At 40.2% G+C, this 144,179-nt stretch overlaps 2 pseudogenes and 7 gene segments (V, D, J or C); all 9 read right to left on the bottom strand.

Annotated features, from left to right (window-relative positions):
* Positions 1 to 2,715: 2,715 nt before the first annotated feature.
* On the bottom strand, positions 2,716 to 3,312 carry LOC122705730. The segment is given in 2 exon segments: positions 2,716 to 3,071; positions 3,261 to 3,312. Coding segments are annotated over 2 exon segments (408 nt in total).
* A 32,786-nt stretch (positions 3,313 to 36,098) lies between these two features.
* On the bottom strand, positions 36,099 to 39,417 carry LOC122704657. The segment is given in 4 exon segments: positions 36,099 to 36,213; positions 36,818 to 36,863; positions 39,062 to 39,215; positions 39,328 to 39,417. Coding segments are annotated over 4 exon segments (252 nt in total).
* A 4,713-nt stretch (positions 39,418 to 44,130) lies between these two features.
* Positions 44,131 to 44,697, bottom strand: LOC122704654 (annotated as a pseudogene).
* Positions 44,698 to 49,534: 4,837 nt separating this feature from the next.
* Positions 49,535 to 74,065, bottom strand: LOC122705729. The segment is given in 3 exon segments: positions 49,535 to 49,975; positions 50,119 to 50,203; positions 74,024 to 74,065. Coding segments are annotated over 3 exon segments (474 nt in total).
* A 9,098-nt stretch (positions 74,066 to 83,163) lies between these two features.
* On the bottom strand, positions 83,164 to 89,210 carry LOC122705728. The segment is given in 4 exon segments: positions 83,164 to 83,523; positions 83,656 to 83,837; positions 84,512 to 84,576; positions 89,151 to 89,210. Coding segments are annotated over 4 exon segments (633 nt in total).
* A 6,785-nt stretch (positions 89,211 to 95,995) lies between these two features.
* On the bottom strand, positions 95,996 to 96,768 carry LOC122705726 (annotated as a pseudogene).
* Positions 96,769 to 102,334: 5,566 nt separating this feature from the next.
* LOC122705725 lies at positions 102,335 to 102,910 on the bottom strand. The segment is given in 2 exon segments: positions 102,335 to 102,660; positions 102,793 to 102,910. Coding segments are annotated over 2 exon segments (435 nt in total).
* Positions 102,911 to 115,463: 12,553 nt separating this feature from the next.
* Positions 115,464 to 116,194, bottom strand: LOC122704629. The segment is given in 2 exon segments: positions 115,464 to 115,869; positions 115,985 to 116,194. Coding segments are annotated over 2 exon segments (402 nt in total).
* A 26,404-nt stretch (positions 116,195 to 142,598) lies between these two features.
* LOC122705724 lies at positions 142,599 to 143,227 on the bottom strand. The segment is given in 2 exon segments: positions 142,599 to 142,966; positions 143,139 to 143,227. Coding segments are annotated over 2 exon segments (417 nt in total).
* Between the last annotated feature and the right edge of the window lie 952 nt (positions 143,228 to 144,179).

Below are 144,179 nucleotides of genomic sequence, written 5' to 3'. Positions count from 1 at the left end.
CCAATAAGTGTAATCATACACCATGTCGCCTCTGAGATTGACTTTTTTTCATTCAGCATAGCATCCTGAGATCCATCTAGGCTATATTTGTTTAGTCACTAAGTCCTGTCTGACTCTTTTATGACCCCATATACTGTAGCCGGCCAGGATCCTTTGTCTATGGAATTTCCCAGGCAAAAATACTGGACTGAGTTGCATTTCCTTCTCCAGGGAATCTTCCCAACCCAGGGATAAAACCCAGGTCTTCTGCATTACAGGCAGATTCTTTACCACTGATCTACCTAGGAAGGCCCATCTAGGCTACTAAATATATCAGTAGTCTGTTTCTTTTAATCGCTACAAACTGTCACCAATTTATGATATTGATTTCAGTTTTTTGACTTTCCAGTAGTAAGAAAGCTATACACATTCAGTAGAAACCATACTTGGAATTTTTAAATTTGGTCTTTTCCCATCCTAGCAACATGTGGCGTAATATTCTCTGCTGATTCCGGGCAGCAGCAGTGAGCTGAGCTCCTGGCCAGCCCTGAAATCATGAGGGGAAACAACCGACATACTTACTCTCATTCTGTACTCCCACAACCATTCTGGTTTTCACTTTCAGTGTGTGTGTGCTAAGTCGCTGCTGTCGTGTCCGACTCTTTGTGACACTATGGACTGTAGCCCACCGGGCTCCTCTGTCCATGGAATTCTCTAGGCAAGAATACTGGGGTGGGCTGCCATGTCCTCCTCCAGGGAATCTTCCCCATCCAGGGATTGAACCTGCGTCTTTTATGTCCCCTTCATTGGCGGGCAGGTTCTTTACCACTACCATCACCTGGGAAGCCCCACTTTCGGTAGAGTACTCAATGAATTACATGAGATTTTCAACACTTTTGTATAAAATAGACTTTGTGTTAGATGATTTCTCCCACCTGTAGGCTAATGTAAATGTTAAGAACCTTTAAGGGAGGCTGGGTTAGGTATATTAAATGCATTTTCCACCTATGATATTTTCAACTGAAAATGGTATATTGAAACATAACTCTATTGAAAGTTGAGAAAAATCTGTAAATAAGATCTCATTGTACAGATGTATTATAGTTGCATTTACCCCGTGAAAGATTCTTGGCTGATTTCCAGTTTTTGGTGACCACAAATATAGCTGCCGTGAATATTCAGGTACAGAGTTTTGTGAGAATGTTAAGTTTTTCCTTTTTCAAGCATACATACCCAGGAGTGTGTTTTGCTGAGTTGTAAGGTAAGTGAGTATTTAAGCTTACACAAAACTCTTGTACTGTTTTCCAGAATGACTGGACCTTTCACCCACCAGCAATGTATGAGTGATCCAATTTCTCTGCATCTTTGCCAGAATTTGATATTTATGATAGCTAAATCATAATGATATCTTCATGATATCTTTAATCATAATCTATCTTTATGATAGATGTGAAGTGGTATTTCTTTGTGGCTTAATTTGCACTTCCCTAACTACTAATAACACTGACCATCTCTCTATATGCTTATTTCCTTACCACACAGCTTTTTGGTAAAGTGTCTGAATCATTTGTCCAGGTTTCAACTGGATTGTCTGTTTCTTCCTGCTGAGTTTAGAACAGTTCATTGTATTCTAAATACAGTTTTTTGATGAAAATGTATTTTGCAAATAGTTCCTGCCAGTCTGTGGTTTATCTTTTTCCTTCTCTTAATAGTGTTTTTCACAGAGCAAACATTTTTAATTTTGATGAAATCTAAGTTATTTATATTGTATGGATTGTGTTTTTGGTGTCATGTCAAAAATTTTTTTGTCTAACCCTAGGTCATGAAGATATTCTCTTATGTTTTTCCTAAAAGATTTATTGTTACATTTTATAGTTGGATATATGGTTCATTTTGAGACTGTACACACTTTTTTTGTACAAGATATGATATTTATGTCAATTTTCAATTATTTCCTAAGACTATACAATCATCCCAACCTCATTTGCTCATAAGACTGTGTTGTTATCTCTATTGAATTGTCTTTGCATTTGTCAAAAAAGTTTTCCTGACCTGTGTGAATCTACTTCTACACATTTACTCAGTGACATAAACTTGTTAATGATATTCTTTCATTACATTTATAACATTATAGAGCCTGTAGAATAGTTCTCTTTTTTATTACTTATATTTATATGAATAATTCATCTTTTTTATTTTTCCCTTGATAATTATACCTAGGAATATACTGATTTTATTAATCATTTTAACAAAATTAAATTTCTCTTTCATGGTTATCACTATAGTTTTATTTGTATTTCACCAATTGAACATTTTATTATTACATCTTTCATTTTACACTGGGTTTAATTTGCTTTTCTACCATCTTTTGCTGAGTCTTCATAACAGTTTTTCAACATCTTTCTTTAGTAATATAAGTACTTAAAAAGATAAATTTTCTTCTATGTATTATTTTAGCTCCATCTCAGACATATTTATATAATGCACTCACAATATTTACTTTCAAAATATTTTCTAATAGCCATTGTAATTGTTTCTTTAACCTAGAGTTATTTTAAAGTTAGTGCATATAATCCAAATATTTTGGAATTTCTAGAGACATCTCTTTGCACTTGATTTTCTAATCATTTTCATCTTGGTCAAAGAATAAATTCTGTATAATTCCAGTTTTATTAAATATATTAAGACTTGTTATGCACACACTGATGTGTGTGTGTGTGTGTGTATGTATGTGTTTCATCGACACAGCAGGGCGTGTCTGGAGCCTCGGCTGCAGGTTCCTGTCGAGGCCGCAGGTGCCTGGGGAGCACCGTGCTGCGCAGCACAGAAGTAAGTGCCCGAGTCTGCGGTCCGCGGAGAGGAAATGTGCAGTGAGCTGCGGCGTTCTGCAGGGACTGTGGTGGCATTTAATCTTCCTTCCTGCTTTGTCCCTGAAGGAATGTAAAACAGCTGTATGATGCGGCCCCCAGGGTTCTGAAGATACCAATTCACACTCATTGGGGAAGTGGAAAAGTTACACCGAAGCGTGTAGCTGGCTCCCTCCTGGAGACTCAGGGCTGGGGGACTCTGCTCCACATCCACCCCTCGCACACCTGATGAGGAAAGAGAAACAGTCACTGAGGGTCACTGTAACTCCTACTAAACCCTGAAAGTGCCCTCCCCATCCCTGTAGATGATGAGAAGGATAGAAAGTCTGCAGGACTTGTCAGCTCCTCTCCCTCCCTCAACAATAGAGCAGCGCCTCACTCCTCCAGGTTCCCTGTGGGGCAGCCCCAACTCACAGCAAACCTGGGCAAACAGAAGCCCCAGCACAGTGGCTGCTAGCCTCTTCATGATGCTTCCTCTTCTTGTTGGGACATTTTCACTACAAGACACTTAACTAAACCCTGAGGGAGTGAGTGACGTAAGTCGTTCCTGCTCCTGCAGCCAATCAGCTCACCCAACAAGTCCTGCTCAGGTGACACTGACAGGACGCCCCACCCCCCGCCGCAACCAACTCAGAATGTGCTGGCCAGGGGCGGGTGAGAGGGGGAAATAGAAAGATCATTATTTTATGACTTAAGGGATACTTTCTGAGAACATTTCGGAGAAGGCGGACTCTGATTTGGAATTTGGGGGAATTTTAGGGAAAAGATAGCAAAATTTAACTGAATAGCCCCATCTTCCTCTCACATGGCATGGATGCAGTAGATTCTTCCATAATGAAATGCTTTTTCCCAGAAGTGCTGAGGATCCAGCTTTTGTTTCTCTTATGCTCTCACTTGTGGTTCTAAAGGGTGCTCATGAATCAGAACAGTATCAGAAGTTGCTCCTATTGGCTGGAATACTTTGCTGTATTGAACAGTATTTTTTAATTTATTTTTAATTGGAGGATAATTGCTTTACAATGTTGTGTTGGCTTCTGCCATCCAGTGATGCAAATCAGCCATAAGTATACATACGTCCCCTCCCTTTGAACCTTCCCCCCATTCCTCTAGGTTGTCACAGAGCACCGTGTTGAACTCCCTGCATCATACAGCAACTTCCCACGAGCTATCTCTTTTGCATATGGTAATGTATACGTTTCAATGCTATTCTCAGTTCATCCCACCCTCTCCTTCCCCTACTGTGTGCAAAGTCTGTTCTCTATGTCTGCATCTCTATTTTTGTCCTGCAAATAGGGTCCATCAATAGATGAATGGATAAAGAAGTTGTGGTACCTATATACAACGGAATATTACTCAGCCATAAAAAACACATTTGAAACAGTTCTAGTGATGTGGATGAAACTAGAGCCTGTTAAACAAAGTGAAGTAAGTCAGAAAAAGAAAAACAAATATCACATATTAATACATATATATGGATTCTATAAAAATGGTACTGATTACTTTAAAAGTTATATATATTTATTTTAGACTGGGGTGCATAAAGAGCAATTTTAGTTATCTTAACCACTAACTGAACATTGAAAACTGAATTGTAGTAATTTTGTTTTTTAAAAACATCTATAATTTTAAAATAAATTATTTTAAAGAAAATTTATCTTAACCACTAACTGAACATTGAAAACTGAATTGTAGTAGTTTTGTTTTTTAAAAAATCTATAATTTTAAAATAAATTATTTTAAAGAAAATTTCTATTGTAAATACATGTTTTAATCTGTTGATTACTAGTTTTGTATTCTGCTTGTTAATTTTAGTAAACTATTTTAGAGAAAAATATTTCTTTTTGAAACAATATGAAGATAATTTTAGTTTGTTCTCTTATCTCAGACTCTGTAAATAATATCGATTCTCTGTCAGTAGATTTGGGGGTAAAAGGTATGGAAGATGAGGACCTGTATAATTTTACTGCAGTGAAAATGAAGTGATCTGCAGGCACTAACATTTAGATGGACAGTTCAAGGATGGTTCAGTAGTAGCAACACATAGGCCTGGTTGCTCCAAGGCATGTGGGATCTCAGTTCTCCAATCAGGGACTGAATCTGTGACCCCTGCATTGGCAGGCAGATTCTTTACCACTGAGCCACCAGAGTAAGCCCCATGTGCTGCTTGCACATCTGCATGCTAAGTCGCTTCAGTCATGTCCAACTCTTTGCAACTCTAGGGTCTATAGTCCGCCAGGCTCTTGTGTCCATGGAATCCCCCAGGGAAGAAGACTGGAGTGGGTTGCCGTGCCCTCCTCCAGGGGATCGTCCCAACCCTGGGATCAAACCCTTGTCTCTCTCCTGCAGCTCCTGCAGCAGGCAGATTCTTTACTGCTGAGCCAAAGGGGAAGCCCCATGTACTGCTTAGGGAATATAAAAAGTGATGAAAACTCTTTAGAGAAGCAGGGTTTCCAGACCTGCCTAGAAAGTGAAAAATTATTATTCACTTAATTTTTGTTTCTTTCAAAAAACTTCTTCATGGGAAATATGAATGTTCTAGACTAGCAACAATAACAATTTCAGATTTTTCACAGAGAAAGAGTGGTTTGTTTCCGGTAGTGGAACAGCTATAACACATCACAGTCCAGACTTGGCCCTGGGTCCAAGTAAAAGAAACCTTTGGTACAAGGAGAAGTATTTGTATGTTTCCCACTTCTTATGTTGGGACTAGTGCACTAAAACCAACATTTGATTGACATGAGGAGGAGCCACAACAAATTATTAACACCTCTTACTTTATTGCTGTGCTAAAATTATGATTCTAAGACCCCTCAAAATTCTTCTCAGCTGCATCAATAAACTAGGTGCTTATTCCGTGTCCACTTTTTCTTCTTTTCTTTATCCATCTTCTGTCATTTCCCTTCCCTTCTTTTTCCTCATCTCTTACTGCTCTCTGACTCTCCTTCCAGATGACTTTAGATTTCTCTCATGATTGCTCCCCCACTGTGTCCCCCCTTCTTCCCACCAGAGATACCGCACAGGTGCAGCCCCATCTGTCCCAGTGCCCCTCTCAGGACGCAGTAGTACACAGCGGCGTCTCTCAGGGTGACCTGGGGCAGGACCAAGGTGCTGGACTTTCTGTCTGAAGCTGTGGTCAGAGAGGCCATGCTGTTCACTGTGTCTCGTAAGCCATGAATGACATACTGTGGACTCTAATTGGGATTTTGCCATTACCAATGTATATAGTCATCTATCCTGATGGTAGAGTGGTTACAAGGCAGGTTTACATTTTCTCCTTCAGCACAATCCATGGAGCTGGGCTGGGTGGTCTTAGCATTAATCACAGTCCCTAAAGGGTCAAGAAAATAAAATTAGCCCCTGACCACAAATCAGTGTAATCCTGTGGATCAAGCATACAACATTCCCATAACAGTCTGGACCTCCCCCTATTCCAGTGTTTTTATCTATGTCCTGCAAAATATCATTGTTTATTACATAGAGACCAAAGACATATGGCAAGAATCTGAGACTCTATAGCCTTTACATCATGAGTCCTTTGCTCAGTAAACACAGGGATTTCTTACAAACTGGTTACTGCTAAGTGGTCTTCTGGGATCATGGCTATGATTTAACCTGTCATGTAGAAGTTTGTGCTCCCTAGCAAATGCGTAGATAAGTTCTCAATTCCATCATTATGAGGCTGAATAGGGCACAGGGAGAGCAGAGAGCAAATAACACTTCATGGCCCTTTGCCCTCAAGTCATCCCTTGTAGACACAGAGCACTTACCCAAGGTCAGAAACACGGTTACTCCAGTCACCAGCCTCATACTCCAAGGACACACCAGGATCATGGGCTCACAGCTCAGACTTGTGTCTGCTCCTGGGCTTGTTTCCATAGAACAGAAACAACTACTGCTGGTAGAGACTTAGAACCAGAGCAGGTATCAGTGTGTTGTTGCCAGGATCTGTCAGCCAATGATCAAGCAGTTCCTTATCTAGATCTTCCCGCCCTGTTTAGTCATGTCCCCTAAAGAAGGAGAGACATCCCCAACTCACAGGGTGTCTGCTGCCATCCTCTGTGAAGTTTAAAGCCTGGCTCTGTAAAAGGAACACCAATCACAATGATATCCAGAGCCATTGTCCTATCATTTGGTTCCTTAAAGAAATTGGCTGGTGTTCTATGACGCTTATGAAAAACATTAATTGATACCAGAAAACTGTACTGAGCTATGTATTGTAAGGAGATGAAAATTTCCATCCATATTCCAGAAAATGCATGTGAAACTCCAGAGCAGGCAGTGATGTTCTCTGGAGGACAGAAAATATTAATAATGTTGAGACTAAAGATATGCAACCGGGAGTTCTGGGCTCCTGTAAAGGTCCTTGAAATCATGTGTCTACCACCATCTAGGTAAACATTTCTCAATGCATCTGTTCTTGATATAGTAACTGATGACTCAGATGGTGTCCGCCTCACTCTTCTTGAAGAGTGATCTTTAATCCTCATGTTCTCTATGCCCATGCTTGTAGGCGCTGTGCACCAAGGATGCTGAAGCAGAGAGAAAGACAGGAAGGAATGCAAACAAAGTGGGGGTGGGGTGTAGAGTGGGTGTAAGTGGTAGAAAAAGTTAGGGGAAGGGATAAAAGCGTAAGTAATAGGGAAGGGAAAGATAATCAGAGGAGGGAAACAGAGAAAGCAGTGTCAGGAAGGTACATGGAAAGGACTTCGGCTGTTGGGCTAAGATGCCCACAACCCTTGGCCGTGGACCCTCAGCCAGGGAATATAAAGAACAAGCTGTCAAAAGAGAATAACATCTTCCCAGTGTTGGGATGTTGGGACTACAGTAAAGTCTCTGTCAGGGAAGACCACTCATTCCAACTCCACTGATCACAGAGGGTGGTTCCGTCTGGATCCTTCCTTCATCATCTTTCTACTCTCATCAACTCAAAAATGGCCTCACTCCTCCATTCTAGTCTCTGCAAATGGCAAGACAGGAGAGGTGGTCTATAAACCCAACAACCATCTCTTCCCTCAAAACTGAACTATGTGTAATATATCGCATGTCACCTGTTATGTAAAGGACCAGTATTGGTGGTGGAGAAGTTATGCTCAAATATGGAGAGCAGATATTTTTTATATGCAAAATAGGCAATATACTAAAACACTGAAAGGTGTGTTGGAATAAATACCTTTTCAAATAAAAGCATGCAAACCTGTAGCTTTTAAATGTACAGACATCCTGCTCAGAAATATCTAAATTGATGGTGGGAGACATCAGAACCTGATATTGTGAAATGCACTGAATTAGAGACGCAGCCTTTAGAGGGAATGGCTTCTGTTGGGACTGTGGATGGAATCTACCAGAACAGTTTGATCTTACTCTTCCTTACTTTTGGATTTCTACTTCCTTTTCTCTTTCTCTTATTTTTTTTTTCTGGAAATATTTCAGAAATAAAAGTGACTTTGTTGTTCAGCATAAAGGTATTCTAACAACAGGGTAACTCATCCTTTTTAACATGAAAATAAACATTTAAACATTAAAAAAGAGAGAGAATGGAAGTATGTCGTTTTTCCTTTTTCTTTGGCACATCAATGGAAAACTCATTTCCCTTTCCCTCTCCCAGAAAGGACCACCATTTTCAGTTGAAGCAGCCCCCTCCAGTGACTGAGTAAATGAACTGCAGAAGTAAACCCAGGCCAAAAGCCCACTGGTGTGGCTCAGGAGTAAAGAGTCTGCCTGCCAATGGAGAAGATCCCAGAGATGCAGGTTTAGCCTCTGAGTCGGGAAGATCCCCTGGAGGAGGAAATGGCAATGCACTCAAATATTCTTGCCCAAAGACTTCCATGGACAGAGGAGCCTGGCAGTCTACAACAGTTCATGGGGTCTCAAAAAGTTGGACACGACTGAGCACTATAGCACTACTATGTAATCTTTTAAAAGGGGGCTTCCCAGATGGCTTAGCAGTGAGAATCTGCCTGCCAGTGTTGGAGATGGGGGAGACATGGGTTAGATCCCTGGACCAGGAAGATACCCTGTAGACGGAAATGACAACCCACTCCAGTGTTCTCACCTGGGAAATCCCACGGAGTGTAGACTGCCAGCCTCCTCTGCCCATGGTATTCTCAAATTCTAACACTACTGAGCATGCAACCTTTGGAAAAGCTCAAATTTGAAGGTAAAAGAAGTAACCTAAATGTTCATTGACAGAGGAGTGTATAAAGAAGATGTGGTGTATATACACAATGAAATATTTCTCAGCCATTAAAAAGAATGAAATAATGCCATCTGTAGCAACATGGATGGACCTAGAGAGTTTCATACTGAGTGAAGTAAGTCAGACAGAGAAGGAGAAATATCATATGGCATCCCTTATATGTGAGATCTAAAAAGAAATGATACAAATGAACTTTCTTACAAAACAGAATGAGACTCACAGACTTAGAAAACAAATGTATGGTTGTCATAAGGAGAAAGGGATAGTTAGGGAATTTGGGATGGTCATGTATACACTGCTATATTTAAAATGGATAACCAACAAGGACCTCAACATTACATGGATGAGAGGGGAATCTGGGGGAGAGTGGATACATGTACATGTATGCCTGGGTCCCTTCACTGTTCGCCTGAAACTATCACAACATTGTTCATCGGCTATACGTCAATACAAAATCAAAAGTTCAAAAGAAAAATAAATCTTAGCTGTAAAACCTTTGTACTCACCTGTGTTTTCTTAGCCATCAATTATTTTTGACTGTTTTATTTCAGTAAAACCCCTACTATGATTCTCATTATTGACATCTCTTTCATTTTTCCATTTGTCTTTAACCTTCCCATATTTAAAGGTTACTTCAAAAGTCCACATAATTCAAGCATTTATAAGAGAGGTTGTTACAGTCTGGGAACTCAAGAATGTTTCCTGAATGAATAGTTGAATCTATATTCATGAATTTAGTGAAAGAAAGAAATTGTGCTGAGCCACTGTTCTGAAAACAATCTTCCAATTTTATGGAAAGCATGTTAAACAAAAAGACTCTAACAGGATAAGTAAAGGGTTATAATTATGAGCAAATTCAATAATAGGGAAAAAACATTCAAAATCTAAGATGAAGGAAAATTATATTGAAGACATGGGAGTAAACGTCATGGTAATCATGCTTCATTCATTTAACAAATATTCATAAGTATTTACTGGGAGTCTGTTCTGTGGCAACTCACACACACACACATACACACACATACGTAAGCCAACAAGCACTACTACTGAAAATATAAGAACAAATAAAAATGAATTATTTATAGTAAGTATGAATGTATTAGTTAATTATATTAGTATAAAGCAGAAGAAAAGCAATTACCAGTACATTTTTTGTTTGTGGGGTTCTTCGCCTTTGTTTTTAGAAGATGGTAAAAATGACTACCAAATGTCCTTTTAAATAATACTGAAAAACAAACAAAAAAAAAATACTCTGTATGACCATGAGGAATCTAAAAATGTTATCTTGCCTACTGGCTCTTTTCAGAGTTCTTAATTTTATAGGATTATATCTCTAAGACCATATGAGGTGAGGTTATCTTCCTTGGCTTGATGAAAACCAAAATAATGCCCATAACGTCCTTTCAGAAAATCAAGATGACTTGATGAAAGGCTAATACCTCTGTATGATGAATACTTTCAGCAGTCCAGAAATGGAAGAGAAATTCCTGAATCTAATAAAGAGTATCAATGAAAATATCAAAAATCAATATTAATCTCTAAAGGATCACAAACAAGACAGGTAGACTATCACTGCTTCTATTCACTGTCTTCCTGAAGGGCCTGGCATCAAACCAGGAAAGGAAATAAGATGTATTAAGTCTGAAAAGGGGCAAATAAGCCTTTTTTATTTATAGGTGCATGTAGAAAATACAAAGGAGTATATAAGCAAACTACAAGAGCTAAAATAGGGGAATTAAAACAGTCACTAAAGACAAATATAAATTTTATTTCTAGATACTAGTGAAATAATTAGAAAGTGAAATTTAAATTTCATTTATTAAATACATGGAAATTAATTTAACACAAGGTATACAGTCGACTCTTGAGAGTCCCTTGGACTGCAAGGAGATCCAACCAGTCCATCCTAAAGATCAGTCCTGGGTGTTCATTGGAAGGACTGATGCTGAAGCTGAAACTCCAATCCTTTGGCCACCTGATGCAAAGAGTTGACTCATTGGAAAAGACCCTGATGCTGGGAGGGATTGGGGGCAGGAGGAGAAGGGGATGACAGAGGATGAGATGGCTGGATGGCATCACCGACTCGATGGACATGAGTTTGAGTAAACTCTAGGAGTTGGTGATAGACAGGGAGACCTGGCGTGCTGCGATTCATGGGGTTGCAAAGAGTCGGACACGACTGAGCGACTGAACTGAACTGAACTGAATACAGTCCTCTACCAAAAAAAAAAAAAAAAACATTAGGATCTACATAAAAGGGAATAACATAAGATTCCATATGTCAAGATATAAATTGTCCCAAATGAATCCATAAATTCAACACAAGCCCATTCCAACTACTAGCAATGTGTTTTGGTAGACAATGAGAGGCTAATTCTATAAGTTTGGTGGAAATTCAAAAAGACCTAAAATAAACCTTGAAAAAGAAGAAAAGTTTGAATTACATTTCCAGATATCAAAATGTATATGAAGCCCCAGTAATTAGGACAGAATGTTCTGTTGGGAAAGGATAAAATAAAGATGAGTAAGCAGGATCAAATCCAAAAATAAGCCCATGTGTATACATCATCAATTGGTTTTCTCCAAAGGTGTCTATGCAGTTCTATGGGGAAAAAGATGGTCTTTCGGGGATAACAGCTAGTGTTAATTGTTCAGCCATGTCTGATTCTCTGTGATGCTATGAACTGTAGCTAGTCGGCCTCCTCTGTCCATGTGATTCTCCAGGCAAGAATAGTGGAGTGGGTTGCCATGCCCTTCTCCAAGGGATCCTCCTGACCCAGGGATTGAACCCAGGTCTCCCACACTGCAGGCAGACTCTTTACCGTCTCAGCCACCTGGGAAGCCCCACCCTGTGCTGCTACCACACAAACACTAGAATGTGCTCTTAGTGGTATCTTACTGTGGTTTTAATTGCATTCCTGCAATTTCTGGCTATTTGCATCTTTTGAAAGTACCTTGACTCCTTCCTCATAACATAAAAATATTAACTCTAGATGGATACAACTTCTAAATGTGATCAGTAAAACTATAAAACTTCTTAAAAAATACAAGAGAATTTCTTTATAAGTTTGACAGCATAGATTCCTTCAAAAGCACACACACAAACCCAATCAGAAAAGGAAAAATATTACATTTCACTCTTTCAAAATTAAATATATCTGTTCCCCAAATACACCACCAAGAGAATGAAAACACAAGTTATAGACCGGGTTAAAATATTTGTGTTATGTATATCTGATACAGGCTTCCCAGGTGGCTCCGTGGGTAAAGAATCTGCCTGAAATGCAGGAGATGCAGGAGACGTGGGTTCAATCCCTGGCTTGGGAAGATCCCCTGGAGGAGGGCATGGCGACCCACTCCAGTATTCTTGCCTGGAGAATCCCCATGGACACAGAAGCCTGGCAGGCTACAGTCCATAGGGTGGCAAAGAGTAGGATATGACTGAAGTGGATTGAGCACATATACATGCATGTATCTAATAAACAACTTGAATACAGAATAACAAACATGCCCATATATTTTAAAATGGTAAAAATAAATAATCTACAACCTAAAAATACATAAGCAAATGATGCAAAGTGATACTTCTCAAAAGAAATCACCCAAATGGCCAATAAGCTTAGGAAAATGTGTTCAACACCATTACTCATCAACAAATGTAGATTAAATCCACCTTGTGCTCCTTCCCTCCCCCCTGAGTCGTTCAGTTTTGTCCAACTCTTTGCAACCCCGTGGACTGTAGTTTGCCAGGCCCCTCTGTCCATGGAATTCTCCAGGTAAGAATACTGGAGTGGGTTGGCATTCCCTTCTCCAGAGGATCTTCCAGACCCAGGATCAAACTGCAGTCTCCCACACTGCAGGCAGAACCATCTCAGCCACCTGGGAAGCCCCCACCTTGGGCTGCTACCACACAAACACTAGACTGTGCTCTTAGTGATATCTTATTGTGGTTTTAATTGTATTTATCTGATGACTTATGATGTTGGATATATTTTTATATGCTTATTTGCTATCTGTATACTTCTTTAGTGAAATAGCTCTTTGCCCATGGTCTAAGTGAAAAGTTTGCCTTATTTAAATACTGTTTAGTTCTGAGAGTTATTTATATATTCTAGATACTAGTTCCTTGTGGAATATATGGCTTCCAAATAATAGTTTTTCACAGTTGGTAGCTTGTCTTTTCATGCTTTTACAGGTTGCTTTGCAGGCAAAGGATCTTAATTTTGAAATCTAGTTTGTCATTTTTTAAAAATTTTATTGACTGTTCTTTTGTTGTCAAGTCCAGAAACTTTTGGCCCATACACATATCAAAATTTTGTCCTGTATTTTTTCCTAGTTATTTTTTTTATAATTTAACATCTTACATTTAAGTCTGTGGTCCATTTTAAAGAATGTATGTAGGAAGTGTGAGACCTGAATCAAGGTTAACTTTTCCTGCCAATTGACTTCAACTTTTTCCAACACTATCTGTTGAAAGGGTTATCTTTCTTCTATCGAATTTATTTGGCACTTTGCCAGAAAAGGTCAGTTGGGTATATTTGTGTGGATGTATTTTCTCTGTACATTTCCACTGAACTGTGTGTTTATTCCCGCAGCAGTACGAAATAACCTCGATGACTGTAGCCTGAAATCAGATTGACCAATTGTTCTGACTTCTTATTTTTTCAAGATTTTTTTCATTAATTTATATTAGTTGAAGGCTAATTATTTTACAGTATTGTAGTGGTTTTTGCCATACATTGATATGAATCAGCCATGGATTTGCATGTGTTCCCCTTCCTGAAAACCCCTCCCACCTCCCTCCCCATCCCATCCCTCTGGGTCATCCTAGTGCACCATCCCTGATCACTTGTCTCACGCATCAAACCTGGACTGGTGATCTGTTTCACAATTGATAATATACATATTTCAATGTTATTTTTTCAGATCATCCCACCCTCACCTTCTCCTACAGAGTCCAAAAGTCTGTTCTAACATCTGTGTAGCTTTTTCTGTCTTGCATATAGGGTTATCATTACCATCATTCTAAATTCCATATATATGCATTAGTATACTGTATTGGTGTTTTTCTTTCTGGCTTACTTCACTCTGTATAATGGGCTCCAGTTTCATCCATCTCATTAGAACTGATTCAAATGTATTCTTTTTTTTCCCATTTATTTTTATTAGTTGGAGGCTAATTACTTTACAATATTGTGGTGGTTTTTTGCCATACATTGACATGAATCAGCCATGGATTTACATGTGTTCCCCATCCCGATCCCGCCTCCCACCTACCTCTCCATCCCATCCCTCTGGGTCTTCCCAGTGCACCAGCCCTGAGCACTTGTCTTATGCATCCATCCTGAGCTGGTGATCTGTTTCACCCTTGATAGTATACTTGTTTCAATGCTGTTCTCTCAGAACATCCCACCCTTGCCTTCTCCCACAGAGTCCAAAAGTCTGTTCTGTACATCTGTGTCTCTTTTTCTGTTTTGCATATAGTGTTATCGTAACCATCTTTTAAATTCCATATATATGCATTAGTATACTATATTGGTATTTATCTTTCTGGCTTACTTCACTCTGTATAATGGGCTCCAGTTTCACCCATCTCATTAGAACTGTTTCAAATGAATTCTTTTTAATGGCTGAGTAATATTCCATGGTGTATATGTACCACAGCTTTCTTATCCATTCATCTGCTGATGGGCATCTAAGTTGCTTCCATGTCCTGGCTATTATAAACAGTGCTGCGATGAACACTGGGGTACACGTGTCTCTTTCAGTTCTGGTTTCCTCGGTGTGTATGCCCAAGAGTGGGATTGCTGGGTGATATGGCAGTTCTATTTCCTGTTTTTAAGGAATCTCCACATTGTTCTCCAGAGTGGCTGTACTAGTTTGCATTCCCACCAACAGTGTAAGAGGGTTCCCTTATCTCCACACCTTCTCCAGCATTTATTGCTTGTAGACTTTTGGATAGCAGCCATTCGGACTGGCGTGAAATGGTAACTCATTTTGGATTTGATTTGTGTTTCTCTGATAATGAGTGATGTTGAGCATCTTTTCATGTGTTTGTTAGCCCTCTGTATATCTTCTTTGGAGAAATGTCTCTTTAGTTCTTTGGCCCATTTTTTGATTGGGTCATTTATTTTTCTGGAATTGAGCTGCAGGAGTTGCTTGTATATTTTTGAGATTAATTCTCTGTCAGTTGCTTCGTTTGCTATTATTTTCTCCCATTCTGAAGGCTGTCTTTTCACCTTGCTTATAGTTTCCTTTGTTGTGCAAAAGCTTTTAAGTTTAATTAGGTTCCATTTCCTTATTTTTGCTTTTATTTCCAATATTCTGGGAGGTGGCTCATAGAGGATCTTGCTGTGATTTATGCCGGAGAATGTTCTACCTATGTTCTCCTCTAGGAGTTTTATAGTTTCTGGTCTTACATTTAGATCTTTAACCCATTTTGAGTTTATTTTTGTGTATGGTGTTAGAAAGTGTTCTAGATTCATTCTTTTACAAGTGGTTGACCAATTTTCCCAGCACCACTTGTTAAAGAGGTTGTCTTTTTTCCATTATATATTCTTGCCTCCTTTGTCAAAGACAAGGTGTCCGTAGGTATGTGGACTTACCTCTGGGCTTTCTGTTTTGTTCTATTGATCTATATTTCTGTCTTTGTGCCAGTACCATACTGTCCTGATGACTGTGGCTTTATAGTAGAATTGAAGTCAGGCAGGTTGATTCCTCCAGTTCCATTCTTCTTTCTCAAGATTACTTTGGCTATTCGAGGTTTTTTGTATTTCCATACAAATTGAGAAATTATTTGTTCTAGTTCTGTGAAAAATACCATTGGTAGCTTGATAGGGATTGCACTGAATCTATAGAATGCTTTGGGTAGTAAACTCATTTTCACTATATTGATTCTTCCAACCCATGAAATAATGGTATATTTCTCCATCTGTTTGTGTCCTCTTTGATTTCTTTCATCAGTGTTTTATAGTTTTCTATATATAGGTCTTTTGTTTCTTTAGGTAGATATATTCCTAAGTATTTTATTTTTTGTTGCAATGGTGAATGGTATTGTTTCCTTAATTTCTCTTTCTGTTTTCTCATTGTTAGTGTATAGGAATGCAAGGGATTTCTGTGTGTTAATTTTATATCCTGCAACTTTACTATATTCATTGATTAGCTCTAGTAATTTTCTGGTAGAGTCTTTAGAGTTTTCTATGTAGAGGATCATGTCATTTGCAAACAGTGAGAGTTTTACTTCTTCCTTTCCTATCTGGATTCCTTTTATTTCTTTTTCTGTTCTGATTGCTGTGGCCAAAACTTCCAAAGCTATGTTGAATAGTAGTGGTGAGAATGGGCACCCTTGCCTTGTTCCTGACTTTAGGGGAAATGCTTTCCACTTTTTGCCATTGAGGATAATGTTTGCTGTGGGTTTGTCATATATAGCTTTTATTATGTTGAGGTATGTTCCTCTATTTCTGCTTTCTGGAGAGTTTGTTTTTTTTTTTTTTTTTAATCATAAATGGATGTTGAATTTTGTCAAAGGCTTTTTCTGCATCTATTGAGATAATCATATGGTTTTTATATTTCAATTTGTTAATGTGGTGTATTACATTGATTGATTTGTGGATACTAAAGAATCCTTGCATTCCTGGGATAAAGCCCACTTGGTCATGATGTATGATCTTTTTAATATGTTGTTGGATTCTATTTGCTAGAATTTTGTTAAGGATTTTTGCATCTATGTTCATCAGTGATATTGGCCTGTAGTTTTCTTTTTTTGTGTCATCTTTGTCTGGTTTTGGTATAAGGGTGATGGTAGTCTCATAGAATAAGTTTGGAAGTTTGCCTTCTTCTGCAATTTTCTGGAAGAGTTTGAGTAAGATAGGTGTTAGCTCTTCTCTAAATTTTTGGTAGAATTCAGCTGTGAAGCCATCTGGTCCTGGGCTTTTGTTCACTGGAAGATTTCTGATTACAGTTTCGATTTCTGTGCTCATGATTGGTCTGTTAAGATCTTCTATTTCTTCCTGGTTCAGTTTTGAAAAGTTATACTTTTCTAAGAATTTGTCCATTTCTTCCAAGTTGTCCATTTTATTGGCATAGAGCTGCTGGTAGTAGTCTCTTATGATCCTTTGTATTTCAGTGTTATCTGTTATGATCTCTCCATTTTCATTCCTAATTTTGTTGATTTGGTTCTTCTCCCTTTGTTTCTTAATGAGTCTGGCTAACAGTCTGTCAATTTTATTTACCTTTTCAAAAGAACAGCTTTTAGCTTTGTTGATTTATGCTATGGTCTCTTTAGTTTCTTTTGCATTTATTTCTGCCCTAATTTTTAAGATTTCTTTCCTTCTACTAACCCTGGGATTCTTCATTTCTTCCTTCTCTATTTGCTTTAGGTGTAGAGTTAGGTTATTTATTTGACTTTTTTCTTCTTTCTTGAGGTAAGCCTGTATTGCTATGAACCTTCCCCTTAGCACTGCTTTTACATTGTCCCATAGGTTTGGGGTTGTGTTTACATTTTCATTCATTTCTATGCATATTTTGATTTCTTTTTTTATTTCTTCTATACTTTGTTGGTTATTCAGAAGCGTGTTATTTAGCCTCCATATGTTTGAATTTTTAATAGTTTTTTTTCCCCCTGTAATAGAGATCTAATCTTACTGCATTGTGGTCAGAAAAGATGACTGGGATGATTTCAATTTTTTTCAATTTACCAAGGCTAGATTTATGGCCCAGGATGTGACCTATTCTGGAGAACATTCCATGTGCACTTGAGAAAAAGGTGAAATTGATTATTTTGGGGTGAAATGTCCTATAGATATCAATTAGGTCTAGCTGGTCCATTGTGTCATTAAAGTTTGTATTTCCTTGTTAATTTTCTGTTTACTTGGTCTATCCATAGGTGTGAGTGGGGTTTTAAAGTCTCCCACTATTATTGTGTTATTGTATTATTGTGCTAGCATTTGCCTTACATATTGCAGTGCTCCTATGTTGGAGGCATATATATTTATAATTGTTATATCATCTTCTTGGATTGATCCTTTGATCATTATGTAGTGTCCTTCTTTGTCTCTTTTCACAGCCTTTATTTTAAAGTCTGTTTTTATCTGATATGAGTATTGCAACTCCTGCTTTTTTTTGGTCTCTGTTTGTGTGAATTTTTTTTTCTCAGCCCTTCACTTTCAGTCTGTATGTGTCCCTTGTTTTGAGGTGGGTCTCTTGTAGACAACATATATAGGGGTCTCGCTTTTGTATCCATTTAGCCACTCTTTGTCTTTTGGTTGGGGGATTCGACCCATTTACATTTAAGGTAATTATTGATAAGAATGGTCCCGTTGCCATTTGCTTTGTTGTTTTCAGTTCGCGTTCATACAACCTTTCTGTGTTTCCTGTCTAGAGAAGATCCTTTAGCACTTGTTGAAGAGCTGGTTTGGTGATGCTGAATTCTCTCAGCTTTTGCTTGTCTGTAAAGCTTTTGAATTCTCCTTCATATCTGAATGAGATCCTTGCTGGGTACAGTAGTCTGGGTTGTAGTTTATTCTCTTTCATTACTTTAAGTATGTCCTGCCATTCCCTTCTGGCCTGAAGAGTTTCTATTGAAAGATCAGCTGCCATCCTTATGGGAATCACCTTGTGTGTTATATATTGTTTCTCCCTTGTTGCTTTTAATATTTGTTCTTTGTGTTTGATCTTTGTTAATTTTATTAATATGTGTCTTATGGTTTTTCTAGTGGTCATGTACGGATGTGAGAGTTGGACTGTGAAGAAAGCTGAGCACCGAAAAATTGATGCTTTTGAACTGTGGTGTTGGAGAAGACTCTCGAGAGTCCCTTGTACTGTAAGGAGATCCAACCAGTCCATCCTAAAGGAGATCAGCCCTGGGTGTCCATTGGAAGGACTGATGCTGAAGCTGAAACTCCAATCCTTTGGCCACCTGATGCGAAGAGTTTACTCATTGGAAAAGACCCTGATGCTGGGAGCGATTGAGGGCGGGAGGAGAATGGGACGACAGAGGATAAGAAGGCTGTATGGCATCACTGACTCGATGGACATGAGTTTGAGTAAACTCTAGGAGTTGGTGATAGACAGGGAGTCCTGGCGTGCTGTGATTTCGGGGGTCTCAAAGAGTCGGATACGACTGAGCGACTGAACTTAACTGAACTGAAGGGTGTTTTGCCTTGGGTTTATCCTGTTTGGGACTCTCTGTGGGTTTCTTGGACCTGTGTGACTTTTTCCTTCCCCATTTTAGGGAACTTTTCAGCTATTATCTCCTCGAGTATTTTCTCATGGCCTTTGTTTTTGTCTTCTTCTTCTGGAACTCCTATGATTCAATGCTGGGGCATTTCATGTTGTCCCAGAGGTCCCTGAGGTTGTCCTCATTTCTTTTAATTCTTTTTTTTTTTTCCTCTCTGCTTCATTTATTTCCACCATTTTATCTTCTACCTCACTTATCCTATCTTCTGCCTCCGTTATTCTACTGTTGGTTCCTTCTAGAGTGTTTTTGACCTCATTTATTGCATTATTCATTTTAATTGACTCTTTTTTATTTCTTCTAAGTTCTTGTTAAACACTTCTTGCATCTTCTCAATCCTTGTCTCCAGGCTATTTATCTGTAACTCTATTTTGTTTTCAAGATTTTGGATCATGTTTATTATCATTATTCTAAATTCTTTTTCAAGTAGATTCCCTGTCTCCTCCTCTTTTGTTCAGCTCGGTAGGCATTTTTCACATTCCTTTACCTGCTGGGTATTTCTCTGCCTTTTCATCTTGTTTAGATTGCTGTGTTTGGGGTGGCCTTTCTGTATTCTGGTAGTCTGTGCTTCCTTTTTATTGTGGAGGTTTCTCCCAGTGGATGGGTTTGGACAATTGGCTTGTGGAGGTTTGCTGGTTAGGGAAGCTTGTGTCGGTGTTCTGGTGGGTGGAGCTGGATTTCTTCTTTCTGGAATGCAATGGAGTGTCCAGTCGTGAGTTTTGAGATGGGTCTATGGTTTTGGTGTGACTTTGGGCAGCCTGTATATTGAATCTCAGGGCTATGTTCTTGCGTTGCTGGAGATTTTGTGTGGTATGTCTTGCTCTGGAACTTTCTGGCTCTTGGGTGGTGGTTGGTTTCAGTGTAGGTATGGAGGCTTTTGGATGATCTCTTATTACTTAATGTTCCCTGTAGTCAGGAGTTTTTTGGTGTTCTCATGTTTTGGGCTTAAGCCTCTTGCCTCTGGATTTCAGTCTTATTCTTCCAGTAGCCTCAAGACTTCTCCATCCATATAGCACTGATAATAAAACTTCTAGGTTAATGGTGAAAGGATTCTCCACAATGAGGGACACCCAGAGAGGTTCACGGACTTACATGAAGAAGAGGAGAGGGAGGAAGGAGATAGAGGTGAGCAGGAGGAGAAATAGGGGAACTCAAGAGGAGAGAGACAGATCTAGGCAGCACTCTGTTCCCTAAGTGTTCTCTGCAGCCCAGAACACCCACAGAGATTCACAGAATTGGACTGAGAAGAGAAGGGGGAGGGAGGAAATAGAGGTGATCTGGGGGAGAAAAAGGAGCGTCAAAAGGGGGAGAGAGTAATCAAACCAGTAATCACACTCCTGAGTAAAAATGGGTACTGAATATTGGATTCTTAAATGTCCAAAATTGATATCAAATACTGAAAAACAAAGATTAAAAATCTAGAGTAGAGGTTAGACTCTTAAAAACACAATATTAAAAAAAAACACAAAAAATTTAAGAAATATATATGAAGTTCACTTTTAAAAACAGGGTCCTTTTTTTTTTTTGGCCAGATTATAGTGGGTTATAAAAATGAAAATTAAGGAGTAATAGAGGAGTAATAGAGGACTTTAAAAAAAAAGAAAGAGAAAAAAATTTTTTAATTAAAAAAAATAATAGTAAAAATATATCTAGGAATTTCTCTGGAGCTGTTGTGGGCAGTGTGAATTTGGTTCAGTTTCAGATAGCTCCTTGTTCCAGCTTACACTTCTCAAAATCTATAGGCCCCTTCAGTGTAGTCGGTGTTAACTACAGGGATTTTAATCTGTTGCACCTGTCACTTCTAAAGCGGTTCCCTGTGTTTATTTGGCTTCTGTTTGTAGGTCTCTACAGTGTCTAATTTCAGCCCTGACACAAGTGGGCGGAGGTGGTCTCTTGTTTAGGTTCACTTGTTCAGTCGTGCTGTGGGGAGGGAGGGGTGCTGCAGACAAATGTCACTGGCGTGTGTGGGGAGCTCTCGCAGTGTTCTGGCCACACTGGGTTTGCCCCCGCTCGCGGCGTGTGTGCTCTCCCCACCTACACTGCTCAGGATCTGGGCTGCTCTACAGGGAGCGGGCCCTGAGTTGCATGCACTTCTCAGGCCCAAGCCTCTCAGGTTCAGGTTTTCGGGTACTTCACAAAGGTACAGACTCGGTTGGGCCTGCGTTTTGTGCCTTCCCCATCGGAGCAGCTCAGGCAGCCAGGAGCTTGACGGGCACACTCTCCCTGGGTGCAGTGCGCCGTATCCCCTCTGTGGTCCCAGCCTCAGTTTCCGCACACTGGTCCGGTGCACCTTGTGTCTCTTCTGGGAAGCTGATTTCTGGCTGCAACCCTCCCGGCGAATGTCAACCATCCAGAATCTCAGGAAGTCTTTGGTTAGAGACTGGAAGCCTGTTTGCCATTTGTTTGGGGGTGCCCTCTCTGGGACCTAGTTTGTCCCTTTCCCCTCCCTCCTGCCTCCTACCTCCAATGGGAGATGGGCGGGTCCGCAGCTGGCTAGCTCTTCTCTGGTATTTGCTCAATCCTTTGTTCTGGGAATGGGCGGGTAGTGCCTTAGTTTAGGGCTTTTCCCAGGTTAATTCTCTCTCTCTTGCTATCACACAGTTTAAGTTGCTATCTCACGTTAGCTCCCTCCGATTGCCCTCAGGGCTTTCAGGCCCAGTCCTTACCGCAATGCCGGCGGCTCCTCTCCATTCAGCCCCCACTTGCTGGTGGTGGATGCGAGCGTCTGGAGTACTTTTCTGCTGGGAGTTGCTTTTAGGAATGTAATCTGTGTGTTTTATTTATTTTTCCTCCCAGTTAGGTTGCCCTCCGAGATTTGAAAACTTCCCCCAGACCTGCCGGTGAGAGGGTTTCCTGGTATTTGGAAACTTCCTCTATTAAGACTCCCTTCCCAGGACGGGTCTCCGTCCCTAACTCTATTATCTCTCTTTTTATCTTTTATATTTTGTTGTACCTCCTTTCGAAGACAATGGGCTGCTTTTCTGGGTGCCTGATGTCCTCTGCTAGCAATCAGAAGTTGTTTTGTGGAGTTTGCTCAGCGTTCAAATGATCTTCAATGAATTTGTGGGGGAGAAAGTGGTCTCCCCATCCTATTCCTCCTGAAGAGCAGCATGAGGCATGGATTCCCCTGTGCAAACATGCTCAGTTCTGCCTCAAGCTGAGAGTTCAATGTCTTTGAGTGCCTGGCAGCACATATACATACTACCCAGTACCTGTGTGACTCCCCCCAACAGGAAGTGGGAGTTGTCATGTTCATAAACCACGTGGTCTGTGCACAGATGAGAAAAAGTCTGACTCACCGCAGACCTTTATTTTGTCTACTTGTCTTTCTCTGGTCATGAATTACCTGGTCACTAATGACCTATGCTGTATCTGAAAGGGGCATGAAAAAAGCAATTCTCATGAAAGGTTTGAGTTGACCAGAACAGAGAAATAAACAAGTTGACATACATTGGTAATCAGCAGAATAACTTTACCAACCCATTTTAAACATAATTTAGTATATGCCATGAACCCTTCTTGTAATCTATTTACTGGTCATCATTTAGCCTATGCCTACTTTCCTCCATCCAGAGTCTAATGTCTCTTTTAAGAAGCTCAAAGACCTTCAGCTTTCTTAGTGAAAGGCAATCTTATCCAAATAGTTAATATATCTCTTGTCTACTGGATTCTAAGGCTCTAGTTAAGTTTTCCTGTACATAAGCTACTTCAAGATCAAACAATAACAAATCAGTCCTTCTGACTTTCAGAATCTATTCTGTTATCTATGTTTTTATGAAATTATAACAGGAATAAAACATTTTTTGAAATCTGACATTGAGTCTTACTTATTAGGCTTTGAGAAGGATCAGGATATTCAGACCTGATGCCTCCCAAAGTGGAATCATAGTTATTAGATCATGTGTCCTAGAGTTGTCCTCATGTCACGTTTTCTATGTCATTGGCCCAAAGAGTTCAGTCTCACTTGTTAGTGGCTCATTATTTTTCTCTTTGTAAAATAAAGTCAATACAAGCATGCCAGATCTTTCTGTGACACAATGCTACAATGCACTCCTGCCAAACTTGATATCTATAGGCTGCAGACACTTAGTACCTGTCAATACCACAGAAGCTGGTGACTGAAGTTCTGCACACTGGTACAAGATCATGTAGAATGTAACTGTCAATCTTCCATCTGGTTTCATTGTTTTAAAGGAAAAATTAACATTAAATAGTCAAAGGCAAATAGACAAGTAGAAAGGAATACAGACAAGTTCTCTAAAACAGTGCCAGTCCTTTAATTTTAGGACAAGATAACTAGTGATGCAGGAATAAAAGTGTATATTTAGTTGAGATGTCTACTCCTCTGTCTCATTTCACCTTGGAGTGCTGACAGGCAGCTTATTCCCTGGCTTGCAATTATTTATAATTAAGTAGAAGAGACCATGGATGCCCACAGCAGCCTAGGCAGCAGCATGATAAAATGAAATATATATATATTAACAGAATAATTACAGATATAAATATAAAGAAATTAATATTGATAAATTTTCATCAAAACACAGAACTTACTCTGATTCACCAGTTTTTGCAGGCACTTTGTTGATGCATAACTCTATGAAATTTTATCACATATGTGGGTTCTTGTAACTGTCACAGAAATCACAATACAGAACTGTCCCATCACTCTAAAAAATGTCCCTTTGCACACGTTCTCACCCCTGCAATCCCTGATCACCCCTGGCAACTACTGCTCTCCTTTTCATTTCTATATTTTTCCTTTTAAGAATGTCGTGTAAGTAGAATCATACCTTATGTATGGAATCATTGTGGATCATAATCATACTATCCAATAAGTGTTATACATCAAATAGCCTTCTGAGATAGACTTTTTTCCACTCAGCATAACACTCTTGAGATCAATCTAGCTTATTGCATATCTCAGTAGTCTGTTCCTTTTAATCACTACAGACTTTTCCCAACTAAGGATGGTTTGACTTACGCTTATTGACTTTATGGTGGTGAGAAAGCCATATACATTCAGTTGAGAGCATACTTTGAATTTTGATCTTTTCCTGGGCTAGCACCATGCAACATGATATTCTCAGGTGATGCTGGGAGTGAGCTGAGCTTCTAGTCAGCCCCAGAATCAGGAGCATAAACAACCTTTCTGTTCCCATACAACTGTTCTGTTTTTCACTCTCAACTCAGTAGTCAATAAATTACATGAGGTTTTGCTATACTTTACTGTAAAATAAACTTTGTGTTAGATGATTTTCCCAACTGTAAGTTAATGTAACTGTTGAGCGTGTTTAAGCTAAGCTAGGCTAAACTAAGGTGTTTGGAGGGTTAGATGTAGCAAATGCTTTTTTCTCCTTAATACAATATTTTCAACTTACAATGGTTTATTAGAAAATAACTCCCTCATAAGGTGAGGAAGATCTATAAGTAATATGTCTATTTATTCATCAGTTTACCCAATGAAGATGTTTGGGCAGTTTCCAGTTTGGGGCCATCACAAATAGAACCACCATGACTATTCATCTACAGATTTTTGTATGAACATATGTTTTTTATTTCTCAAGCATTAATTTCTCAAGTGTGACTGCTGAATTGTAAGGAAAGTGGGTATTTAAGTTTATGTGAAACTGATGTACCATCTCCTAGAATGAATGTACCATTCACCCACCAGCAATGCATGAGTGATCCAGTTTCTCTGCATCGTTGCCAGAACTTGGTATTGTCAGTACTTTTAGTTTTAGCCTTTATGAGAGATGTGGAGTGCTATCTCATTTTGTCTCTAATTTACATTCCCTAATGGCTATTGATGTAGAACATTTGTTCATATACTTATTTATATGCTTTTATCCCTACTACATACCCCTTTGGTAAAGTGCCTGTGTTAGTCTTTTGTTCATTTTTCAACTGGATTGTTTGTTTTCTTCCTGTTGAGTTTAGGAATCCATTGTATTCTAAATACCACTCTTTCGATGGAAATATAGTTTGCAAACATTTCCTGCCATTCAGTGATTTGTCTTTTTCATTCTTTTAATAATAACTTTCACAGAGCAATTGTTTTTAATTTTAATGAAATCTAAGTTTTGTTATGGATTGTGCTTTTGGTGTCATGTCAAAAATCTTTTTGCCTAACCTTACGTTATAAAGATTTTCTCTTCTGGTTTCTTCTAAAATGTTTATAGTGTTACATTTGAATGTATGATCCATTTTCAGACTGAATTCAATGTTTTATATAAGGTGTGAGATTTAGGCCAAGTTCCAATTATTTGCATATAAATAGCCAATTGTCCCAGTATCATTTGTTGATAAAACTATCCTCTGTTCAATTGTCTTTGCACCTTTCTCAAAAAAATCAATTTTCCCCACTTGTATGGGTTGACTTCTATACTCTTACTCAGTGACATAAACTTACTAATGATTTTTTAATTATCCTTTCAGCATCTATAGTATTTTTACAGAAAAGGTTTACTTTTTCATTCCTTATATTCATAATTTATGCTTTTTCTTTTTTTCCCTTGATACTTCTACCTAGAAACAGATCAATTTTATTAATCAGCTTTCTTCCTGTGTGAGTCTACTTCTATAGTGTTACCCAGAGGCATAAATTTATTAATAATATTGCTCTATTACCATTTTCACACTGCAGAATCTGCATATGACTTTCTCATGTGTATAACTCATGTTTTCTTTTATTATATTGATAATTCCCTTGATAATTCAAGCTAGGAATAGATCAATGTTATTAATCATTTTAAGAAAATTAACTATATTTAACGGCTAATTAATTTAATGGCTATTGTTTGCTTTAGAGTTCACCAATCTGAATTTTTAATTTTATCCTTCTTTTAGATAAAATTGGATTTATTTGTTCTTTTTCTATCTTCTTCTGTTGAAAGGTTAGATCATTTTTTTCAACCTTTCTTCTTTGGTAATCAGTTCAGTTCAGTTCAGTTCAGTTGCTCAGTCATGTCCGACTCTTTGTGACCCCATGAACCGCAGCACACCAGGCCTCCCTGTCCATCACCAATCCCGGAGTCTACCCAAACCCATGTCCATCGACTCGATGATGCCATCCAACCATCTTATCCTCTGTCGTCCCCTTCTCCTCCTGCCCTCAATCCTTCCCAGCATTAGGGTATTCTCAAATGAGTCAGCTCTTCACATCAGGTGGCCAAAGTATTGGAGTTTCAACTCAACATCAGTCCTTCCAATGAACATCAGGACTGATCTCCTTTAGGATGGACTGGTTGGATCTCCTTGCAGTCCAAGGGACTCTCAAGAGTCTTCTCCAACACCACACTTCAAAAGCATCAATTCTTCAGTGCTCAACTTTCTTTATAGTCCAACTCTCATATCCATACATGACCACTGGAAAAACCCTAGCCTTGACTAGACAGACCTTTGTTGGCAAAGTAATGTCTCTGCTTTTTAATATGCTGTCTAGATTGGTCATAACTTTCCTTCCAAGGAGTAAGCATATTTTAATTTCATGGCTGCAGTCACCATCTGCAGTGACTTTGGAGCCCAGAAAAATAAAGTCTGACACTGTTTCCACTGTCTCCCCATTTATTTTCCATGAAGTGATGGGACCAGATGCCATGATTTTAGTTTACTGAATGTTGAGGTTTAAGCCAACTTTTTCACTCTCCTCTTTCACTTTCATCAAGAGGCTTTTTAGTTCTCCTTCACTTTCTGCCATAAGGGTGGTATCATCTGCATATCTGAGGTTGTTGATATTTCTCCTGGCAATCTTGATTCCAGCTTGTGCTTCTTCCAGCCCAGTGTTTCTCATGATGTACTCTGCACATAAGCTAAATGAGCAGGGTGACAATATACAGCCTTGACGTACTCCTTTTCCTATTTGAAACCAGTCTGTTGTTCCATGTCCAGTTCTAACTGTTGCTTCCTGACCTGCATACAGGTTTCTCAAGAGGCAGGTCAGGTGGTCTGGTATTCCCATCTCTTTCAGAATTTCCCACAGTTTATTGTGATCCACACAGTCAAAGGCTTTGGCATAGTCAATAAAGCAGAAATAGATGTTTTTCTGGAACTCTCTTGCTTTTTCAATGATCCAGCAGATGCTGGCAATTTGATCTCTGGTTCCTCTGCCTTTTCGAAAACCAGTTCAAAAATCTGGAAGTTCACATTTCATGTATTGCTGAAGCCTGCCTTGGAGAATTTTAAGCATTACTTTACCAGCATATGAGATGAGTGCAATTGTGTGGTAGTTTGAACAATCTTTGGCATTGCCTTTCTTTGGGATTGGAATGAAAACTGACCTTTTCCAGTCCTGTGGCCACTGGTGAGTTTTCCAAATTTGCTGGCATATTGAGTGCAGCACTTTACAAAGTACTTAAAAAAGATAAATTTCCTTATATGTATTATTTTAGCTGTGCCTTATACATATGTATATGTTTGTGTTCTCTCTGTATGTTCTTTCAAATACTTTGTAATAATTATTGTAATTGCTTCTTAAACACACATATGAGTTGTTGTAAATTTAGTGCCAAAATTCCAAATGTTTGAGATTTTTTAGAGGTATCTTTTCACAACTGATTTTCTATATCAATTCCATTTTGGTGAAGGAATACATTCTGTATAATTTCAGTTTTCTTATATTAAGACTTTTTATGCACAAACAAACGGTGTGTGTCTGTGTGTATATTTCATCTGCACTTCAGGATGTGTCTGGAGCCTCGGTTGCAGGTTTGGGTACAGGCTGCAGGTGCCTGGGGAGCACTGTGCACTTGCTGCACAGAAGTAGATGGCTGAGTCTTCAGGCTGGGAAGTTGTGATGTGCAATGAGAACTGTTTGGCACTCTTATTGAGGAAAACGGTGAGTCTTCCATCTTCCATTTTATTCACAACTGAACGTATGGCTATCAAGAATGCAGGGCCTTTACCAGGATATTGCCGGTACCATGGGAAGTAGTCAAATGCACTCTTCTCATAACTACAGTTCAGAATGGAAATCTTTCCTTCCTGGACTGTCAAAGATTGAGGGCTCTGTTTCACCTGCTCTTGGTCACGTTTTCCCTTCTGTTGTGCACTCACCCCTGCTTAAAGAGATAAAAAGTCATGAGGTCCACAAACTGATATTTCCTTCTTAAAGTTTCTATCTGCATGAATTTGTCCATACTCCAATTTTCTCACTCCCCCAAATTAATGAGATATCCTAGGGTTTCTCCATCATAACTCACAGTCTACTTGAAGACACAGAATTAAGAATGATGCTTCCAGTATCTTGTCCATTGGTCCTGGCACCAAAGTTCAATGACAGCTCAGGTTCTTCCTCTGGTCTCCTCAGCCAGCTAGAACTCTCACTTAAGATTCACATCAGCTTTAATTCTTCCAAGAGGCCCCACCTTCTCACAAGTACTTTCAATTAAACCTTTTTTTTTTTTTTTCCAAAGCAAGCACTTTCCAATTTTCTCTATCTTAGACTTGCTCAAAATTACTTTCATTGAAAAGCAGAAATCTCCTCCTTACACATGGAATATGATTAGTTTAGAATTTCTCTCCCCTATTCCTCATCTTCTTTTCCTTCACATTTCCAAAAAGGTTAAAAATCATGGATCAGGACAACTTGACATCTTAACAGGGATTACATTATTTTACAATGGAGAAGAGAGGGACTTCCATGAAATTACAAGATGAGCATTTCTCTTTTTCTTAATTACAAATACAAATTAAAGTCTATTGAAGGTATCAGTTCAGTCACTCAGTCATGTCCAACTCACTGAGCCCCCATGGACTGCAGCACACCAGACTTCCCTGTCCATCACCAACTTCTGGAGTTCACTCAAACTCATGTCCATTGAGTCAGTGATACCATCCAACCACCTCATCCTTTGTTGTCTCCTTCTCCTCCTGCCTTCAATCTTTCCCAGCATCAGTATCTTTTCAAATGAGTCCGTTCTTCACATCAGGTGGCCAAAGTATTGGAGGTTCAGCTTCAACATCAGTCCTTCCAATGAATATTCAGGACTTATTTCCTTTAGAATGGACTGGTTTGATCTCCTTGCACTCCAAGGGACTCTCAAGAGTCTTCTCCAACACCACACTTCAAAAGCATCAATTCTTCGGCTCTCAGCTTTCTTTATAGTCCAACTCTCACATCCATACATGACCACTGGAGAAACCCTAGCCTTGACTAGACAGACCTTTGTTGGCAAAGTAATGTCTTTGCTTTTTAATATGCTGTCTAGGTTGGTCATAACTTTCCTTCCAAGGAGTAAGCATATTTTAATTTCATGGCTGCAGTCACCATCTGCAGTGATTTGGAAGCCCCAAAAATAAAGTCAGCCACTGTTTCCACTGTTTCCCATCTATTTGTAAAGTTAAAATAATTAAGGAGCACATGTTTTTGAAGTGTAGAATTTTGTCTCTGTATTTGATGTCATCTCAAATTCAATCAAAGAAAACATCATTACAGTCCAACAGGAGAGATAATAAAAGTTCTCATTCCTCAGTCTAATCCCATCTATCCCATCGTTCTAAGGGTAACTTTTATTGTTTTTTAGACTTCTGATATGTTTTCTTTTTCATGTTTTTCATATATTCATTCATGAATGCATCTCAATATATATTTAATGAGTGCTGCTAAGTGACTACTTAATATTCAATACTTGGGTCTCAAGAAGGAAAGACAATTCCCATCTTCAGTCAACTGAGGCCTAATACTCAAGTACAATCAGATAAAAGCTACTAAGGAGAAATGTGTATCTCTAAGATATGACAAAGAAAAAAGTAATAAACTCTTCTTCTCAACTCAGCCAGATAACAGTTTTAATGGAGGTGATACTTGAAATGGAACTTAGACCACTACTACATTTCCCATAAAGATGAAGGACATGAACTCTAGGCACAAATTAACTAAGTGTGGTATACATTTATATTAGAGAAGTTAAATGTGGCCATATCCTTGAGGACAACATGTATTATTCAGAGAAGTGTTGATTTTCAAAGCCATATTTTCAAGCTATTAGACTACAATATACGTAGATACTACCTAGGTAGATGGATGGATAGATAGAAACATACATACCTTCATATGTGATTAATAGATGTAAATGGAACCATAATAGGAGATAAAACTTTAGTAGATTTTTAAGGGATCCTTTCTGGTTACTTGAAGAATATGTGTATGTGGGACAAGCATTACAGTAATCTCTGAAGCAGCATTGCCCCTTTGTGGCCATAGAAAGAAGTTACAGTGAAAAAATGTATATAGCTTCTTAAAAATTCATGTTCACCACATATGAACATCAATCAGAGCACTGAAATATGTAACCAAGTCTTCATCTTGAATCAGTGATTTCTTGAGACAGAAGGAGATTTTACCTTGTTGAAAGATTGACCCTCAGACTGAGTTAGTGTAAGGAGCTGTCTTTCTTCCCATAATGTCAACAGCAAATCAAGAAGAGCCCTTTATACTGAAGAGACCATGTTTTTAAATAGATTCTAAATCAGAAAATTGTGTTATATATTGTGGATAATATATATATTATCCACACTTAATACTGCTGTCTTTTTTTGTTTGTTTGTTTGAACACTGATGACATGAGTTTAGCTTGTTTTTGTCTTTGCATTATTTATTGAATCTATTATTGAGACAGTAACTGTACAGAAATATTTAAGACCCCAACAGAATGAAACAATAAGCAAGTGAACTAGAACTATTCTAAAAAGACCCTTTGTAATCATACATCATGATCATCTAGGATTTATTCCAGGTATGCAAGGATGATTCAGTATCCTCAGATCAATCAATGTGATATACCACAACAACAGAATGAAAGATAAAAACCACATAATTACTTAGTAGATGCAGAAAAAGCATTTGACAAAATTCAATATCTGCTCATGATAAAAGCTCTCAATAAACTTGATATGGGGAAAATGTACCTCAAAATAATGAAGGTTATTTATGACAACCAACAGCTAACATCACAATCAGTTGTTTTAAAACATGAAAGCTTTTTCTCTAAGACCTTAAACAAGACAAGTCTGCAAATCTCACCACTTCTATTTAACGTAGTACTGGAAGTCCTAGCCATAGCAATCAGATATGAAAAAGAAAGAGAAGGCATCCAAATTTGAAGAAAGAAACTGCCACTATTTGCAAATGACATGATGTTTTGTATAGAAAATTGTAAAGTACCGTCAAAAAGCCACTAGGATAAATAAATGAAAGTAAAGCTCGGTAAAGGTGCAGGGTACAAAATTAACATATAGAAATCTTTTGCATTTCTATATGCTAATAATGAATTATAAGAAAAAGAATTTAATAGAACATCCAATTTACAATTGAATCTAAGAGAATAAAATAATTAGCAATAATTTCAACAAAGGAATTGAAAGACCTGTATTTTGAGAACTATAAGAATTGATGAAAATAATTTAAGACAATAAAAATAAATAGAAAGATATTTCATCTCCATGGACTGGAAGAGTTAATATTGCTAAAATATCTATACACCCAAAGCAATCTACAGATTCAATGCAATCCTCATCAAATTACCCATGGCATTTTTCACAGAACTAGAAAAAATAATCTTAACATTTGTATGGAACCACAGAAGACCTCAACAGCTGAAGCAATTTTGAGAAAAAAAGAGCAAAGTTGAAAATACTCCACTCTCTGATATGAAAATATGCTACACAGTCGTAGTAATCCAAAATTGTATGGTACTGGCACAAAAACAGACATAGATAAATGGGACAAAATAGAACCAAAATAAACCCATGCACCTATGATCAATCAATCTATGACAAAAGAGGCAAGAATATACAGCAGGGGGGAAAAACAGATTCTTCAATAAGTAGGTTTTGAGCAAACTGAACAGCTACATGTAAAAGAATGAAACTAGAAATTTTTCTCACAGCATGAATAAAAATGACTCAAAATGTTTTAAATACTAAAATGTAAGAGCTGAAATCATAAAACCTCTAAAAGAAAATATAGACAGTGTGCTCTGTGACATTCATCTTTATAATATTTTTTCCTAATCAAACTAAACTCTTGCATAGAGACGAAAACCATTAACACAAAGAAAAGGAAAAGATATTTGCAAACAACATGTCAACAAGGATTTAATATCCAAAATATATAAAAAACTTATACATTTAATATCAAAAACATGATCTTATTTTAAATTAGGCAGAGGACCTGTATAGGCATTTTACCAAAAAAGGCATACAGATGACCAACAGGCACATGAAAAGATGCTCAATAGCTTTAGTCATCAGTAAAATGCAAATGAGAACAACAAATGAGCAAATCACCTTACTAGGGCTGTCTTCAAAAAGGCAAGAAATAGCAAGGGTTGGTGAGGATGTGGAGAACAGGGAATCTTTGTGCACTGTTGGCGGTAATATAAATTGGTGCAGCCTCTGTGGAAAACAGTATGGAGATTCTCCCCGCTCTGCCCTCCCCAGATTAAAAATGGAATGATGTCTGCAACCTGAAGTCTTATCCTTCCTCAATTGCTTAGAAAGGAAGTAGCACCTTCTGGGGGAAAGAGATAGCGAATAGGATCCTATCTGGTTTTAGTGGTTGTGGTGGGAAAGATAACAGCAAATTGACTGACAATTAAAAAAAAAAAATAGAACTACTACAAGATACAGAACTTCCATTCCTGGGTATTTATCCAAAGAAAACAAAAGAGCTAGTTCAAAAATATATAGGCACCCCAATGTTCACAGAAACATTATTTACAATAGTCAAGATATTGAAGACATCTCAGTGTTCATTCATATCATAGATGAATGGGTAAAGAAGATCTAGATGATAGATATATAGATCAATATAGATATAAATAGTGAAATATTACCATAAAAAAAATAAAATCTTGCCATTTGGGACAACATGGATAGACCCAGAGGGTATTATACTTATTGAAATAAGTCAGAGTGAGACAAATAAACTGTATGCTTTAATACATATATGTGGAATCTGAAAAACAAATATAACAAAACAGAAACAGACTGACAGACATAATGAAGCAACTAGTGGTCACTGGATGGGAGAGGAGTGAGTGTAGGAGTGAAATAGGTGAAAGGAATTAAGAGGTGCACACTCTCAGTTATAAAATAAATAAATCATAAGTTTGTAATGTACACCAAAGGAAATATGACCAATATTTTATAATAATTTTGTATGGTATGTAATTTATCAAAAATATCAAATGACTATCCTGTACATCTGAAACTAATATAGTATTATAAGTCAACTATGTTTCAATTTTTAAAGTTTTAATTAGATAAAAATGTGGCAAAGTAGACTTTGGGAGTAGGATTAGTTGAAGGATCTTGATACTGAAAAGTTGTTGCCGAACCACGCAAAGACGCCAGGATTCTTGGCCTCCGGAGGAGAAGTATTCAATCCGGGGCCAGAGATGAGAAAGCTTCTGACATAGGCATCAGAAGGGCAGAAAGAGTACCCCCTTGCTAGTGTTAGTCATGGAGTTATATGCTCTCTACTTAGTTATTACTGTGAATCAAAAGAATGTCTGGAGGCTGTAAAGACCTCACTAGACCTACTCCCATAATTTACATTTTAAGATAATAGGATTAGCCAGGTTTTTTCCAGAGACTGTCCTCAAGCAGGATACATTATTGTTATACAATCCTAAGGGATGTAGAAGGGAAAAAAGTTTGTCCTTTCTTCCTCCTTGAGAATTCCAGACACCTCCCTCCTTGGGGACCCCTGGACTTCTTATCAAGCTGCCTAGGAACTGACTCTCTCAATACAAATTATTCTGGATTATCTGGGTAGGTCCTATACATAACCATGCATCCTTTGCTGATGAAAAAAAAAAGACTATCAGGTATTTCTCTATAAAGATGAGTTTAGCTGGGATCAGCAAAGGATTGCAATTTGGGGTCTGCAACCATGGCAAGCCTCATGCAAGTCCCCATAGGACAAGAGAAGAACGATCTTATAGAGAAGAAAAGGCAGTTGGGAGGGCTACTGTAAACAGACATTTACATTTGTTTACATTGGGATGTCCCTGGTGGTCCAGTGCTTAAGAATCTGCCTTCCAATGCAGGGGATGTGGTTCAATCCCTGGTAGGGACCCTAAAATCCCACATGCCACCAGGCAACTAAGCCCATGTGCCATAACCGGAGAGCCCACGTGCTGCAACTACGGAGCCCACGCACTCTAGAGACAGTGCTCCACAACAAGAGAAGCCCCTGCACACACACAACACACTCACACACACAAACACACACTCACATACACACACACAAACACAAACACACACACACATGCACATGCACACACTCACACACACACACAGACACTCACATACACACACACAAACACAAACACACACACACTCACACACAAACACAAACACACACACACTCTCACACACACAAAGTAAACACACTCACATACAAACACACACACACACATGCACATGCACACACTCACACACACACACAGACACTCACACACACACACACAAACACAAACACACACACACTCACACACAAACACAAACACACACACACTCTCACACACACAAAGTAAACAGAGTCCATGGTTTTTCACTGGCCCAGTGTTTGCCTGGACAAGAGGTGGCATCTTTCTTCTGCCCTTTAATCCTGTTATCTTCACAGGGTATGAGAGCTCCCCCTGTCTCCCAACTCTATTTAAATGAGTTTCTGTTTATTTACTAATTTCCTACACCTTAGAAGCAGAAGAGTATTTGACTCCAAAAGAGAAAGGAGCTGAGGTGGTAGAAGAGGTTGCAGCGATTCAAGGAAGGGCTATGACCCAAGGATTCCAAGTGACCTCCAGAAGCTAGAAAAATGCAAGGAAATGGATTTTTCCTTAAAGCCTCTAGAGGAAACCTACCAGCCAGCCAAGCAAAATTGATTTCATACTTCTTCAACCCAGAACTATAAGAGAATTCATTTGTTTTAACTTATCAAGTTCATATTAAACATTGAGCAAATATTTTTTGTTTGCTTTCCACAGTAGTAGGATGGCATGTAAACATTTTCAGTTGTCTGTTGGAACACTTCATGGTGAGGCAGACTTGAACATTCTGGAGAAGGCGACTAAGCTAGATAATATCTTTATTGGAGTGATTTGATTTAATTCCTTTCACTTTTTAACATTTTTGAGTTCAGTATACATGCTCTGTCACTCAGTCATGTCCAACTCTTTGAGACCCCATGGACTGTTAGCCTGCCAGCCTCCTCTGTCCATGAGATTTCCCAGTCTTTCCCAAGAATACTGGAGTGGGTTACCATTTCCCCCTCCAGAGGATCTGCCCCACCCAGGGATCGAACCCATGTCTCCTGCGTCTCCTGCATTGGTAAGCAGATTCTTTACCACTGAGCCACCTGGGAAGCTGTGGTTAAATATTTATTTTAATTCTGTCCTCGTATCAACTTTTCTGCTAGTTCCCAGTTCGAAGTTTCTAGTGAAGAAGGAGACACAGACTGAGAAGGGGAGATAGAGATCGAAGTCCGTAACCTGTAGGGCCAAACAGTGTCTGTGGTTAAAACTGTCCTGATGTGGGTGAGTAACATGAAGCACTGCAAACGCCCTGTGGGGGCCTCACGGTGTGACTGAGGCTGGAGGAGGGGCTGAGCCCCGGGAGGGTTCGTGTAGAGGCTGCAGGTGCCTGGGGAGCACCGTGCTGCACAGCACAGAAGTAAGTGCCCGAGTCTGTGGTCCGAGAAGAGGAAATGTGCAGTGAGCTGCGGTGTTCTGCAGGGACTGTGGTGGCCTTTAATCTTCCATCTTGCTTTGTCCCTGAAGGAATGTAAAACAGGTGGATGAGGTGGCCCCCAGGGTTCTGAAGATACCACTGCACACTACCTGGGAAGGTGGAGAAATTACACCGCAGAGTAAAGCTGGCTCCCTCCTGGAGACTCAGGGCTGGGGGACTCTGCACCACATCCATCCCTCTCACACCTGATGAAAAGAAGAGAAACAGTCACAGGTGAGGGTCACAGAGCTCCTGCAAAACCCGGAAAGTACACCCCCCACCCCATAAATGATAAGGATAGAAAGTCTGCAGGACTTGTCAGCTCCTCTTCCTCCTTCAACAAAAGAGAAGCTGCTCATTCCTTCAGATTCCCCTTCAGTTGGGCAGCCCCAACTCACAGCAAACCTGGGCAAACAAAAGCCCCAGTACAGTGTCCACTAGCCTTTTCATGACGCTTTGCCTTGTTGCTGGAAAACATTCACAAGATACATAGCAAACCCTGGGTGGTGAGTGTCATGACTTGTCTGGATGTTTCAGCTCCTGCAACCAATCAGCTCAGCCAACAAACCCTGCTCAGCTGACACTGTGACAGGCAGCCCCACCCTCTGGTCTCACTGAACTAAAAACAGGCTAAAGAGGGGTGAGAGTGGGGGGAAAAGGTGACATTCAATGTTTTGTACATAATTTTGAACTTGTGAATTGAAAGTTTCTATTTTCTCCTGATATATATTAACAAATAAATCTTAGGTAATAAAAGTGGGAAAAAATCAGAAAAAGCTGGCATCTATACTTCAAAATTTTCCATCTTACCTTTTGTTTATGACTCCCTGTTTGATCCAGGTGACTTTCCTGAGAGCTATGGATAAAGATAACAACATAGATAAAGATAATAACAATCAATGTAAATATAGATATTTTGCATTATGGTCATAAATGTCTAGTTCTTGAATCAGGGAATAAGGCAGAGCTATTAATTGAAAGGAATATTCATCAAAAAGCATGCTTCTTATATGCCAATAATGATTTAGCTTTTCTTCACACAAAATTATTCTCCTCTATTATTACTAACCCCCATTTGAAAGAGTTTTCCAGGGGATGGAATATACTTGCCAATTCAGGGGACAAAAGAGATGGGGATTCGATCTCTGGGTCGGGAAGATCCCCTGGAGAAGGAAATGGCAACCAGCTCCAGTATTATTGCTTGGAAAATCCCATGGCCAGGGGAGCATGGTGAGCTATAGTCCATCGGATAGCAAAGAGCAAGACCTGACTGAACGACTGAGCACATGAAAACTCAGAATGAGTTTCGGAGGTAGGAGGTAGATGGGCCCCTGGACTAGACAGCTGGTAGTTGTCAAGCAGAATAAAATTCAAGATTTGTTTTCCCTACAGACTCCAAATACTGAGGGAAGAACCAATTCTACCTTGTTGGAACTGTTCCTTTGACTTGCTTTTCACTGCTTTTGTTATTGTAATCATACATAATGGGCTGCCTCAGAGAATCAGCCCCTCGGCCTGACTGCTAAAAGGCTTTTGTTCATGACCTATCCACTTGTGGATGGTAGGAAAGAAGAAATTAATACATCCCCTGCCTGAGGCTTGCCATTCTAGCAGATGTTTACAAGATTAATTTTGCCTTTTTAATTTGTTTCCTCACCTTCCCCTACCCTGTTCTGTAAAAGAACCTCCCATCCAGACCCAGAAAAGATGATTATTTTGAGACATTAGTCTGCCATCTTCTTGGTCAGCCAGCTTTCCGAATAAACTCCTTGCCCCCACTCCTCGTCTCTCAGATTCATTAACCTGTCATGCTAATTAGCCTCAGTAACCAAGACAATTAACAATTAACAGCAGGAGTTGAGCTCTGCTAGAGTAAAAAAGTGACCACTTCTGAGGTCAAGAGGTCAAGGAAAACTGCGCAGGCACAGAAAGACTCCTCAGAGCTCAAAAAGGAGGTGGCACGGCCTCATAACAGATGATGCCAAGCATCCCACAAAGCTCTGTGCTGGAATCCATCTTGGCAAAAAGATGCACATGCATCTTTCAGGAGTGTCCTAAAACAGGTCTGATGTGGGAAAACGAGAGAGATATCTGGCCAAAGATAAACACAGACCCAGAAGAACTGCCCCATATGGATGACTTAACCACCTCTTCACTGCACTCCTCATCTTCCTCCTCATTAGGGAGGATGCCCTTGTGTCTCCTGCATTGTCAGGCAGATTCTTTACCACTGCACCACCTGGGAAGACTATTAATGGAGACTGATGAATAAAGGAGAACTTTTTTTGCTTCACACTATATTGTGTTTGGAAAGGTCACCCATATACATCCTTAAGTGCCAACAGTAATTAGCTCCACCAGTCCCAAACACTTTAGTCAAAGAGTTGAAATCCTTTAAGGAAAGAAACTTAGGATACTAGCAAAATAGTCTGGAGATAATGCAGTTAGAAATAAGGCATTGTCCTGGGTTCTTTGTTTGCTTGAGAGATGAGATTAATATTGTAAAGCAAATTCTCTGACTTGTGTTGTATCAACTCACATGGCCAACCTCAAGCTATTATATCTCAGCCCATCACTATTCCAAATGACCTGGCAGTAAGTAGCTTTCTCCAGCTTGTTGAAAATTCTATGGCCTCATTTTCCCTAGAATTCTGATTCTAGAGGACAAAAATGCCAAATTTCAGAAAACAGGAGTCTTTCCTTTGCAAAATGATAAAGAAAAAAAGAATAGAAAAGACAAGAAAAAATGAAGAAAAGAAAAATCTAAGATGCCGTGTGAACCAAACACTTCCAGGATTCTGTATTGTCTGTACTGTTTGCTCTCACAGAACATGCCAACTTCCTAATATAACAAAGACTGAGCTACAGGGTCCAGGAGGTTTGTGTTCAGCTCCTCCTGCAGCCCCGGGCACTGTGTCACTCAGAGCACAGAAGTACTTGGCGGAGTCTTTCCAATGAGCTGGTGTTTTCCTCAGGTGGAAGGACTTCTCACTCTTCCTAAATTCAGCCTCAAAACCTTTGATGCCTGAAACAAGATTGTCTCCAGACACGTACTTCAGGAGGAGCTGGAGTCCTTGGTCCGGGTACTGCACATACCAGAAGAGGTATGGTGAAACAGAAGATGAGTAGCTGCACCTCAGCTCCAGACGGGCTCCTTCAGAGACAGTGATGTGGTCATCAGGCTGGGTCACTGACTGGGCTCCAGCTCCTGCTGAAACATCAGTGCTGAATCAGTGAACTCAGCTAACGCACAAAGTCTCTATTCAACATGGACCAATATTCCATGTGTGGACAAAGCAGTAAAATGGAGTAATACTCACTCAGAAACAGGAGCATCTCAAGCATCAAGGTGAACACCAAGGTCATAGTGGAGCAGTGAAGAGGCAGTGAGCTCCTTTCTAATGGGTTCCCCACAAATAAGTTTGAAGACTGGCTGACTTGAACCCAGGTTTCTCTGAAGTTAAGAATGACAAAGGATATATATTTCTTCTGATGGAGATTGTAGGGAGGTTGTTAGGAAGAGAAGCTGTCTTTACAAAATGCCTGTCTCTGGTGTCTGAGATGCTTTACATCTCACTGTGTTAAAAATGTTCAGAACATCTCTTTAAACCCTAGGGTTTTGTGAGGTTCTTCTGATCCTTCACAGAAAAGCAATTTCCAATTTAGGCAGCAGTGCCCTCCAGAGGCCAAATAGAGAACTATGGAGAAGTTCACTTTTCATTAACATGCCCCACCTTTTTACTGCCCTTCTGTGGTTGAATTTCAAAGCATCATGATTATGTACAGAAGAGGATTTATATGTTGTCAGCCTTGAACTATTTGGCTTTTTAAAAAAACAGAATTGTGAGTTAAAAATGTCCTGTGTTACTGTATAGCACAGGGAACTATATTCAATATCCAGGGGTAAACAATAATGGAAAATAAAATAAAAAAAAGTCTATATATGTATAACTGAATCACTTTGCTCTACAGAAGAAATTAGCATAACATTGTCAATCAGCTATCCTTCAACTTTTAAGTGCTGGATACAAAATAATTTTTAGAATGAAACATAAAATTACAATATTGCATTTTTTTTAGTTTCCAGATTTAACTGAGCCAGAAGGAAATAATCCAATATATTTCAACTGCAGAAAGAGAAGAGCCATTAATCCAGAAGCCTTCACTAATAAAGGTGAAATTCAGACATACTCAGTTGAAGGGAAACTAAGAAAAGTGGTCACCAGAAGACCTATCCTAAAATTATGTCTAAAGGAAGCTCTATAAACAGAAATAAAATTATAAAGGAAGGAGTCTTGAAACAACAAGAAGGAATAAAGAATACAATAAGCAAAAATATGGATAAATACAATAGACTTTTCCTCTTGAATTTCCTAAATTATATTTTGTGGAAATATTTTATAGCATATTAAATGTGTTATATAATAACATATATATAATAATATAATTATATATATCTGGGAAAAATTATAACAGTGTCTAATGAGGCTCTAGACACACATGGAGGAAACACTAAAGAAAATTATTTTATGAATGGGGAGAATAAATAAGTGTAAATGTAATGTATACATTACATTCAAATAGGTAAAATAATATTACCAATAGACTATTATGTAAATGCAATAACTGGAGCAACCATATAACAACAGCTATACAATAAGACACATCTAAATGCTATAGGCAGCCATGAAATTAAAAGATGCTTACTCCTTGGAAGGAAAGTTATGACCAACCTAGGTATACTAAAAAGCAGAGACATTACTTTGCTAACAAAGGTCTGTCTAGTCAAGGCCATGGTTTTTCCAGTGGTCATGTATGGATGTGAGAGTTGGACTGTGAAGAAAGCTGAGCACCAAAGAATTGATGCTTTTGAACTGTGGTGTTGGAGAAGACTCTTGAGAGTGTCTTGGACTGCAAGGATGGACTTGGATCCAACCAGTCCATCCTAAAGGACATCAGTCCTGGGTGTTCATTGGAAGGACAGATGCTGAAGCTGAAACTCCAGTCCTTTGATCACCTGATGCTAAGTGTTGACTCATTGGAAAAGACCCTGATGCTGGGAGGGATTGGGGGCAGGAGGAGAAGGGGATGACAGAGGATGAGATGGCTGGATGGCATCACTGACTCAATGGACATGAGTTTGAGTAAACTCTGGGAGTTGGTGATGGACAGGGAGGCCTGGCATGCTGCGATTCATGGGGTCACAAAGAGTCGGACACGACTGAGCGACTGAACTGAACTGACTGACATGCTCATAGGAGTTTCTCTTGTGACTCAGACCGTAAAAGAATCTTCCTACAATGTGGGAGACCCGGGTTCAGTCCCTGGGTCAACACGATACCCTGGAGAAGAGAATGGCTATGCACTCCTGTATTCTTGTTTAGAGAATTCCGGTAGGCTACAGTCCATGAGGTCGCAAAGAGTCAGACACAACTGAGCAACTAACAGACACACACACACACACACACACACACATACTAAACACTGCAGATAAATTGAAGTGTAATCCTAGAAAATGTTGAAGGAAAAACATACGGGACAAAAAAAAAGCACACACACAAAAAAATCAAATAAAATGGAAGCCTGAGCCCTAAAATATCAAGACATTAAAAACAAGTGATCTACACACAGAAACTAAGACACAGAAGTTGATCTGAACACACCAGTGACAAAACAGCTCAGACAAAAAGTGGATTAAGAAACACGACCCAACTGTAACTGTCTGAGAGAAATTCATTTCAAATAAGACATGGTCACCTTGAAAGTAAAAGGATGGGAAAAGATGTATTATGCAAACATTAATCAAAGGAAAGTATAATGGCTATATTAACATCAGATAAAGTAGACAGACTCCTGAACAAAGAACATTATGAGAGACAGAGAAATATTATCTACTGATGAAGAGGATAATTTACTGAGAAGACATAGTAATCCTAAATGTATATGTACCAACTAACAGAGCTGAAAAATAAGTGGAACAAAAATTAAAACTAAAAAGAAAAGAGACAAATCTAGAAATATAATTAAATACTTCAATATTCCTCTCTCAACAACTGGTAGAATAACTTGCCAGAAAATCAGCAGATATCTAGAACTCAATAACACCATTAACCAGTAGGATTTAATTTATCAGCTATACAACACTCCACCCAACCAGAGGAGACTATACTTCTTGCCAAGTGTCCGTGGAATATATACCAGGTAAATCCAAATCTTGGGACCTAAAAAAACTCAACAAATCTAATGTAAAAGAACTGAAATATAAAGAGTATGTTCTCCAACCACAATGAAATAATAGTATAAATAAATAACAGAAAGATACAGGAAAATTCCCAAACATTTGGCAACCAAACAACACACTTCTTAATCATCTATGGGTCATAGAGAATGTCTCAAGGGAAATCATTGAATTTCCCATGAGTTGAATAAAAATGAAAATACAGCATACCAAAATTGGGGGGACACAGCCAAAGAAGTATTGAGAGTGAAATTTTAGCACCACATGCAAATATTAAAAAAGAAAAATTTTTTCTTTATTAAAATCTCAGATTATCTAAGCTTCTATCTGAAGAACCTGGACAAGGAAAAGATAAATTAATCCAATACAAGCATAAGAAAATAATAAAGATAAAAGGAGAAATCAATGAAATTTAAAAGAGATAAACAGTAGAGAAAATCAATGAAACAAAGAGTTGGTTCTTTAAGAGGATCAGCAAAACTGACAAAGTTATAGCAAAACAGATGGGTGGAGGGGAGTGGGAAGAACAGGGACAATGTCAGCAGGCTAATTAGCAGTATGGCATCCCATGTGATTGGCTAAGGATGAACATTTGCCTTTCTCCAATTGGTCCTAGGCTTCTGTCATAGCTCAGTTGGTAAAGAATCTGCCTGCAATGCAGGAGACCCTGGTTCGATTCCTGGGTAGGGAAGATCTACTGGAGAAGGAATATGCTCCCCAGTATTCTTGGGCTTCCCTTGTGGCTCAGCTGGTAAAGAATCCACCTGCAATGTGGGAGACCTGGGTTTGATCCCTGGGTTGGAAAGATCCCCTGGAGAATTGAAAGGCTACCCACTCCAGTATTCTGGCCTGGAGAATTCCATGGACTGTATAGTCCATGGGGTCGCAGAGTTGGACTCGACTGAGAGCCTTTCACTAACTAACATTAGCAGTTGGTCCTGAGTTGAATGAACTTCTGAAGTATTATGCTAAGTAAAGTAAACAATGCCAAAATGCCATGTATTGTAAGATTCCATTTGCATAAAATGCATAGAATAAGCAAACCGTGGTCAGAAAGCAGGTGGGTGGCTTCCAGGGAGTGTGCGTGGGGAGCGCGGGGAGTGACTGTGTCATGGGCGTGTGGTTTCCTTTCCAGGTGATGACAAGGTTTCAAATCTAGATAGAGGTAGTGATTGTGCCATGTTGTAAGTATACTAGACGCACACTTAGGTGTTCATTTAAAAGAGAGAATTGTGTGAAATGTTGCTTAATCTCAACAAAACTACTATTTTTTGACTTTTTATTTTCTATTAGAGAAAGAGCTGATTAACAGTGTTGTGTTATTTTCAGGTGTACATCAAAGTGATTCCGTTATCCATACACATGTATCTGCTCGTTTTCAAATTCTTTTCCCATTTAGATTGTAAAACTATTATTTAAATTGAGTTGATGAAAAATCTAACAATCAAATAATTCACAATATAATTTTAGATCATTTTAAAAGATTTTTTAAAATTAATTTATTTTAATTGGAGGATAATTACTTTACAATATTGTGATGGTTTTTGCCCTACATCAACATGAATCGGCCACAGGTATACCTGTGTCCCCACCATCCTGAGCACCCCTCCCACCTCCCCTGCCATCCTATCCCTCCGGGTTGTCCCAGAGCGTGGGCTTTGGGTTCCCTGCTTCATGCATGGAACTTGCACTGGTCATCTATTTTACCTGTGGTAATGTACGTGATTCAGTGCTATTCTCTCAAATCATCCCTCCCTTGCTAATTGGCTCTATCTGGAAGGAAAGTCAATACAGAAAACCCCTTGATGGAAGAAGTTTCCTCAGCGCCATGACAGGACGTGGTTGGAGCCCCATCTGCAGTCTGAGTCCTGGGAACAGTCTCCCTCTGCGCACTGGGGCCCACAGCTCAGAGGTCGGTGGTCGAGTCACTGTGCTGAGAAGCCGCGATGTGTGAAGCACTGTGTCCTGATGGTTTATCCAAGGAGACTGTAATTCTCCACTTGTTTGCTCTTTCTGATTCGCCTGAATTGACAGTAGGGATGTGAGTCCTTTCCCGGGATCCTGCCTAAACCACTGCAGGAAGTGCAGAGCGCTGTCAGGGTAACTGCAGTTGAGATCCACGCTGTCTCCCTCTCTCACGCTCAGAGCTTCAGGACTCTGACTCATGTCCTGCTTACTGCTCACCCCTGTTCAGAAACAGAAAACAGAGACAGGCTGGTTAGCGGCTGATTATTCTTGGAAACTAACTTAAGTTTACTTTTTCGCTCTCCACAGGAACTCCCAGAAACCATGCAGGTACAACTCCCTGACTTTCTGTCTTCCCTGGGGAGGAATATCTGGGAGTTGCCCATTCTTTGCCCATTTCCAAATCCCTCTAACTCACAGTTTAGTTGTAACCAAAGGATGAGCAGGCTCAGGGATTTGTCCATTCCTTCTGTCCTTTAGACTCACTGAGAACTGAATTCTTGTGTCTGTAAAATGTTCAAGGACTCGCAGGATAAAAGACCTGCTTTGCTGCCTCTTGTGTTCACAACTTTCTACAGGAAACACAGAGTCAGCCCAGCCAATCAGAGCAAGTCACAGAGGCATGGAGGAGGACGCGCCAGAAGCCCATCTGCCGCGGGAGTGGGAGGTTGCCATGGAAACACGATCATCTCAGGGCTAAGCCCAGCGTTGCCAGGGAAATGATTGTCTCTTTCCCTCCTCCTAAGGAAAACAATTTTTACCACATCAGATTTGCAGAATGTGGCTAAGTATGTACCTAGAGGGGCTTCTCTGATGGCTCAAACAGTAAAGAATCTGCCTGCAATGCAGGAGACCCAAGTTCGATCCCTGGATGGGGAAGATCCCCTGGAGATAAGAATGATAACCCACTCCAGTATCCTTGCCTGGAAAATTCCATGGACAGAGGAGCCTGGTGGGCTACAGTCCATGGGGTGGCAAAGACTCAGACAATACTGAGTAACTCATACACACAGGTACCTAGAGAGAAATGTAAGCATAAATGCTTATGTTAGAAAAGAAGAAATCGAAGAAATCATAAGTTTTACTGCACAGCTGCAGCTGAACCTCTTCACATTCCTGTAACTGCTCCCTCCTCTTACCACTTCAGCCATAAAGAACTGTTTTCTTTAATTCACACTTTCTTGAAAATCCCTATCGTTTCTCAGCCATCAGGTTACAAAAAGAGTTAAGAATCATAATATGCACATTCAATGTGTGTGATAAATCAGGAAATAGGCACTTTCACATCCTATAATTGAAGTATAAGCTAAATAAGATTCATAGGTGGAATTCACATATCATTTCCTCTTGTCTGAGAATTTTTTTAAGAAATAGCCTTATAAATACATTATAAAATTGCATATTGTATGCAGCAAGGATATTCAAATATCCTTCAATACAAATATTCAATATGTTATGATAGATCTGTATTACAATATACTATACAGGTGTCAAAAGAGTAAGTAGACTGATTTCTGAATTGCAAAGATTTTTTGGACTTATTCAAACTGGTTATTTACATTTTAAATTAATTCTTGTTGGAGTATAGCTGATTTACAATGTTATGTTACTTTCTGCTGTATAGCAGAAATATTTTTGAACTGTTTAACTCTGGAGTTTTTATTTTTTTAATTCTCATTTTATGTTGCCTGCAGCATTTATCTCAGAAATCCCTTCATCTTTAAACATGTTTAAGGCTCAGTTTCCTTACCTGAGGATAGATTAATATTACTTTGTGGGTTTTAGATTACAGAAGGAGTATCTAAAGTGCTGAACAATGGACCTGGCATATGGTAGTGGTTCAATAAATGATAATAAAGACTCTGATGTTGAAGATGAGAATGACAAAAAGACAGCAGGTAGAAACAAGAATCTCATGATAATTCTCGGATCTATTCCACTGAAGACATTGGGCAGACTATAAAGCTAAAAACCCAAAAGATTAAAACTGAACAAAACCAGAAGGTATGGGTAAGAATACCTGTGTCTCTCTCCTTGAATCAGAAAGTGTCCACTTCTTCCCTGCTTTGTAAACCCTCCTCTTCTTCTACCCACAAAGGAGGAGTGAGGAGGGCTGATTCTGTCATTCGGAGTCCATTTATGAGTAGGAGATTGAAAAAAGAACATGAAAATGCAAGTCGCTCATTCATGTCCAACTCTTTGTGATCCCATGGACGGTATCCTGCCAGGTTCCTCTGTCCATGGAATTCTCCAAGCAAGCATAGTAGGGTGAGTAGCCAATCCCTTCTCCAGGGGATCCTCTTGGCCCAGGGGTTGACCCCGTGTCTCCTGTGCTGCAGGCGGACTCTGTACCATCTGAGCCCCCAGAGAAGCCCAGGAGATGAGTTCTCAGTCTAACTTAAACATAGGACTCCAGAGTCCACTTATTCTGCTTATAGCTCCTGAATTTTGAAGGTTTTGCCTATCTGTGATAAATGCATTTCTATAGAGGGCTAATTTAGTGCCCTGGGATGGGCTGCTGCTTCTTTCTATTTCAGCCCAGATGCCTGAAAAGTAAATCAACTCTTGGCCAATCTGAGGTGTGTCCTATCTTTCCACCTCATCCTTGTAGGAATTCTGAGCTTGCTATTCTGGATTCAGAAGGAAGTAGGAAACTCTACTTAGGCCTGAACCTCAAACCCACATTTCCTAGAGGTAATCAGAGGACCAGTGATATTAGGTCCTGGAGGTAATTAGGTCCAGGGATCAGCTAAAAGTCCTTCTTCACTTTCTGTTTGTCTTAAGCTAATATACACAGCATCTTCAGGAATCTTCCCTGTGGTGAGCAGGGCAGGATTTGGCCATTCTTAGGTCCCACTTCAAATGGAATTATTTTAGCTGAATAATAATGAATATATGACATATCAAAACATGTAAGATGCAGCAAAAGCAGTACAGAAAGTCCCTCACTTATGGTTTTCCAACTTTACGATGGTACAAAAATAATATAGATTCAGTGGAAACAGCACTTCTAATTTTGAATTGTGTTCATGGGCTAGCATGATGCTGTCTTTTAATGCTGAACATCAACAGCAAGTTGCAGCTCCCAGTCAGTTACTCGATTGCAAAGGTAAACAACCAACACACAACCCTTCTGAACCTAGACAACCACTCAGGTTTTCATTTTCAGTACAGTGAGAAATAAATTTTATATGGTAGTCAGCATCAAGTTATGATAGGCTTTGTATTAGATAATTTCGCCCAACTGTTGGCTAATATAAGTGTTCTGAGCATGTTTAAGGTAGGCTAGGATGAGCTATGATGTTCAGAGTTCGGGTATATTAAATGAACTTTTGACTAAAGATATTATCAACTTATGATAAGTTTTTTGGCAAATAGCACCATTTTAAGTCAAGGAATATTTGCAATTAGAGACAAATTTATGAATTTAAATTATATTTGTCAGGAAAGAAGAAATGTTGAGAATTAATAGGCAAAGTTGCAACTTAAAGAACTAGAAAAAGTAGCAAGTTAAAATAAAAGAAAGCAAAGGTAGCAAATAATAAAACATGAGCAGAAAAAAACACAATTTGTCAACCATCGTAACAGAAAAATAAATATATAAAGAACTCTTTATCTGTTAAGCTAACTGAATCCACAATTTAAGGATTATTAAGTTTCTCCCATAAGGCTATGTTTACATGGCCTCATTATAGTGAACTTTCTGAAAATTGTTTCTAAATCATTAAAAATCCTACACAAATTCTTCTGTAGGTAGAAAAGAAGCCATAAATTGCAAGTTACCTAATGAACCATTACAATCTTGATACCAAAATCTGACATTAACATGGAAAAGAAAAAGTTGAATACTAGTTATCATTCAGGAAAATGGGGGGAAAGTAATCAATAAAATAATAGCAAATCAATGTTTCATCATGTAAAAAGGACAAAACAACATTCCTAAGAGCACTTAACTCTAGAAATGAAATTTGGTTTCACATTTAAAAGTCAATTTAAATAAATAAAGAATATTTATCAAAAACACTATAATTAGTAGTCACAGTGAAATATTGAATGCTTTACTTTAAATATATATATAATATTATATATAATCCATATTATATATGGATTAAAGATCTAAATAAATATATATATTTTAGATATATAATAGAGCTGCCATATGACCCAGCAATACCACTCCTGTGCATACACGCCGAGGAAACTAGATCTGAAAGAGACATGTGCACCCCAGCGTTCATTGCAGCACTGTTTATAATAGCCAGAACATGGAAGCAACCTAGATGCCCATCAGCAGATGACTGGATAAGGAAGCTATGGTACATATACACAATGGAATATTACTCAGCTGTTAAAAAGAATTCATTTGAATCAGTTCTAATGAGATGGATGAAACTGGAGCCCATTATACAGAGTGAAGTAAGCCAGAAAGATAAAGACCAATACAGTATACTAAAGCATATATATGGAATTTAAAAAGGTGGTAACGATAACCCAATATGCAAAACAGAAAAAGAGGCACAGATATATAGAACAGACTTTGGGACTCTGTGGGAAAAGGCAAGGGTGAGATGTTCTGAGAGAATAGCATTGAAACAAGTATACTATCAAGGGTGAAACAGATTGCCAGCCCAGGTTGGATGCATGAGACAAGTGCTCAGGGCTGGTGCACTGGGAAGACCCAGAGGGATGGGATGGGGAGGGAGGTGGGAGGGGGGATCGGGATGGGGAACACATGTAAATCCATGGCTGATTCATGTCAATGTATGGCAAAAACCACTACAATATTGTAAAGTAATTAGCCTCCAAGTAGTAAAAATAAATGGAAAAAAATTAAAAAAATAAATAAAAAGGATGAGAAAGTGAGAATCTCAGATGAGATGAGGTTGAGAAATAATCATTGGCTTTATCACCACCAAAGCCACTGGTTTAAGTGAGAGCTTCTCATGGAGTAATGCTCACAGAAGTCAGGTTCAAGGAGGGAACAGTAAGTCTAGACAGTCAACTAATTTGATTATTAAGAAGGGAAATGTAATAGGGCTGGTGGAGATATGACCTTTGAGAGTATATTAAAATGGGAAAGATTCTCTTACAAATGTGTGGCCAGATTATTATAAGAGAATGCCAAAAAATTTATTTCAGGGAAGAAGGTACATTCCTGTGGCATCTTTTCAAGGAGCCAAAGACTGGAAACCAAGACTTCATACCACCACTATCCCTTTTGAATCTACACGGGCGAAGCTCTGGGCTGTTTAAAACAGCAGCCTGATCCATGGACACACGTGGCAGACTGTCTAGGATCCTGGGCAGAATGCCCAGTAATCTCTGCTGTCTGGCTATGTCACAAGAGTTCGTTCTCCATAGGACCACTTGGGAAGAGGCTCTGGGTGCCCAGGAGGAAGGACAACAGCAAAGACGCCCTTATTCTAGAGCCGCAGCCTCAGGGTTTGGGTACGGTCTGCAGGTGCCTGGGGAGCACTGTGTCTGCACAGCGCAGAGGTAAGTGGCTGAGTCTTCAGGTTTGGGGGTTTCGATGTGCAGAGAACTTCCCTTCTTTAACAAGGTGGCTCTCAGTCTTTCTTTCTGCTTTTCATCCCCAGCTGAGTAAAGAAGGAAGAGGAGTTCAGGGCCCTTCCCGGGGTCTTGTCTATACCACTGTAGCCCTCTGAAACCGCTGACGGTGTGGCTGCAGTTGAGGCTGAGACTGCCCCCCTCCTGGGCTCTCAGGGTCTGAGGACTCTGCTCCACTCGGTCTTCTCCACGCAGCCCTGTTCAGGAGAACAAAGTCAGATACAACACAAAGCTTTCAGTTCAGCAGTGCTTAAAATCCCAACACAAAGCCTGGATGAGCAGTGTCTAGACTCCTCTCTCTCCTCCTCGTCTTTGGAAAAATGTGCCCATAAATTCTCACCTCTTAACCGGCAACTTACCTCCAAGCTGAACCCACAAGACCATGAATGCACATTCCAGCATGTTCTCCATCCTGCCACCTCACTCTTGATGCAATTTTAATGATTCCAAATCTTCTCCCCTGAGGAGCTGCTCCTGTGTCTTAGTTCTTCTCTAATGCACAGGAGAGCCTTTCTGCTGGGCTCAGCCAGTCACGAGCAAATCCTCTAGTAGCTTCATGCTTTTGACTTTTAAGACGCTGGGAAAATGAAAGGAATGGAATCACTGCCCCGTGGTGGTCACAAACACGAACATCTCACTGGACAACTATGCCACCTACAAAGAAAAATATTGAGGGAAGGACATCTTTTATGTTGGTGGGCACAGTACACAGGAGGTCTAAAGCAGGAATCAGAAAAGCCTTCTCTGCCTGCGATTTTAATCATGTCATTGTTCCTTGGATGTACTTTAAAGCTAAACTGCTTCCAAGAGTTATGGGAATTGAGCCCAAGCATCAGTGTAATGGGGCTTCTTAGGTGGCACTACTGGTAAAGAGCCCATCTGCCAGTGCAAGAGATGTAAGAGACGTGGGTTCAATCCCTGGGTGGGGAAGACCCCCTGGAGGAGGACATGGCCGTCCACTCCAGTGTTCTTGCCTGGAGAATCCCATGGACAGAGGAGCTTGGCAGGCTACAGTCCATGGGGCCGCACAGAGTGGGATGCAAATGAAGGGGCTTAGTAGCAGCGGTATTGGTGTAATGGACTGTGTTTCCCTCTATGGTACACAAGAGTCTCAGCAGGGGAGACCTTAAAAAGACCAGAGTGCTGAGAGAAGCAGAGGGATAGAATAGTTGTGCATCTGTCTGGAAACCTCTTTGACAGAGAATTGGGAATATAAGTTAAGAAATCCATTTCTTCAAAGAATTTTATGCCTGGCTTCAGGGACCAAGCATAACTAAAACTCAGGGTCAAGAACTTGATAGATCTTGGGAGGAGAGAACAGGCGATCATGGCAGAGGGAAAGAAGAGCTCTCCGATACAGACATCAGACAGGTCAGAAAGTCACAGGGCAGAGTGGGTAGCAGAAGATAAGTATAGCAAAACTAGCCTTGCTTAATTTTCTTGGTTCTGTGACACCCCATTGGATTTTGTCATTGAACGTGTGTCTATGCTGTGGAGTTGACCAGCGTTTATAGGAGCTCTCTTAAGACTTGTCTGAACAGCACACTTGGCCCCAACCCCATTAGCTTCAATGCGGAAAAAGAGCATCAGCTCTCAGCTGCACTGTTTTGATGTCACTTTATCCTTCACCCACTCAGTGACAAGAAAGAATAAGCAGCACAGATGTTCTTACACTAGCAGTATTTGGAGTTTGTTGTTCTTGGACTTTTTATTTGAAAATTTGGTAATTTCTCAGTGATTTAAAAGTCATTGAACTAACTTATATCAATTTTAGCATCCTTTCATATAATTCATTTTACCCAGACTTTGCAAGCTCTCTTACAATCATAGTTAGAAGGCAGCTTTTCTTTGTTTCTGAATGTATATCTCAGAAAGAAGATGGGAAAGATAACTGCAAGATAAATGCAGGAGCTCTTTGTAGAACAGACACTAAATGAATCCGGGAGCTGGATGAGTGATGTGTAATGAAGCTCAAGAGACGATTTACAGTTGTGAACTTTATGAAAATTGCATGTCATTTTAAAAATATTTTTAATTTTAAATCACTATAGAGTCATGAAAGTTTCCAAAAATATACAAGGAGGCTCTGTGTACTCTTTACCTGGTCTCCTCCATGGTATCTAAATCAGGAAATTAACATTAGTAAAATCCACAGGTTTCAGTTTTTAGATTTCCTCAGTTTTGCATGCAGGTACGTGTGTGTGTGTGTGTGTGTGTAGCTCTATTCAGTTTTACACACGTACAGATTCATGTATTCATGTATATCACATGTATAGGTTCATCACCACAATCAAGATGCACAACTGCTTCATAATAACAAGGTTTCCCTAGGCCATGCACAACTTTGTAGCCACACTGACCCCCTTCCCTAATCATTAACCCCAGACAATCACTCATCTGTTCTTCATCCATACAATTTTGTTGTTTAGTAATGTCATAGAGGGGCTTCCCTGGTGGGTCAATGGTAAAAGAATCTGCCTGCAGGAAATGCAGGTTTAGTCCTTGGGTCAGGAAGAGCCTCCGGAGAAGGAAACGGCAGCCCACTCCACTATTCTTGCCTGGGAAATCTCATGGAGAGAAGAGCCTGGTGGGAGTCCATGGGGTTGGAGAGTCAGGACTGACTTATCAACTAAACAACAACGATGTCCTAGAAATGGAATTATATAGAAGTAGCCAATGAGATTTTTTTCACTTAGCATAAGTAGTAAAATCATGACATCTATCCAAGTTACTGTATGTATCCAACTTGTTTGTCTTTTTTATTTCTGAATAGTATTCCATGGTGTAGATGTTCCACAGTTTGCTTAACCAGTAACCCACTGAGGGACACAGTTGTTTCCATACTTCGACTGCTCTGAATAAAGCTGTTATGAATATTCAGGTACAAGTTTTTATGTGAATAAAATCTTTTATTTATTTAGAGTAAGTGTCCAAATGTGTGATTGCATGTTTAGTTTTATGAGAAACTGCCAAGCTATTTTCCAGAATGCCTGTATCATTTTATATCTTCATCAGCAATTTGTGAGTGACTGAGTTTTTCCCACATGTTTGCCAGAATTTAGTGTCATCACTATTTTTTATTTTAGCCCCACTGAGATTTGTGTAGTGATATTTCATTGTGGCTTTACTTTGCATTTCTCTGATGGCTGATATTGTTGAACATCTTTTCAGGTGCTAATTTGCAATCCGTATATCCCCTCTTTGGTGAAACACCTGTTCGAATCCGATGCTTGTTTTCTTCCCTTATAGCTCAGTTGGTAAAGAATCCAACTGCAATGCAGGAGACCTAGGTTTGATCCCTGGGTTGGGAAGATCCACTGGAGAAGGGAAAGGCTACCCATTTCAGTATTCTGGCCTGGAGAATTCCATGGACTATATAGTCCAAGGGGTCGCAAAGAGTCGGACACGACTGAACACCTTTCACTTTCACCTCCAGTTCTGTAACTTATCATTTCATATTTTAGCAGGGTCTTTTACAGAGGAAAAGTTTTTAATTTTGATTCAGTTTGGTGTGTGCATGTGTGTGTGAGTGTATCATGCTTTCAGTGTCAAATCTAAGATTTACTTAGCTGCAAGCCTTAAGTTTTTCTCTAATTTTTTTTTAGAGTTGCATAGTTTTATATTTTATATTTAAGTCCATGATCCATTTTGAGCTAACTTTTATAATGTATATATATTTTTAATATATTTAAAGAGTTATGTCATCATCTTTGTTTCAGGCTTTACCTATTTGCTGTTATCAAGTAACTAGTTCAAAGCAACATGACCAAAGTGTGGATTGAAGACTTCTCATAGGGGAGTGAAAAAAAAATTCATTCTTTGAGCCCTTTTTACACTTAGTGTGATTTCTCTACCTAAAGAGTAAAGTTAAAATTGTAGTAAAAAGCCAAGCCCTTCTCAATTCATCACCTCTGAAATCCTCTATCATGTATTACAGGGCAATGTTTTCTAGTAAAGATTCAGAAAATGGTTACATCTGTCTTATGATTGAAGATAACTGACATTTCTAACATTCACATTTCTTTAAACTTTAAAGTTCTCTGGCAAAAATGCCTATCAATCTTTAAGTCATCAAACTGAGCTAAACAACAGAATCTCCTTCCTTGTCTGTAATTTCTTTCCTATAATTGAGCATGTGTTTCTTGAAGAAGAGAATATTCTTTACAAATTGTCCCAAGAATGAAAATTCCCTCTTTCTGTTATTGCTTTTTGCTAAAATTACAGGCTTCCATTGACCTTTTGTCACAGTCAGCATTCCAAGGTCAAACAGCTCATTTCTCCAAGGATGTAGTAATTCTTCTTTCTACTGTCCCAGGGGCAGAGTCTTTTAGATACCAATTTTTTAAATACAAATATTATAATTGAGGATAACACTTTCTAAAAATTTTCTTAAGGGTTGTGAATCCAGGAGCTTAAAATTGTTCTTGATCAAAATAAGTCAGCCCTTGAAAACAGAAACTAGAAAAACAGACAAGGCACTTTTCTTGTCTTAGGCTAGGACTCCCAATGGTAGGAGTATTTATCCCTAAACTAGGTCTTTAGACTTGAAAGAAAAAATATACAAAGAAGCAGCACAAGTCATGGCAATGGTAAAGATAAATAGAAACAGATAGTTTGACACCATCCAGTTGTACTCATGGGCAATATCTAGTGCATGGAGACTACCTGTTATACAAAGGTCATTTCCTTTGAACCCTAGAAATTAGGATGGAAAGGAAAAGTATTGGGACTCAAAGAGAACTAAGGTAACTGTGACTTTCTTTCAGTCTGGACCACTGCTCCCTCCTTGCCCACTACCATCCTTAGCTTAATAGGATCCATATCTTTAGCCACAGCAAGTAAATATTTGAGGCTAAAATTCGAAGATTAAAAAGTCTAGAAATGAAAGCAAGAAAGAGACAATACAGGGGTACGTTAACATTGGCTTAAACCTGGAAGAATCCCTGATAAGAGGGACTTCCAAGTTTACAAGAGAACAAGTTGATATACCTCACTATAGACTCACTCAGGGGATTAAGATGGCTCTGTCTATGCCAACAGGAGGGAGACCATTTAATTTAATTGCAAGCCTGAAAATAGTACCATATGAACAAAATCTGTTCAAACAGAAAGGGAACTTATGACACATATAAACAGAAGTATTCTTATGGCGATGAGAAATGAACTACAAGAAAAAATAGATGCACAATTACCTAACAGCATCCAAAGGGTAGAAGCTCTATATCTGTTGATTTTATGAATTAATTCTTCTTCTTCAGTCAACCAATATTTAATATGTAACCACTATGTGCTATGTACTGTGTAATGTACAATGCATTCACGTTTCCTGACCCTATGGAGCTCACAGTTATAGTCATAACAGAGACATTACATTGCCAACAAAGGTCCATATTGTCAAAGCTATGATTTTTCCAGTAGTCATGTGTGGATGTGAGAGTTGGACCATAAAGAAGGCTGAGTGCCGAAGGATTGATGCTTTTGAAGTGTGGTGTTGGAGAAGACTCTTGAGAGTACCTTGGACTGCAATGAGATCAAACCAGTCAATCCTGAAGGAAATCAGTCCTGGATATTCATTGGAAGGATTGATGCTGAAGCTGAAGCTCCAATCCTTTGGCCACCTGATGTGAAGAACCGATTCATTGGAAAAGACCCTGATGCTGGGAAAGATTGAAGGAGGAGAAAGGGATGACAGAGGATGATAGTTGGATGGCATCACTGACTCAATGGACATGAGTTTGAGCAAGCTCTGAGAGACAGCGAAGGACAGGGAAGCCTGGTGTTCTGCAGTCCATTGAGTCACAAAGAGTTGGACATGACTGAGCTACTGAAAAATACAATACATAATTATAGATATAGATGTAGATACATATAAGTATATTAATTGCAACATCCCTTTTGTCTTGGACTTTGAAGACAGCCTGCAATACATGAGAACTCATGGAGAGAGACCACAATACATGGTTGAAGATACTTGCAAAACTTATATAAAGCCCACTTTTTAACTTTCCTTAGCCTATTCTGCACAATGAGGATACATGAGGAAACTGATAATTCACTAAAGAGTTAGAATAAATAGGGACTTCACAGATGGTGCAGTGGCTAAGGCGCTGAACTCCCAATGCTAGGGACCTGGGTTTGACCCCAGACACAGAATTAGATCCCATGTGCTGCAACTGAGAGCTGGCACAGCCAAATAAATTTTAAAAATATTAAAAACAAAAGAGAAAAAAGTGAAGCTGTGGTAGTGTGTGTTTTTTTCAATCTTCCTCAAGTTAGAGGAGATTGAAAAGATTGAAATATTCCCATGGAGTCTGGAGGATTTTGAGGCTCACATTAGGTTGCAATGACAACTTCTCTCACTTTACTGTGGTAAAGAATCTGACTGCCAATGCAGGAGATGCAAGTTCAATCCCTGGGTCGGGAAGATGCCCTGGAGAAGGAAATGGCAACCCACTCCAGCATTCTTGCCTGGGAAATCCCATGGACAGAGGAGCCTGCAAAAAAATGGGATTGCAAAGAGTCAATTCTAGGATACATTTTTCTTCTTTCACATGTTTTATTTATTCCTTGAAACTGCTTACATCTCTTTTCTTCATTAAAAGTTGGTCTCTAGGTGACTTTACTTCCTTCTTTCCAATATGTTTTACAAAATTCAACTCTTTTAACTAATTACTTGATGACTTGGCTATGTAAGTCTATTGTCTCTCTCATCTCTCTCTCTCCTTCACACACTTGAGTGTCATGCACACACACTTACACTTTCTTTTCTGGAAAGTTGCTCTTTATTGGGATCACTGTTATTTGTACAATAGGGATAGAACATCCTTACACAAGGAAGAGTAATATCTTCCTTTTTGGAATTCCAGATGAAAGCAAACCCACTAGGTTAATTCCCACCTAATGTCACCAAGAATAGTGCAGAGACTTAACTCTTTTAGATGTTATATGACAGCTATCCTGCACATACGTGGTGCAAAATCATCCAAAATTGAAGCCATCTGGAGTTAACTGGGACTAAAGTATAAAGCAAAGCCTTTGTATAAAAGAGTTTTGTGAAACAAGGAAAATATGACTGTTTAGTAATTGCAGAGTGAAAATGCTCTATACTCCAGGGTCACAGAAATGAGCAGGGAGCCACATCAGAAAGATTTAATAGTAAACTCCTATTAAACTCCTAGGAGTCATCAAGAAAATCACCAAATACCTTTGTGTTTATTCCAGTATTGTTTACTACAGTCAGTAAGACAATCTAAAAACCTAGGAAAATGGAATTAGCCCAAAAGTATGATAAAATCACACATTGGAATATCACCATTAGAATGTGTGATGTTGTGTCAGGGAATGTTTGACGGGAGGATTCCTACGTGCTGTCTCTCATGAGTCCTTTGTCCCTCTTCAAGCAGAACAGCATGCTGCTCCCAGGGACTGAGGTCATTGTGTGAGGCAGGCTTGGGTCTCCTTTAGTAAACATTCTCTTTAGGACAAAACTGCTTAGTCTCGTTCCCCTTTCTTGAGATATGGATTGTGTCCTGACCTTGTGACTAACATTACCCCTTGTTCCCTTGGTAACGGTTGCTGTACGTTTGGTTTTCTGATCTCTATCATTCCTGAAAGAAGTTTCTTGTACCACAGCCTATATATACTCATAGGAAAATCATTAAAGCACCTTTGTTTCATCAGAGCTTAGGTCCCCGGGTCTTTTTTGTCTCTCTCTCTCTCTCTCTCTTTCTCTCTCTCTCTCTCTCTTTTTCTGGCTGACTCTCTGGAGTGTGGAGACTCGTCGTGCTCACTTTTCTGCCCGGGCTTCTAAGACCCCCTCGAGAGGGCGCCTGGTGCCTTCGTGAGCGATGCAAGTCCTGTGTCAAGGACTTTATTGGTCCTCTGCGTAAACCAAGGGATATCAGCCTCTTTCTCTCTTTCACTTTCTTATCATCGACTCCATACCACAAGGTTCTGGTCCATTAAAGGACCCCAACAAATGGCGCCAAGAACAGGGACACTGGTACACGTGGCATATCGGGCGGAGTGACTCAGGGACCTATTGAGGTCGGTAAGTACTAAGGAATGGGTTAAACGGCTGGCCAGCCCCATTATTTTTCTACTTTACTTCACCATTTGTTTAAATTTCAGGGACTTCTGGTTTCATGCCAATGAATAGAAGCTTGCCTTCAAATAGTAGTTGAACATAATCCTTAGTTTCCTGATAAATGCAGTTTTGATTTAGAAATTTGGCTCCAGGTCAAAGAAAATGTTAAATGAGCAGCCAAACAAGGAAAAAATATTCCAATTGATCTCTAGCCCCTATGGGCTCTTATTAAAGCTGTAATTCTGCCATTTCAAGGTACATTCTAGCCCTTCCAATATTCAGCAACAGACAGAACACTTATTACATAAATATAAATTAAATGATTAAACTTTACAAAAGGCCCAATTAAAACAATATAAAATATCTCAAAATTTTCTTACTAGCCCTGCCCTGGCTGCTCCAAATGCTTCTCCTCTGCCAACAGTCGCAACTCCAAAAGTCTCTCATTTGTTGGAACCTAATGAAAAGTTATGCTAATTTTTAAACTAGATTAGAAGCTGCTATTTCCCGTACTATAATCAGAGAAGAAACCAAAAAAACAGCTAGAGAAATTACTTGCTTATGAGACTGCAAATCAGAAATGTCAAAGAGCTATAGCTGCAATTCGTGAGACTAGGATTATTGATTATTTGAAAGCTTGTCACAATCTAGGATCAGAAACTCAAAAGATGTAAATGCTGGTTGAGGCAATGGCTGCTACCTTTAGAAAGGGAAATGAAAGATGCTTTAATTGTGGAGATAAAAATCATTTAAAAAGGGACTGCCCTAAGAAGGCTAATAAAATACCAAAAATTTGCCCTCGCTGCCGTAGAGGAATGCACTGGGCCAAAAGTTGTAAATTTAAATTTGATATTGATGGAAAACCTATTCCGGGAAACTCCAAACAGGGGACCCTCCAGGTTCCCTAAAACAAAAACCAGGGGCAACTTCTATCTTTTCCCTCAAACCCTCAACATCCGGCTATACCAGCCCTAAATGATTTTTTCCTTTACCCTCAAACAGTCCCTACTAGAGTGCCTACCGGACTTTTTGGACCCTTGCCCCCACAAACTTTTGGTTTTTTGCTTGGCCGATCTAGTCTGACTTCTAAAGGAATTACTGTTCACCTTGGAATAATTGATTCAGATTATAAAGGAGAGATTCAAATTCTGATGTCATCTCAGATTCTATGGCAATTCAAAAAGGGGGACAAAATTGCTCAATTACTTATTTTACCTTACATTTCTATTAATTCCTCTAATAATGTACGGACAGGTGGGTTTGGCAGTACAGATCAAAAACAATCTTTGTGGACATCATTAGTATCTGAGTATGCCTGAACAAATATAAATATCAAAATTAATGGTAAAAGATTTTCTGGTCTCCTTGACACTGGATCTGATATTACTATTATTTCCAAACACTTATGGCCCAAATCCTGGCCTGTACAAAAGGTCTCTTGCCAAATTGCAGGAATTTCTCAAACTAAAGTACAAGAAGTTTATCATAGTGTTCAAATATACTCATGTGAGGGACCAGAAGGCCAACCTGCAACATTAAAACCTTATATGATAAATGTACCCTTTAATCTAATAGGAAGGGACTTACTTATGCAATGGCAAACTCAGATATACATTCCACATTTTTCCTAGGGGCCACTGCTCATTTAACAAACAAAACAATTATTAAAATAACTGAGAAAAATTATGAGCCTATTTGGACAAAGCAATGGCCCCTTACGAAAGAAAAATTACAAGCTACTAAAGAACTTATAAACACACAATTAAAACTGAAACATATTGAAGAATCTTGCTCTTTTTGGAACTCTCCTGTTTTTGTTATAAAAAGGAAACATAACAAATGGTGTCTTTTAACAGAGTTTAGAAAAGTTAATTCTTTTATGAAACCTATGGGTACATTGCAACCAGAGATCCCATCACCTATTACTATTCCTCAAACTTGGCACATTATTATTACTGATTCACAAGATTGCTTTTTAAATATACCTTTACACACTTTAGACCGGGAGAGATTCACTTTCTCTCTCCCTTATCCTAATCATATCGGGCCTCATAAAAGATTTCAATAGACTATGTTACCTCAAGGTATGCTTAAAAGTCCTGCTACTGCTGCTGCTAAGTCACTTCGGTCGTGTCCTACTCCATGCGACCCCATGGATGTCAGCCCGCCAGGCTCCCCCATCCCTAGGATTCTCCAGACAAGAGTACTGAAATAGGGTGCCATTGCCGTCTCCATAACAGTCCTGGTATTTGTCAAAATTTTGTAGCCAAGGCTTTACTTCCTATGTGACAGCAATTCCCTCATGCATATATCATTAATAATATACTATAGCTACAAAAAAGAGAAATGATATTTTTGACACTGAATGGCTATGATATTCTTTAGACTCCGGAGAAAACTGATGAAAATAAAATCTTTTTTGAAATTGCAAAACCGGTTCTTCTTGCACGTGCAGTTAGAAAAAGGTTAACTTGTTAAAATATATATATATATATATTTTGGAGCTCCAGTTCTGCCTGGGAAACAAAAATAGGCCTAAGAAAAAACCTTAAGTTAACTCTTATCATGTCCTTGGGATACACAGTCCACTCTATCTAGGACTCCAGCCATTAACAAATTGGTGGAGCTCAAAATAAATAAATAAAACAAAAGGATATTTTAAATTTCAAATGGAGAACTATGCCTATGTATCTAAAATTATCTATGTCTCAATGTATGTCTTTGTTTTTAGATAGTGTGGAATTAATGAGCTCTATTTGGATTCAGCTTTACATGAACTGAAGGGTATTCAATGTTGGGTATAATGTTTATTTAAATGTGAATGTGATTTAAATATAATTATTTGTTAATCTAGTTGGGACATGTCTTGAGTCATCAACATTATATAATACTTTTATTATGGCTTGGTTTAAGGTAAACTAAATTTGTCAACAAAAAGGTAACTCTTTATATATATATATACACAAATATATAGATGAGATGAAAACTTTTAGATAAGCTCTATTAGAAATAATTGTATTTTTGATAGAATGATCTATTATCTATAATCTGGAGCCGTCTCTTGGGATTGGAGTGACTTAGGTTTCTGGAGTTGTGCTGAACTAAGTAGTAGAAGTTTGTTGAATGGCTGGGTCATTTCCAAATGAAGTAAGATTTTAAAGCGTTAATTGCTGAACATTGGCTTTCTCTTAAAAGGGGTTTTTCTTGAAGAAGAGCTGAAGAGATTTTGAGCTGTTAATGAATATAAATATATATTTATATAGGAATGGATATATATATAATATAATATGATTTGAGAAATATGTTCAACAGTCTATAAAATGCTAACATACAAGACATTTCATGGTTGCTATGAAAAAGTAAAATATATGCTTTTAATAGAAAGATATAAAAAATGGCAAATAAAATGATGAATACAAAAATATTTTTTTAATTGTTGAAACATTTATTATAAAATAAAGTGGTATTTACATAAGCTTTACTAGACTAGTTTTTCATTGTCGTTCTAGCTACAGCAAATGTTCTTTCTCCAAATTAAACCAAATTGGAAACAAGAGAAAAATTCTGGGAAAACAATATTTAACAGAATTAACTTTGGTCAGCAGATACATTCAGACTGCAAATATATTGAAAAATGCAGTTGAAATGCTTGGGTGGATCACAATGAAAACCACAAAGTATGATGTGTTTATTTGAAATAAACATTGCATTTGTTTATTGTGCTATCATACTTTGTTTTGGCCTTTTAACTTTTAAAGAGATTTAGTGCTAGAATTTTAAAAAGGCTTATGACAAATGAAGGAAAATTTTATGGCAAATTGATGTAACTCATTGTCCTGAACTTTCTTCCTCTTCCTTCTTACATGTCTCGATCAATACAAATTCTTCTTTTCTAGGGGCAACACCTCTCTAAGGTAAGACTACACAACATGTTATAACCCACCTATCAACTTACTTCACGATAATGAGAACACCTAATTCTATAAAAACAGACAATGACTCTGCCTATATTTCTAAGCAGTTCAAACAATTTTTACATTCATTCTCTATTAAACAGATTGCAGACATTCCTGATAGTCCACAAACACAAGACATGATTGGACAAACACATTACACACTGTAACTACAAATAAAAAATTAAATAAGAAAAAATACACAGGAACACTTTTGTCTTCCTTGTCCAGAGCAAACTTTACTAGATTCTGGTGTAGTGTAGTCTTTAAGCCTACAACTATTGTTGGTGTGACTATTTCTGTTCCCAATGTGTAGGATTTTTAAAGCAGGGCAAAAACGGCATAAAAAAAAAAAAGACACCATTTCCTGAATGGATTATTTGCTCCTAAGAATATCAGAAATGTGGAATGTTTGCCATCTTTTCAGGTCTGTCTGGGAAGTGTAGTCATCCTCGTTAACACACTGAACAGTGAGATTCAACAGTTGCTAAGCTACATTTCTTTTTCAAGGACAAGGTCAAATATATTTGGATGTGAGCAACATTTCATTTGTCAAGTTGTTCTGCATCACCTTTTCAATAATTTCACTTAGGAAAAAATATTTGAATGGTTACTCCTAATCCTTTGCCCCAAATAACACAAACCACAGCCAAATACCAGTCCCAAACAGATTTCTGAATGATTTTTTTCTTTTGGACTGAAATATTTCCTAAGAATGTTTTCATCATTATCACTTTCCTCTCTTTTTATAACTATTGTTAATATAGCCTTATTTGTTTTAAAGTTTTTAAACTTACCACAAAGAGATGTTTTGACAAAAGCAAAAAACAAAAAAACAAACAAACAAAAAAAGAAGTTTTGAAACATTATAGGACACCTCCTTTCCTTTGCCCTTTTGATATCAAGACGGGTTAACTAATCAATGGAAATCTAAGAAACTAATCTTACAGGGAAAGGATATGCTTCTATTTCTCCAGATGGATCCAACGAGCTCACATGACCTCCTCTTCAGAAGATTCAACCTAAGGGGGCCCCCAGCATTCAGACTAGAGATGAAACAGCAAAAAACCCAGGAAGAAAGAATTCCAATATAAGCCATGGCGACATTAAACATTTCCAAAAAACGCCGCACTTGACGTCATCGACCTTATGATCTCCCTACTTGGGGACAGATAAAAACCCTTACTAATTACACTGAAAACCTGATTTTTCAACAGGGAATGCCTTGGAATCCTAAAAATATTTTTCTTCGCTATGCTTGCTTTGCTTGCTTTTGCTTCCCCCGCTCAGGCTGACTTGATGGATCACACTTACTGGGCTTATATACCTAAACCCCCTTTTTTATTGTAGGTTGTAAAATGGACAGATATAAGACCAATCATATCCACTAATGAGTCAACACATATGCCTCCTCCTTAGAACTTGGAGGGGCCCTCTCATCCTGAAGAAAAAGAAAAACTAATTAATATCTTTCTAGGTTATGAAATCCTTCCTTTGTGTATGGGCACAACAAAATTATGCATAAACGTTAGCCAACAAACTTAGGCCTTCCCCTGCCTCCAAAAGAGGACTTTCTGATGCTTCTTGGATTACTTACTGCCCTTTCTTTGTCCATGAATCATGTTTATACTACTAAAACTTTAAGAAAAGAATTAAAGAAAAAACAAAGAACATTATGCAAAGGGTTTACTAATAAGAACTTTAAATATATTCCTGTTCATTGAGACAAATGTCAGGCCAAACCAAGAAAATTAATGTTTATAGCTAATCATACAATTGTCAATTGGGGACCCCATAGTATGTGGTTATTGAACTGCTCAGATGATATTAACAATACTATGTATGATTATATTACTCAAGTAACATGGAAGGTTACTAATACTACAATGGAACATTACCATGACAGAGGACTTCTTGGCTAGCTTGATGATAGAATGGCCCCCACCGGGGAGGAGCCAAGATGGTGGAGGAATAGGATGGGGAGACCACTTTCTCTCCTACAAATTCATCGAAAGAATTACTGAACGCAGAGCAATCTTCACAAAACAACTTCTGATTGCTAGCTGAGGTCATCAGGTGCCCAGAAAAGCAGCCCATTGTCTTCGAAAGGAGGTAGGACAAAATATAAAAGATAAAAGGGGAGACAGGGGAGCTAAGGACGGAGATCCGTCCCAGGAAGGGACTCTTAATAGAGGAAGTTTTCAAGCACTGGGAAACCCTCGCACCGGCGGGTCTGGGGGAAGTTTTTCAACCTCGGAGGGCAACCTGACTGGGAGGGGAACAATAAATAAAACTCACAGATTACGTGCCTAAAAGCAACTCCCAGTGGAAAAGTACCCCAGACGCCCGCATCCGCCACCAGCAAGTGGGGGCGGAACGGAGAGGAGCGGGCAGCATTGCTTAGGGTAAGGACCAGGCCTGAGTGCTCTGAGGACAATCAGAGGGAGCTTTTGTGAGTTGCCAACTTAAACTGTGGGACAGTAAAAGAGAGAGAGAAAATTAACTGGCCGGAACACACTGCTGGCCGTTCGCAGAACAAAGGGACCAAGAAAGTCCAGAGAAGAGCTCGCAGGTTGTGGACCGGCCCAGCCCCGACGGAGGCAGGAGGCAGGGGGAAGGGGAAGGGGCAGGCTCGGCCCCAAAGACCGCATCCCCTACCACACTGCAAACAGGCCTCCACTTTCTAAGCAAAGACTTCCTGAGATTCTGGATGGTCGACATCCGCCGGGAGGGTCGCAGCGAGACACAGGGCGCAGGCACCCAACCGGCGCGGGGTCTGGGGCTGGGGACGCGGAGGGCAGAAGGCGCGCCGCACCTGGGGAGAGAGCGCCTGTCAAGCCCCTGGCTGCCTGAACCACTCTGACGGGGAAGGCACAAAACGCAGGCGCAGCTTTGTGTTCCACGCTTTTGTGGAACACGGGAGGGATGGAACCGCGCGCAGCGCAGGGCACGCTCCGTGTGGAGCAGCCGGGAGCCTGAGCAGCGTAGAAGGGGGAAAACAGCGCCAGCCCCTACCCGCAACGCGATGGAACTAGCAACCTGAATAAAAGACCAGCTCCACCCGCCTGTGTCAGGGCGGAAATTAGGCGCGGAAGAGACGGCAAACAGAAGCCAAATAAACAAAGGGAACCGCTTCAGAAGGGACCGGTGCAACAGATTAAAATCCCTGTAGGTAACACCAACTACATCGGAAGGGGCCTGTAGATATCGAGAAGTGTAAGCCAAAACGAGGAGCTATCTAAAACTGAACCAAACCCACACTGACCGCAACAGCTTCAGAGAAATTCCTAGATATATTTTTACTTTTTTTTTTTTTTTTGAGTACAGAAAAAAAAATTTTTTTCTTTCTTCTTTCTTATGTTTTCTCTTTTATTTTCTTTTAAAATTCCCTATTACTCCCCCATTACTCCTTAACTTTCATTTTCACAGATTTTTACGATTTTCTTAATTAGGGAAAAAAATTTTTTTTTATTTGTTTTTACTTGTGTTTTTTTTTTCTTTTTCTCTTCTACTTTCTATTTTTCTTTTCCTCTTATTTCCTTTTAAAGTCCTCTATTACTCCTCTACTACTCCTTAATTTTCATTTTCATTACACTATAACCTTACAAAAAAAAAAAAAAAAAAAAAGAGAGAAGCCCTATTTTTAAACTGAACTTCATATATATTTCTAAAATTTTTTTGTGTGTGTTTTGGTTTTTGCCTTTAATATAGTATTTTTAAGAGCCTAACCTCTACTCTAGATTTTTAATCTTTGTTTTTCAGTATATGATATAAATTGTGGACATTTAAGAATCCAGTATTCAGTTCCCATTTTTATACAGGAGTGTGTTGATTATTCTCTCCCAATCTTGACTCTCCTTTTTCTACCTCAGAACACCTCTATTTCCTCCTTTCCCCTTCTCTTCCCAATCCAATTCTGTGAATCTTTGTGGGTCTCTGGGCTATAGAGAACACTCTGGGAACAGACAACTGCATAGATTGATCTCTCTCCTCTTGAGTCCCCCTTCTCCTCCTGCTCATCTCTATCTCCCTCCTCCCTCTCCTCTTCTTCATGTAACTCTGTGAACCTCTCTGGGTGTCCCTCACGGGGGAGAATCTTTCGCCATTAACCTAGAAGTTTTATTAGCAGTGCTGTATAGTAGGAGAAGTCTTGAGACTACTGGAAGAATAAGACTGAAACCCAGAGGTAGGAGACTTAAGCCCAAAACCCCAAAACACCAGAAAACTCCTGACTACATGGAACTTTAAGTAATAAGAGACCGTCCAAAAGCCTCCACACCTACACTGAAACCAACCACCACCCAAGAGCCAATAAGTTCCAGAGCAAGACATACCACGCAAATTCTCCAGCAACGCAGAAACATAGCCCTGAACGCCAACATACAGGCTGCCCAAGGTCACACCTAACACATAGATACATCTCAAAACTCATCACTGGGCACTCCATTGCACTCCAGAGAGAAGAAATCAAGTTCCATGCACCAGAACACCAACGCAAGCCTCCCTAACCAGGAAACCTTGACAAGCCAAACATCCAACCCCACCCACTGGGTAAAACCTCCACAATAAAAAGGAACCACAGACCTCCAGAATACAGAAAGCCCACTCGAGACACAGCAATCTAAACAAGATGAAAAGGCAGAGAAATACCCTACAGGTAAAGGAACATGAAAAATGCCCACCAAGTCATACAAAAGAGGAGGAGATAGGGAATCTACCTGAAAAAGAATTTAGAATAATGATAATAAAAATGATCCAAAATCTTGAAAACAAAATGGAGTTACAGATAAATAGCCTGGAGACAAAGATTGAAAAGATGCAAGAAATGTTTAATAAAGACCTAGAATAAATAAAAAAGAGTCAATTAAAAATGAATCATGCAATAAATGAGATAAAAAAAAACACTCTGGAGGGAACCAAGAGTAGAATAATGGAGGCAGAAGATAGGATAAGTGAGGTAGAAGATAAAATGGAGGAAATTAATGAAGCAGAGAGGAAAAAAGAATCAAAAGAAATGAGGACAACCTCAGGGACCTCTGGGACAATGTGAAATGCCCCAACATTCGAATCATAGGAGTCCCAGAAGAACAAGACAAAAAGAAAGGCCATGAGAAAATACTCAAGGAGATGATAGCTGAAAACTTCCCTAAACTGGGGAAGGAAATAGCCACCCAAGTCCAAGAAACCCAGAGAGTCCCAAACAGGATAAACCCAAGGCGAAACACCCCAAGACACATACTAATCAAGTTAACAAAGAACAAATACTAAAAGCAGCAAGGGAGAAACAACAAATAACACACAAAGGGATTCCCATAAGGATAACAGCTGATCTATCAATAGAAACCCTCCAGGCCAGAAGGGAATGGCAGGACATACTGAAAGTAATGAAAGAGAATAACCTACAACCTAGATTACTGTACCCAGCAAGGATCTCATTCAGATATGAAGGAGAATTTAAAAGCTTTACAGACAAGCAAAAGCTGAGAGAATTCAGCACCACTAAACCAGCTCTTCAACAAATGCTAAAGGATCTTCTCTAGACAGGAAATGCAGAAAGGTTGTATAAATGTGAACCCAAAACAACAAAGTAAATGGCAACGGGACCACACCTATCAATAATTACCTTAAATGTAAATGGGTTGAGTGCCCCAACCAAAAGACAAAGATTGGCTGAATGGATACAAAAACAAGACCCCTATATATGCTGTCTACAAGAGACCCACCTCAAAACAAGAGACACATACAGACTAAAAGTGAAGGGCTGGAAAAAAAAATATTTCACGCAAACGGAGAACAAAAGAAAGCAGGAGTCGCAATACTCATATCAGATAAAATAGACTTTCAAATAAAGGATGTGAAAAGAGACAAAGAAGGACACTACTTAATGATCAAAGGATCAGTCCAAGAAGAGGATATAACAATTATAAATATATATGCACCTAACATAGGAGCACCGCAATACGTACAGCAAATGCTAACGAGTATGAAAGAGGAAATTAATAGTAACACAGTAATAGTGGGAGACTTTAATACCCCACTCACAACTATGGATAGATCAACTAAACAGAAAATTAATAAGGAAACACAAACCTTAAATGACACAATGGACCAGCTAGACCTAATTGATATCTATAGGACATTTCACCCCAAAACAATCAACTACACCTTTTTCTCAAGTGCACACAGAACCTTCTCCAGAAAAGATCACATCCTGGGCCACAAATCTGGTCTTGGAAAATTCAAAAATATTGAAATCATTCCAGTCATCTTTTCTGATCACAGTGCAGTAAGATTAGATCTCAATTACAGGAAAAAAATTGTTAAAAATTCAAACATATGGAGGCTAAATAACACCCTTCTGAATAACCAACAAGTCATAGAAGAAATCAAAAAAGAAATCAAAATATGCATAGAAATGAATGAAAATGAAAACACAACAACCCAAAACCTATGGGACACTGTAAAAGCAGTGCTAAGGGGAAGGTTCATAGCAATACAGGCTTACCTCAAGAAAAAAGAAAAAAGCCAAATAAATAACCTAACTCTACACCTAAAGCAATTAGAGAAGGAAGAAATGAAGAACCCCAGGGTTAGTAGAAGGAAAGAAATCTTAAAAATTAGGGCAGAAATAAATGCAAAAGAAACTAAAGAGACCATAGCAAAAATCAACAAAGCTAAAAGCTGGTTTTTTGAAAAAATAAACAAAATTGACAAACCATTAGCAAGACTCATTGAGAAACAAAGAGAGAAGAACCAAATTAACAAAATTAGAAATGAAAATGGAGAGATCACAACAGACAACACTGAAATACAAAGGATCATAAGAGACTACTACCAGTAGCTCTATGCCAATAAAATGGACAACTTGGGTGAAATGGACAAATTCTTAGAAAAGTATAACTTTCCAAAACTGAACCAGGAAGAAATAGAAGATCTTAACAGAGCCATCACAAGCAAGGAAATCGAAACCGTAATCTGAAATCTGCCAGCAAACAAAAGCCCAGGACCTGATGGCTTCACAGCTGAATTCTACCAAAAATTTAGAGAAGAGCTAACACCTATCTTACTCAAACTCTTCCAGAAAATTGCAGAAGAAGGTAAACTTCCAAACTCATTCTATGAGGCCACCATCACCCTAATTACAAAACCAGACAAAGATGCCACAAAAAAAGAAAACTACAGGCCAATATCACTGATGAACATAGATGCAAAAATCCTTAACAAAATTCTAGCAAACAGAATCCAACAACATATTAAAAAAATCATACACCATGACCAAGTGGGCTTTATCCCAGGAATGCAAGGATTCTTTAATATCAGCAAATCAATCAATGTAATACACCACAGTAACAAATTGAAAGATAAAAACCATATGATTATCTCAATAGATGCAGAGAAAGCCTTTGACAAAATTCAACACTCATTTATGATTAAAACTCTCCAGAAAGCAGGAATAGAAGGAACATACCTCAACATAATAAAAGCCATATATGACAAACCCACAGCAAGCATTACCCTCAATGGTGAAAAATTGAAAGCATTTCCCTTAATGTCAGGAACAAGACAAGGATGTCCACTCTCACCACTACTATTCAACATAGTGTTGGAAGTTTTGGCCACAGCAATCAGAGCAGAAAAAGAAGTAAAAGGAATCCAGATAGGAAAAGAAGAAGTGAAACTCTCACTGTTTGCAGATGACATGATCCTCTACATAGAAAACCCTAAAGACTCTACCAGAAAATTACTAGAGCTAATCAATGAATATAGTAAAGTTGCAGGATATAAAATTAACATAGAGAAATCCCTTGCATTCCTATACACTAACAATGAGAAAACAGAAAGAGAAATTAAGGAAACAATACCATTCACCATTGCAACAAAAAGAATAAAATACATAGGAGTATATCTACCTAAAGAAACAAAAGACCTATGCATAGAAAACTATAAAACACTGATGAAAGAAATCAAAGAGGACACAAACAGATGGAGAAACATACCGTGTTCATGGATTGGAAGAATCAATATTGTCAAAATGGCTATTCTACCCAAAGCAATCTATAGATTCAATGCAATCCCTATCAAGCTACCAACGGTATTCTTCACAGAACTAGAACAAATAATTTCACAATTTGTATGGAAATACAAAAAACCTCGAATAGCCAAAGTAATCTTGAGAAAGAAGAATGGAACTGGAGGAATCAACCTGCCTGACTTCAGACTCTACTACAAAGCCACAGTCATCAAGACAGTGTGGTACTGGCACAAAGACAGAAATATAGACCAATGGAACAGAATAGAAAGCCCAGAGATAAATCCACGAACCTATGGTCACCTTATCTTTGACAAAGGAGGCAAGAATATACAATGGAAAAAAGACAACCTCTTCAACAAGTGGTGCTGGGAAAACTGGTCAACCACTTGTAAAAGAATGAAACTAGAACACTTTGTAACACCATATACAAAAATAAACTCAAAATGGATTAAAGATCTAAATGTAAGACCAGAAACTATAAAACTCCTAGAGGAGAACATAGGCAAAACACTATCCGACATAAATCACAGCAAGATCCTCTATGACCCACCTCCCAGAATATTGGAAATAAAAGCAAAAATAAACAAATGGGACCTAATGAAACTTAAAAGCTTTTGCACTACAAAGGAAACTATAAGTAAGGTGAAAAGACAGCCCTCAGATTGGGAGAAAATAATAGCAAATGAAGCAACAGACAAAGGACTAATCTCAAAAATATACAAGCAACTCCTGCACTTCAATTCCAGAAAAATAAATGACCCAATCAAAAAATGGGCCAAAGAACTAAACAGACATTTCTCCAAAGAAGACATACAGATGGCTAACAAACACATGAAAAGATGCTCAACATCACTCATTATCAGAGAAATGCAAATCAAAACCACAATGAGGTACCATTACACGCCAGTCAGGATGGCGGCTATCCAAAAGTCTACAGGCAATAAATGCTGGAGAGGGTGTGGAGAAAAGGGAACCCTCTTACACTGTTGGTGGGAATGCAAACTAGTACAGCCACTATGGAAAACAGTGTGGAGATTTCTTAAAAAACTGGAAATAGAACTGCCATATGACCCAGCAATACCACTCTTGGGCATACACACTGAGGAAACCAGATCTGAAAGAGACATGTGCACCCCAATGTTCATCGCAGCACTGTTTATAATAGCCAGGACATGGAAGCAACCTAGATGCCCATCAGCAGATGAATGGATAAGAAAGCTGTGGTACATATACACCATGGAATATTACTCAGCCATTAAAAAGAATTCATTTGAATCAGTCCTAATGAGATGGATGAAATTGGAGCCCATTATACAGAGTGAAGTAAGCCAGAAAGATAAAGATCATTAAAGCATACTAACACATATATATGGAATTTAGAAAGATGGTAATGATAACCCTATATGCAAAACAGAAAAAGAGACACAGATGTACAGAATAGACTTTTGGACTCTGTGGGAGAAGGCGAGGGTGGGATGTTTCAAGAGAACAGCATGTATATTATCTATGGTGAAACAGACCACCGGCCCACGTGGGATGCATGAGACAGGTGCTCGGGCCAGGTACACTCGGAGGACCCAGGGGAATCGGGTGGGGGTGGGGGAGGTGGGACGGGGGATCGGGATGGGGAATACATGTAACTCCATGGCTGATTCATGTCAGTGTATGACAAAACCCACTGCAATGTTGCGAAGTAATTAGCCTCCAACTAATAAAAATAATTGAAAAAAAAAAAAAAAAAGAATGGCCCCCACCTTGTCCTCAAATCATCCTTGATAAACAGATTGGGCCTAAACAATGGGACATCTGAAAACTTGCTGCAAACACCGAAGAACTTGGGACTTGGACCAGACATTCCACAGGGACCAGTCATAGCTATAAAAATTATTTCTTTCACTATAATCAATCATATTTTATACAAGCCTATGTTCCACTTCCTTTTGTTGTAGCTATAAGAAAGTTACAATTCAGTAAGACTTTACGTTCTGTAACTTACATAAATTGTAAATTATATACTTGTCTTAACTCCTCTATTTCCTTAAAAAATGACTCCCTTTTGATTCTTCAATCTCGACATAATCTATGGTTACCAATAAATCTTCAATGGCCCTGGGAGAAGGTCCCAAGGCTAGACTTGCTTCCCAGTTATTTACTAAATTGCTCTAGCGATGTAAATGAGTCACTAGATGGCTAATTTTTGGCATTATAGGGTTAATAACTATTTGCACCATTGCTGCCATCACTAGCGTTACTTTACAAACCTCAATTCAAACACATAATTTTATCCAAAATTGGACTAAAGATGCTCATATTATGTGGGCCACTCAGGCTCAAATAGATGAGGATATAAAAAAAAAATACAGGAACTGAGAACAGCCATCAAATGGGTTAGAGATCAATGAACAAATGTCCAAAAACAGATGATGCTAAAATGTGATTGAAATTCTACTCAATTTCCTGTTACTCCTGTTCATTTCTATAATAGTGGCTACAACTGGAAACAAATCAAGTTTCATTTTTAAAACATATATGGTAATGCCTTTCTGAATGTACAGTTATTACAAAAAAGAAATATGTAAAACCTTTTCTAATAATCTGCCCTCTTCCACTAGTATGGGAACTTTAGCTATACAATTGGCTGATCAATTATCTGGGCTAGACCCACATAGATGGTTTCAAAGCCTTACTCATAGCATTGGGTCTAGAACTATAATTTTGGTGATTGTCTTAACAATTATATTTGTTGTCTACTGTTGCCTTCATGCAAAGATTGTCAAAACGGAACAAACTCTGATGGTCAGAACTCTTCTTACAAATATTATAAATAAATAAGGGGGAATTGTCAGGGAATGTTTGATGGGAGGATTCCTATGTGCTGTCTCTCATGAGTCCTTTGTCCCTCTTCAAGCAGAACAGCATGCTGCTCCCAGGGACTGAGGTCATTGTGTGAGGCAGGCTTGGGTCTCCTTTAGTAAACATTCTCTTTAGGACAAAACTGCTTAGTCTCGTTCCCCTTTCTTGAGATATGGATTGTGTCCTGACCTTGTGACTAACATTACCCCTTGTTCCCTTGGTAACGGTTGCTGTACGTTTGGTTTTCTGATCTCTATCATTCCTGAAAGAAGTTTCTTGTACCACAGCCTATATATACTCATAGGAAAATCATTAAAGCACCTTTGTTTCATCAGAGCTTAGGTCCCCGGGTCTTTTTTGTCTCTCTCTCTCTCTCTCTCTTTCTCTCTCTCTCTCTCTCTTTTTCTGGCTGACTCTCTGGAGTGTGGAGACTCGTCGTGCTCACTTTTCTGCCCGGGCTTCTAAGACCCCCTCGAGAGGGCGCCTGGTGCCTTCGTGAGCGATGCAAGTCCTGTGTCAAGGACTTTATTGGTCCTCTGCGTAAACCAAGGGATATCAGCCTCTTTCTCTCTTTCACTTTCTTATCGTCGACTCCGTACCACAAGGTTGCAGTCCATTTAAGGACCCCAACAATGTTGACCTGTAAATATTGTTGTGAAATAATTATTTCACAATATACTGTCAGGTAAAAACTCAGAATAGGAATATCCTATAAGGTATGAATCTCTAATAAAGTTTTTTTGACTAGTAAAATTGGTGAGTTATTTTGTTTTTAGCATTCCTTCTTTGCATATTCTATTTTCTACCTTAAACATACCTAACTCTGTAATCACATATAGAGAATGTGACCAAGTGATGAGGTTAGTTCGGAGCTAACTGTAGGGTTTCGTTTCTCCTTGGGGTGAAGGTTTGTGGTAACAGTTACTCTATGCACATCATTCCAAGTCATTCACGGCACAGGTGAGGCAGGGCACAGGGAGAGTCCAAGAAGTGTCCTTTCAGAGATATTTCAGATCCACAGTGATGGCCAGACTTAGCAATGCATAAATATTTGTGCAGTGAACTTAAATCTCTAACAACTCAGATGCAGATTTAGTCAAATACTATTGAATTTTTTAAAGCCAAATTTCATGCTTCAATAAAACCATCATTTAAAAGTTCTTTTTTTTTTTAATTTGGTAAATGATGCAAGATAAAGAATTGAAGATAAAGGTATTTTTGATGATTGACACTTTGAGATAAACTCTTGGAGCCAAAGAGATAGCATTTTCCTTACAGTGAAGTTTTCACTTCTAACCCCCCTACCTTTTCCTGTCCTTACTGAGAATCTCACGAAGGTGTTCATAGCTGGGGGACTCCACATGTTGACATCTGAGGTTTCTGTGGGGCTCCCTCAGGCACCGGCATCACTGTGGTCTCTCAGAGCACAGAAATACACCGCTGAGTCCTCGAGCTGTAAGTCTGTGATGGTGAGGCTGATGGAACTCGTTGCTTTCTGGAAGTTCAAAAAATACTGACCTTTTGTTGTATTCAACTCATTGAAAGACTCCTGATAAATAAGGAAAATCATTTCCCCGCTTGGTGGTTGCTTGTACCAGAATAAATAATAAGTATAACTATTAGCTTCATATACACAGTTCAAGGTTACATCCTCCTTCTCCAGCACAGTAATTTCTGACTGGTTTTGAGTTACTTTCTGGGCCATGATGGATCCTAAAGAGAAGAAAAAAATATATATATATATATATATATAATATGGAGAGAGAGAGACAGAAAGGAAGAGGCTGATTCTCCTGGTGGAACTCAGAGGACTTCAAGGAACAAACAGAGGACTAAGAGTTCTAATCCCTCTGCCAGTTAACCAACTCTCCTAAACCCCAACAGACAATAATCACCTGCCCTACCTCTACACACGGGAGCTGAGCAGGCTGAGTCTGCTGGCGGTCATCCTTACCAGCCTTACCAAGGCAGACAGAGGCTATGAGAGCTCTGAGCAGGCCAGGGAGCCCCATGTGGGAAGTTCTTCCTCTGAGTAGATGCCTGAGCTGTGCCTGAGGGCACCCGCACAGTGACTGAACTGTGAGACGCTTCTGCATCAGAACAGGAGATGTAACTGGCTGATATCAGTTTGCCTGCGTCATGTCATGGCTTGTTGATGTGGTTGGTGATTGTAAGCTGCCTATTTAGACTTGGTCATATCTGACTCTTTGTGACTCCATGGACTGTAGCCCACCAGGCTGCTCTGTCCATGGCATTCTTCAGGCAAGAATATTGGAGTGGGTTGCCATGCTGTAATTAAATTAACAACAGTTACATCAGGGCTGCATGCATATTCAGTCAACGCATCTAGGATAGACATACATTTTGTGACAAAAACAATTTATTATGATTATAGTGACCTCTGAGAACAAATAGGCATCCATTTTTGTATAGCTCTTTTTGGGGGGAGGGATCTGCAGCCCAAATCTACAGTGAAATAAGCTCGCAAGTTTTTCTTTCATACCGGAAGATAAAACTGTTTTCTCTCAATCGTCATAACTTTTCTTCCTACACTCCAAGTCATGGGTTTCTGTGGATTTTGGATAAAGTTCTTTGTCTGTTTAATGCAATCACAGCAAGCTTACTTGTGGACAAAATTTGTCCAGCTTAATGTGTCTAACAGTAATCAATAATGTGTGCTAAAATAATCTTGCTTTTAAATGTCCACCCTATAGCCAAAATGAGTACAAGCTCACCAGACCAAGCATCCTTATTTCCTTACATCAGAAATGCAGCCCTAGAGGCTGCATGCCGCCGCTACTGACCCGTGCGCCGCCGCTACTGAAGCCGGTGCAGCGGGAGTCCGCGCTCCGCACCAAGAGGAGACGCCGCGGTGAGAAGCCGGTGCACCGCAATGAAGAGCAACCTCCACCCGCTGCAACTGGAGAGAGGCCAAGGTCAGTAACAAAGACCCAGCCGGACCAAAAATAAAACAAACAAGTAATAAAAGAAACATGGCCACTCAAAAGTCACAAACGCTTTTTCATCCCACGGCTGCAGCAGCTCCAGTTCAAAGGCTTTCACTGCAAACAGCACCTCAATAGCGTTACGTCTCAGCCACACGCAGACTGCTATGTGATTTGCCTGGTACCTCTGTGTTGGTTTATGACTATGATTCACGTGATCAGCTTTTAATCATCTATTTCTTTTCTCTAAATGAACTTCTAATTTTGTGACATCTAATATCTATCTTACATCATGAGAAAAATAGATTTTTTTGGAAAGTCAGCCTAGAGCAGAGAGGAATCTTTCTGGCTGAAGAGGGGTGCTTCTGGGGACTGAGCTTCGGTCTTCTTTAAGACTGACATCCACCCTATTATCCCTGTAGAGCAATTCCCAACCTCCTGACTTTCTAGGATTAGACCTGAGCTTCATTGGTTTTCCTGAAAAACTCGAAATGTACAGTAAACTCTGATCAAGGAGAGACTATACCTCTTCCTGACTTCAGCCTCTGCTCCCCTTGGGTTTGTGCTCAGCTCCCCCTGCAGCCCTCCATCACTGTGTCCCTCAGAGCACAGTAGTACACAGCCGAGTCTGATGCTTGTACAGCCCATTTCTGCAGGTGGAAGGAGCTGTCCATCTTAACAAGAGTGGCCTGAAAACCTTCATGCTCTACCTTCTTGTCTGCTGTTAGGCCCTTCAGGAGGAGTTGAGGAGCTTTGTTGAGATGCTGGGTGTACCAAAAAAGATAGAAATTTGAATACGTGGCCTGGTAAGTGCAGTTCAGCGTCATGAAAGCCCCCTCTGAGACAGTCACTGGGCCTTCTGTCTGGTTCACTGAGTCACCATTGGTCCCTCCTACAAGAGAATCACTTCGTTATAGTAGAAATGTACAGGAGGAAAGCTTTCAGCCAGAGAAGAAAAATAAGACTTACCTGTTATCATAGGAAAATGAGAAATCATTTTAGGATAAAATGCTACTTACCAAGTATTAAGAAGATGAACAGAACTGAGTGAGAGGCAGAAAACATTCTGGCGACAGTCCTTGTTCCCTAGAAACATCAAATCTAGCAAAGTTAGTCTCAGCTGGATGTTACAGAAGCTCCTCACTCAGAATATGGGTACCCCTTTCTGCACAGCAGCAGTCATCTGTCTTGTGGCTACAGAGTAGGCCAGTCAAACCAGCTCCTGAATGCAAAAAGGAATCGCATTTGAAGGAAGCCCCGCCCTCTGGTGGTGATGTTAAAAATTACACCACAGTCATATCTGACCTCAGTTCAGTTCAGTAGCCTAGTCGTGTCCAACTCTTTGAGACTTCATGGACAGCAGCAGGCCAGGCTTCCCTGTCCAACACCAGCTCCCAGAGCTTGCTCAGACCCATGTCCATTGAGTCCGTGATGCCATCCAACCATCTCATCTTCTGCCGTCCCTTTCTCCTCCTGCTTTCAATCTTTCCCAGCATCAGGGTCTTTTCTAATGAGTCGGCTCTTCACATCAGGTGGCCAAAGTATTGGAGCTTCAACTTCAACATCACTCCTTCCAGTGAATATTCAGAGCTGATTTCATTTAGGACTGACTGGCTTGATCCCCTTGCAGTCCAAGGGGCTCTCAAGAGCCAACGGGTTCTCTTTTGAACACCATAGTTCAAAAGCATCAATTCTTCGGCGCTCAGCTTTCTTTTTTGGTCCAACTCTCACATCCATACATGACTACAGGAAAAACCATAGGTTTGACTATATGGACCTTTGTCAGCAAAGTAATGTCTCTGCTTTTTAATATGCTGTCTAGGTTGGTCATAGCTTTTCTTCCAAGGAGCAAGTGTCTTTTAATTTCATGTCTGCAGTTACCACTCACTGTGATTTTGGAGCCCTAGACAATAAAGTCTGTCACTGTTTCCATTGTTTCCCCATCTATTTGCCATGAAGTGATGGGCCTGGATGCCATGATCTTAGTTTTTGAATGCTTAGTTTAAAGCCAGCTTTTCACTCTCCTCATCCTGACCTACTCCTGACCTAGTCCACCTGATGAGAGTTTGTGGGGTACACACAGGAGAATGGGACAGGACTCTAAGAGGAGAGCCCTAAACACAAACATGCTTTGAGAAATGTTCCATTATTACATCCATTGTTTTCTGTGTGGTATGATATCACTAGCTTTGCAAAGAATGCCAATGAACAATTTTTAGGAGGAATAGTCAGAGGGTTTCTTCTTTACATATGTCTCCATGATTCCCATGGGTCAGAAAAGGACCCTGCTGCATGGAAAGTGCTCCCTCCTCTCCCCAAGACCTTTACCTGAATTAGCTCTATTCATCCCCAAGACACAGCCAACATGCTGCTGGAATGTTGGAATGTTACATGATGTTGGAAACATTATCTAAGTCAGGTCTCAAACAATGTGTGGCTGAACGATCAGGTGAATGAATGATCCCTGTGCCCTGTGCTGGACTCAGTCGCTCAGTCGTGTCTGACTCTTTGTGGCCCTAGAGACTACAGCCTGCCAGGCTCCTCTGTCCGTGGGATTTTCCAGGCAAGAATACTAGAGTGGCTTGCCATGCCCTCCTCCAGGGGATCTTCCCAACATAGGGATTGAGCCAGAGTCTCCTGCATCTCCGGAATTTCAGGTGGATTCTTTACCCATCCAAGCCACCTGACCATTTAAGGCAGATCTCAACTAATGTGTGGTTGAATGAGCAGGCTATTACCCCTGTCCATCATAAAATGTCATATTTGTAAAATTAAAAAGTAAATTGCTGTTACTCTTTAATACTCATAAAGGTTGAGTTGACCTTCCAACTAGAAAACTGGACAAAATATATGAGACAAGTTGTGGATCTTGGACATCAGGTAGCACAGAGATAAGGAAAACAGATGAGATGAGCCAGGACATCGCCCAGCTTTCTTAATGGAGGCAGCTTCTAGGCACCAGTGCATGAGGGATTTAAAAAAAAATGGCCCAACTGTCTCACTGTGAGATGGAATAATGTTTTGGGGATCCTGAGGAACCTAGAAATTTGTGGACCAGTGTACCAGAGAGGAGGGACGTGGGCAAAAGAGAGAGAGGGATAGGGATGAGGGCAAAAAGGTGGGGGGAGGAGTCACTGTGAATCCTGGACTGAGTACTGATCTGTAAGTAAAGAGAGAAGACCCAATGAGTCTGGTAAACCTCCCTGAAGGGGCCTCCTTTGGGGCCTGGACCCTACTTGGATGACCGCCACCTCACACCTTTAGCCCCATGAGGGACAGGTGACCTTACTTAGGAAACCTGGTTCTTGAAACATCTTTTTACCTCTTGTCACTTCTTGCTTTAATTCAACTAAGTATTATTTTTAAGAATGTCAAGTTTAGACGCTGAATATATTAGCCAGGCACTCTTCATTCCAGAGGCGTGTGTGTGGTATTTATCTGTCTTCTGTTTATTTATTAGGGATTCAGGAATCTCAGTGGAAAGAACGGTTTGCTCACTGTCTGTCAGCCTGTTTGTCTAGTTCCCTGTGCAATTGTTTGTGCCACTGAAGTGAACTCAGCAGAAGATTTAATGGGGTTATTTCATAGCTTGTTCTTTCCTCTAGGATAGGGTTTATTTTATTCAAAGTGTGACTATATTATGGTAAGAAGTCAAAACATTGTTCTTTGCTGACATAAACCATGTTAAGGCATGGAAACGCTGTGGCTGCAGACAGCTGTGAGGTCGCCTTACACGGGCTCTCAGGGCAGTGCTGTCAATCCAGGAACAATGGTTGTGACTAAGTCAGTTGAACTCAAGAACTGCTGCTGCTGCTGCTGCTAAGTCGCTTCAGTCGTGTCTGACTCTATGTGACCCCATAGACGGCAGCCCACCCGGCTCCCCCATCCCTGGGATTCTCCAGGCAAGAACACTGGAGTGGGTTGCCATTTCCTTCTCCGATGCATGAAAGTGAACGTGAAGTCGCCCAGCCATGTCCGACTCTTAGTGACCCCATGGACAGCAGCCCACCAGGCTCCTCCATCTGTGGGATTTTCCAGCCAAGAGCACTGGATTGGGGAGCCACTGTCTTCTCCAGAACTCAAGAACAGGCTTCTTCAAATCTCTACAGAGATTTTTTCGCCAGTTAAAATGAATTTTGTTAGTTCTTACCAAAACTGGGATCATTTTTAATGCACAACTGTTTGCTAAATTGTTCTTTTTGCTTGTTTTTTGTCTGCAGCAGGTCTTAGGTTAGGCTTGTGGGATCCAGTTCCCTGACCAGGGATCAAACCTGGGCCTCCAGCAATGTGAGTGAAGAGTCCTATTCACCGAACCAACCCTCCACCTAAAATTAGAATCTTGAGTTGAAGTTATCATGTTGGCAGGACTCTCTGGCTCAGCAGATCACCTAGATTGTCTCAAACTCTTGTGCATTTTCAGGAATCCCTAGCTTCCAGCATTCATTCTGGAAATTTACAGGGTTGTCTGCAATGTGGAAACCAAAATCAGGTAAAATTCCTATCTCAAATTGCTTTCAGTTGATTGAGAAGCAGGTAAGCAAAAAAAAAAAAAAAAAAAAAAAACAATCCCATGCCCTGTCTGTACTCCCACTAGCCTTGACCCCAGTACATGAAATGAGGGATCAGACTGGAAGTAGAGACCTGGTGCAATTACCACCAGGGAAAGTAAACCTGCTAGAATACTTTTCTCCCCACCATTAAGATTTATTTTTGTTCTTTCATCTCCCTCTCCATTTCTAGGCCTCTTTATTAAGATGCTGAACTCCCAGGGCACAGGGTGCCAGGCCCCAGTGTGCAGGACTCTAGGATTTTAGGGAGGAAGGCAGTGCTCACCTTCAGGCGGGTGTCCAGACCCACCCTAAGTGACGATGATGACTACATCTGCCAAGACCATAAAACTACTATAACTATTAAACTATGCATTTGAGTAGTTGTGTCTGTAAATTGGGTTTCCCCAGTAGCTCAGCAGTAAAGAATCTGCCTGCCAATTGAGGAGATGAGAGTTCGATCCCTGGGTCAGGAAGATCCCCTGGAGGAGAAGACAGCAACCCACTCCAGTATTCTTGCCTGGAAAATTCCACGGACAGGGGAGCCTGGCAGGCTACAGTCCACAGGATGGCAGAGAGTCGGATGCCACTTAGCAACTGAGCACCAGACACAATACACACAGGCCTGTAAATTATGAAATGACAAGGATTCAGTGTCCTGGCCACACCTCACAGACTGCCCAGCAGTAAAACCTCCATCTCTGCCCACCTGCTGTGCCCACCACTGTCCTTCCAGAAAGTCTGCTCCCGGAAGTTGCAGACAGGAGTTCAGCCTGAGAAGATGAGGGGACTCTCTGTCAATGGGCACGACTGTAGCAGGGACACAGAGGGGGGACCACAGTGGCTCCGCATTCCGCTCACGAGCAGAGGAGTGTGGAGATGCTCCTGCTCGCTGAGTGGGTGGTAATTTCTCCTAGTCTCCTGAGCAGGTGAAAAGCCCACTCCTCTGTCAAGACAGCCTATTGTAAGAGAACATAAAGACTTCGCCCACGTGTCTGAAATATGAGTGACTGATGAATTAATTTCCCTGCTTTTGCTGTTGTTCAGTCCCTAGGTCATGTCTGACACTTTACGACCCCAGGAACTGCAGCACGTCAGGCTTCCCTGTCCTTCACGAGCTCCCAGAATTTGCTCAAACTCCTGTCCATTGAGTCAGTGATGCCATCCAACCATTTTATCCCCTGTCACCTCCTTATCCTCTTGCCCTCAATCTTTCCCAGCATCAGGGTCTTCTCCAGTGAATTGGATCTTCACACCAGGTGGCTAAAATATTGGAACTTTAGCTTCAGCATCAATCCTTCCAATGAGTTCAGGGTCGATATCCTTTAGGATTGACTGCTTTGATCACCTTGCAGTCCAAGAGACTCTCAAGAATCTTCTCCAAAACCACAGTTCAAAAGCATCAGTTCTTCAGCGCTCAGCCTTCTTTATGGTCCAACTTTCACATTCATACATGATTACTGGGTAAACCATAGCTCTGACTATAGGGACCTTTGTCGGCAAAGTAATGTCTCTGCTTTTTAATACACTGTCTAGGTTTGTCATATCTTTTCTTCCAAGGATCAAGAGTCTTTTAATTTTATGAATGCAGTCACCATCTGCAGTGACTTTGGAGCCCAAGAAAATAAAATCTGTCATTGTTTCCACTTTTTCCCCATCTATTTGCCATAAAGTGATGGGACCAGATGTCATAATCTCAGTTTTTGAATGCTGAGTTTTACTCCAGCTTTTTCACTCTCCTCTTTTACCCTCATCAAGAGGCTCTTTAGTTTCTCTTCTTCTGCAATTAGAGTGGTATCATCTCCATACCTGAAGTTGTTGATATTTCTCCTGGCAATCTTGATTCCAGCTTGTGAATCATCCAGCCCAGCATTTGGCATGCTGTACTCTGCATATAAGTTAAATAAGCAGGGTGACAATATATAGACTTGACGTATTCCTTTTCCAAAGTTGAACAAGTCCATTGTTGCATGTGAGGTCCTAACTGTTGCTTCTTGTCCTGCATACAGGTTGCTTGGGTATTCCCATCTCTTTAAGAATTTTCCACAGTTTGTCGTGATCCACACAGTCAAAGGATTTAGCACAGTCAGTGAAGCAGAAGTAGACATTTTTTAATTCCCTTGCTTTTTTTCTGAGATCCAGTGGCTGTTGGTAATTTGATCTCTGGTTCCTCTGCCTTTTCTAAACTCAGCTTGTACATCTGAAGTTCTTGGTTCACATACTGCTGAAGCATAGCTTGAAGGATTTTGAGCATAAGCTTGCTAATATGTGAAATGAGTGCAACTGTATGGTAATTTGAACATGCTTTGGCATTCATTTCCCTGAGATGAGGTTATTAGCAAAGAGAATATCCTGTACCCAGTTTGAACACAAACAATACACACAACACCTGCAATATTTACAGAGTGGGCTGCTCTGATCTACAGTTCCATCAACAGAAGGATTATCTTTCCAGGAAGTTCTCCTCCTGGAACTTACTTAGGCAGCAGCATTTCTGGAGCAACCAGAAGGGATGGAAAAGTCAAGAAAAGAGTGAATAAAGCTCCAGTCACTAAAGATGGAGTGTCTGCAGGTGAAACTCAGCAGGATACACAATTTTGGCCTGAATTTTAAAAACCAGAGACTAGCTTCCAGGTCGCACAGTCATCCATTAACAATGTGCCCTGGAATTTTCATTAACACATTGTAAAATATTTCAGCATATTTCTGAATTGTCATCAAAGAGTTAATGTCACTTTAAGGGATTCTATGCCATCTGGGGGATTGTGGATGGGCTGAAAACAGGCATTTCTGGAGAAAAGCACTTAGGTTCCTTTTTTGAACTGTCCTGCCCCCAGATTCCTCTCTGTAGGGCAATCCAAGAATTCCTAGGTCCAATTGGCTCTGAGGAGCAGACCTGGAAGAGCTTTGACAAGACCTCTGGCATAGCACACTGGAGAGAGAAACAACACCCCCTTCCTGGTCTGCCCACAGCCTGAGCCCCATCTGCATCTGGGTTTGTGCTCAGCTCCCCCTGCAGCCCTCCATCACTGTGTCCCTCAGAGCACAGTAGTACACAGCCGAGTCTGATGCTTGCACTGCCCGTTTCTGCAGGTGGAAGGAGCTGTCCTTCTTCACAAGAGTGGCCTGAAAACCTTCATGCTCTACCTTCTTGTCTGCTGTGAAGCCCTTCAGGAGGAGTTGAGGAGCTTTGTTGAGATGCTGGACATACCAGAAAAGATAGGGAGCTGACCTAGCAGTCTGGTAAGTGCAGCTCAGGGTCATGAGAGCCCCCTCTGAGACAGTCACTGGGCCTTCTGTCTGGTTCACTGAGTCACCACTGGTCCCTCCTACAAGAAAATCACTTTGTTATGATAGAAATGCACAGGAGAGGAGTTTTCAGACAGAGAAGAAAAATAAAACTTACCTACAGTTATAGGAAAGTGAAAAATCATCAAGTTTTAGAATAAAATACTACTTACTGAATATTAAGATGATCAGAAGAACTGAGTGAGTGACTGAATGCATGTATGCAAAAGAATACGGTCCTTGTTCCCTGGAATACACCAGTCTAACGAATCTAGTCTCCATCTGGATGTTACAGAAGCTCTTCACTGAGAAATGAGAGCCCCTTTCTGCACAGCGGCAATATTCTGTCTCGTGGCTACAAAGTAGGCAAGTGAAACCGGCTCCTGAACACAAGGAGGAACCGCATCTGAAGGAAGCCCCGCCTTCTGGTGGTGGTCGTGAGAATTGCACCACAGTCAGGTCTGACCTATTCCTCTTGATAACAGCTTGTGGGGTTACATACAGGAGAATGGGACAGGACCCTAAGAAGAGAGTCCTAAGCATAAGCGTGTTTAGGGAAATACTCTATTATTACTTCCATAATTTTTTTCATGGCACAGCTATCTCTAGTTTCACAAGAAACCCCAGTTACAGTTTCTAGATGGAATAGTCAGAGGTTTCTCCCTCGCGTATGTCTCCGATTCCCGTGGGTCAGAGAAGGATCCCTCTGTATGGAAAGTGCTTCCTCCTCTCCCCAAGTCATTTCTCTGAAGTAGTTATATTCATGTTGACTCTGTCAACATGCCATGGAGAAAATTTTATCTAAGGCAGGTGTCATATAACGTGTAGTTAAATGATAAGGTTATTATCCTGATTTATCTAGGAATGACAGATTTGTAAAACACAGTAAAAATAAAATACGTGACTTCTTTTTCACTGATAATGGTAGAGTTGGTCTTCCAACTAGAAAACTATTTTTGGACCTTGAACATCAGGTAGCACCGAGATAAGGAAAACAGATGATATGACCACAAACACTGCCCAGCTTACTTCCTGGAGGCAGTTTCTAGGCACCAGTGCATGAGGGATTTACCTAAAATAGTGCAGCTGTCTCTCTGTAGGATTGAGACAGAATAGGAGAACGGAGATCCTGAAAAACCTAAAACTTGTGGACCTCTGTACCAAAGGGGAGGAACGTTGACAAAAAGACAGAAAGAGAGAGAAATAAGTGCAAGGCAGGGTTTGGGGGAGAGAGTGGCGGGGAAGAGTTGGACCATCCTGGATGACAGCAACCTTACAGCTTTAGCCTCATGAGGCACAGGTGACCTTACTTAGGTAACCTGGTTCTTGAAACATCTTTTTACATCTTGTCACATTCTTGCTTTAATTCAACTAAGTATTGTTTTTTAGAATGCCAAGTTTAGATGCTGAACATATTAGCCAGACACTCTTCATTCCAGAGCCATGTGTGTGGTATTTATCTGTCTTCTGTTTGTTTATTAGGGATTCAGGAATCTCAATGGAAAGAACTGTTTGCTCACTGTCTGTCAGCCTGTTTGTCTAGTTCCCTGTGAAATTATTTGTGCTAGTGAAGTGAACCCAGCAGAAGATTTAATGGGGTCATTTCATAGCTTGTTCTTTTCTCTAGGATTGGGTTTACTTCATGCAAAGTCTAACTATAATATGGTAAGAAGTCAGAACATTGTTCTTTGGTGACATAAACCATTTTAAGGCTTGGGGACGTTGTGGCTGCAGACAGCTGTGAGGGTGCCTTAAACGGGCTCTCAATGTTGTCAATCCAGTAACAACGGCTGTGACTAAGTCAGCTGAACTCAAGAACAGTCTTCTTCAAATGTGCCTTTTTTAACTACTGAGATTTTCTCCCCAGTTAAAATGAACTTTGTTAGTTCTTCCCAAAACTGGGATCATTTTTAATGCACATCTGATGCTGAGCTGTCCTTTGTGCTTGTTTTGTTCTTTTGTCTGTACCAGGTCTTAGTTTAGGCTTGTGGGATCTAGTTCCCTGACCAGGGATCAAACCTGGGCTTCCTGCAATGTGAGTGCAGAGAGTCCCAGCCACTGAACCAACGCTCTCCCTAAAATGAGAATCTTGAGTTGAAGTTATCATGCTGGCAGGACTCTCTGGCTCAGCAGATCACCTAGATTCTCTTGAACTCCTGTGCATTTTCAGGAATCACTCCAACATTCATTCTGGAAATTTACAGGGTTGTCTACAATGTGGAAACAAAAATGAGACACATTTCCTACCTCAAATTCCTTTCAGTTGATTGAGGAGCAAGTGAGAAAAAAAAAAAATCCTATGCCCTGTCTGTACTCCCACTACGTGGACCCCAGTACTTGAAACGAGGGATCAGACAGAAAGCAGAGAACTGAAGCAGTTACTACCAGGGAAATAAAACCTGCTAGAATACTTTATTTTCCCACCATTAAGATTTGTTTTTGTTCTTTCATCTCCCTCTCCATTTCTAGGCCTGTTTATTAAGATGCTGAACCCCCAGGGCACAGGTGGCCAGCCCCCAGTGTGCAGGACTCTAGGATGTTAGGGAGGAAGGCAGTGCTTACCTTCAGGTGGGTGTCCAGATCCACCCTAAGTGACGATGGTGAGTGCATCTGCCAAGACCATAAAAATACTATAACTATTAAACTCTGCATTTAAGTAGTTGTGTCTATAAATTGAGCTTCCCAGGTGCTAAGTGATAAAGAATCTGCCTGCCAATTGAGGAGATGAGGTTTCGATCCCTGGGTGAGAAAGATCCCCAGGAGAAGGGAATAGCAACCCACTCCAGTATTCTTGCCTGGAAAATTCCATGGACAGAGGAGCCTGGTGGGCTACAGTCCATGGCGTCGCAAAGAGTCAGACAAAACTTAGCAAATCAAGCACGCCTACAAATTATGAAATGACAATGATTCAGTATTCTGGCCACAACTTCAGCTTCAGCATCAGTCCTTCCAATGAATATTCACAGTTGATATCCTTTAGGATGGACTGGTTTGATCTCCTTGCAGTCAAGGGACTCTCATGAGTCTTCTCCAACCCACAACTAGAAAGCATCAATTCTTTGGCAATCAGCCTTCTTTATGGTCCAACTCTCACATCTGCTAGGGTCCAGCCTCAGCAGGATCCAGGGGTACCCCTAGGATGAACGGCGTCAGAGAGAGAGAGAGAGAGAGAGAGCAGACTGGGGTGTGTGCAGCAGGGTCTGGCATTGCTTTATTTTTTATCGTAGCTTTTATACCCTAAGTTAGTACATTTCTAAGGGGAGGTGAAAGATAAGCATACAAAGTTTAGTTTAACATTACCTCAGTTTGTCCTTCCTGAAACCAGGGTGTTTTCTGCATACTTCTTTGTTTATGAGAGTCTTCTTTCATAGTGGATCTTTGTACATTATCTTCTGGCCTTGGGGCTTATTAACATTTTATGACCTAGGTGAAGGCAAAGCTGTTTTCCGTAGTCTATTATTTATTGTTCTATTTTGCCTTGAGCTTAGCAGAAAACAGAAAAGTTGCAGTCTTGTGGTAGAGCAGGTTGCAACATAGCAGAAATACAATCCTGTTAACACAAAGGTCAGTCTTTTTGCAAAAGTTCTCAGCTAAATTTATCTAAAAAGTTTACCACACAAAGACTCTGCGGCTCTGGTGAAGCAGCCTCTATTTTAGCACTCTTGGTTAAAATTAACAATCCTTAACTCTTATTTTTCTAAATCTTTAACTATAACCACTTTTAGAATAATATTTTTGTGTTCTCTAATAGGGCCCCCTTACCCCCCGAAGGGCTCTGTGACCATTAGGGCCTTTTGTGATCAGGTTCTTTATGCTGTTTATGATTAAGGTGTTGTGAGCAGCCATGTGCATTAGTACGCATTTGCCAAACAAGCCAGAGTGCCAGCAGAAGGGTTTTTACTTGAAACATTTCCTTCATTCCTGGCCCCTTCATACGGAACCAGCGTCCAGGAGATTTATTGATTAGGGTTCTGTGTTGGTCTTTATTTAGTGAAAGAGGAGCAGGAGAGCTCTTGGCAGGCAACGCAAAGATCCGCAACAGGACGAACAAGGACAACAGCAAGAGGGGGAGGCTACAGGGTGGGGTAGAGGCCGGGGTCAACCTGGAGGGTCCCTTGTAGTCTGAACAGCCTTGCGTTTCAGGTCTTCTCCTCATGAACTTGTCATGGGTGGGATGTCCCATAATGGCTCCCGGCACACATCCATTCATGATTACCGGGAAAACCATAGCTCTGACTATATGGACCTTGCCGGTAAAGTAATGTCTCTGCTTTTTAACATGCTGTCTAGGTTGGTCATAGCTTTTCTTCCAAGCAGCAAGCATCTTTTAATTTCATGGCTGCAGTCACCATTTGCAGTGATTTTGAAGCCCAAGAAAATTAAATCTGTCACTGTTGCCACATTTTCCCCATCTATTTGCCATAAAATAATGGGATTGGATGCCGTAATCTTAGTTTTTTTAATGTTGAGTTTTAATCCAGCTTTTTCACTCTCCTCTTTCATCTGCATCAAGATGTTCTTTAGTTTCTTTTCACTTTCTTCCATCAGAGTGGTGTCATCTGCATATCTGAGGTTGTTGATATTTCTCCTGGTAATCTTGATTCCAGCTTTTGAGTCATCCAGCCCTGCATTTCACCTGATGTACTTCACATATAAGTTAAATAAGCAGGGTGACAATATATAGCCTTGATGTACTCCGTTCCCAATTTTGAACCAGTCCATTATTCCATGTGTAGTACTAACTGTTGCTTCTTGTCCTGCATACAGGATTCTTGGGTATCCCCATCTCTTTAAGAACTTTCCACAGTTTGTCATGATCCACACAGTCAAAGGCTTTAGTGTAGTCAATGAAGCAGAAGTAGATTTGTTTTTAAAATTCCCTTGCTTTTCCTGTGATCCAGCAGATATTGGATCTGCTCTGGTTCCTCTGCCTTTTCTAAACCCAGCGTCTATATTTGAAATTCTTGGTTCATGTACTGCTGAAGCATAGCTTGAAGGATTTTGAGCATAATCTTACTAGCATGTGAAATGAGTGCAACTGTATGGTAATTTGAACATGCTTTGGCATTCATTTCCCTGAGATGAGGTTATTAGCAAAGAGAATATCCTGTACCCAGGTTGAATAAAAACAATACACACAACACCTGTAATATTTACAGAGTGGGCTGCTCTGATCCACAGGGCCCTTGACAGAAGGAATACCTTGTCAGAAACTCTCCTCTTGGAACTTACTTAGGTAGCAGCATTTCTGGAGCAACCAGAAGGGATGGAAAAGTCAAGAAAAGAGAGAATAAAGCTCCAGTCACTGAAGATGGAGTGTCTGCCGGTGAAACTGAGCAGGATGCACAATCTTGGCCTGAATTTTAAAAACCAGAGACTAGCTTCCAGATCACATAGTCATCCATCAACAATGAACCCTGGAATTTTCATTAACACATTGTGAAATATCTCAGCATATATAATCTGAGTTGCTGTTGAAGAGTTAATATCACTTTAAGGGATTCTATGCCATCTGGGGGCACGTGGATGGGCTGAAAACAGGCATTTCTGGAGAAAAGTGCTTAGGTTCCACTTTACACTGTCCTGCCCCAGATTCCTCTGTAGGTCAATCCAAGAATTCCTAGGTCCTTGGCTCAGAGTATCAGAGCTGGAAGTGCTTTGACAGTACCTCTGAGAGAGAAACAACGCCCCCTTCCGGAGCTGCCCGCAGCCGCAGCCGGAGCCCCATCTGCATCTGGGTTTGCGCTCAGCTCCCCCTGCAGCCCTCCATCACTGTGTCCCTCAGAGCACAGTAGTACACAGCCGAGTCTGATGCTTGCACTGCCTGTTTCTGCAGGTGGAAGGAGCTGTCCTTCTTCACAAGAGTGGCCTGAAAACCTTCATGCTCTACCATCTTGTCTGCTGTTAGGCCCTTCAGGAGGAGTTGAGGAGCTTTGTTGTGATGCTGGACATACCAGAAAAGATAGGGATCTGAATATGAGGCCTGGTAAGTGCAGTTCAGGGTCATGAGAGCCCCCTCTAAGACAGTCACTGGGCCTTCTGTCTGGTTCACTGAGTCACCATTGGTCCCTCCTACAAGAGAATCACTTTGTTATGATAGAAATGTACAGGAGAGGAGTTTTCAGTCAGAGAAGAAAAATAAAACTTACCTGTTATCATAGGAAAATGAGAAATCACTTTAGGATAAAATGCTACTTACCAAGTATTAAGAAGATGAACAGAACTGAGTGAGAGGCAGAAAACATTCTGGCGACAGTCCTTGTTCCCTAGAAACATCAAATCTAGCAAAGTTAGTCTCAGCTGGATGTTACAGAAGCTCCTCACTCAGAATATGGGGACCCCTTTCTGCACAGCAGCAGTCATCTGTCTTGTGGCTACAGAGGAGGCAAGTCAAACCAGCTCCTGAATACAAAAAGGAATCGCATTTGAAGGAAGCCCCGCCCTCTGGTGGTGATGTTAAAAATTACACCACAGTCATATCTGACCTCAGTTCAGTTCAGTAGCCCAGTCGTGTCCAACTCTTTGAGACCTCATGGACAGCAGCAGGCCAGGCTTCCCTGTCCAACACCAGCTCCCAGAGCTTGCTCAGACCCATGTCCATTGAGTCGGTGATGCCATCCAACCATCTCATCTTCTGCCGTCCCTTTCTCCTCCTGCTTTCAATCTTTCCCAGCATCAGGGTCTTTTCTAATGAGTCGGCTCTTCACATCAGGTGGCCAAAGTATTGGAGCTTCAACTTCAACATCACTCCTTCCAGTGAATATTCAGAGCTGATTTCTTTTAGGACTGACTGGTTTGATCCCCTTGCAGTCCAAGGGGCTCTCAAGAGCCAACGGGTTCTCTTTTGAACACCATAGTTCAAAAGCATCAATTCTTCGGCGCTCAGCTTTCTTTTTTGGTCCAACTCTCACATCCATACATGACTACAGGAAAAACCATAGGTTTGACTATATGGACCTTTGTCAGCAAAGTAATGTCTCTGCTTTTTAATATGCTGTCTAGGTTGGTCATAGCTTTTCTTCCAAGGAGCAAGTGTCTTTTAATTTCATGTCTGCAGTCACCACTTGCAATGTTTTTGGATCCTTAGACAATAAAGTCTGTCACTGTTTCCATTGTTTCCCCATCTATTTGCCATGAAGTGATGGGCCTGGATGCCATGATCTTAGTTTTTGAATGCTTAGTTTAAAGCCAGCTTTTCACTCTCCTCATCCTGACCTACTCCTGACCTAGTCCACCTGATGAAAGTTTGTGGGGGACAGGACTCTAAGAAGAGAGCCCTAAACACAAACATGCTTTGAGAAATGTTCCATTATTACATCCATTGTTTTCTGTGTGGTATGATATCACTAGCTTTGCAAAGAATGCCAATGAACAATTTTTAGGAGGAATAGTCAGAGGGTTTCTTCTTTACATATGTCTCCATGATTCCCATGGGTCAGAACAGGGCCCCTCTGCATGGAAAGTGCTCCCTCCTCTCCCCAAGACCTTTACCTGAATTAGCTCTATTCATCCCCAAGACACAGCCAACATGCTGCTGGAATGTTGGAATGTTACATAATGTTGGAAACATCTAAGTCAGGTCTCAAACAATGTGTGGCTGAACGATCAGGTGAATGAATGATCCCTGTGCCCTGTGCTGGGCTCAGTCGCTCAGTCGTGTCTGACTCTTTGTGGCCCTAGAGACTACAGCCTGCCAGGCTCCTCTGTCCGTGGGATTTTCCAGGCAAGAATACTAGAGTGGCTTGCCATGCCCTCCTCCAGGGGATCTTCCCAACATAGGGATTGAGCCAGAGTCTCCTGCATCTCCGGAATTTCAGGTGGATTCTTTACCCATCCAAGCCACCTGACCATTTAAGGCAGATCTCAACTAATGTGTGGTTGAATGAGCAGGCTATTACCCCTGTCCATCATAAAATGTCATATTTGTAAAATTAAAAAGTAAATTGCTGTTACTTCTTTTTACTGATAAAGGTACAGTCAACCTTCCAACTGGAAAACTGGACAAAATATATGAGACAAGTTGTGGATCTTGGACATCAGGTAGCACAGAGGTAAGAAAAACAGATGAGATGAGCCAGGACATCGCCCAGCTTTCTTAATGGAGGCAGCTTCTAGGCACCAGTGCATGAGGGATTTAAAAAAAATGGCCCAACTGTCTCACTGTGAGATGGAATAATATTTTGGGGATCCTGAGGAACCTAGAAATTTGTGGACCAGTGTACCAGAGAGGAGGGACGTGGGCAAAGAGAGAGAGGGAGAGAGATGAGGGCAAAGAGGTGGGGGGAGGAGTCACTGTGAATCCTGGACTGAGTACTGATCTGTAAGTAAAGAGAGAAGACCCAATGAGTCTGGTAAACCTCCCTGAAGGGGCCTCCTTTGGGGCCTGGACCCTACTTGGATGACCGCCACCTCACACCTTTAGCCCCATGAGGGACAGGTGACCTTACTTAGGAAACCTGGTTCTTGAAACATCTTTTTACCTCTTGTCACTTCTTGCTTTAATTCAACTAAGTATTATTTTTAAGAATGTCAAGTTTAGACGCTGAATATATTAGCCAGGCACTCTTCATTCCAGAGGCGTGTGTGTGGTATTTATCTGTCTTCTGTTTATTTATTAGGGATTCAGGAATCTCAGTGGAAAGAACGGTTTGCTCACTGTCTGTCAGCCTGTTTGTCTAGTTCCCTGTGCAATTGTTTGTGCCACTGAAGTGAACCCAGCAGAAGATTTAATGGGGTTATTTCATAGCTTGTTCTTTCCTCTAGGATAGGGTTTATTTTATTCAAAGTCCGACTATATTATGGTAAGAAGTCAAAACATTGTTCTTTGCTGACATAAACCATGTTAAGGCATGGAAACGCTGTGGCTGCAGACAGCTGTGAGGTCGCCTTACACGGGCTCTCAGGGCAGTGCTGTCAATCCAGGAACAATGGTTGTGACTAAGTCAGTTGAACTCAAGAACTGCTGCTGCTGCTGCTGCTGCTAAGTCGCTTCAGTCGTGTCCGACCCATAGATGGCAGCCCACCCGGCTCCCCCATCCCTGGGATTCTCCAGGCAAGAACACTGGAGTGGGTTGCCATTTCCTTCTCCGATGCATGAAAGTGAACGTGAAGTCGCCCAGTCGTGTCCGACTCTTAGTGACCCCATGGACAGCAGCCCACCAGGCTCCTCCATCTGTGGGATTTTCCAGCCAAGAGCACTGGATTGGGGAGCCACTGTCTTCTCCAGAACTCAAGAACAGGCTTCTTCAAATCTCTACAGAGATTTTTTCGCCAGTTAAAATGAATTTTGTTAGTTCTTACCAAAACTGGGATCATTTTTAATGCACAACTGTGCTAAATTGTTCTTTTTGCTTGTTTTTTGTCTGCAGCAGGTCTTAGGTTAGGCTTGTGGGATCCAGTTCCCTGACCAGGGATCAAACCTGGGCCTCCAGCAATGTGAGTGAAGAGTCCTATTCACCGAACCAACCCTCCACCTAAAATTAGAATCTTGAGTTGAAGTTATCATGTTGGCAGGACTCTCTGGCTCAGCAGATCACCTAGATTGTCTCAAACTCTTGTGCATTTTCAGGAATCCCTAGCTTCCAGCATTCATTCTGGAAATTTACAGGGTTGTCTGCAATGTGGAAACCAAAATCAGGTAAAATTCCTATCTCAAATTGCTTTCAGTTGATTGAGAAGCAGGTAAGCAAAAAAAAAAAAAAAAAAACAATCCCATGCCCTGTCTGTACTCCCACTAGCCTTGACCCCAGTACATGAAATGAGGGATCAGACTGGCAGTAGAGAGCTGATGCAGTTACCACCAGGGAAATAAAACCTGCTAGAATACTTTTTTCCCCACCGTTAAGATTTATTTTTGTTCTTTCATCTCCCTCTCCATTTCTAGGCCTGTTTATTAAGATGTTGAACCTCCAGGGCACAGGTGGCCAGCCCCCAGTGTGCAGGACTCTAGGATTTTAGGGAGGAAGGCAGTGCTCACCTTCAGGCGGGTGTCCAGACCCACCCTAAGTGACGATGATGACTACATCTGCCAAGACCATAAAACTACTATAACTATTAAACTATGCATTTGAGTAGTTGTGTCTGTAAATTGGGTTTCCCCAGTAGCTCAGCAGTAAAGAATCTGCCTGCCAATTGAGGAGATGAGAGTTCGATCCCTGGGTCAGGAAGATCTCCTGGAGGAGAAAATAGCAACCCACTCCAGTATTCTTGCCTGGAAAATTCCACAGACAGGGGAGCCTGGCAGCTACAGTCCACAGGATGGCAGAGAGTCGGATGCCACTTAGCAACTGAGCACCAGACACAATACACACAGGCCTGTAAATTATGAAATGACAAGGATTCAGTGTCCTGGCCACACCTCACAGACTGCCCAGCAGTAAAACCTCCATCTCTGCCCACCTGCTGTGCCCACCACTGTCCTTCCAGAAAGTCTGCTCCCGGAAGTTGCAGACAGGAGTTCAGCCTGAGAAGATGAGGGGACTCTGTGCAATGGGCTCGATTGTAGCAGGGACACAGAGCGGGGACCAGAGTGGCTCTGCATTCCGCTCATGAGCAGAGGGGTGTGGAGATGCTCCTGCTCGCTGAGTGGGTGGTAATTTCTCCTAGTCTCCTGAGCAGGTGAAAAGCCCACTCCTCTGTCAAGACAGCCTATTGTAAGAGAACATAAAGACTTCACCCACGTGTCTGAAATATGAGTGACTGATGAATTAATTTCCCTGCTTTTGCTGTTGTTCAGTCCCTAGGTCATGTCTGACACTTTACGACCCCAGGAACTGCAGCACATCAGGCTTCCCTGTCCTTCACGTGCTCCCAGAATTTGCTCAAACTCCTGTCCATTGAGTCAGTGATGCCATCCAACCATCTTATCCTCTGTCACCTCCTTATCCTCTTGCCCTCAATCTTTCCCAGCATCAGGGTCTTCTCCAGTGAATCGGTTCTTCACATCAGGTGCCCAAATATTGGAACTTTAGCTTCAGCATCAGTCCTTCCAATGAATGTTCAGGATTGATATCCTTTAGGATTGACTGCTTTGATCACCTTGCAGTCCAAGAGACTCTCAAGAATCTTCTCCAAAACCACAGTTCAAAAGCATCATTTCTTCAGCGCTCAGCCTTCTTTATGGTCCAACTTTCACATTCATACATGATTACTGGGTAAACCATAGCTCTGACTATAGGGACCTTTGTCGGCAAAGTAATGTCTCTGCTTTTTAATACACTGTCTAGGTTTGTCATATCTTTTCTTCCAAGGATCAAGAGTCTTTTAATTTTATGAATGCAGTCACCATCTGCAGTGACTTTGGAGCCCAAGAAAATAAAATCTGTCATTGTTTCCCCTTTTTCCACATCTATTGGCCATGAAGTGATGGGACCAGATGCCATAATCTCACATTTTTGAATGTTGAGTTTTACTCCAGCTTTTTCACTCTCCTCTTTTACCCTCATCAAGAGGCTCTTTAGCTTCTCTCTGCTTTCTGCCATTAGAGTGGTATCATCTCCATACCTGAAGTTGTTGATATTTCTCCTGGCAATTTGGATTCCAGCTTGTAAGTTATCCAGCCCTGCATTTCACCTAATGTACTCCACATATAAGTTAAATAAGCAGGGTGACAATATATAGGCTTGACCTACTCCTTTTCCAAATTTGAACCAGTCCATTGTTCCACGTGCAGTACTAACTGTTGCTTCTTGTCCTGCATACAGGTTTCTTGGGTATTCCCATCTCTTTAGAAATTTCCACAGCTTGTTGTGATCCACACAGTCAAAGGATTTAGCGTAGTCAATGAAGCAGAAGTAGACGTTTTATAATTCCCTTGCTTTTTCCTGTGATCCAGTGGCTGTTGGTAATTTGATCTCTGGTTCCTCTGCCTTTTCTAAACTCAGCTTATACATCTGAAGTTCTTGGTTCATGTACTGCTGAAGCATAGCTTGAAGGATTTTGAGCATAAGCTTGCTAACATGTAAAATGAGTGCAATTGTATGGTAACTTGAACATTCTTTGGCATTCATTTCCATGAGATGAGGTTATTAGCAAAGAGAATACACTGTACCCAGCTTGAATACAAACAGTACACACTGCACCTGCAATATTTACAGAGAGGGCTGCTCTGATCCACAGGGCCCTTAACAGAAGGAATATCTTTTCAGGAAGTTCTCCTCCTGGAACTTACTTAGGCAGCAGCATTTCTGGAGCAACCAGAAGGGATGCAAGAGCTAAGGAAAGAGAAAATAAAGCTCCCGTCACTGAAGATGGAGTGTCTGCAGGTGAAACTCAGCAGGATACACAATTTTGGCCTGAATTTTAAAAACCAGAGACTAGCTTCCAGGTTGCACAGTCATCCATTAACAATAACAATGTGCCTTGGAATTTTCATTAACACATTGTAAAATATTTCAGCATATTTCTGAATTGTCATTGAAGAGTTAATATCACTTTAAGGTATTCTATGCCATCTGGGGGCATGTGGATGGGCTGAAAACAGGCATTTCTGGAGAAAAGCGCTTAGGTTCCACTTTACACTGTCCTGCCCCAGATTCCTCTCTGTAGGTCAACCCAAGAATTCCTAGGTCCAATTGGCTCTGAGGAGCAGACCTGGAAGAGCTTTGACAAGACCTCTAGCATAGCACACTGGAGAGAGAAACAACACCCCCTTCCGGGTCTGCCCACAGCCTGAGCCCCATCTGCATCTGGGTTTGTGCTCAGCTCCCCCTGCAGCCCTCCATCACTGTGTCACTCAGAGCACAGTAGTACACAGCCGAGTCTGATGCTTGCACTGCCCGTTTCTGCAGGTGGAAGGAGCTGTCCTTCTTCACAAGAGTGGCCTGAAAACCTTCATGCTCTACCTTCTTGTCTGCTGTGAAGCCCTTCAGGAGGAGTTGAGGAGCTTTGTTGAGATGCTGGACATACCAGAAAAGATAGGGAGTAAAATCAGCAGTCTGGTAAGTGCAGTTCAGGGTCATGAGAGCCCCCTCTGAGACAGTCACTGGGCCTTCTGTCTGGTTCACTGAGTCACCATTGGTCCCTCCTACAAGAAAATCACTTTGTTATGATAGAAATGCACAGGAGAGGAGTTTTCAGTCAGAGAAGAAAAACAAAACTTAACTACAGTTATAGGAAAGTGAAAAATCATTAACGTCTAGAATAAAATGCTACTTACTGAATATTAAGATGATCAGAAGAACTGAGTGAGTGGCAGAATGCATCTTTGCAAAGGAAAACAGTCCTTACTCCCTGGAATAAACCAGTCTAACGAATCTAGTCTCCATCTGGATGTTACAGAAGCTCCTCACTGAGAAATGAGAGCCCCTTTCTGCACAGCAGCAATATTCTATCTTGTGGCTGCAAAGTAGGCAAGTGAAACAGGCTCCTGAACACGAGGAACCGCATCTGAAGGAAGCCCCGCCCTCTGGTGGTGATCGTGAGAATTGCACCACAGTCAGGTCTGACCTATTCCTCCTTATAACAGCTTGTGGGATTAGATACAGGAGAATGGGACAGGACCCTAAGAAGAGAGTCCTAAACATAAGCGTGCTTAAGGAAGTATTCTATTATTACTTCCATAATTTTTTGCATGGTACGGGTATCTCTAGCTTCACAAGAAACTCCAGTTACAATTTCTAGATGGAATAGTCAGAGGTTTCTTCCTCACGTATGTCTCGGATTCCCGGGGGTCAGAGAAGGATCCCTCTGTATGGAAAGTGCTTCTTCCTCTCCCCAAGTCATTCCTCTGAAGTAGTTATATTCATGTTGACTCTGTCAAAATGCCGTGGAGAAAATGTTATCTAAGGCAGGGGTCAAATAATGTGTAGTTAAATGATAAGGTTATTATCCTGATTTATCTAGGAATGACAGATTTGTAAAACACAGTAAAAATAAAATATGTGACTTCTTCTTCACTGATAATGGTAGAGTTGATCTTCCAACTAGAAAACTATTTTTGGACCTTGAACATCAGGTAGCACAGAGATAAGGAAAACAGGTGAGATGAGCACTAACATTGGGCAACTTACTTCATGGAGGCAGCTTCTAGGCACCAGTGCATAAGGGATTTACCAAGAATAGTGCAGCTGTCTCACAGTGGGATTGAGACTAAATAGGAGAACGGAGATCCTGAAAAACCTAAAACTTGTGGACCTCTGTACCAGAGAGGAGGAATGTTGACAAAAAAGAGAGAAAGAGAGAAATAAGCACAAGGCAGGGGTTGGGTGGGAGAGTGGGGGGAAGTTGGACCATCCTGGGTGACAGCAACCTTACACCTTCCTCTTGAGGCACAGGTGACCTTACTTAGGTAACCTGGTTCTTGAAACATCTTTTTACCTCTTGTCACATTCTTGCTTTAATTCAACTAAGTATTGTTTTTTAGAATGCCAAGTTTAGATGCTGAACATATTAGCCAGACACTCTTCATTCCAGAGCCATGTGTGTGGTATTTATCTGTCTTCTGTTTGTTTATTAGGGATTCAGGAATCTCAATGGAAAGAACTGTTTGCTCACTGTCTGTCAGCCTGTTTGTCTAGTTCCCTGTGAAATTATTTGTGCTAGTGAAGTGAACCCAGCAGAAGATTTAATGGGGTCATTTCATAGCTTGTTCTTTTCTCTAGGATTGGGTTTACTTCATGCAAAGTCTAACTATAATATGGTAAGAAGTCAGAACATTGTTCTTTGGTGACATAAACCATTTTAAGGCTTGGGGACGTTGTGGCTGCAGACAGCTGTGAGGGTGCCTTAAACGGGCTCTCAATGTTGTCAATCCAGTAACAACGGCTGTGACTAAGTCAGCTGAACTCAAGAACAGTCTTCTTCAAATGTGTCTTTTTTAACTACTGAGATTTTCTCCCCAGTTAAAATGAACTTTGTTAGTTCTTCCCAAAACTGGGATCATTTTTAATGCACATCTGATGCTGAGCTGTCCTTTGTGCTTGTTTTGTTCTTTTGTCTGTACCAGGTCTTAGTTTAGGCTTGTGGGATCTAGTTCCCTGACCAGGGATCAAACCTGGCCTCCTGCAATGTGAGTGCAGAGTCCCAGTCACTGAACCAACGCTCTCCCTAAAATGAGAATCTTGAGTTGAAGTTATCATGCTGGCAGGACTCTCTGGCTCAGCAGATCACCTAGATTCTCTTGAACTCTTGTGCATTTTCAGGAAATACTCCAACATTCATTCTGGAAATTTACAGGGTTGTCTACAACGTGGAAACAAAAATGAGACACATTTCCTACCTCAAATTGCTTTCAGTTGATTGAGGAGCAGGTGAGCAAAAAAAAAAAAAAAAAAAAAAAAAAAAATCCTATGCCCTGTCTGTACTCCCACTAGCCTGGACCGCAGTACATGAAATGAGGGCTGAGACCGAAAGCAGAGAACTGAAGCAGTTACTACCAGGGAAATAAAACCTGCTAGAATACTTTTATTTTCCCACCGTTAAGATTTGTTTTTGTTCTTTCATCTCCCTCTCCATTTCTAGGCCTGTTTATTAAGATGCTGAACCCCCAGGGCACAGGTGGCCAGCCCCCAGTGTGCAGGACTCTAGGATGTTAGGGAGGAAGGCAGTGCTTACCTTCAGGTGGGTGTCCAGACCCACCCTAAGTGACGACGGTAACTACATCTGTCAAGACCATAAAACTACTATAACTATTAAACTCTGCATTTGAGTAGTTGTGTCTATAAATTGAGCTTCCCAGGTGCTAAGTGATAAAGAATCTGCCTGCCAATTAAGGGGATGAGAGTTCGATCCCTGGGTGAGAAAGATCCCCAGGAGAAGGAAATAGCAACCCACTCCAGTATTCTTGCCTGGAAAATTCGGTGGACAGAGGAGCTTGTTGGGCTATATAGTCCACAGGGTGGCAAAGAGTCAGACAAAACTTAGCAAACTACGCACGCCTATAAATTATGAAATGACAATGATTTAATATTCTAGCCACGTCTCACAGACTGCCCAGCAGTAAAACATCCATCTCTTCCCACCTGTGTGCCCTCCACTGTCCTTCCAGAAAGTCTGGTCCTCGAAGTTGCAGACAGGAGTTCAGCCTGAAAAGATGAGGGGACTCTCTGTGCAATGGGCATGATTGTATCAGAGATGCAGAGCAGTGACCAAGTGGCTCCACATTCCTGCTCATGAGCAGAGGAGTGTGGAGATGTTCCTGCTTTGGGAGTGGGTGATACTTTCTCCTAGTTTCTTGAGCAATGGGTGACACTTTCTCCTAGTTTCTTCACTCTGCTGCCAAGATAGCTTATTGTAAGAGTGCATAAACACTCTTTCCATGTGTCGAAATATGACTGATTGATTGTTCTGCCCGTAGTCCGAGTCCCCGGTTGGGAAAGAAGACTCCTTGAAACAATGCAACTTGCAATAGGGGAATTTATTACTGACTTGAGCCAGGGCCTCCTGCCCTCACCAAGTGTGTGAGGACGAAAGGCCCCGAGCCCCAGTTCTCTTGGGTATTTATTAGGTCAAAAAAAGCAGCAGGTAGTTGGCGCAAGTGGATTGGTTACACAGTAGGTAGTTGGCTCAAGCGGACTGGTTACACAGTTGCAAGGTAATTTTTGTTGGCCCAACGTGGGGCTTTCAGCTTTCCCCTGATAGGTTCCCTTTTTTCTTGCTAGGCATATGTTGATTGGCTGGCTCCAGGAGGCCTGATAATTATGTTACCCCGGGAAACCAGGCCTACTCCTAATCTAGGCTGCCTGTCATGGCGTTAGCCGTGACAGCCTCACGTGATGAGTTAATTTTCCCTGTTTTTGTTGCCATTCAATCCCTAGGTCATGTCTGACTCTACGACCCCATGAACTGCAGCATGCCAGGAGCTTTATTCTCTCTTTTCTTGACTTTTCCATCCCTTCTGGTTGCTCCCGAAATGCTGCTGCCTAAGTAAGTTCCAAGAGGAGAGCTTCTGGACAAGATATTCCTTCTGAAGGGCCCTGTGGATCAGAGCAGCTCACTCTGTAAATATTGCAGGTGTGTGTCCTTCCCTGTCCTTCACTATCTCCCAGAGTTTGCTAAACTCACATCCATTGAGTCAGTAATGCCATCCAACCATATTATCCTCTGTCACCTCCTTATCCTCTTGCCCTCAATCTTTCCCAGCATCAGGGTCTCCTCTAGTGAATTGGTTCTTCACATCAGGTGGCCAAAATATTGGAACTGCAGCTTCAGCATCAGTCCTTCCAATGAATATTCATGGTTGATATCCTTTAGGATGGACTGGTTTGATTTCCTTGCAGTCCAAGGGACTCTCAAGAGTCTTCTCCAACACCACAGCTAGAAAGCATCAATTCTTTGGCACTCAGCCTTATTTAGGGTCCAACTCTCACATCCATTCATGATTACTGGGAAAACCATAGCTCTGACTATATGGACCTTTGCCGGTAAAGTAATGTCTCTGCTTTTTAACATGCTGTCTATGTTGGTCATAGCTTTTCTTCCAAGCAGCAAGCATCTTTTAATTTCATGGCTGCAGTCACCATTTGCAGTGATTTTGAAGCCCAATAAAATTAAATCTGTCACTGTTTCCACATTTTCCCCATCTATTTGCCATAAAATGATGGGACTAGATGCAGTAATCTTAGTTTTTTTTTTTTTAATGTTGAGTTTTAATCCAGCTTTTTCACTCTCCTCTTTCATTGCATCAAGATGTTCTTTAGTTTCTTTTCACTTTCTTCCATCAGAGTGGTGTCATCTGCATATCTGAGGTTGTTGATATTTCTCCTGGCAATCTTGATTCCAGCTTTTGAGTCATCCAGCCCTGCATTTCACCTGATGTACTCTACATACAAGTTAAATAAGCAGGGTGACAATATATAGCCTTGATGTACTCCGTTCCCAATTTTGAACCAGTCCATTGTTCCATGTGTAGTACTAACTGTTGCTTCTTGTCCTGCATACAGGTTTCTTGGGTATCCCCATCTCTTTAAGAACTTTCCACAATTTGTCATGATCCACACAGTCAAAGGCTTTAGCGTAGTCAATGAAGCACAAGTAGATTTTTTTTTTTTAATTCCCTTGCTTTTTCTGTGATCTAGCAGATATTGGATCTGCTCTGGTTCCTCTGCCTTTTCTAAACCCAGCTCTACATCTGAAATTCTTGGTTCATGTACTGCTGAAGCATAGCTTGAAGGATTTTGAGCATAATCTTACTAGCATGTGAAATGAGTGCAACTGTATGGTAATTTGAACATGCTTTGGCATTCATTTCCCTGAGATGAGGTTATTAGCAAAGAGAATATCCTGCACCCAGTATGAATACAAACAATACACACAACATCTGCAATATTTACAGAATGGGCTGCTGTGATCCACAGGGCCCTTGACAGAAGGAATACCTTGTCAGAAACTCTCCTCTTGGAACTTACTTAGGTAGCAGCATTTCTGGAGCAACCAGCAGGGATGGAAAAGTCAAGGAAAGAGAGAATAAAGCTCCGGTCACTGAAGATGAAATGTCTGCAGGTGAAACTGAGCAGGATACACAATCTTGGCCTGAATTTTAAAAACCAGAGACTAGCTTCTAGATCACACAGTCATCCATCAACAATGAGCCCTGGAATTTTTATTAACACATTGTGAAATGTTTCAGCATATATAATCTGAATTGTTGTTGAGGAGTTAATGTCACTTCAAGGGATTCTATGCCATCTGGGGGCACGTGGATGGGCTGAAAACAGGCATTTCTGGAGAAAAGCGCTTAGGTTCCACTTTACACTGTCCTGTCCCAGATTCCTCTGTCGGGCAATCCAAGAATTCCAAGGTCCTTGGCTCGGAGTATCAGAGCTGGAAGTGCTTTGACAGCACCTCTGAGAGAGAAACAACACCCCCTTCTGGGTCTGCCCACAGCCTGAGCCCCATCTGCATCTGGGTTTGTGCTCAGCTCCCCCTGCAGCCCTCCATCACTGTGTCCCTCACAGCACAGTAGTACACAGCCGAGTCTGATGCTTGCACTGCCTGTTTCTGCAGGTGGAAGGAGCTGTCCTTCTTCACAAGAGTGGCCTGAAAACCTTCATGCTCTACCATCTTGTCTGCTGTTAGGCCCTTCAGGAGGAGTTGAGGAGCTTTGTTGTGATGCTGGACATACCAGAAAAGATAGTGATCCGAATATGTGGTCTGGTAAGTGCAGTTCAGGGTCATGAGAGCCCCCTCTGAGACAGTCACTGGGCCTTCTGTCTGGTTCACTGAGTCACCATTGGTCCCTCCTACAAGAAAATCACTTTGTTATGATAGAAATGCACAGGAGAGGAGTTTTCAGTCAGAGAAGAAAAACAAAACTTACCTATAACCATAGGAAAATGAAAAATCATTAGCATTTAGGATAAAATGTTACTTACTGAATATCAAGATGATCAGAAGAACTGAGTGAGTGGCAGAATGCATGCTGGCAAAAGAAAACGGTCCTTGTTCCCTGGAATACGCCAGTCTAACGAATCTAGTCTCCATCTGGATGTTCCAGAACCTCCTCACTCAGAAACGGAGAGCCCCTTTCTGCACCATAGCAGTATTCTGTCTTGTGGCTACAAAGTGGGCAAGTCAAACTGGCTCCTGAACAGGAGGAACGGCATCTGAAGGAAGCCCCGCCCTCTGGTGGTGATCGTGAGAATTGCACCACAGTCGAGTCTGTCCTATTTCTCCTGATAACAGATTGTGGGGTACATACAGGAGAATGGGACAGGACCCTAAGAAGAAAGTCCTAAACATAAGCATGCTTAGGCAAACTATCATTACTTCCATGACTTTTTGCATGGTACAGGTATCTGTAGCTTCGCAAGAAACTCCGGTTACAATTTCTAGATGGAATAGTCAGAGATTTCTTCCTTCAATGTGTCTCCAAGATACCCATGAATCAGAGAAGATTCCTCCTGAATGGAAAGTGATCCCTGCTCTACTCGAGTTCTTTACCTGAATTAGCTCTGTTCATCCCCAAGACTCAGTCAACATGCCATGGAGGAAACCTTATCTACAGCAGGTCTCAAATAATGTGTGGTTGAATGATAAGGTTATTACTACATACCCTGCCATCATACAATGACACATTTGTAAAAATACTCCAAAAAAAAAAATTACCGTTACTTCTTTTTCACAGTTAAAGGTAGAGTTGACCTTACAACTAGAAAACTGGACAAGATACATGAAACAAATTTTGGACCTTGGATATCAGGTAGCACAGAGATAAGGAAGACAGATGAGATGAGGGCTAACACTGCCCAGCTTACTTCATGGAAGCAGCTTCCAAGCACCAGTACTGATGGGGTTTACCAAAACTGTCTCACTGTGGGATTGAGATGGAACTTCGAAATGTGTGGACCACTGGACAAGAAAGGAGAGATGTGGGAGAAAAGAGAGAAAGAGAGAGAGATAGGGGCAAGGGGGTAGCATGCAGAGGGCAAAGATCCAAGGTGAATCTTAGACTGAGTAATAATCTGCAATAAAAGAGAGAAACCTCAGGGAGTTTGGTAAACCTCCCTGAAAAAGATCTCCTTTGGGGCCCCTGGACCATACTTGGATGATAGCACTTGTCACATTCTTGTTTTAATTCAACTAAGTTTTTTTTTTTTTTTTTTTTAGAAAATCATTCTTTTACAAGTGGTTGACCAGTTTTCCCAGCACCACTTGTTAAAGAGGTTGTCTCTTTTCCATTGTATATTCTTGCCTCCTTTGTTGAAGATAATGTGTCCATAGGTATGTGGATTTATCTCTGGATTTTCTATTTTGCTCCATTGATCTATATTTCTGTCTTAATGCCAGTACCATACTGTTTTGATGACTGTGGCTTTGTCATAGAGCCTGAAGTCACACAGGTTGATTCCTCCAGTTCCATTCTTCTTTCTGAAGATTGCTTTTGCTATTCAAGGCTTTTGTATTTCCATACAAATTGTGAAATTATTTGTTCTAATTCCGTGAAGAATACCGTTGGTAGCTTGATAGGGATTGCATTGAATCTATAGGTTGCTTTGGGTAGTATACTCATTTTCACAGTATTGATTCTTCCAAAACATGAACATGGTATATTTCTCCATCTATTTGTGTCCTCTTTGAGTTCTTTCATCAGTGTTTTATAGTTTTCTATGTATAGGTCTTTTGTTTCTTTAGGTAGATATATTCCTAAGTATTTTATTCTTTTTGTTGCAATGGTGAATTGTATTGTTTCCTTAATTTCTCTTTCTGTTTTCTCATTGTTAGTGTATAGGAATGCAAGGGATTTCTGTGTGTTAATTTATATCCTACAACTTTACTATATTCATTGATTAGCTCTAGTAATTTTTTGGTAGAGTCTTTAGAAAATCAAGTTCAGATGCTTAAAATATTAACCAGGCTTGCTTCATTTCAAAGGCATGTGTGTGGTGTTTATCAGGCTCCTGTGTATTTATTTTATTAGAGATTCAGGGATCTCACTGGGAAGAACTGTCTGCTCAGTGTCTATCACCCTGTTTGTCTAGGTCCCTGTGCAATTATTTGTGCAAGTGAAGTGAACCCAGCAGAAGATATAACAAAGTCATTTCACAGCTGCTTCTTTTTCTAGGATTTACTTCATGGAAAGTATGGTTGTATTATGGTAAGAAGTCAAAACATTGTTCTTTGCTGACATAAACCATTTTAAGGCATGAAGACTTTGTGGCTGCAGTCAGGTGTGAGGTTGCCTTACACGGGTTTTCAGGGCAGTGCTATCAATCCAGTAACATTTGTGTGTTGTTTTTCAAACTAGGTTTGATGCACCTGAGATCAGGAACTTAATCTTATTAATCTCAGTGGCCAACTTCTCAAAATACACAGAACACTAGTTCAGGGCAAATGGTTTAAAAATATTTGAAAAATAAATGAATAAGTGAATGAGTGGACATGTCCAGGTGTACAATGATCTGTTTATGAAATATAGTCTCTACAAGAAATAGTTCTCAGGCCCGCGGTATGGTGAGCTTCTTCCAGCGGCATGTCTAGGGTCTGAACACAGGGGCATTAAGTATTTCTCAAACTAAGGCACAGTTCTTCATGTAAGAGACCACTCTCATACTGACTATTTAAAAATACTATAGCACTTTTATACATACAAAACTCAGGTTAAGCATAGATGTCTTCGGTTCACAGTTCTTAATCACCAAAGTGAAAGTCTCTTAGTCGTGTCCGATTCTTTATGACCCCATGAACTATATGGGGTTCTCCAGGCCACAATACTGCAGTGGATAGCCTTTCCCTTCTCCAGGGATCTTCCCAACCCAGGGATCAAACCCAGATCTCCTGCAATGCAGACGGATTTCTTTACCAGTTGAGCCACAAGCAAAGCTCTAGAATATGGAGTGGTAACCTATCCCTTCTCCAATGGATCTTCCCGATGTAGAAATCGAACCAGGGTCTCCTGCATTGCAGGCGGATTCTTTACCAACTGATCTATCAGGGAAGCCCATACATACAAAATATAAAGTTAATAAAATGCATATTAAAACATTAATGTGAGGAGTGATATTTTGATGAAACTAAAGAGGTGGTGAAAACTCATTAGAAGAAAGCTATAGATTGTGTCATTCAACAATTCCCCTGATTAAGATAATTTGGAGCTTAATGCAATATTTGCTGCTGCTGCTGCTAAGTCACTTCAGTTGTATCTGACTCTGTGCGACCCCATAGACGGCAGCCCACCAGGCTCCCCTATCCCTGGGATTCTCCAGGCAAGAACATTGGAGTAGGTTGCCATTTCCTTCTCTAATGCATGAAAGTGAAAAGTGAAAGTGAAGACGCTCAGTCGTGTCTGACACTTAGCGACCCCATGGACCACAGCCTACCAGGCTCCTCGGTCCATGGGATTGTCCAGGCAAGAGCACTGGAGAGAGTTGCCATTGCCTTCTCCACACTATTGTCTGAATTACTGTGATTACTGATTTCCAGTATTTTTACTTCTATTCAAAAATATCCATTTAAGTCAGCATTATATAAATCTATTATTGAACAAAGCATCAAAAAATCAGCACTGAAAAAAATATTGTGCATTTACTGCTACTCTTTTTTCTGCTGAATTGCATGTTGATACATTCAAAATTTTTAAATGTTTAAAAAATATTCTTAAAACTTTTATCCATTTAAAGATCTATGATGCTTTTTTTGTAAAGTGTCATTATTCCATTTGTCTTTAATTAGATTTAAAAAAATGACATAACACAAAATCTTCAGAAAGACGGGGAGTATTCTAAATTGGCCCAACAGATGATTAGAAATATGCCTTTATTATTTAATTTGTTGTCATCAAACAAAAAAATCCAAATTGAAAAATTCTAATGTAATTCCTACACCCTGTAGGTTGGCAGACTTTTTTGTCCATAAAGGGTCAAATAGTAAATAGTTTAGGTTTTAAAGTCATACAGTCTCTGCTACAACTATGCTGGTATAGCATCCATGGTCAATGCATAAATAAATGAGCATGGCTGTCTTCCAACAAAACTTTACTCATAAACATAAGCATCAAGCTACTTTGCCCTGTGGCTATCATTTGCCAATCCCATCTATACTCCAAGAATTTATCCATAAACCTCTAAAGATTACTTTTTTCGCTAAATATTATCATAGCTTTTTGAGGAGGCTTAAAATAAAGAACACATTAATGGATAGAAAAGAAGGAAATTGAATGATGCTAATACCAAAGATACTTCCTGGGTAGCTCAGTGGTAAAGAATCCACCTGCCAATGTAGGAGATGTGGATTCGATCCCTGGGTCAGGAAGATCCCTTGGAGGAGGAAATGGCAACCCACTCTAGTATTCTCACCTGGAAATCCAGTGGAGAGAGGAGTCTTGCAGGCTACAGTCCATGAGGTCACAAAGAGCTGGACACGACTTAGCAACTAAACAACAACAATAAATGCCTAAGATACACTGATGCTGATTCAAGAATGAAAAACACTGTTATGGACACTGCCATTAAGGAGATCACAGAGTAGGATTGAAAATAGACCTTAAACAAATAATGAAAGAAATAAAAATAAATCACAAACCTGAAAATGCAGAGATCTGTAATTCTATAAATATCCACTAAGCTTTCCTTAGCTACTGACTCTTGGACAAATATATAAGAATGAGTAGGCATTTACTATGTTTTTAACTCCTTTGAAGCAAGGAAAAGAATTTTAGGAAAAGAAAAAAATAAGAAAATCACCTAAAATTTCTATGAATGGGTTATATAAGAGGAAAATTGTGCCTTTGACAAACTTAATATCAGTATTGTTGGAGACAGAGGGAGAGACGGAGACAGAGAGATTAGGACACAATGAAATGAAGCTGGAGAGGCAGCTTTTCTTTATCCTCAGAGCAAATGCAGATCCAGGTGACTGACAGGCTAAAATTTGCACTCTGGCAAAATCGCTGTCACCATGGTACAAGGGACTACATGGAAGAGTGATGGGGTGTGTCGAGTGTTGAACAAGAGACTAAGATGGATTTTTAATGAGGATTGTGGAGGTGAGTTGGGTTGTGGGGATTGTGACATCTTCTAGAGGACTTTTAGGAAGCAAAGTCAACAGAGCTGGGAAGCAGACTGGAGACAGTATTTCAAAAATGAATATCACTAAACCAACAACAACAAAAAAAACCCTACATGAGTCTTAATATACCCCATATAGAGAGTACAGCAGAAACTACTATTTGCCTATAGAATGTTCATTTTCTACAATTTCTAATAGAACTACAAATTTTTAAATTTTTATTTTTTTTTTCTATTTTTTTCTTATTTTTTTCTTTCTTCTTTCTTTCCCCCCCCCCTTAAATTTTTATTTTATGTTGGAGTATAGCTGATTGACAGTGTCATGTTAGTTTCAAGTGTACAGTAAAGTGATTCAGTTACATAAACATGGACCTATTCTTTCTCAAATCTTTTCCCACTTAGGTTATTACAGAACATGGAACAGTCTTCCCTGTGCACTACAGTGGGTCCTTGTTGATTATATACTTTATTTTTTTACTTATTTATTGGAGGATAATTACTTTATACTCTACCGATGGTTTCTGCCATACATCAACATGAATCAGCCACAGGCGTACACATGTCCCCTCTCTCTTAAACCTCACTCCCACACCCCTCCCCCCTCCACCCCTCTAGGTTGTTAAAAGAGCTTTGAGTTACCTGCATGATGCTGCAAATTCCCACTGGCTAACTGTTTTACATATAGTAACGTATATATTTCAGTACTACTCTCTCAAGTCTTCCCACCCTCTCCCTTCCTCACTGTGACCAAAAGTCTGTTCTTTATGTCTGTGTCTCCTTTGCTGCCTGCAAATAGTTTCATCATCACCATCTTTCTAGATTCCATATATATGCATTAATACATGATATTTGTCTTTCTCTTTCTGGCTTACCTCACCCTGTGCAATAGGCTTTAAGTTCATCCACCTCATTAGAACTGACTCAGACGTGTTCCTTTTTATAGTTGAGTTATACTCCATTGTGCATATGTACCACAACTTCCTTATCCATTCATCTGTCAATGGGCGTCTAGGTTGCTTCCTTGTCCTAGCTATTGTAAATAGTGCTTAAATAAACTGGGGTACACGTGTCTTTTTCAATTATGGTAGAACCAAAATTTTGTTGTGAGTGACAACATGCTGAGATTGAAAGGATCCTGATATCCCAACCTAGACAGCATATTAAAAAGCAGAGATATTACTTTGCCAACAAAGGTCCATATAGTGAAACCTATGATTTTTCCAGTAGTCATGTATGATGTGAGAGTTGGACCATGAAGAAAGCTGAGCACCGAAGAACTGATGCTTTTGAACTGTGGTGTTGGAGAAGACTCTTGAGAGTCTCTTGGACAGCAAGGAGATCAAACCAGTCAGTCCTGAAGGAATTCAGTCCTGAATATTCACTGGAAGGTTGATGCTTGAAATTGAAGCTCCAATACTTTGGGCCACCTGATGTGAAGAACTCATTCACTGGAAAAGACCCTGATGCTGGGAAAGATTGAAGGCAGAAGGAGAGGGGGATGACAGAGGATGAGATGGTTGGATGGCATCACCGACTCAATGGACATCAGTTTGAGCAAATTTTGGGAATTGGTGATGGACAAGGAGGCCTGGCATGCTGCAGTCCACAGGATCACAAAGAGTCAGACACAACTGAGCGACTAAACTGAATTGAACTGAGAACAACAATTTTGTTGTGAGCGACAAACATGCAGAGACTGAAAAAATCTTGATATCCCAGGCTCCTTTGCTGATGGAAGAAAGGTGGAGACACGGACTAACACTCGTGAGTAAAATGTAAGTAGGAGCTGTGGGGTGAAGCTTCTGAAAATGGTTGACGTGGCCAGCATGTGCTCAGTTGCCTCTTGACATTCTTCCTGGAAGGTGGATAAAATGGATAGACTTCTTGCTGTTTCGGCAAAGTATATAAACAAAAGCGACTATTTAAGGACAAGAAACAGCCAGAAAGAAGACCCTTCTTTCCTCACAAAACTATGAAGCTGGTATACCAGCCCTGGACTGCACATGGTACATGTGATAGAGCTTCTTTATATGAGAGGGAAGTAAATTCCAGCTTGTTAAAAACGTTACCTGAGTTTTTTGTGATATGAAGCTGAACCAATATCTGATATAAATGCTGTTCATTAAAAGTACATCACTGCATCAGTCTGACTGAGTAAGCTCCTAATAACCCAGATCTTCAAAGGTTTTCTAGGTGATTCTGATATAGGTGATGGTGGTGGTTTAAGGTCTGGAATGTGGGAACAACAGTCCTACCAACCTTTCCCCTTCCCTCCTACCTTTTCCACCAAGTGTCACATAAATACAAATGCCCTTTGTCCACAAACACATTTTCAGTAGCATCAAAACTGTATCAAGAAAACTACTCTTACCAGGAACAAGAATACAGTGGATGGAAAACTGTTATATATGTGATAATAAACAGAAGCATCCACTTTCAAAAAACAATGTTTTAGGGGCTGTTAGAAGAAAACATACATCTCTCACTTGTAAGAGGAAAAATTCTGACTTTCGGATAAATTCCCATCTCTTTAATGAAGAAACTGAAGCTTAGAAATCATACAAATAGTAAACGGCAGAATCAGATGCACATCTTTGTCTCTTTTACTCCGAAGACTGAGATTTTCGTGTTTATTATTACATAACGTTTTCACTCCTCAGTTTTAAAGTGAAACATTTCATTGAAACAGTTCTAAATCCTTTTTATTTCTAATGTCTGATGAATCTACTGTTTCCTATACAAGAATTAGAGAAATACTAAAATCATCTCATGCATCTTAAAGCCCCACCTAGGTCTTGAGGGGGCTGCACATATAACAGATGAGCCCTTCTATACTGAGAAGTCCTTCTTCATCCTCCAGAGATGACTTGGTTAAATTAGAACTTGAAGGGTCTTTAGGCTCATCCAGTCTGAATCCTTTGTTTAAACTGAGGAAACTGAAGGCTGCTACACCGATGATATGGCTAAAGATACAGCCAGGATGGGCAGAGCTGAATCTGGCATTTCAGTTTACTGTTCTAAACCTCACGCCTTTTGCTATAGTCTGACACGCTACCGAAAACATCAGGAATTTGAGAGGAGCTCCCTTTCGTGTTGCTAGCCGTTTGCAGACTCTCCCTTGTGGGAAGACAAAACCACCAACTCTGCACACTGTTGCGGCTTCTGAGAGACAGCTCTGGCAGGTCTGTGCTGGGGCTGCGGGTGCCCGCGGAGCACTGTGGGTCTGCAGCACAGAGGTAAGTAGCAGCGTCCTCAGCCTGGGAAGCCGTGATGGACAAGGAACTGCTTTTGATGGAGTTGTCAAGTGTGAAGTGTAGTCTCCCACTATATGTCTCTCACTTGAACGCATTAAAATCAAATGAACAAAGCCTCGCCTTGAATCCTGTCTGTACCACTGTAAGGCAGTTAAAGTAATACTTTTATAACTGCAGTTCATGGTGACATTTTCACCCTCCTGGATGCTCAGGGTCTGAAGATTCTGTTCTCCTTGCTGGCTATTCACCTCTAGGCAGAAACACAAGGACAGAGGCCAGGAGTCAGTCACTGCATTTTCACTCGCTAGTGTTTGCATTTCCTTCCATAATTTGAGGGTACATTTCCCAATTAACAGGCTTTCCTGGTGGCACAGTGGTAAAGAATCTGCTTCCAAAGCAGGAGATGTGGGTTTGATCCCTGGGTCAGGAAGATCTCCTGGAGCAGGGAATGGCAACCCACTCTAGTATTCTTGCCTGAAAAGTTCCACAGACAGAGGAGCCTGGCGGGATACAGTCCGTTGGGTCACAAAGAGTTAGACAGGACTGAGTGACTAACACTTTCACTTTTCACTTTTCCCAATTAAAGAGATTTTGCCCCTCAGTCTTGTGGGCTCTGAACTTTGGTCACCCTCTTCCCATCACCAAGAGCCCCAACTCACTGGCCAGCTGAAGCCACAGAATCACCAAAGACAAAGCCAGAAGCTTCCATTCATCATGGAAGATGCAGCTCTTGCCCTGAAATAAGCCAGGTTCCTCAGTCTAGCTCTCTTTTTCAGTGTACTCATCCAGTCCCTCTGAATCCCAGGGAGAGTCTCAGGTTTCTTACCCAGCCAATCAAAGGAAGCTTAATCTTCTGCTTTCAATACAAACATGCTGATTTAAAACAAAGTGAGTCTGAGGAGAGAGGCAATGCCATCTTGTGGGGGCAACATCATCCTGCAAAGAGAACCACTCGAGGAAGATGAAGTGTGTTAGGGCTGGGTCAGAGGAAATCGCAAAGCTGTTCTATTCTCTGCCTTTTGAACTCCAGTTCCAGCCTAGAGTGAGAACAGCTACAATCTTATGCACTAAAACTCAATTAAGAAAGAACATTGATGCCCAGTATTTACAGAACACCTCTGAGGAGCACTGTTAGACTTCTTACAGTCACTTCTGACACCATGTCCTTCTTTTTTCCTAACTTGCGTAATGCTGGAATGAGATTGTATATGAATCAGGGTTCTTATTTATGAGTAACAGAAACTGACTCTGGCTGAATTAAATAGAAAAGGAATAAGTTAATTAATATTGGATTTGCCTCAGAATCTCCAGTACGGTCAGAGAACTGGACTCTAAAGCTATAGAGTCAGTCTACCAAACACTTAAGGAAGAGCTAACACTGATCCTTCTCAAACTACTCTCAAAAGTTGCAGAGATTGCAGAGGAAGGACCATCTCAGTGCAACCTGCTTCATCACTTTGGTCTCATGACTTCATGATCAGGCCTTGCTAGCAGTCTGAAAGTTATGCCTGAGCTCAAAAGCACTGATTTGCGCTTACCAAGTTTGACCTCGCTAATGCTACTGCTCAGGGCCTAATCTGTCAATGACACAGACTCATACTGAGTCCCTGATGTGGTGTCATTCCCCAGAGAGACTTCCCAGATGCCTGGTGACGACTGGATTACATTAGATATCGCCTATGATGGGGACGGCTGAGATTTGTTCTCACTGGAATAGACACTTATACCTGCTGTTGTACTCTGCTAGCGTCATCCTCATAAACTCACAGGATGCCTAATTTCAGCAAGATATTCCCCACAGCATTTCTTCTGAGGAAGAAATGATTTTCAGAGCAAAAGATTACAGCCATGGGCACATGCCCACAGGATTATTTTTCTTACCACATACTCTATCATCCAGAAATGGCTGACCTGATAAAATTTAGAATGGCTTATTGATTCTACGGGCTTCCCAGGTGGCACAGTGATAAAGGATCCACCTGCCAATACAGGAGATGCAAGAAACACAGGTTTGAGCCCTGGGTCAGTAGGATCCCCTGGGATAGGAAATGGCAACCCCCTCCAGTATTCTTGCCTGAAAAATGCCAGGGACAGAGGAGCCTGGTGGACCATAGTCCATGGGGTCCCAAAGGGGACTGAACGACTGAGCACTCTCACACACATTGATTTTGTAATAGCACCGGTTGAAAAACAACTCTGAAAAGATGGCCTTCTGTCTCATCAGATGCAATGCATGCTTTACAATGGAGATAAGTAATGGTGTTGTCTCCCCCATCGCCAGAAAGCATTATTCCAGTTATCAAGGACGTGGCCCTGAGAATGGATCCTTCACTGTTATTTTCAGTAACTCACTAGTAAGATTTTTGCATGTAATGTTTGTAACTTTGAGTTGTATTAGTTCTTATTCTCTAAAAGAAATAATGCTTTCCCCAGGGAACACAGTAATGGTTTCACTGAACTGGAAGATAAGACTTCCATGTGGCTATTTGGGCTACATACGTCTCACAACCAATGAATAGAAAATGAGGTTACTCTACTGACTAGGGTGGTTGATACCAATTACCAAGGAGACATGGGGCTGTTGCTACATATCAAATGTAAAGAGGACTACGTCTAGAACCCAGGAGATTTCCTAGGGGAGCCTCTTGGCACTTCCATGCCCAATACTAATGGTTAACGTTAAATTGCAACAACCAATAAAAAGACAAGGTTTTTGAGTATTCAGATCCTTTGAGGATGAAGAATTGTGTCACACCACTAGGTAACTAACCCAATTCACAGAGCTTATGGCTGAGAGCAGGGAAAATATAAAATGTGTAATAAAAAAAAGTCATCTATATCAATTGCAGCATCAAGACCAAATAGGGAATCAAAGAATGTAGTAGCTTTCTACATTTTCTTCTTGCTCTTTACTTTCATGTGTTCCTTTGCGTATGCTGCCATTTTCTTCTTCCTTCTCCTCACTATACTTATTCTATGTACAACTTGAGAGAGATTAACTTTACAATTTAGTCTGTGTATAACAGAATTTTCAATGGAATTTCCTCTGAATTTTAGAAGTAATTAATACAGCTAGTGATCCATAGTGACTGTTGGGACCACATGTCTCCTCATTTGGGAGAAAGGATGAGAATGTCTTTACTTGTTCAAAGGACAGACTTAGCTTGTTAGATGGAAACAGTCATTTCACCCTTGCTTGAAAGTTCAACTGTGTGAGGAGGAGTGTGTATGAAAGATGTGCCGGTTATCAACTTATTGCCTTTGAACTACAAGTTCCCCCTTCATAGATTCATAGGGTAATTCTGGTCATGGACCTTGTAAACATGTCTCCTTTGCCAGCTGGCACGATGTGAAGCTTTGTCAGTAGAGAGAGCGGAAAGGACCCTGCAGAAGAGGCAGCTTCTCCTCCAGGTCCTGGCACGTGTCCCACACTTCTTGCTCCTGTGGTGCTTGGCTGTGATGCTCCCTTCCAGCAACGTTTAGTGACAGCCCTTGGGTGGTTTCTTGGCAAGATTCACAGGCACCCGAGCAAGTTCAGCAGTATTCCTTTGCCAGCTTCCTACAAACTGTGCCAGAGCCCTGGGACCTGTTCTTCTGCTTGTTAGTCTTTTTCTCTGGCACCTCGGCAAACTTCCCCATCCAGCAGGCTACAGTCACACACTCCCCAGTGAAGCCTGAGTCACCACTGTGATAGGAGAAGAGAGTACATATTATAATGTGTTACTTTCTGTGAAACTCTGGCATAGTCCCAAAGATAAGTGTCTCCCTACAGATGCTATTCTTGTGTTCTTTAGAGTTCTTTCTCATGTTCTTTAGCATTCATTAGTAAATAATGCTCTGCTATTTGTTAATAATTCTTTATATTAAACTTTCCTTTTTCAACTTGCCATGATTTTTCTCCTGATTGCCCCTATTCGGATAGTATAAGTCCATCAAGTACATGAGAAGAAAGGCATTAGCTGCAGAAAGATCAGCAGTCACATGTCAAGAGGCACCATTCCACTTTTAAGGAACTTCAGCATGTGGTGATGATACACGTGGGTGAGGATGAGGCGGCAGCACAGTCAGAGAGACGAGACTGTGTCACTTAAACCTGGGGAGCCCATCTGGGCCAAGAAGAGAATTTTCATGCTGTTACACAGTTTTATTTCAGAAGTATTTTTCAACGTACTAATATCTAAAATAAATACACTTGTTATTTAAAAATTAACTTATACAGAGTAGGTAATGAGAATCCCCTTTTAAAAAATTCTACAGCTAGTTGACAACTGATGACAACTCTGTATCTGAGAGGTAAATTCAGTGTCAGTCTCTAAAGAGACAATGCCCCACGGTGGTCAAATAAGGAACATGGAAACACTTTCTGTAAGGGGTTTGCGCTCTGCTTCTCTTGTGAAGCCAGGTACTGTGTTACCCAGAGCACAGTAATACACAGCTGAGTCTTCCTCCTGAGCTGAGGGTTTTTTCAGATGGAAGGATGCCTCAGCCTGGTTGAGGTCAGCGGTGAAACCCTGGATGCTCTCTCTTGAGGAGTCTTTCAGGAGTAACTGGAGGCACTGTCTGGGGTACTGGACATACCAGAAGAGCCAAGGACTCCCAGAATACGAATAGCTGCACTTCACCTGCACTGGGTCCCCTTTAGACACAGAGATGTGGCTCTCAGGCTGAGTCACTGTCTGGGCTCTTGTTCCTCCTGTAACACAAATTCTGGGTCAGGGATTGACTTGGAAACAGAGGTGAATATTTCGTTAAGCCAATTCTAAATCAGAAGACCATAGTAAGATAAAATAAAAAGAGACTTTACTCACCAAGTGTGAATATCGTCACAAGCGCTGAGATGAGGGTGCGCATCATGTCTGAGCTCTGAGGAAGCAGGAGGCTCCTTTCTGCAGGTTTTTCCTGGAAACAATTCAGCCACGTGGACACCCTGACAGAGCAGTGAGTGGATTTACAGGGCAAGCAAAGTAAAAGCTTTTCCTCAAAGGGCTGGTGGCTTTCCGGCTTTCCATCAAGTTCAAGTTGTGTAGCATCTCCCTCTAGAGGCCAAATATGATACTGCAGGTAATCTCAGGCTTCAGGAGGACGGATTCTGAAACAAAATGGAGAGGAATTTCCTCCACAGTAAGACAAAGTGTAATGCTATGTTAGGTAAAGATGCCTGTTGCCAGAAAGATCCAGACATCGATGGAACATAATAGAAAGTCCAAACATACAAATTACTTACGAAAATTTAGTTATTAAAGAATAAGAAAAAGATGGTATATTCAATAAAACATGCCCTCAAAAATGGACAGTCGTCTAGAGATTAACAAATAAATTTGGACACCTACCTTAGCATCTGTTATTAAATAAATTCTAAATATAGATAATTAATATTTTTAAGTAATAGCTATTTTTTGATAAATTTAGGATGGTCATGAATTTTCTAAGCATGAAAGTCAGAAAGAGTATAGGAAAATATTAGCAGATCAGACTTCACAGAAATTTAAGCTTCTGTATAGGTTTGTTAATGAAATGCTTAAGCATTACCATACAGAGTTATTTTCCATTCATCATCATTGATTTTGACCTTTCTCACACTTGGAATGGGCCCTTCGAATTTTAGATCTACAGTCTTTTTTTAAATGTTTCATTAACAAAGTAACAATCATTTGAACTAAAAAGAAGGCAGTTCTAGAAAAAGGGTAGATTAAAAATGTTCCTGATCCCCTGTGTTTAGCCAAGGAGCTTTCTGTTCAAGCCAGCCAACACTGTGCCAACAGAGCTCAAGTGAGTTCTTCCACTGGGACTCGTAATAAATCTGGGGTCAGTAGCAAGGAACTTCAGGATGAAGAGCAGAAAATTATAGGTTGCGAAGAAAGCTTTGCATGCAGAGATCAGTGGACCTCTAAGGAAGCTAGTTCTTTTGAGAAAGCCTTTTCTCTAGCCCCCAAATAACTGAGAAGAAAGTAGCAGGTTGAGTCCCATCTGTCCTAAATGGAGAGGAGTACAACGAGATCAGAGAGCAAAGACATGTCTTTCTAGTTTTTCAGCAAGATACTGGCATTGCTGCTAAGACCAGTGCCCTACTGCCTAAGACATTGCTGATTACAGGTACAGAAATATCTAGACTTTTCACTGTCACATCATTGTCTCCACTTAAAGTGCCCCAGCAATCAGACAGGTCAGAAAGGAGTAAAGAAAGGGAAAGGATAGTTCAGAGAAAAATAAGGGCTTCATCTGGGGAAAATAAAGTCTGAAAAAATGATCAGGGTCAGTGACCCAGGTCCCCTAGCCAAAAATCAGGACATAAAGTTTTCAGTGATTGAGAATTCATTTACAAGGAAGCTCTCACAAAGAAGGAATATCTCACTGAATGCATTGCTTATTTATTGAACCCTCTTGAGGGAATAAATACAATTAAATAAAATTAGAGAATTATGTAAACCTCAGACATAATTATCATGAAAAAATACAGTGTCTCCAACAAGATTTTGATTGATAGAAGAGAAACAGGACATGTACCTGATGACCACCTGACCTCAATCCCGCCACCCTTCTGCTCCTATCCAGCACTTTCCCCATGCACCTTGCAAGTGCATCTGACTGATTCTGCTCTGTGACTATGAAGTAGGGGCCACAATTCAAGTAACTGTCTCCTATTTCTTTCTCCCCAATCTCTCTTTTCTCTTCTCTCTTTTCTGTGCACTACTTCTCTTCTGTTTCATCTTCTCATCTCCTTTTTTTTTTTTTTTGTCTCTGAAAGAAATGGACATGTAATAGAAGGTAGAAATCATTGGAATAATTGTGAAATGATAGCAAGGCTCGTATTTTAGAATTTTTAGTCATGAATATCAAAACTCTAGACAGGTAATGCATGTCTTTTCTTCTTGAACTTTTAGTTTTACCATGGCCCTAATCTGATGCTCAATTCTGTTGGGGAATCATCGATTTACACCACTCAAAGCAACAGATCTTCCTCACAGATGAGTATATGGAGATGCCCCAGTTCCCTATCTGACTAGTTCAGATGTTTTCCTAACTGCCAGAAACCCTCACTCAAATGTTCACCAAGATTCATTTCAAACCTTGAGAAAAAAATTTGTCATTTGGAGTAGCTTAGAGTGCCCCCTAGTGGTCTAAAATTGTAGGGGTCAACTAGCTCATCAGCAGCTACTAGCCGCCCCCCCCCCCCCCCGCCCGCCCCCGATCTCTCCTGAGGATCATCTAGAAATTATCAGGAACAAAAGAACTGTCGGCTTGGGTGGGGATTTTTTAAGTAAACTTATTCCTTCTTCAAAATGTCAGTTAATGGAAACTACTATCTTAAACTATTTTGTCAAATTGCATCTTCAAAGTTGAATGTGATTTTTCCAATCTATTTCAAAATAAGTCCACAACAAATTATCAAAGGCTTTCTATGAGTGAGATCTTGTTCTAAGTCTTTAAAACTTAAAAACTGAATTCAGCTTTGCCTACTTACAAGACGTTGCAGTATAATAGGAAAGACAAGGACATATGTGTGTGTGTGTATGTGTGTGTGTGTGTGAGTGTGTATTCATATACAAAGTGGCACATGAGATAGTACAAAATGAATCCAGAAATAAGGGGACATTTCTTATAACAGAAAACAGTCAGACAAAAATTAATGAGAACAAAATCTCTTTGTCTTTTTTCTGGAAATGATGGAAAGGAATGTTATCAGAGGTTAAGTAGAAATATTGGGTTGGGAGTAGACTAAAGACGAGAGACATTTTCTAGATGAAAATAAACGAGTAGGAGATGGACAGACAGGTGCAAGTAATGTGGGAGACATGAGGTAAAGTGTTCTATTCTATTGTATATTTCAAAAATTTAAAGGACATATGAATGTATTATTTTTAAAATTTTTTTCATTTATTTTTATTAGTTGGAGACTAACTACTTTACAATATTGTAGTGGTTTTCTTTGCCATATATTGACATGAATCAGCCATGGATTTACATGTGTTCCCCATCCTGAAACCCCCACCCTGCTCCCTCCCCATCCCATCCCTCTGGGTCTTCCCAGTGCACCAGCCCTGAGCACTTGTCTCATGCATCCAACCTGGGCTGGCAATCTGTTTCACACTTGATAATATACATGTTTCAATGTTATTCTCTCAGATCATCCCACCCTTGCCTTCCCCCACAGAATCTAAAATCTGTTCTATACATCTGTGCCTCTTTTTCTGTCTTGCATATAGGGTTATCATTACCATCTTTTTAAATTCCATATATATGAGTTAATATTCTGTATTAGTGTTTATCTTTCTGGCTTACTTCACTCTGTATAAGGGGCTCCAGTTTCATCCATCTCATTAGGACTGATTCAAATGAATTCTTTTTAATGGCTGAGTAATATTCCATTGTGTATGTGTACCACAGCTTTCTTAACCATTCCTCTGCTGATGGGCATCTAGGTTGCTTCCATGTCCTGGTTATTATAAACAGTGCTGTGATGAACATTGGGTTACATGTGTCTCTTTCAGATCTGGTTTCCTCCGTGTATATGCCCAGGAGTGGGATTGCTGGGTCATATGGCAGTTCTATTTCCAGTTTTTTAAGAAATCTCCACACTGTTCTTCATAGTGGCCGTACTAGTTTGCATTCCCACCAACAGTGTAAGAGGGTTCCCTTTTCTCCACACCCTCTCCAGCATTTATTGCTTGTAGGCTTTTGGATAGCAGCCATCCTGACTGGCGTGTAATGGTACCTCATTGTGGTTTTGATCTGCATTTCTCTGATAATGAGTGATGCTGAGCATCTTTTCATGTGTTTGTTAGCCGTCTGTATGTCTTCTTTGGAGAAATGTCTGTTTAGTTCTTTGGCCCATTTTTTGATTGGGTCATTTATTTTTCTGGAATTGAGGTGCAGGAGTTGCTTGTTTATTTTTGAGATTAATCCTTTGTCTGTTTCTTCATTTGCTATTATTTTCTCCCATTCTGAGTGCTGTCTTTTCACCTTGCTTATAGTTTCCTTTGTTGTGCAAAGCTTTTAAGTTTAATTAGCTCCCATTTGTTTTACTTTCTTACTCAAACTCTTCCAAAAAATTGCAGAAGAAGATAAACTTCCAAACTCATTCTATGAGGCCACCATCACCCTAATACCAAAACCAGACAAAGATGCCACAAAAAAGAATACTACAGGCCAATATCACTGATGAACATAGATGCAAAAATCCTTAACAAAGTTCTAGGAAACAGAATCCAACAACATATTAAAAAGATCATACATCATGACCAAGTGGGCTTTATCCCAGGGATGCAAGGATTCTTTAATATCCACAAATCAATCAATGTAATACACCACATTAACAAATTGAAAGATAAAAACCATATGATTACCTCAATAGGTGCAGAAAAAGCCTTTGACAAAATTCAACATTCATTTATGATAAAAACTCTCCAGAAAGCAGGAATAGAAGAAACATACCTCAACATAATAAAAGCTATATATGACAAACCCTCAGCAAACATTATCCTCAATGGTGAAAAATTGAAAGCATTTCCCCTAAAGTCAGGAACAAGACAAGGGTGCCCACTCTCACCACTACTATTCAACATAGTTTTGGAAGTGTTTGCCACAGCAATCAGAGCAGAAAAAGAAAGAAAAGGAATCCAGATAGGAAAAGAAGAAGTAAAACTCTCACTGTTTCCAGACGACCAGAAAGACTCTACCAGAAAATTACTAGAGCTAATCAACGAATATAGTAAAGTTGCAGGATATAAAATTAACACACAGAAATCCCTTGCATTCCTATACACTAACAGTGAGAAAACAGAAAGAGAAATTAAGGAAACAATACCATTCACCATTGCAATAAAAAGAATAAAATACTTAGGAGTATATCTACTTAAAGAAACAAAAGACCTATACATAGAAAACTATAAAACACTGGTGAAAGAAATCAAAGAAGACACAAATAGATGGAGAAATATACCGTGTTCATGGATTGGAAGGATCAATATTGTGAAAATGAACATACTACCCAAAGCAATCTATAGATTCAGTGCAATCCCTATCAAGCTACCAATGGTATTTTTAACTGAACTAGAACATATAATTTCACAATTTGGATGGAAATATAAAAAAACCTCGAATAGCCAAAGCAATCTTCAGAAAGAAGAATGGAACTGTATGAATATATTATTAACCTATCTCTCCTCTCTATATGTAATAGTATACAATTTGCAACTTGAGTTATGGAACTCAGTTATACATCCTGATGCTAACTCCCTGCTTCATAATAATTAAGTCCCCTATATATGAACCTTCAAGTTTCAAACTTTCAAAGATGCAAACATGCATTCTCATGTCCAGTAACATAAGTTAGTTCACATATCTGGTGTAATTTTCAAGGTACTATAATTTTATGTTGTTTTCTTTATTTCTGTATTTGTCTTTTATGTATTATTTGTGTGATAAGCCTATTACAGTACAGTAGTATATAACCGATTGTGTTAGTTGGACAAAGCTAAGTTTGTTGGACTAACAAGCAAATTGGAGTGGTGTACACGCTCTCAGAATGGAACTCACTTGTATGTAGGGGGCCTAATGTAGAATAGATTTGTAATACAGCTTTTGAACTCATTTTCTGAGAAACACTTTGTAATTCTTTTTTCCAACTATTACCACCCCCAAGTGCTGCAATAAATGTTTCAAGCATGTCTCCTGAGCAGAGGCCAGAATGAAGTGAAAGAGTAAGCTAGGTGGCTACCTGGAGGAAAAGCACTCAAGGTCCAGGAAGAAGAGCTGCAGAAACCCCAGGGCAGAAAAGCAGCTGTCAGGTCAGAGTAGCATCAAATGTGCTGAAGGGGAGAGAGTGAGGAGGAGACAGTAACTGATGGCAGAGAGGGGGCAGGGAACCAGATGGAGCAGTTTTACAGGTTGTAGTAAGAATCTGCTTTTCATCTCAGTGAGATGAAAAACCACTGCAGAGTTGTGAGCACAGAAGCCACATGATCTGAGTTATGTTCTCAGCTCACTCCGCTGGGTGGAGACCAGACTGAAGAGGGCAAGAAGGAAAGAAGAGAGATCAGGGAGGGTTATTATTGCCACCCCCAGGCAGAGATGAGAGTGGCTTGGATGAGGTAAGAGCAGAGTAGGGGGTGAAAAGTGACCAATTCTGGGCCTACATTGAAGAAAGAGCTAATTGAATTTCCTAACAGATCAAATGGTAATATGAGAAAAATTGAGGAGATAAGGGCACCTTCAAGGTTTCTGACCAAGGTGATTAGAGAATTTCATAGACAGAGCTGCCTTTTGCCTAAATGAGGATGAGTTCACAAAAAGCAGGTGGGAGGTCTGGAGGGTGAAGTAGCTGGAGCGGTGGAAATGAGGAGGTCACCTGGAGATATGCCAAGAAGAAGATGACCAAATGGGGGTGTCAGATCATTTAATATACAAGTTCAGACATCAGAGGAGCCATGTGGATTTCAGATATAAGCTAAGCTAAGTCACCTCAGTCGTGTCTGACTCTGTGTGACCCCATAGACGGCAGCCCACCAGGCTCCCCCGTCCCTGGGATTCTCCAGGCAAGAATACTGGAGTGGGTTGCCATTTCCTTCTCCAATGCATGAAAGTGAAAAGTGAAAGTGAAGTCGCTCAGTCGTGTCTGACTCTTAGTGACCCGATGGACTGCAGCCTACCAAGCTCCTCCGTCCATGGGATTTTCCAGGCAAGAGTACTAGAGTGTGTGCCATTGCCTTCTCCAAGATTTCAGATATAATGCTGATATTTAAATAGTTTCTAAAGCCCAGAGACTGGATACAATTAGCTGGAAATAAATTGTTGGTGGAAAGTAAAGAGTTCTAAGAATAAATTCTTGAGGCATTCCAATGTTTAGAGATCAGGGGGATGAAGGAAAAATCCTCAAAGAAGACTGAGATGGAGCAACTGATAACAGGAAGAGAACCAAGAAAGTTCCCGGTCTCTAAATCTAAATAAAGAATCTCAAGAAGGGAGTGTTCTATAATCTCAAATGTCATCATTATTTGCTATGAAATTCATATGTTGAAACTCTAATCCCCAAATGTCACTGTATTTGAAGGTAGGGTCTTTGAGAGGAAATTAGGGTGGAGCCCTCACTGTGGGATTTGTGCCTTTATAAGAGATGCAAGACAGGATGTTTCTCTCTCTACTCTCCACATGAAGATACAATGAGAGGTGAGCAGTCTGTAAACCAGAGACAGGATCTCACCAGCAACTCACCATGCTGGCACCCTGACCTCAGACTTCCAGCCTCCAGAATGGTGAGAAACAAATAAACCCATGTTGTTTATAACCCCCGGTCTATTGTACTTTGGTCCAAACAAAGACACTGCTTCAAACAGTTGAAAATACTAGTTGGAACAACGAATGCATGTAAACACAAATATAAATAGGCAAATTTTCCTATTAAGATATAGAGACAATCTGAATGATATTCAAGTTTTGCTTAGGAGACATAAAAATAATGCAATGAAGTGACAGAAATGTTAAAAGTCTGTGATTGGGCTCCCTGCTGGATTCAGGTGGTTCAGAAAGCATCACATTAAAAAAATGGAAGAATAGATATGAGTGTCGTAGCAGGTAGCGGATGGGGAGAGATTATTCCTCTGTTTGGTGCTAAAAGAGGAAGAGTAAATTGGATTAGAGACTTTTACTTAACATCAGAATGGAACATGTAACATTAATTATTTAATCAATGCAAATTAATAAAAAACAACAATTTTCTTTGTCAGTCAGAAAGTTTAAATATGACTCGGCCTCAGGTGAACAACTCTGATATTTGTTAAAGCCATGAAAAAAAAAAAAAAAAAAACGACGTGGGCACCACATGTTTATGTGCAGAAAGGGAGAGTCCCATTCCAGTCGTCGATGGTCAGAACAGACAGGTATACTGCGCCAAATGAAGGGGACCTCACACTAAGGAGAATGTCAATAGAGGCGTACTTGTAGAGAAACCTGAGCTACATTCTACCAGTAAAGAAAATATAGCACACAAATAAACGATTCTGGAAAGGATTGTGAGAAAAAGAAGAGTACACTTACATAAGCTCAATAAAGCTGGAAGGAGTGAAACCAGGAGAGCAGAGATGAGAAGAACTTCTGTAGGTACAGAGGACACGGCAGTAAATTGACACAGACACTCAACATAGCAAAGCAATTAGCGTCCCATGCAGGTAGGGTCTGTTCAAGGAACACTCCTTCTGTGGTCTAATAATAAGGTGCAACTCTAAAGGGAAAAGACTTTCCTAACCAACTTATTTTAGCATAGAGAACACTGAAACCTAATGTTGAAAATATTAAGCAGAGAAATCTCAGCTGAAATGAAAGTCTGGTCAGCGGGGGTCCTTTTGACAAGGTCAAATCAACTTCCTTCTTTCTGAGCACTCCGTTGACTTGTACCAGTTTGAAATAAATTCTCCCTTGTGCTTCTATTTACTTCTTGATCCTGTTGATAGATTTCCTTTCACATGTAAGACCAAATCATATGGTCAGTTTGAAATTCTATATGATTCAAAATATCTGATCAAATACATGTACTCTCCTCCTTTCTCACCAAACTTCCCACTGGGATGAAATTTACAAGTATAAATAGGATGATACCAAATCCGTAATGTGAAAATAATAAAAAGATGAAAGATATCAACAGTTCCCATAAAACAAAAAGTAGATGCAAGCATTCTGATGGGTGAAACAGAGGGAGAAAACACAGCCCAGAATGAACTATGAGAAGATTCTATTGGACTTGCAAGTGAAGGAAACTTACTCCTTAGGAACCTATAGAGATTCTGGACTGAGAAAGGATAAGTGTGATGGAGGGCAGGAGGGATAGCATGTGGGGACCAATTGAAGGTCAATATGTGGAATAGTTAGACTAGTCTCCCTGCTACTGGACTTATATGTGAGAAGCATAGGAGGCTAGCCTGTATGTGGGCACCTGATGTTCACCAAAATTGAAATAAAACACCTGGAATGCTATTTTTTCCTGTGAGTACTTAACAGAACTAAGCCACCTTCAAACTGATATTAGGTGGAAAGGAGAGGAAGAAACAAGTTAATCACCAGTTCCCTGCTCATTCATCCTAAAAAGGAGCCTGCCAAGTAACACAGTAAGTCCACATGGCCAGACTACTGGCCAAGAATCACATTCAGGAAGAAACTTTGTGGAGAACAGGGACACGATCACATAAGAAGTCCATTCCACTACCCAGTTCTTCATTCTTAAATATAAACCAAGAATAAAGTAACACTAGTCATTAATAAGTACAAATGGTATCTCTTTCTATATCTTGAAGCACCAAGTCATCAACCGTGAATATGAGAGTCATTATACCTGGAACCAAAGTGGTGGCAGAATGTCATGCTTTACGGTTTCATATGGAAATGCATATTTGGAGAATGACCAAAAGATCTAAGAGAATAATATAATGGTTCCTTGGTCACTACTCTAAAAAAATCTGGAGTCTTAGCTTTAAATCATAATTCTTTACATTTTTAATTTTTTCTCTTTTAAGTTCTTTACCGTACATTATTTTAATTTTTCCAGATTGGTAAGAAATAGAAAGGGCTTCCTGGTGGCTCAGATGGTAGAGAATCCACCTGCAATTTGGGAGACCTGGGTTCAATCCCTGCAATTTAGGAGACCTTGGGAAGATCTCCTAGAGAAGGGAATGGCTACCCACTGCAGTACTCTGACCTGGAGAATTCCATGAGCAGAGGAGCCTGCCAGGCTACAGTTCACAGGGTCGCAAAGAGTTGGACACAACTCAGCAGCTAACACTTTGACTTTTCACTTTTCCCAATTAACTGGAAGATTCCGGCCTGGAGAATTCCATGGGTTGTATAGTCCATGAGGTCACAAAGAGTTGGACATGACTGAGTGACTCACTTTCACTTTCAAGAAATAGAGAAAGAAATTAGCTTTTTAAATACAATAATTTTCAAGTCTACCATTTATTGAATGCACCCATATGACAAGAGAGTTCCATGCTAGTAGTAGATACTGCTGGTGCTCAACATAGACCCCCTTTTCCAGGCCAGTGGACCCAATTCCCAGCTGCTGCAAGCATTGGCTATGCTTGGGTCATAGCTGCCCTCTTTCCCAGAAAACTGATCTACACCAATTAATATCACCTTTCTCCAGTAGAGTATACCCATGCTCCAATGAGTGCCTTATTCTAAGATCAGCTGTATGACCCCCTTGGCTCAAGGTGGGAGGGACCAATTCTGTGGGGCATTTCATGCTCCAGAGACCCCCATGAAGTCAGGTTGGATCAAGAGTTCAGCTCAGCCACATTCATTTTTACCCTCTTCCCCTCCCCACTTGCTTTTCTCAAAATAAGATGGGTGTCAGAAATTCCAACTTTGGCTTAGGTTAAGGAAGTCAACCTAAGACAATATGCTACCTCACTTAATCATAAACATATCCTGAAATATATATGAGTATAGCCTGAAATCAAGTCACTCATTAGCAACAAAAGATAATCAGACCAGCACCACAAACCAGGTTCTTTCCAGTGGCACCAGAAGACACACAAGTGGAAAGAGAATTCGAGTATCTTGAGCTCAATACATTTCATGCTCTTTCTCACTGCCTTTCAAGTGCTTTTTCCATGATTTGGGAATATTTCTGAGTCATAAGTTTTCAGACTGAGAATTTGAAGCAAATTCCAATTCAATTACATCCTTCTTTGCATGCTAAGTTGCTTCAGTTGTGTCTGATTCTGTGCAACCTCCTGGGTTGTAGCCTTTTATACTTTTACATCCTTTTAGTCAGTGACTATGTGAACAAAACTGAGTAAAAATCTTAACTAGTCATTCCCAGCTTTTCCTGCTCTTTGGACTAAACAAACAATGTCATGTCTAACAGACCACGACTCCAGCTTTGTGACGACTGTAACTTCTAATTTTTTCCCTGGATCTATTTGTTGTTGTTCAGTCACTCAGTCATGTCTGGCTCTTTGCAACCCCATGGACTGTAGCATACCAGGCTTCCCTGTCATTCACCATCTCCTGGATCTTGCACAAACTCTTGTCTATTGAGCGGTGATGTCATCTGACCATCTCGTCTTCTGCCATCCCTTTCTCCCCTGCCTTCAATCTTTCCCAGCATCAAGGTCTTCCAATGAGTCAACTCTTTGCATCAGGTGACCAAAGTGTTGAAGCTTCAGCATCAGTCCTTCCAATGAATATTCAGGGTTAATTTCCTTTAGCATTGACTGGTTTAATCTCTTTGCAGTCCAAGGAACTCTCAAAAGTCTTCAACACCACAGTTCAAAAGCATCAATTGATTTCCATCAGATCACAAACATTTTTCCTGGACTTTGGCATAAGTTATAGGACAATTCCACAGCACCGGTGAGTCAGGTGAGGGTGGATATTCATATTCTTGTTGGTATTCCCAGCTCCCCTCACCAACATTTTCTAAAGCATCCTCAATACCATATGGTCTTTGACAACCGATCCATGTAGGTCTTTAATCACCATAACATTGGTTACTCAGAGATCCTTCTCAGGAAATCTATACCCCTACACCCTGCTGTGGGAATGGGACATTCTATGGCTGTAGTTTATTCTCTCTACCATCCCCAGCCACACTCAAATACATAGGAATCAATGCACTCTCCCACAAGGCTCACACCTGGAACTTTGAGTTCTACTCAGCCTTTACTAAAAAATGGTAACATAAACCTCTGATCTGAATTCCTGCAACTGTCTAGGCTTTTTGTTTCAACCAGTTCTCACCTTTTGATGCTAGTCCTTCCATCTATCCATCAAATGTATCCTTATCTAATCCATCAATGTGGTTGCAGTTGAAGGTGAAGATGAGGTGGCAGACCTATAACTAAAATAATTCATGACTTACAACATTTTCAAAATAGTTGCTTAAGACTCCTTTCTGGGACTTCCCTGGAGGTCCAGTGGTTAAGACCTGGCCTTCAAATGCAAGGGGACTTTCCAATTCTCATTCCACTTGTGTGCCTTCCAATCCCTGGTCTGGGGACTAAGATCCCACATGCTTCACAGCCAAAAAGCAAAAAACATAAAGTAGAAACAATATTGTAACAAATTCAATAAAGGCTTTAAAAATGGTCCACATTAAAAAAAAAAAAAACTTAAAAAAAAGACTTCTGCATTTATGTTTTTCCATTATTTTCTAAAGCAATGCATATCAAACACCTTGAATAACTACATGGGGAAAGATCAAATGTACCAGGAACTATGAGGGAGTATCTCAGTTATCATATTAAAATATTATTGTCATATATAAAAGCATCATAATACCAATTCCAGTGAGTACCCTGGATCAAGGAAATATTCGAAACATAGATCCTTACTATGGGAACTGATGAAAATAAAAATTTGCCACTTTAGTTAAATTAAAAATTTGAGAAGCGTATGGTCCAAGTCAATGTGTGTGGGGATAGATTGATGTGTACATGTGTGTTTTACATCAAATGGCAACACTTGTCTGATTAGAAGCAATTTTATCAAATGGCCACTCTCTCACACTGACAAAAAGGTATTCTAATGATAGAAGTCTGGGTGAGGCTCTCATGATTCAGGTGATCTGTGTAGTTCTTCTTCATATCAGGCCAGACACTTCCTATCTTATTTCCCCACCTCTATTTTTAAAGAAATCTAATCTAACTCAAAAGAATCCTCTTAAGACACAATGGGATAATAAACACAGGGAAAGATGTCCAACATTACTCATTATCAGAGAAATGCAAATCAAAACCACAATGAGGTACCATTACACGCCAATCAGAATGTCTGCTATCCAAAAGTCTACAAGCAATAAATGCTGGAGAGGGTGTGGAGAAAAGGAAACCCTCTTACACTGTTGGTGGGAATGCAAACTAGTACAGCCACTATGGAGAACAGTGTGGAGATTCCTTTTAAAACTGGAAATAGAACTGCCATATGACCCAGCAATCCCACTGCTAGGCATACACACTGAGGAAACCAGAACTGAAACAGACATGTGTACCCCAGTGTTCATCGCAGCACTGTTTGTAATAGCCAGGACATGGAAGCAACCAAATGCCCATCAGCAGACGAATGGATAAGTAAGCTGTGGTACATATACACAATGGAATATTACTCAGCCATTAAAAAGAATTCATTTGAATCAGTTCTAATGAGATGGATGAAACTGGAGCCCATTATACAGAGTGAAGTAAGCCAGAAAGATAAAGAACATTACAGCATACTAACACATATATATGGAATTTAAAAAGATGGTAATGATAACCCTATATGCAAAACAGAAAAAGAGACACAGAAATACAGAGCAGACTTTTGGATTCTGTGGGAGAAGGCGAGGGTGGGATGTTTTGAGAGAACAGCATGTATATTACCTATAGTGAAACAGATCACCAGCCCAGGCTGGATGCATGAGACAAGTGCTCGGGCCTGGTGCACTGGGAAGACCCAGAGGAATCGGGTGGAGAGGGAGGTGGGAGGGGGGATCGGGATGGGGAATACATGTAACTCCATGGCTGATTCATGTCAATGTATGACAAAACCCACTGAAATGTTGTGAAGTAATTAGCCTCCAACTAATAAAAATAAATGAAAAGAAAAAAAAACAAGATGTAAAAGACGTGATGTGGCTCTCAGCATGATGGCAAAGGAGGAAGCCCTATTTCCCTCTCCTCCACAGACATGGATGCAACAACGGTATTAGCGACAGTATGCCTTGAAGGACAAGGCAGAACCAGCTAAAAGTAAACACGCTCCCGGAAGAACAAGCTGAGAGCAGTCACATTTACAGGGGGGAGAAGAGCAACTTCACTTCATCCGCATCAGTCCCTCAGATGGGTTCAGCTCAGTACCAAGAAGATAGCCTGTGCCCATCATGTCCCCCGTGGGGGAGGGGAGTGATAGTGGAGCTTGCACCCGACCTTCAGTCCTCTCAGGGCGCCCTCTGTGGGCTGGTTTTCTATCTTACCTCCCGCCCTGTATGACAGGCAGAGAGCAATCCCTTGGGACAGTGAGCAACAAAGGAAAATGCAGGACGTCTCTTTTGCTGCCAGTCCTGCTCTGTGAACTTGGGAGAGCAGAACTGAGGTTCTTCCACCAAAGGGGAAAAGAGAGCAAATGGTGGGAGGAGAAAGAGCTGGCCTTACTCCTAGCATTTCAGAGTAGGAGTGGTTTCTCTCTCCCCCTATTCAGGATGGAGCAGAGCCTGGTCCCTTGGGGATAGTAAGGAACAAGGAAAGGGAGAGTGTGGTTCTACAACTAGCACTGCCCTGCAAGACTGGGAATCAGTGCAGAACTGGTTTTAACCCCACACAGAGTGAAGGGGGCCTTATGCCAGATAATGCAAAGCACCCTCCATGGAGCCAGTTTCTACTTGCTTCAGGTCATACTTGGCACTGAATGACTGACAGGGCTTGGTCACTGGAACAGCTAGCAGCAAAGGGAGAGAGAATGGTGTGGTATTACAGCTAGTACTGATCTGCAAGGTGGAGGAAGGATAGAACTGAGGTGTTTCCTTCAAAGGAAAGGACTGGAAACCAACGGGTCCTTGTCCAAATTTACTCAGGAGTACACTCCCAAAGGGACTGGTCTCTATCTTGCCTCATATTTAGCACTGCTGACTGAGGAAGGTCTCTTCTAGTTAAGACCAGACCATAAATACCGGGAGAGGTACCTGCTGCTTCAAAAGCTCACACAACAAAGCAAATGTACAAGATGCATAAAGAATCAAGAAAACATGATACAATCAAAGGCAGGAAATAAATTTCCAGTAACCAACTGAAAGAAATGGAAATCTGTGAATTACCTTAGAAAGTGCTAAGTGTAGGAGCTTGTGAAAATTTTCTTATTGCTTCTATTTTCTCAGTGAAATAGAAAGCCAACCAACACTTGAGAATGTGGATATCTGAAGATTTATTCCAAACTTGAAGTATAATGCCCAAAGATTTTGAAAGCAAAAGAATGGCAAAAGATATATCACATAAACACTTACCTTAAAATGCTAACATATTATGCCCTTGTATAACAAACTAGGCCTTCAGAATAGGATTATTAGAGATGAAGACACATGCACATTGAATTAATCCTATTGATTCTGTTTCTATGGGGAACCCTAATACAGAGAACTTTTAAAATTCATAAAAAAATTTCACAAGCAAAAAACTATAGTCTCAAATTTGTATATACCTAAATAATATATATTGTGAGTTTTACATACTTTTGTGAACATTTGCTATATTTCACAATAAAATTATTTTTAAACATTGATGGCTCAAAGAAATGGTTGATTAGAAATGCTTAATTCAGAGAAGGATGAAAACAGAATCAGTCCAGGAAAATCAAGAGCAGAAGAGCTGAGAGAAGACAAGAGAGGAGAGAGGTGAAGGGAGCAGGAGAGGAAGAAGAGAGAGAAGAGAAGAACCTTAGACCACAGAGCTGCCCATACCTGTTCTGCTTAAACTAGTGGCAAGATGTTTGAAATATAGTCATCAATTTTCAACTACACCCTCAACAGAAGCAAGGATAGTTACTAAAGTAAATTTTTACAAACTTCATCAAAAATCAATGTGGCAACAGAAAAAAAAGTTCAAAAATGTCCTACAAAGCAATGACAGAGTTCAAAACACTGAGGCAGCTGCAGATTTCAAATCATTTCAAGTAGATGTGACTCTAAATCCCAGTCCTCATTATTTAAATCCTCTTCTTCAAGAAGACAGGTGACACAAGATTGTTCTTGTTCTCCAGTGTTGATTGTCCACCTCCCAGCCTTGTGTGGACTAATTGTGAACATGTTTTTAGCGACTTTGCCTGGGTCCCCAACTGACAGAGCTGGGAACACAGGTAGATAGTTTCCATTGCCTGAGATGACACTTCATACACATCTTTTGATGCAATGGAGTGGATTTATCTCTCTTTACTTCTCCAATGGCATCTCTCCCAGTCACATTTTTTTCTCTATATTTCTAGCACTGGCTTGAAGTTGACTGGACATGTATTCCTTATGTATCCAGTAAGCAACTGGCAAAAAGCATTGTGAATATTGAAATATAAATATTGAACAGAAAAGAATGCCTAGGTTGAAATTTTTAATAAGGAAAAATGAAAGAGATAGGAAAAAAGACAAATATAACATTTAAAAATCAGAAGAAAAATGAGCCATTTAAGATCAAAGACAAAACTAATCTGAGAGAAATTAAAGAAAATATGAGATAAAATTTTACCAGTTAAGGTGCTACAGATTATGAAGCATGAAATATATAGCTCAGAATCCATAAAAGAAATTTTTCAAAAATTTACTACATACTATTTTTAAAATTCTGCATAGCAAACATGAACAAAGTCAAAAAGATTGTATTAAACTTTTTTAAAGACATATATATGACAGTTTTATGACAACTTTCTTAACAGAGAATGTTCTTTCAAATATATATTTAAATGACTCTAACACAGGCGCTGTTTTAGTTGCCAAGTCACATCCGACTCTCAGGCACCCCGTGGACTGCAGCCCACCAGGCTGCTCTGTCCAGGGGTTTCCCAGGCAGGAATGTTGTAGTGGCCGCCATGTCCGTCTCCAGGGCCTCTTCTGGACTCAGAGACTGAGCCCTCATCTCCTTCCCACCTAACCAGCTGGGAAGCCCCATAACCCAGTAGGGAAGGGTAAGACACGTGAATAGAAAATTTACGTGAAAACATATAAATGACTTTTAAATGAAATTAAGTTCTGCCTCATTCATAAACTTTAAATAATTAAAAAAAAATTTAAAGCCTAGCTGATAAGCAAAAGTCCAAAACCTCAGTAATACACAAAGTTTAGGAAAATAAGTATTCTGCCTAATCGTGACGATTGGTGGTAAAACTTATCTAGGAGAAAATTTAGTTGAATCATAAAGACTATGGGTATGTTACTATCTTCAATAATATTTTATTTCCCTAAAATGAATACTTAATTATTATATTTTAAATTTTTAATTATTTTGGCTTTCTTACTTGAGCATTGCTCAATTCATCAATGGCTAACTTCCAATTTTCTGCTGGGTTCGGAAAGTGATCACTGCTTATTATATAGGCACTGGTAGAGAACATACGTAGTCTCTGCTTATATATTTTTAGTCTTCCTATTTTCAACCTTTACTCTCTGAATGACCTCGGAACACACAAACACACACAACGCTTCAATCCACCCTAATTATTCAAATGTAATTGATGTTTCTGGTCTCTAAATTTTTCCACAAGGGTACAGCAGCATCCCAATGCTTCTTGTTCGTTTTTTGAATGGCCCCCAAGTATCACTATTTACGTGACTTTACTCTGAAATTACTTTAATCCTGGACAAGGAACTATTGGTGTCATACTCTTTTGCCAAATTCACTAATGAGAGTTGGGTATGGGGAATCTTCACTTCTTGTTCTCATGCCCTAGTCATTTGTATGACTTTTGTATCAGCCAGAGACAGAGTCAGAACACCACAGACTGTGCCCAGAGTGGATCAGTCAGACGCTCCACATCCAGGCCCCGCTGCTGCTCTGAGTGAGCGTCAGCTCCCCCTGCAGTTCCCTTCTCTGTGTCGCTCAGAGCACAGTAGTACCCAACCGCGTCTGACTCTTGGACTGAGGCTTTCTTCAAGTGGAAGGATGTTGATTTTCTGTGGTATGTGGCTTCAAACTCTTTGCTGATTTCCTTCTCCTTGTCCTTCGTGGCTTTCAGGAGGAGCTGTGGACCTTCTCTTAAATAGTGAACATATCAAAAAAGAGTCGGGTACCCGGTGGCTGAGTAAGTGCAACTGATGGTCAGAGCAGCCTTTTCTGGAAGAGTCACTTGGCCGCCTAACTGGGTCACTGAGTCTTCACGTGTTTGTCCTGGGGAAAAATAAAAGAGTTCTGTGTGATCTCAGGCATAAAGCTCTGGGATAAAATTATGATTAAAGGTTTTGTTGACATAACAGAAGAAAGAATCCACATTTTTAGAAGCATTTTGCTTACCCAGCAGGAAGAGTATTATGGTCACTAAGCCTGAAGAAGAGTTCATCTCTAGAGTATCTCCTGAATAACATTCTTGACTCTTAAGGTGAAGAAATGTTGAAGTCACAGTGAAATTTAGTTCCACGCAGAAAATGTGTCTGTGTTAGGAATCTGCACCCTCTGGTGAACAGGGACAGAAAAATGATGCATGTATCCTGGTCTCTGCTGCAAATCAGAAAAATGTTATCCTTGACAGTATCCATAAGGCACATGTCAGTCTTCAGGTGAGGCTTGGAAATCTGATCAACAGCTGTCAACACCTCTCAGGTCTGTTTTGTTTTTAGGATACTACCTGACATGGAAGTTCTTTAACAGAGCATCCCAGGTATTTCTGTAGTTAAGAAGATAATCAATTTTCTTAAGCACTTTAACATAGTGCTTTATAGTCACATGCATCCATGTGGGCCAACCTATAATCCACTGACTGTCAGAAAAGGGTTTTGTGGCTGATTACAGAGAAAGTAATAAGAAGTCAAGTCAGTATTGAATGAATCTCTATTTCTCAGCATTATACCCCAATTTATAGAACAGTGACTTACATTTATTACATGCTAACTAAGTATTTGCTATACCAAACATAAATAATGAATAAAGGGTCTTTGATTGAGGAATCACTACTACTTGAAATATAGTATTTTATCATTACTAAAATAATACCATTTGTAAGAAATGCTAACTTTTTAATAAATATTTTCAGGGGGAAAACTTCACACTATCCTATCAATAGTCAAATAACCTTGAATTTCAAAACCATTAAAATATGAAAACAAAAGAATTATCATAACTGAATTTATCAAATCCTTATAGAATGATCTGACATCAATATCTTATTCTACTATTTCCCTGATTTCAAGATAAGATGGCTAATCTATCTGAATCAGCCAAGATGAACCCCATACTCTTAATGAAAATCTAGCTTCAGGATTGATTCTCTCAACACCCATCTGCCACATTTTGTTGCCAAACTTTAATCAAATAGTTTTCCTCCATTGGGTTGGGAACCCTAAAAATGTGGATTTCTGTCAAAAGCCTGGAGCATGAGTTAGGACTCTGTTCTTTCCCAGCTTTTCAAATTATTAAAAACATAGCTGATATGTATACAACAGCAAATAATAGAATCAATGTGTGACTGATCTTAAATGACAGTTTCAGGAATTCCAACTATAACTTCATGAATTGTACTTTTCAGGATTGAGACCAAGAAGTGTAATTTTTTCCTTGACCCCACTGCACAGCTTGTAGAATCTTAGTTCCCTGCCCAGGGATGGAACCAGGGCCCTCGGCAGTGAAAGAACAGACTCCCAGCTGCTGGACAACCAGGGAATTCCCAGAAATTCGTAACTTTTAAAACTCCCAGATGGTTTTGTTGCAGCTAGTTCAATACTGGTTTATAAGATTTCTTTTGTAATCAGTGTCCTAAAGCAAGATGGTCATCAATGATCAGGCAGAAATGCCATTTTTTAAACTGGTCTTTTGCTATGAAGTAAATGGCAACCCACTCCAGTGTTCTTGTCTGGAGAATCCCAGGGATGGGGGAGCCTGGTGGGCTGCTATCTATGGGGTCGCACAGAGTCGGACATGGCTGAAGAGACTTAGCAGCAGAAGCAGCAGCAAAAACAAGCACTTCTTTAGCTTACTTTTTATGAATATTCATTTTTGAAGAAATAAAATAAACAAAACATCCTCAAGGATGAAGTTCTGGAGTGGAGCGCACATTTTGTAAAACCCTGTAACCGTGCATCCCTAGACAAACGTGCATGGGTGCTCAGCCGCTTCAGTCATGTCCAATTCTTTGCAATTCTATGGACTGCAGCCTGCCAGGCTCCTCTGTCCATGGCGTTCTCCAGGCAAGGGTTGTCATGCCCTCCTCAAAGGGACCTTCCTGACCCAGCAATCAAACCCACAACTCCTGAAACTCCTGCATCACAGGAAGATTCTTTACCACTAAGCCACAGGGGAAGCCCCATGCTAGACTCAAAGATGGAAGTTTAGCTCAGCCTGATTCCTGGAGTTCACTCTCCACAGATTTGTATCAAGCAGCTTCATCAGTCCAAAGTAAACATACAGATAACTTCCCTGATCTAGATTTAAGTAATAAAATCAGGCTCAGATTCTCTTTTGGGTTCACATATTCCTTCCTTTCTCCTTTATTTTCCAACTCCGTTGTCAAAAATGGCCTCAAAACTATGCTAGGAAGGAATTCTGAAAAAATTTGACACATTAAACAGAAAGCGAAAAATAAGTTTGGATGATGCTGGGTTGAAAATAAATGTATAACACATGGACACAGAAAGCTACTATCCACACCTTTAAAAAACTATATAGGACAATGAGAACACAGAGGAGAAATATTTGGAGTTGGGGTCACATTAGAAGACTCATGCAACATTGAAGAAATACATTTGCTAAACTTGGATTTTTAATTGTTTTATAAATACACAACATTCACAAAACTATACTGCACTTATTTTAAATAAACAAATTAATAAGATTTGACATGTGTACACATTTGTGAAGCTATTATTCCAAGCAAGATAATGAACAGTGCATCACCCAAAAGAGTTTCCTCACATCTCTTTGTAATCTTCTCTCAATCCTCTCCCCCACTCCTACTCCAATTTTCATGCAGCACTTCCATCATGAACTAGTTTGCATGTTTTATATGATATAAATGGAATCATGTGTACTCTTTGGTCTATTTTCTTTCTCTCAGCATAATTAAGATTCTTTCATGGTTGTAAGTATCAATGGTTCATTCCTTTGTATTGATGAAAAGTCTTCCGTTACATAGATATAAAACAATTTGTTAATCTAGTCACCTATTAGCAAACATTTCTGTTAGTTCTAGTTGGAGGCTGCTACAAACAAAGTTGCTTTGAGCTTTTTTGTGTCGCATTTTTAGTAGACATGTGCTTTCATTTTTCTCTTGGGTGAATATCTGGAAGTGGAATCCCTGGAGCATATGGTAGGTGTTTATTTGACTTTTAACTTTCTTATTTTTCTAGTGGTTTTTTATAGATTCCCTTGGATTTTATACTAAGATAACTATGCTGTCTGTGACTAAAGACAGGTTCATGTCTTCCTTTTCAAATTGTGTTTTTTTGCTTCTTTCTCTTGCCTTTTTACACTGGCTAGAATCCCTAGTAAAACACTAAATACAAACAGTGAGAGCAAAAATTCTTCCCCTAGTGCTGAAATTAGGGGGGAAGCATTCATTCTTTCACCATCAAGTATGATGTTTGATGTAGTTTTTGTAGAGGCTTTTTATTAAGTTGAGGAAATTCCTTAGGTCCTAATTTTCTGGAAGTTTTTGAACAGGAATGGATGCTGAATTATCTCAAATGCTTTTTCTGCATCTATTGAGGTTATTCTCGTTAATTATCAACTGCTACTTGTCAGCCCCTGTAACTACACTATTGATAACTTGCCACAATAAAATATCAAAGAATATATCACTCTCCCATTTTATATAATAAAACAAGGCTCACAAGTGTCTAGAAAGTTTGTGGCCAAGCTAATAATTTTGAATAGAAATCTCATTGATAGCAAACCTGATTCCCTGTTTTTTATACTATTGATCATTTTCAGGGGCTTCTCTGGTGGCTCAGAGGTAAAGAACCCACCTGCAATGCAGAAGCTGCAGGTTGGATCCCCGAGTTGGGAAGATCCCCTGGAGGAGGAAATGGCAACCCACTGCAGTATTCTTGCCAGGATAATCCCCTGGACAGAGGAGCCTGGCAGGCTACAGTCCACGGGGTCACAGGGGGCTGGACGTGACTGAAGCAGCAGAGCGCACACGCACACAGTACAGTCTGTGAACCGCTTTCTTCTTTATTTCTGCACATTGAGCAATAAAAAGTGACTAAATCATCACAGATTTGACCCTTTCACCAAAAGAGGACAGCAACACATTGGAAAGAACATCCAAGCTGCAGTTCAGGGGCTGACCACCAGGTAATGGCTTGGCCACTCCTTTCAGATCAATTGTTAGGCACCTGAGGAGCAGTGCACTATGACAAAGATGACAAATTCTTCTAGGTTTACGTGAACCCCCAGAGTACCAAAACTTCCTTCACAGCTCCTGATCACTCACTTTCTCTAGTCCTTGAAACTGGCTTGTGATAAAGTAGTCTAGAGGATGGCTGTTCAAATTAACTAAGATAAATATTTCTCAAAAATTTAAAAACAGAAGTGTCATATGATTCAAGAATTCCACTTCTAATTATGTCAAAAAATTGAAATTTTGGTATGTGCCCAAAACACTGAGATATTTATATAGCTATGTTTCTGTCAAAAGGTGGAAGCAACCCAAATATCACCAAATGAATGGATAGATGAAATGTGATCTATACTTACCCTAGAATATTATTCAATCTTAAAAAGGAAAGAAATTCTAAAACATGTGACAACATAGATGAAACTTGAGTACATCATGATAAATGAAATAAGACACAAAATGACCTGTGGTGCATGATTCCACTTCTACAGGATGTCTAAAGTAGTCAAACTCAGAGAGAGTAGAAGAGTAGTGGTCAGGAGCTAGAGGAACAGGGGAATGGGGAGCTACTCTTTAATGAGTACAAATTTTCAGTTTTTCAACATGAAAAGAGTTCTAGAGATGAATAATGTTTCTGTTTAATGATAATGTAAATGTATTTAATATCACTATATTCAGTTCAGTTCAGTTCAGTCAGTCGTATCCGACTCTTTGTGACCCCATGAATTGCAGCACGCCAAGCCTCCCTGTCCATCACCAACTCCCAGAGTTTACTCAAACTCATGTCCATCGAGTCAGTGACACCATCCAGCCATCTCATCCTCTGTCGTCCCCTTCTCCTCCTGCCCCCAATCCCTCCCAGCATCAGGGTCTTTTCCAATGAGTCAACTCTTCGCATGAGGTGGCCAAAGTATTGGAGTTTCAGCTTTAGCATCAGTCCTTCCAATGAACAGCCAGGACTGATCTCCTTTAGAATGGACTGGTTGGACCTCCTTGCAGTCCAAGGGACTCTCAAGAGTCTTCTCCAGCACCACAGTTCAAAAGCATCAATTCTTTGGTGCTCAGCTTTCTTCACAGTCCAACTCTCACATCCATACATGACCACTGAAATGATCACTGTGTTATACACTTAAACTTATTAATATGGAAAAAAAAATATCTGTTAGGATGGTATGATTTTTTGAGTTAAACAAATTTAAGACTTTTTTAAATTAACTTTTACTGGAGTACAGTTGATTTACTGTGTCATTTTCCGCTGTACAGCAAAGTGAATCAGTTGTGCACACACAGCACACCCAGTCTGTTTAGAATTATATTCCCATGTAGGTCCTTACAAAGTATTAAGCAGAGTTCCCTGTGCCCTTCAGTAGGTTTCTTATTAGTTATCTGTCTATATTATATATGTAGTAGTGTGTATATGACAATCCCAGCCTCCTAATTTATCCCTCCCCTACTTCCCCCTTGGTAACCATAAATTTGTTTCCTATATCTGTGGCTCTACTTCTGTTTTGGAATTAGGTTCATTTGTACCACTTTTTAAAATTCCACATATAAGTAATATATGATATTTGTCTTTGTTTGACTTCAGTCAGTGTGACAATCTCCAGGTCTATCCATGTTGCTGCAAATGGCATTACCTCATTGTTTTTATGGCTGAGTAATATTGCATAGTATACATGTACCACACCTTCTTTATCCATTCTTTCCATAGACATATAGGTTGCTTCCATGTCCTTGGTATTGTAAATAGTGCTGCAGTGAACATTAGGGTGCATGTATTTTTTCAAATTATGGTTTTCTCCAGATTTATGCCCAGGAGTGGAATCGCTGGGTCATATGGTAGCACTCTTTTTAGTTTTTTAAGGAGCGTCCATACTGTTCTCCATAGTGGCTATACCAATTTACATTTCCACCAACAGTGTAGGAGTGTTCCCTTTTCTTCTTTTCTCCACACCTTCTCCAGCATTTATTGCTTGTAGATTCTTTGATGATGGCCATTCTGATCAGTGTGAGTGAAAGTGAAAGTCACTCAGTCATGTCCGACATTTTGTGATCCCATGGACTATACAGTCCATGGAATTTTCCAGGCCAGAGTACTGGAGTGGGTAGCCTTTCACTTCTCCAGGGGATCTTCCCAATCCAGGAATCAAACCCAGGTTTCCCACATTGCAAGCAGATTTTTTGCCAGCTGAGCCACCAGGGAAGCCCAAGATTTTGTACCAACTGAGCCACCAGGGAAGCCCAAAGATCAGTGTGAAGTGACATCTCATTGTAGTTTTGATTTGCATTTGTCTAGTAATTAGTGGTGTTGAGTATCTTTTCATATGCCTCTTGGTCCCCTGTACATGTTCTTTGGAGAAGTGTCTATTGGATCGTCCCCTCATTTTTATTTGAATTGTTTTGGTTTTTTTTTAATATGGATCTGCATGAGCTGTTTGTATATTTTGGAGACTAATCCCTTGTCAATTCGGTTGTGAATATTTTCTCTCTCTGTGAATTTTCTTTCTGTTTTGTTTATGATTTCCTTTGCTATGCAAAAGCTTTTAAGTTTAGTTAGGTTCCATTTGTTTCTTTTTATTTTTATTTTCATTACTCTAGGAGGTAGACCAAGGAAAGATTCTAGTGTGATTTATGTCAAAGAGTGTTCTGCCTATGTTATCCTCTAACAGTTTTATAGTATCCAGTCTTACATTTAGGCCTTTAAACCATTTTGAGTCTATTTTTGTGTATGATGTTAGAGAGTGTTCTGATTTCATTCTTTTACATTTAGCTGTCCAGTTTTTCCAGCCTCACTTATTGTAAAGAATGTAAGACATTCCTTTTAAGATTTCTACTCTACACAATTGCTTTCCAAATACAAAAATAAGAAGCAGCTACTATACAAGATCACTTAGCAACCACCCATTACCATTCAACTTTTAAAACACTGACAAAAATGGGATTCAAGTTAGAAGGAAGAAGTTGCAGAGAAGGAATATTTGGGATTGTGTAACAATGATTGAATGAGAGAGCCTAGAAGGGTGCAAAATCAGCCACATGATGGCAAAAATGCTTTTGGAAGAGCGTGCAGTGTAAGGCAAGACCAGAGACAGAACATAATTCATACAGTACTTTGCAAAATGTCCTTCTAAGAGCCACTAATTATTGATCTTTTTGTGGATAAGACTGAAGAGAGGCAGGAAAAACTTACATTATGGAAACTGAGCCATTCAATGATAGAGGTGTTAATAAGAAGCAATGAGTATTAGCACAAAGTAGGCACCTTAGAATGTAAATAAAGGTACTATTAACTCAGCTAACAAAACTAAAATGAATGAATTTATTAAATGGTGAAAAACAACATGATATTCAAAAGAAGGAAAATCACACAGAGATTTCATGACAAAACAATGCCTGTAACATAACATATAGTCAATTAATATTTAATGATTTGCTAGGAAAATTAAATAACCAGTCTTGTTTAGGCTTCAGAGACAAAGCAGAACAGGCCTCTGACCTTGCTTCTAAACTTCCTGGACAGTGCCCTAACTGTGAGTAACTGCCTACTGTGAGTAACTGCCTGCTGTGAGTGCAAGACTTCTAGCACAATGGATAAAATGGGGAAGGAATCTTGAGATTGTTGAGCTCCTAGAGGGATCCCCCAGCCTGAGCAACATTCCAAGTTTTACATGACTAAACGAACAGCATTAACATGAAACCAGAGCTGCAACTGGGTCACAGATTGATGATGATATCAGTTTGCAACTGCCCTGCGATTGTAAATGAGAGCCCTGAACTGTAATCTTTGAAGTCTTACCCATGGAAAGGACTCTTTTCATAACTGGGACTCCAGAAGTGCTGTGACCTGGGACTTCCCAGTGCTGGAAACTCTCAAGTCTGGATGTTGGTCAAAACCCAATTTGTTGATGTATCATCTACTCTTTCTATTTTCTTTTAATGTTAGTGTGTTTAATGCTAATATATTAAAAGTAAACTAGATAATTCTCCAATAAACATCTATATTATTTATTTGTATATAACAAGTGGCTTATTTTGTTAACAAATCCTTTGAACCTGAGACAAAAGTGAAAACTTTTGGTGAAACATGAATAAATTGAAATGAAAATCCAACAATTCACACATATTTTTACTGATTTATAATTCAGACATTTCTGAATTTCCTTAGTCAATTCTTCTAGCTCATATGAATCACTGCATGGCAAGGATTTTATGTGGCTAATTTCTGTCCTCAGTACATAATTTTACATTTTTAATAAATAAATAATTTAAACCTAAATTTTTAGGGATAAGGATTTTTTTTAATGAATGATAGCTCTGAATATGGCCTCTGAACCTAGAGAACTGTTTTCTTAGAATGAGTATCTTCTCTCTAACCCTATGCTTGTGCAACCGTAATCACTTCCTGTCTGTGCTGGCAACTCCCTGCCCTGGTCCCTACAGCAGGTGGAGCAGGGCCCTGGGTTTTGGTGCAGGTCCCTCCTCCACACGTCTCACTGTGGGCTCTCTCAGCGCACAGAAATACACTGCAGAGTCCTCCAGCTGTGAAGCTGAGATGACAAGTGTGATAGATTTTCTTGCTTTCTGGAAATTCAATGAGTAGCGACCTTCTGTGGCATTTTGCTGGTTATGAGAATCCTGACGAATAAGGAGAATCATCCCCCCACTGCTGGGCTGCTTGTACCAGAATAAACTATACTGTGATTCCCTGGTGTCATACTTGCAATCCAGGGTCACAGCTTCCTTCTCCTGCACTAATACTTGTGGTGGTTGTTCTTGAGTTACCTTCTGGGCAATAATGGATCCTAAAGAAAAAAAAAAAAAAAAAGAATCAGAACTTTAGGAATAAGTGGTGTGGAATAAAGAAATCCTATTTTAGACCCTACCACCCCTTCTTCCCAGGGTTCCCATAAGACTGCCTGTTCCTCCAGTCCTTAGGTAACAGAGGAGGTACAGTTCCACCGGGACCATCCTTACCTAAACACAGTGAAGCCACGACCACCTTCAGAAGGCTGGAGAGAAGCATGTTTCAGCTCTCCGCTAGATGGAAAATATCTTCTTCTTCAGTGTCAAGACTTTGCAAGGTGAGATGAGCCTGACAGGGTGAGGGAAGGATTGCTGGGTGTGTGCTGCTGCTGCCTCACAACAGGAAACAGGGGTTTCCTGGAGTAGCAAGTTGATGTGGCTCATGTCAACATCTCTATGGACCAGATGAGTGTCTCACTCACCCCAAACTTCCTTTTGTATTAACCAGCTCTTCAGTTCAGTTCGGTTCAGTTCAGTCACTCAGTTGGGTCCAATTCTTTGTGACCCCATGAACCACAGCACGCCCGGCTTCCCTGTCCATCACCAACCCCCGGAGTCCACCCAAACCCATTTTCAGTTGATACCAATTACATCTGAAAATAAACACAAGTCAAATTTGATATTGAAAGGAAGAGTGATAATTTGACTAACTACTGTGTTCAGCTGTTGCATCTATGATGGGACTTGTTTCAAGATACTGCATGTAATGGATTATGGAAACAACATAAGATGTAGTGATCAGTTTCACCCTAGATAATATACATGTTTCAATGCTGTTCTCTTGAAACATCCCACCCTCGCCTTCTCCCACAGAGTCAGGAAAAACAATAAAGAATAATAGTGGTAATAATTCTTCAGAGATCTGAAAGGTGTCCAAGAAGATCAAAACTACTTACAATAGAAATTCCAGAAGAATGATAAAAAAGCAAAAATCAATGAAATCAATCTCCCCAAATTTATTAAATACCTGAGAATATATTAACAGGTTTAAATGCTCAGGATCTCCCCAAAATGAAACAATAGAGAGTAACATTTTTAACACAGTAAGTTTTTTGAATTTCAAGGTGAAAGGAAAATCTCTCCACTTATCTATGGTTGAAATAAAGAGGTTTACCTAAAAAAAAAAAAAAAAAAAAAGATGTAGTGATCTTTTATCCTCATACCTACATATGCTTTTTTCATTTAAGATAGAAATAAATTGCTTTATGAAAA

The sequence above is a fragment of the Cervus elaphus genome, chromosome 12 (assembly GCF_910594005.1).
Source record: "Cervus elaphus chromosome 12, mCerEla1.1, whole genome shotgun sequence".
Taxonomy (NCBI): Eukaryota; Metazoa; Chordata; class Mammalia; order Artiodactyla; family Cervidae; genus Cervus; species Cervus elaphus.
Note: the sequence above shows the minus strand (reverse complement) of the source record. Positions and strands in the feature narration are given on the sequence as shown.